The sequence below is a fragment of the Rhinolophus ferrumequinum genome, chromosome 17, assembly GCF_004115265.2.
Source record: "Rhinolophus ferrumequinum isolate MPI-CBG mRhiFer1 chromosome 17, mRhiFer1_v1.p, whole genome shotgun sequence".
Lineage (NCBI taxonomy): Eukaryota > Metazoa > Chordata > Mammalia > Chiroptera > Rhinolophidae > Rhinolophus > Rhinolophus ferrumequinum.
In genome coordinates, this window is record NC_046300.1 from 23219172 (window position 1) to 23345899 (window position 126728).

General features: G+C 37.4%; 3 protein-coding genes and 1 long non-coding RNA gene across 5 annotated transcripts; 2 read left to right on the forward strand and 2 right to left on the reverse strand.

Moving 5' to 3' along the window:
* Window positions 1-59898: 59898 nt before the first annotated feature.
* On the reverse strand, window positions 59899-70318 carry OXSM (3-oxoacyl-ACP synthase, mitochondrial). The gene is made up of 3 exons (XM_033132489.1): window positions 70199-70318; window positions 62032-64059; window positions 59899-60341 (listed from the first exon to the last, which is right to left on the reverse strand). Exons 2-3 carry the CDS (start codon window positions 63006-63008, stop codon window positions 59939-59941), a joined length of 1380 nt encoding a protein of 459 aa, XP_032988380.1. The 5' UTR covers window positions 63009-64059; window positions 70199-70318; the 3' UTR covers window positions 59899-59938.
* On the forward strand, window positions 63820-67425 carry LOC117036936 (uncharacterized). Its single transcript, XR_004425460.1, has 5 exons — window positions 63820-63925; window positions 64437-64680; window positions 64806-64843; window positions 65094-65140; window positions 67092-67425. It is a non-coding gene; the product is annotated as an uncharacterized LOC117036936 (long non-coding RNA).
* Window positions 70010-120836, forward strand: NGLY1 (N-glycanase 1). Of its 2 annotated transcripts, XM_033132487.1 has the most exons (12): window positions 70010-70219; window positions 77066-77180; window positions 82290-82535; window positions 91309-91474; window positions 98676-98898; window positions 102221-102342; window positions 104376-104521; window positions 106648-106758; window positions 108054-108218; window positions 112526-112711; window positions 119583-119760; window positions 120141-120836. In XM_033132487.1, the coding sequence occupies exons 1-12, from the start codon at window positions 70089-70091 to the stop codon at window positions 120314-120316; spliced, it is 1965 nt and encodes a 654-aa protein (XP_032988378.1). In that variant the 5' UTR covers window positions 70010-70088; the 3' UTR covers window positions 120317-120836. The 2 variants fall into 2 exon arrangements, with proteins under 2 accessions (XP_032988378.1, XP_032988379.1); XM_033132488.1 differs by lacking the exon at window positions 119583-119760 and having other exon boundaries at window positions 120141-120527.
* Window positions 103374-104197, reverse strand: LOC117037068 (GTPase ERas-like). Its single transcript, XM_033132786.1, is given in 3 exon segments — window positions 103374-103597; window positions 103600-104133; window positions 104194-104197. Coding segments are annotated over 3 exon segments (762 nt in total).
* Window positions 120837-126728: the final 5892 nt, after the last annotated feature.

Sequence of the window (126728 nt, forward strand, 5' to 3'; positions counted from 1 at the left end):
GGGCTAATATCCAAAATATACAAGGAACTCATGCAACTCAACAACGAAAAAACAACAACCGAATTGAAAAATGGGCAGAGGACCTGAAGAGACATTTCTCCAAAGAGGACATACAAATGGCAAATAGACATATGAAAAAATGCTCAACATCACTAATCATCAGAGAAATGAATATAAAAACCACAGTGAGTTATCACCTCACCCCAGTCAGAATGGCTATCATCAACAAGACAAATAGTAACAAGTGTTGGAGAGGCTGTGGAGAAAAAGCAAACTTTATACACTGTTGGTGGGAATGCAGACTGGTACAGCCGCTATGGAAGGCAGTGTGGAGGGTCCTCAAAAATTACGAATAGAATTACTGTATGACCCAGCAATCCCTCTCCTGGGTATCTACCAAAAAAATCTGAAAACATTTACACATAAAGACACGTGTGCTCCAATGTTCACTGCAGCTTTATTTACCGTGGCCAAAACATGGAAACAACCAAAATGTCCTTGGTTGTTAGATGAATGGATAAAGAAGTTGTGGTATATATACACAATGGAATATTATTTGGCGGTAAGAAAAGATGAAATAGGACCATTTGTGACAACATGGATGGATCTTGAGATTATAACGCTAAGAGAAATAAGTCAGACAGAAAAAGCAGAGAACCACATGATTTCACTGATATGTGGTATATGAACCAAAAACAACAGAAGAACAAGACAAACAAATGAGAAACAAAAACTCATAGACATAAACAATAGTTTAGTGGTTACCAGAAGGTAAGGGGGGAGGGCGGTGGGAGATGAGGGTAAGGGGGATCAAATATATGGTGATGGAAGGAGAACTAACTCTGGGTGGTGAACACACAATGGGATTTATAGACGATATAATACAGAATTGTACACCTGAAATCTATGTAACTTTACTAACAATTGTCACCCTAATAAACTTTAATTTAAAAAAAGTAAATAAATAAGAAGGGCCTGTGGTTCTCTGCATACATAAGTAGGCAGAAGATTCTGGGACTTCAGTTCCTGTTGGGGAACAGGTTGGCCTTGGATCCCTATACTCTGTCAAGGAGGGAAAATAGATGCCAACCCTTGTCTATGGCTATTACGTATATGAGCCTCATGACTAAACAGGAAGATGAACACACACATACTGCAAAGCAACAAGACGCTGAGCCAAGCCACTCCCTGACTTGAAGACTGATTCTGCAATAGCCTCAGTACCACTGAGGGACAACAGCTGGGAACCACCAACGTGAGACATGGTTTTGGATCAGAGGTCTGGGGGTAGTCAGGTGGGCAGCAGATGGATGCAACCTCAAACCTGCTAACCAGGGTGAAATAAGTAGAGAAAGAGATAACCTTCAATGCATGATGACCCTGCAAACTCTTAAGACCAAAATACATAAATAAAACTAGCTAAGAAAGACAATCCATAAATCAGAATATGATTTATGCTAAATTGTCTGGGATACTCCGAGAGAATAATGTTCACAAAAATAAGCAGGAACTCCTAAATCCAAAGCAGTTAGTAATAAGAACAGATGATGGGAAATAAAAATTTGTAACATTAAACTTATAAGCACTGAAATTGAAACATAAGTATACAAGATAAAGCTCTAGTTGGACCCAAAGAGGAATTAATAAATTGGAGAGCTGTCTAAAGAACTCACTCAGACTGCAGCACAGAAAGACAAAGATATTTTAAAGATATCTATACCTATCTATATGGATACAGAAAGAGAAAAAGAGAGAGCATAACAGAGAGACTCAAACAAATACCTAACAGTAGCGCCATACAAATAGAATAAAGGATACGGTGGAAAGTAATATTCTCAAAGATAACTGCACAGATCTTTCAGAATTGATAAGAATATAAACAAGACTATGCCAATAAATTTTAAAAGTTAGATAAAATAATTTATTTTCCAGAACAGCGTACAAATATCAAAATTGGCTCAAAAAAAAGGAATTCCTGAATAAACAACCATTGAAGAAATTGAAATAATATTTAAAAGTCTTCATCAATAGAGAATCCTAATCCTCCAAAATTTTACGGGCACATTTACCCCATCATCAGGGAACAAATAACTCCTTATATAAAATGATAAGTTAATATAAAGACATTATTATGCTTTAGTAATTTAAATGCTGTGGGACTCATGCAGGAATATCAAACAGTACCAGTGAAATAGAAAAGAAAGCTCAGAAACAGATACATCTGCATACTGAAACAGGTTTTATGACAGAGATGTCCCAAGAAATCAGTAGATATATGGTGATGAAAAGAGAACTGACTCTGGGTGGTGAGCCCACAATGTGATATATAGATGATGTATTATAGAATTGTACACTTGAAACCCATGTAATTTTACTAACCATTGTCACCCTAATAAATTTAATTTAAAAATTAAATTAAAATAAGTAAATCAGTAGAAAAAGGGTGGGCTACTTAATAAATATTCTGGGATAATAATCATCGAAACAACTCGTCACCAACACGGGGAAAAAAATGCCCTACCCCATGTCGTATACAAAACTACATCCTAGGTACTCAAACATCAAAATGGAAAAATAATTTTAAATTTAAAACTTTCAAAAGTTAATACAGGAGAACATTTTTATGATGCGGAGTAGAATACAAATTAGGGTTAAAAGTGATTTAAAAACCCACCAAATTAAAACTTGAAATGTCCGTGTCTCAAACAACATCATTTATAAAAAGTAACACAGACATGTTTGTGAGAGGTCAGTAAATAAAATATTATGACTATAAAAAAATTAAAACACAAGCCATAGACTGGAAGAAGATAACATATAACCAATAAATGAGCAACAGGTAGAATACCAAAGGAAGTCCTCTAATCAATAAGAAAGAGAGAAACCATCCAACAGCAAAGAATATGGACAATGTGTAGAGAACCACATATTTGAAAGGACACTCAGGCTCACTAATAATGAAGTCAATACAAATCAAAACATCAACAATGGACCATGTCACATGCATCCAACCAGCAGAAAGTAACAAGTCTGAAAATATCAGATGTTGGAGAGCAAGAGGAAATACAGGACTTCTCATACACACTGCTGATAGAAGGGAAAATAACGCAGTGACTTGAAAAAAAATTTGGCAATATCTAGTAATACTGAAGATATCATTACCCTTATGAATCATCTATAGATATATGCATTGAAATTCTTGTACATATTGAGAAGACAAAGTTACATGTGTAGGTGTGCATGCACACACATGTGTACATGCATTGTTCAACCCATTTCACATTTGGTCCTTGAAGTTCAGCTGTTCAGGTCTGACAATTAAGTTCATGAACTTGTTGCAACAATGTTGCTAACTTTTTGATATCAGAGGGATTATTCATTATGACTTTGTACCAACTGGACAAACGGTTAACCACGGTTACTATTTGGAAGTGCTGAAAAGGCAGCATGAAAAAATTAGACAACATGATCTTTTCACAACAATGCACGAGCTCACACGGCACTGTCTGTGAGGGACTTTTTAGCCAGTAAACCAGTAACTGTATTGGAACATCCTCCCTACTCACCTGATCTGGCCCCTAATGATTTTTTTCTTTACCTGAAGATAAAGGAAATATTGAAAGGAAGACATTTTGATGACATTCAGGACATTAAGGGTAATATGATGACAGCTCTGATGGCCATTCCAGAAAAAGAGTTCCAAAATTTCTTTGAAGGGCGCTAAAATCAGTGCATAGCTTCCCAAGGGGAGTACTTTGAAGGTGACTGTAGTGATATTCAGCAATGAGGTAGGTTGCACCTTTTTCCAGGATGAGTTCATGATCTTAATTGTCAGACCTCATACACACACACAGATGTTCAGTGCAATATGCCTTATAATAGCAAAAAAATTTGAAGACAGAAACTATTTAAATACAGACATTGGAAAATGGACAAATAAGTCATTGCTCAGTAACAATATGGAGCACTAGAGAGCAGTTTAAATTAATGAACAAGAATTAAGAGTATTGTGATAAATTGTGATGTATAAATCTACAAAAAAGGTAAGAGAAATGTAGCTCAGAATTATACATATAGTTTTATTTCATACGCATAAAAGCAGACAAAACGGTAGTATTTTACATGGATACATGTATTTGTAATGAAAGTTGCACCAAAGCTGATGATCATCTTAATCAGAGAGTATATCTCTGGGGATCAGAGAGAGACTAATGGGCTTAAGGAGGCCACGACACTTATTTCTTATAAGAAAAGAACTAGAGGAAATGTGGAAGCTATTTTATTAGAAGTAAGTTGTTGATACAGCCTCTTATGTACTTGTAAAGGTACCTCAATATTTTCTAATAAAAAAATTAATATTTTTTTAATCAGAAAACTTCAAAAGAAAACTAATTGACTAGGTCAGTTGACTAAAAGGGGAGAGAACTCTTAGATTCACCAATAGTCACAATAAAAATGGTTAGAACATTCTGAGCAAGTGTCCTTTTTGAAATAAAAATGAATAACATTTTATAATAAATTAATGGAGTCTGTGTTCAGTGAAGAATGTCTATGGATGACTGAGCATCACCTAGAAAATGCTGCAGTGAGGCACAAAATGAGATACTATTTTCTTCGAAACATAATTAAATCTGTTCAGCCAGCTATAAAAACTGACGTGTCACATAATTTCAAGGTTTTATTTTACACTCCTTCAATAAAGATCATTCTTTGTCCCTTAAAATGTGTTCCAACCTCTGTGGAGCCCCAGAAGGAACACCTACTGGCCATCGCAAAACCTGAGCCCTGGGTCTGCAAGTGCCAGTCCTTGCCTCACCGGGTCCTATCCAGGTACAGGAGCTCTTCAAGCCCTGGCCAGCCCTGTATCAGTTCTAACCAAGGTTTCCCGCGTATGAGTAGGCTACGAAACCATCCTCCAGTGAGCTCTAGGTTTCATCTCACTGCCCTGAACAATCTGGCTGCCCAGTCCACTCTATACTTGGTCCCTGAGGTTCAGCTGCTCCATGTACACGTTGCAGCCCCACCCGCCCCGCAAGTCACTGCTGGCACCATTGGCTAGTTTTCCAGCCCTACTCTCCTAACCACAAAGGCTCCCGGCCTTCTTATTCCAATGGTGCTATTTCTGATTCTTTACCCCAACCTTGAGTAAATTACATGGAGGCTCCTCTGGGACTTGACACTCTTCCTTGAATTCCAGTCCTTACTTTCTGGCCTTAGCAAAAGTACCTGTTTCAGGTACTTCCATTGTCTTAAGAAAACTTCCCTCTCTTCTTGTCTCATACCCTTTGGACACCCTACTCCAGTCCTTCCCATGCTGTAACCCCCCCAGCAAGTACCCCAAGCTGTGAGCACAGTTGATAAGGTGCCTGCGCAGAGGGGAGCACTGAGGACCTCCCTTTCTACCAAAAATTAGGCCCATCGCCACAGCCTCCAATTGTGAGTAAGCTACCATTCTAGTTCCCCAATTTGCTCTCCAATTTCCCTTTCTGGTATAAAAAGCCCTGCTTTTCAAAATTAATAATCATAACAATAGCTACTTATTTCTGTCATGGTTGAGTCAGGAAATCAGAAACTACTCTGTGTATTCCAGGTAGAAGTATTTTCATTCGGGGATTTAGAGGCTTACATACCTGTTGGAAGAGCCAAGGGAAAGAAGGTTGGAAGAGCCATCACGGGCCATCTTGGCCTGAAGCACTGACATGGTTGATTCTTTAGGGCTCAATAGGAAGCTATGGCAATCTCTCTGTCCATGTTATCAGTTGCAACTGCCTCCAAAAACAGGGCCTTCTTCTTTTAGCTTCTGAATCTCACCCAAGTAGTTTCTCTTCAAAACACCCTAATCCAGACAGAGAAGGTGGGTCTGGAAAGTGCAGTCGTCAGTTTCTCCTCTGGCATGCAGAGAACTTACAAGCGGTAGTATAAACGCAGATCTGACAGCAGACAAGACAGCACACGGACTATTTACTGAATGCTTGTAATGTACCAGGCACTGTGCTAAATTGTAGCATCCAATCCTCACAATAAATCCTGACATGGGTACTTATTCCATTGAAGGAGAAACAAAACTCCAAAAGGTGAAGGAGTATGCCCAAAGTTACACAGCTAAAGAATTGTCCAATTAGGATTGGAACCTGAGTCACCTGACTACAAAATCCAATCACTGACCCACCAGGCTGTATGTCCCTGAACCCTATCCTTTTGGTTAGAACCCTTCAAATAATCCTTGCTAGAATCTTCCACCCCTAGCTGGAGACTGATCTGCTGCTATCTTCACCCTCTGGTTGGGGTACTATTTCAAACTGGATAAACCGTCTAAAGACAAGGTAGTACCTTCACGAAACAAAGTGGTGCCTCCCAACTGACCTGGTTTTCCTGCTGCCTGAAGTTTTCTAGAACTATGGCTTTCTAAGACCATGACATACAAACCAAGACATGCATTGTCCATCTCTTTTGGCCACTGAGATTCAGACTGTGGGCTCCTTCTCTTGAGACCAACTCTATTTCCACACTAATTCGCCTAGACCTAGGCTTTCTCCTTTGCCTACTTTCCACCCTTTCCTACTAGCCCAAACTCCCAGCATCCTTCAAGGCCAAACCACACATGTTATAAAACTGCAAGATTCCAGCCCGCCAGTGCTGCCCTAATTCTTTCTCTCTAACTGGAATTCCTGAAGCTCCCTATCACTGGTGTACTGTGACTTCATTAGACAGTTGGCCCAAAATGGCACAAAAAGTTTCAGGAGCCATTACAGCCTACAGAATAATATCAACACTCTTAATGCAGGCATTCAAAGCCTTTACCAAATGGCTCAAAGCTACCTCTCTGGTTTTACAGACCATTATTTTCCTAAATATAACTTATCCTGTCAAAATTCATCTAGTCACCATTTCTCTAAAAGAACGTGCATGGACCTGCCTTTATACCTTTTTTCAAACTGTTCTTTCTACATAGAATGCCCTTGTTATTTCCCATTTACCAGGGGCAAATTCAAGCCCATTTCTCAAGACATATATCAAATGGCACCTCACAAAAATTATACTTCTCAATAACAAATGCCACACAGTGCATTTATCCTGGCTGTTTGGGTGACCATGTTATCTCTTCTGTCAAACTGAAAAGCATTGAGGACAAACATTATTTCTCTTAATGATGTCCCTCACCCACATATTCACAGATAATTACAGTGGCCTAAGACATGCTAGAACATCAATAAAAAATGTTCAAGTTTAGTTTAGGAGTCTAAAGATCAAAAGAATGGTTACCTAATAAATTAGAACGTTTCCAGTTTTCCCAAACTGGAGAAGACATATGCTATATAATACATTCTACATTGGATACAATAATTTCTGGCTATAGAATATAGAGACTTTAGATGATATAAGTATAAGGAAAATTAATAAGAAAGCACCAAAGAGAAAATTCATCGGGGGGAAATATCTAGTCCGCTATTACCAATGGATTTTAACTATCATCCCATCTCAACAGTGGAGACCCATGAGTCAGTGCAGGTTACAGATACTGACCACTTATCCAATTATGTTCCATTTGCAGGAGTTATTTTCAATCCATTAAAACAGTTATTCAAACCCTTGGGGTTTCCCGTGCCTCCCTTTCTAAAAGCATTTTCTTTACTATGTTACGCATAAAGGAGTAACAGAAGCTTTTGCCGAATCCTTGCTGGAAAACAGTCAATAACTAAGACTAGAGCAAATATATCTCCTGGGTCATTCAGGAGATGTTTGGTATTCCTACCAACATCTAGGGGGAATAATAGCCTAATAACATAGGAGTTCTTGAAGACTAAAGATGTTGGGAAGTCTTCAGGCACTGATACTTACAGATTGTACGGTAAAGGATCTTTTTCACCGAAGGGAAAAATTCAGATTGTAGGTATAAAGGTACCTGCATCCTGGTGGAGGTAGAAACCAATGGGACCAGGTTAGTAAAGTTAAAACTTGAAGAGGACTGGGTAGGAGTGGGACTAAGATAGGAAAGCCGAATATTAAGGTTTCCACCACATCAGACGCAACTGTCTGTAAGCCCAGAGGTAAAGGCAGACGCTACAGAACCTAAACTAGCAGTTGTCAGAGAAAATCCAAAGGTCTGGAAGCCAAACTTTCAAGACACCTGATAAGAGTCTCGGGTATTAGGAACCAGGGACAAATCAAGCATTTGACACACAAAAATGTCAAACAAAGGTCAGAAGGACAACAGGATTTCAATGGCCAATGCAGATACAAATACAGAATTCTGAATGCCATATTGATCAAGACACTGGCAGCAAGAATAAGAATGCAAGAGTCTGATTTGTGAAATAAACATGATTTGTATCTGAAACTGATACTCGCTGACTTCCTCCAATGCATTTTATTAATTGTGAATTGTTCTGCGTTCACAGGTAAATAAATAAAGTAATTAAACTAGCCGGAGTCCAACACCATTACAGATACAGGTGAGTTCTGTCGGCAGCTGAAACAGGAGTAGATGAACTGGGTTTGGCAGATTGTATTTTCCAAATACATCCCATTGAATGTGCTGTTCTGCACCGTGACCTTGCCATTTCCCGATCAAGAAGTGAAGTCTCATTATCCTACCTGGGCTTGATCAGAGTGGTTTGCTTGACCTACAGAATGTGGCAGAAGTGACACTCTGGGACTTCTGAGACAGGATCATAAGAGGCCGTGCAGCTTCCACCTGGACCTCTTGGGCTGCTCCCTCTGGGAAGTACTACTATGCTGTGAGAGTTGTAAGCCACATGGAAAGGCCATGGGTAGGTGCTCTGGGGGGCAGCCCCAGCTGACCTCTCAGCAGCCAGCATCAACTGCCAGCCATGTGACATTACAATTCAATGGAACTTTCAGATAAATAGCCTCAGCCTCTATTTGACTTCAACTGCATGAGAGACCTCAAGCTAACACCAGTCAACCCACAAAACTGTGCGGGATGATAAATTGTTTTAAGCCATATGTTTTGAAGTAGCGTGTTATGTAGTAACACATAATCAGTACCTGGAGTTATACGGATGATTTTAAAAATGACTTCTATCTATAGCTGGTAATACTGGGGCCAAGTCATTTACAACCATCACCTCTAGCAGAGCCACTAATTCACTTGGTCCCCCCGACCCCACCTCTTTTGATGTTCGAATGAAAAGTTTGGTAGATCAAGAATTTGAAAGTTAAAATGAGATTTAGGATGACCTAGGGAATTTGATTTGCAGTGTCTCCATAATGCCTATTGCTGCATGTAACTGAGATGTGCCCAGAATCTGGAAAACTGAAAATGTGAGACAGTCTATCCTAAAAGCGAGGATGGAGAGCAAGCACTGGAGATAATTGAGTGATTACTAAGCACTTTAGAGAATCTACACTCTGGTGATAATTGGCATTTGCAGGGGGAAATTTTCCAGAGAGATAAATCAGACCTTTCTCAAACAATTAACGCCAGCGACTGTGCTGCTTGTTATGCTGCTGCATTTCCTCCCGAAATATTACAGGTGCCAAGCTATTTCACTTACCTCCAATCCTTCAATTGTTCAGTCTGTGTTAATGCAGGGACATAGTACAGAAAATAAAGTGACTCTCAGTTTACAGTCAATTCTCAATTATCCAAGGCTTAAGGAACTACAGTTCAATCCCACAGAGCTCTGCTTCCATATTGGCTTCACTGACATTTGGGCACATCTGGAAATTCAATCTGTTTAATTATAATTTTGCTAACATCATAACTAAGATCTTTGAAATCTAAATAATGAATCACCTGCCATGAAGGTTTGTGCTAGATGGAGCAAGGAAAAAGGAAACATTTATAGATCGTCATCTGTGTATACACTGCTTTACATACATTATCGAATTTAATCCCTGCAGATACTCTATGATATATTATCTTTATTTCATAGAAAAATAAATTGAGGCTCAGAGGTCAACGTAAGTTTGCTCCTTTCCCTATTTTGCCGTTGAACATTAGAATTAGATATATAAATTCTAGAATCGAACAGGTTGGAATTAATGCTCTGTTTTCCATTAGATATATTTCCATTAGAATTTGTTTTCTAATGTAGAGTTCATCTCTGTTTTCTTAGAGCACTGTCTCTATGACGTAGCTTTCAGAAAAGTTACATTTTTCCTAAATGACCTCACTTCTACTTTCTTTCAGTCACAACTTCACCCATCTGCTAAACACCTAGCCTTAGAGGTTAAACAGGCAACCACTTAAGTCAAATACCGTGTTTCCCCGAAAATAGGACGTAACCAAAAAGTAAGCCCCAGCATGATTTTTCAGGATGACATATGCTGAAAATAAGCCCTAATGCGTCTTTTGGAGCAAAAATTAATGTAAGACCGGGTCTTATTTTCGGGGAAACATGGCAGTAGCAGCATCATGCACTGAAACAGAATGAGGAGTGGAAAGAACACACAAGTCATTTCAAAAGGTACAGTGAACCACATGACCCGGAATTTTTTGACAACGCTTTTCTCTTGTTCTCAAAATTACAGTTCTACCAGTCAGAACATCGTGAGTTTTATTTGGAAAACATGGTCACCCTCTGTATAAAGGGGTAAACTAGTCATAGAATAACAGCACTGACTATTTGGGACCATTTGGTGGCATTGATTAAAGCATGCATGCCATCAGTATAGTCTTTTGCAAAAAATGGGCCTTTAATATAGATACACAGATCCCTGCCAATTTTGCTTTATATTTTACATACAATACAGGATGGAAATATAAATTGTCTGCAATGCAACATGTAATTTCTACCTATTAAAAAAAGTTGTAGTGATGAGTTATCCATTGATTTAGGGGCCTTAACTCCAGGCAGATGATTCTAATTCTCTTTCAGTAGTGTGTGGTTCGCCTGGTTGCTGACTGGCATCTGGAATTAAATAAAGAATTGAGTTTCATTCTACGGTATGACAATCTTATGGGAACACTAAGACGTAAATAAAAAATTTGTCTACAGTCTCTCATATAATGAAGTCATAAAAGCATTTGCAGGCATCACATAAGATGCAGCAATAGAAGGCAGTGTTGTAAATCAGGGAGCTCACAGACGACACTGAAGATTAAGTAATGACAATGCACGAATTAACTTTAGCAGTCATCCTTGAGGAATATATCTTACTGGGGGAATAACAACCGCAGCATAGGCAGGCAGGAGGGAAAGAAACAAGTGAAAACAAAGATCAAAAGAGAATCTGTAGCAAAGATATATCATTTCTAAGATGTAAGATAATGTAAAAGAATAGAATATTAGACCTAATCTTTTGTAGTCTATATGAAAGTGTGAAGATATTAAAATTATCTTTCACTGACAACTAACCACCTGAACTGCATGTCAACCCATAGAGACAAATAAAAAAACCATGTGAAGACACAGATTATCTGATAGTGACAATCAAATAAATACGGAAGAAAAATTCAGGTGTTTGGAAAAATTGGGGAAAACCATTAAAAATAATATCCATTGAAGAAAATTATGAAGAACATGTCTAGATAGATACATGGTAGATTGAGCTGATATGGACCACCTTCCCATTATAAACTGTAAACTTTCCAGACGTGAGAGAAAATAGTTAGCTCTACCTGACACTTCAGCATCCCAGCGTGGTAACTGAGCCAAATATATGCTATAGGGGGTGACTGTCCTGAATGGGGCTCAGGATGGGGAAAGTGATGCTAGAACTAGGACACCTGCAGAGAACCAGAAACTAGTCCCAAGCAACTAACTAGTCTGTGAAATAAAAACTAGAAAGACTCTCCCTGTGTAAGGTTAGGTATCAAGGAAACTTATCTTCTGGGTGGGAAATAAAGAAAGTCTCCTGAAAGAAATTTAAAAACCCACGCTTGGCCTACATGCAAGGGTAGAGTTAAGAGATATCAACATGTAAGACCCAATAATAAATTGTTGTTTTAAGCCATATGTGTTGCTGTATCTTGTTAGGCAGCAATAGATATCCAGTACCAGGAATGACTTTACACTTCCTTCATGGGGCAGGAATTTCAAGCAAAGAAATTAGCATAAGAAAACTGGTCTGGGATTGAAGAAACATCTGAAGCACTGACAGAAGCAAACAAAATCACTTTGAAGGGATGCTTGCAACATACTGCAACTCAGATACTGGCAACACAATAGAAACAAGAGTTAAAGATAAGCGTACAATAAAAAGTTGTACATCACATTAAAAACATGAACAAACAAGAGGCAGAGAAAGCAAATGAAAAAATGGAAACCTTTACAACCTAAAGATACGAGTTTATAAACTGTATTTAATTACTAAGGAAATTAAAAACAGAAACAGTAATGAATATTTCAGCTATTTCTTGATTTCCGAACTATGTCTTCAGACATTGCTTTGGTAATGTTGGTAGTAAACTCTGCTTTTGTTTAATCTGCAAATGGGAGTAGGAAGAGAATATTGACTATAAAGGACATTGGGAACTTTTGGAAGTAATGTAAATATTCTATAACTTGATTGTTGTGTAGTTATAAAATTATGTTTTGTCAAAACTGGTCAACTGTACCTAAAAGGGTGAATTTTATTTACTGTATGCAAAATACACCAGGTGCTGGACATTAAAAAACAAATTTAATCTCCTCTCTTTCGGAGTATCCACAGATAGAAAACAGAACAAAATAGACATTTTCAGTCAGAGAAAAGGATTTTTTACAAAGATTCACCAAGAAATATTCTCACCTAAACAACCAATGTCATGGAAAAGAAGTGCATTGAAATCCTATTAAGTATTAATTTATTTAAGTCAGTTAAGACTTATCGGAACACCAGGCCCCGAAAGCACACATGAGTGAGGCAGCATCTCAAGAGAAGAAGCTTCAGTGTCAATTCACAGCCACATCCACGTTTGAAAAATTTATAACAGAAACATTCACATTCATTTATAGCACTGGAAAAAAATAACTGCATCTTTAGGTTTATCACTGAAAAGTGGGAATAAATTTGTTGAACAGAAAATAGGAAATCATTCAAATTCAGACTTTGCTAGTAATAAATAATCTGATCTTAAGCCAGACATCTCACTTCTCTGCTCCTCAGATACCTAGTCTGTGAGGGTAAAAGGAAAGAATCAGATGATCCCTCCGGTCCATTCCTGTATTCACACTCTCAGAATTTGGACTTAGACAAAGAGCCACTCAAATTTCAATGTCAAGACCCAAAATCTATGGGACACAGTGAAAGCAGTCCTAAGAGGGAAATTTATAGCAATGCAGGCCTACCTCAGGAAACAAGAAAAATCTCAAATAAACAATCTAACTTTACACCTAATGGAACTAGAAAAAGAACAGCAACCAAAGACCAAAGTGAGTAAAAGGAAGGAAATAATAAAAATCAGAGTGGAAATAAATGAAATAGAGGCTAAAAAACAATACAAAAGAGTGATGGAACCAAGAGCTGGTTCTTTGGAAAGATAAACAAAATTGATAAACCAGCCTCATCAAGAAAATAAGAGAGAGGACCCAAATACATAAAATCAGAAATGAAAGAGGAGAAATGACAACTGACACAAAAATACAAAAATTTTAAGAAAATACTATAAGCAATTAAATGCCAACAAGTTGAACAATCTGGAAGAAATGGATAAATTCCTAGAAGCATACAATCTTCCAAGGCTGAATCAAGAAGAAACAGAAAATCTGAACCAATAGATTATACTAATGAAATCAAATCAGTAATCAACCTCCCAAGAAACAAAAGTCCTGGACCAGATGGCTTCACAGGTGAATTTTACCAAACATTCAAAGAAAAATTAACACCTATTCTTCTCAAACTATTCCAAAAAATTCAAGAAAAGGGGAGGCTCCTAAGCTCATCCTACAAGGCCACTATTACCCTACTTCCAAAACCAGACAAAGACATTCAAAAAAAAAATTATAGGCTGATATCCTGATAAACATAGATGTAAAGACCTTCAACAAAATATTAGCAAACTGAATTCAGCAATACAGTAAAAAAATCATACATCACGATCAAGTAGGATTTATAACTGGTAGGCAAGTTTGGTTCAATATCTCAAATCAGTCAATGTGATACACTGCATAAAATGAAAAATAAAAATCATATGATCATATCAATTGATGCAGAAAAAGGATCCATTTATGACAAAAACTCTCACTCAGCAAAGGGGGAATAGAGAGAACATATCTCAACATAATAAAGGCTATATATGACAAACGCACAGCTAACATCATACTCAACAGGGAAAAGCTAAAAGCATTCCCCTTAAAATCAAGAACAAGGCAAACAAAAGGAAAAAAATAAACAAATGAGACTAAATCAAACTGAAAAGTTTTTGCACAGCAATGGAAACCATCAACAAAACAGAAAGACATCCTACTGAATGGGAGAAGATATTCACCAATGATATATCTGATAAGGGGTTAATATCCAAATTTATAAAAAACTCATACAGCTCAACACCAAAAGAACCCCAAACAATCCAATTAAAAAATGAGCAGAACCTGAATAGTCATTGCTCCAGAAGACATACAGATGGCCAATAGTCGTATGAAAAAATGTTCAACATCACTCATCATCAGAGAAATGCAAATTATAAGTAAAACCACAAAGAGATATCACCTCACACCTGTCAAACATGGCCATCATCAATAAATCAACAAATGACAAGTGTTGGCGAGGATGTGGAGAAAAGGGAACCCTCCTGCACTGTTGATGAGATTGCAAATTGGTACAGCCACGAAGAAAAACAGCATGGAGTTTCCTTAAAAAAAATTAAAAATAGAGCTATCTTATGACCCAGCAATTTCAGTCATGGGTATTTATCAAAAAAATATCTCGAACACTAATTCAAAAAGGTATATGGACCCCTATGTTCACTGCAGCACTCTTTACCATAGCCAAGATATGGAAATAATTGAAATGCCCATTAATACACGATTGGATAAAGAAATTGTCATACATATGTACAATACTAGTACAATATTAGTCTGCCATAAAAAATGAAGTATTACGTTTTTTGACAACATGGATGGACCTAGAGGGTATTATTCTTAGCGAAATAAGTTCGACTGAGAAAGACAAATACAAATGATCTTACTTATGTGTGGAATCTAAAGAACAGAACAGACGAACAAACAAAACAGAGGCAGACCCATAGATACAGAGAACAAACCGATGGTTAATAGATGGGAGAGGAGCTACTAGCTGGGTGAGAAAGGTGAAGGGATTGAGAAGTACAAATTGGTAGTTAAGGAGAGTCACGGGGATATAAAGTATAGTATGGGGAATATAGTCAATAGTATAGTAAAAACTATGTATAGTGTCAGATCGGTAGACTTATTGGAGGGATCAGTTCCTATTATATAAATGTCAACTACTACACTGTATACCTAAAACTAATATAAAACAATATTGAATGTCAACTACAATTTTTAAAAAAAGAGTCACAGGGATGTGTAGTGCAGCATGGGAAATGTAGCGAACAATGTTCTATTAACTATGTACCAGCGTCCAGTGGGTAGTAGACTTGTTAGGTTGTCACTTTGTGAATTATGTAAATGTCTGATCACTATGTTGTTCTGTACACCTGAAAGTAATAATTAAAAAAAAAAAAAAAGAACTTCAAAGTCAAAATACTAAATAGGAAAAAATTAGAGGCCTCCAAAATCTAACTGCCATGGTAGATTGAAGTTGTGCGATTTCAGAGAATAGTAAAATGATGCTTTCCACAAAATCTCCACTTGTGGAGTTTTGTTGTAGGAACCTATTTCTCACAGATGAAAACAAAAGGAAAATTAGCAAATTACAATATTTATATGAAGTTTAAGAAGTATTAAGCACATAACAGCTTCTGACATCACACCCTATTCCTTCAAAGTTCTGTTAACTTTGTAAGAGATTATTGCCACAGTAGCCTGAGCCAACCACCTCAAGCAAAACGTGGAATCTATTAGCAAAATGCCAGCAGATCCCATGAAACCCACGGGCAGGATGTACAGCCAAGCCTCAGAAGGTGCTGGAACTGGAACATCAGAACTTGACGTTACCCTTCTTGAAGCTCTGGGGCTGTAGTAGAGCTTATTCTGGCACCAACTGGTATGCCGCAATTTAATTCTGGCACTAACTATCTGCAATTAGCACAGACCCCACCAGTTAAGGGCTCAGGCCTTAACAAGAGGACCCTGACTTCCACGCCATTCAGACATCAGGCAGGGGTCCCCAGGCCACCTGCACTTCTGACTGGCAGGCTATTAATTCAGGGTTTCCCACACACCCCTAAGAATTGATAATTTATTGGACTGACTCACAGAACTCAGGAACGTGCTCTACTTATGATTACAATCTTATAAAGGACACAAATCAGGACTAGTCAAATGAAGAGACACAAAGGCCAAGGTCTGGGAGGGTCCTGAACACAGAGCTTCCATGCCTTCTTCCCATGAAATCAGGTCACGTCATCCTCCTGGCACGTCAATGTAATCACCTATCAGGATGCTCCACTGAGTTCTGGAGCCCCAAGTGTGTACTGGTGGTTCATTATGTAGGCACAATTGAGTAAATCATTGGTCATGGGATTTAACTCAGTCTCCAGTCTTTCCTTCTTCCTAGAGATCAGACTGGCTTATAGTCCTGTGGTTGGTCTTTCTGGTGGCCAGCCCCCAGAAAGCTATTTAGAGGCAGCCCTTGATTTATCTCCGTAGCATAAATTCAGGTGTGATCCACGGGGCTCATGAATAACAAAGACATTTCTAACACCTGGGAAATTACAAGAGTTTTTAAAGCTCTGTGCCAGGAACCTAGAATAAACACCAAACAAACTCTTTATTACACAACATAGCTCATCTCAGCTTCTCTCTGTGCAGTCTTTTTAAATATTCTCTCTCTACACGCAGGAATTCCTGGCTTCAAGATGCTAGTAGATCACAGCTGTCCCAGCTGCAGAGCTCTGTTTCATATGACCATTCAACTTAAACACCCAACTCCAATTATTAACTAATCTCCCTGGGTTACCATTTCAAATCTCTGGGAAAGAAAATCCAAATGCACCAGCTTGAGCGAGAGTCCATTGCTCTAAAAAGCTATGATAAGAGAAGAAACTCATAGGATTCATCAAGATGGGTCTGATGATTCTCAGAGATTGGACTTGGCAGGCATCAGACAATGTATCTAAAGACAAGTTCAATGATTATTAAAAGCACAAGTGTGCAAAACAAGGGACTAGGAAACATGAACAAGGACCTGCGCAGAGAGAAACAAATATAATCAAGCTCCAAGATTGTTGCCTTCCTTCCTACATCTCTGTAAAATAACTATAGAAATAGTTCAGTTCAACATTATACAAGTAGGGGGTCATTAAAATTAACATTCATGGGAGGCAAGCCCAAGGTGAACATGTTTTTTTCTTATGTACAAAGGTTTGGTTTTAGAGAATCATTCTTAAATCGAGAGAGCAGTTTGTAGGGAATTGGGAGAAAGAGAAATTCCATTTGGGAGTAGTTTCTGGAATCAAAATGGAAAGCTAATAGAAGACTTAGATAAAAGCTAAGCAAATAGAACATATCTGAGCTTAAAAAAGAAAAAGATAAAGGTCGCTTTAGCAGCATGTGAAGGAAGCTAATTAAAGCTAGATTAAGACAAATGAGAAAGTGTCATAATGATGAAGGGATAACTCACGCATTCTAAGTGCAGAATTCCAATCTGGCCTCCAGAAGGGACTGTGTCCAAAGCCTCAAAGGCCCTCACAGCTTCTCGTTGTTGCCTCCTCTCTCTCTCTCTCTCTCTCTCTCTCTCTCTCTCTCTCTCTCTCTCTCTCTCTCTCTCGCTGTCTCTCTCTCCCTCTCTCTCTCTCGCTTCCATTCCCCATTCCCTATTTCCATTTTGCTGTTTCTTAGGCCACATAGTTGTACATGGCTACTTCATAACCCTGAGTTTGCTTTCTTTCCCTCTGAAAGGCCAGATTAGAGAAAGCTAAAGGTGTTTACTTGCAGCTCTTTAGCTCCAGGAGACCACCTGATTGACCCACTCTGGTGCAACTGGCAATGGCCCCGAAGTCAGGAACCATACAGCACAAACAGGGTGCTGGGCCCATCTTTGTGATTCCAGGAGGCAGTTAAGGAGCCATTTGTGAGTTGAGAAGATGCCCCAGAAAGTTGCTCTGATACCATCCCACTTATTTATGTACAGAAAAACAATAGTAGCCCTGGATAAAAGACAATGTCTATGCAGCATCTGTCCAGACCACATAATGGTTTCTATATTTAATATTTTTATAAATCATGGGAAGAGTAAATGCTCAAAGATTTTTGGAGTATAAAAAAGTCGAGGTGATAGGGATAAAAGGCCAAAAAATGGACTTCAGTGAGTGCAAGGGAATGGTAATAAATTCAGAGCAAAGTGCATCCAAATTATCTAAATCCATTCGGTCTAGGAAATTGAATGAGCATAAGCTTGGATGCACTGAGGAAAATTTCCAATAGGTAAATTGTCCCATGACCTAAAAGATCAATGGGAACTTTTACTTATTGAATAACTTCGAAGTCTCAGATATTATTCACTCATTTACTAATGCAACAGAAATATAGAGAGAAAGGAGGAGAGGCAAGGGAGGGAGAGAAGAGACGGAAAGAGGAAAAAGAACAAAGGAAGAGAGAAAGAAAAAAATACAACCTAATATGTCATGAGTACTTCATGAGGCAAGTATTATCAATCTCGTGGTTTTTTTTTCTTTCAGATACAGAAACTGTGACTGAAGGTTATGTAAATTACCCAAGATCACTAATTAGTAAGTACAAAAATTAGGATTCCAGTTCAGGTGTGTCTATCTGTACCCAAAGTATATGCTCTCTCCCTAAATTTTTGAGATTTCACAATGAAATCCTTAGAAAAGATATTAAAGAGCATTAAAATAGCTTATTGAAAACTCAAGGAGTACTGAATTTTTTTAAATACTATATGAAAGTCTAAAGATGAAACAATAACCTATGTGGAGCCTGAGGACGACACTAAAAAAAAAGGTCAACATAAGTTTCTCTGCCCACTTACATTTGTACCCCCAAAATGCTGCCCATTTACTGCCTGGGGTTCAAAATTTCCAATAGGAAAACTTTGGACTCCAGTAAAATGAAAAAAAAAAATCAAACCTAAATACAAAGAAGAAATAATTAAGAATGATACATCACACTACAGAAAAATTAAAAGCAACTTAAGGACAAATTAAGTGAAATTACAAATCATATGTGTAATATATATGACAGTTACTATTCTGAATAGCTATAGAACTCCTACAGTAAGAAAAGATTAAATGCCTGACTGGAAAAAAGGGCAAAGGACAAGATAGGTACATTTGGCAAATAAACTTATGAAAAAATGTCCATCCTTATTAACCTTACTATTTGTTTATCCAGCTACAAGTTTCTCTCTCTTCTGTTTTTAATGACTATATCCGGGTTTGGGAAAGATATTGTGAAATTTGCTTTCTTAAATATTGTGAGTGTATAGAATGTTACACATTTTCTGTAACATAATTAGTCAGTAGTATCAAAAAATTCTAACATCTATCTACCCTTTGATCCAACACTTGCACTTCTAGGAATGTATTTTAAGACAAAAATTAGACCTCAAAGACTATAAACAATAATGTGTTTATTAAAAAAAAAAGTATCAATAAAAACTGAAAACCTAATGTCCAAAAATAGCAATTGTTGAAAAAAAGTTGATCCATCCACACGTTAAAATTGTTTGCTACAACTAGAAAGTGTGCTATAACAGAATAGTAATGTTCTGAATAATTTAGTGAAAAGGGAGAACTGTAAGTTTCTATACTTATCTATACTATTTTACATACACAAACATATATTATATAATATATACTATGTAATACATTATTGTCTATAAGTTATAAATATACATAATTTATAAAATACTCATCAGATACACACCAAAATATTCACAGTGACTTTTCCTGGGTAGTAGGGTTATAAGAGATTTTTACTTTATATATGTATGTTCTCTATTTTTCACCATTCCCAGAATAAATTAAGTTGCATTATTTTATAATGAGAAAAAAATTACTTACATTAAAATTAAAATGCAAATTCTTCAAAGAGGAAGACATTATTTTTGTCCATCTTGCCTGTGTGAGGATGGAGTCAAACAGGTTTTAATCCTGTCCGAGGAGGTCACACAGGTGGTAGCACACCTTAGGTGGCTGGAAGTAAACTGTGCTCTTACCAAATTTGCAAAGCCTTTTAAAATATGCCTTCCCAAAGCAAAACACAACAGCACATTTCTAATAAGAGCAATTGTCTTTTGATGATGAGTTTCTACCAAAGTGTGACATTATTCAGAATCTCCAAAAGCAAAAATACAAACAATAAGCATAACACATACAATAAAAAGGGTAAAATACAAAATTAAAAAAAGGTCATCTCATTAAATAGAAGGGATTACAGTTGAAAATGTCTAGGCTCTCATTAAAGGCATTTATTTTCCTTAATAACAGCTTAGATTTGGGAATGTCAATACCAAAACGACTTTATTTTCCTCTCTTAATAGCACTTCCATGATCACGTTTGCATAGCTCGGAAAGAGCTCCCACAGTTGTCTGCTTAGAGTGTGATGGGTGAGAGAGAAAATGCATTATTTACAATAATCAAAAGAAACAAAGCAAACTATGTGCATATAATTAATAAAATTGTGTTTTGTTTTGTTTTCATTTCCTTCAGCCATGGTGTGAGTTAGGTTTAAGCAAGTTTGGCCCTCTCTTCCTGCTCTTCTCTCCTTCCCCAAGATTTCTCCCACTGCCTATCAAAGTGGCCAAAATACACTACTACCCAGTCGTTCCTTGGGGTCCTGAAGGCATTCATCTTATCAAGAGACTTTCGTTATTTAAAAGCAAACACTCCCCGAGCTAAATTCCACTCAGTCTTTGATTAGTTGCCGTTATCTGAGAAAGTGACCAGAAAAAACTATGCCAGATGAGGGGACTGGGAGCCAAGGACATATGGGAAGGCATATGGGAAGCAAAAGGAGAAATGAAAGGATTAAGAAGCAAGAACTGTTAGGTATCCGTATACAGATGATGGCTATAATCATCAAATTCCAAGAGGGGAAAAAATGATGCACGCGTACTTTAAAACCAAGGAAGCATCCACTGCATCCCATCCTGTTAAGGAATCGGAAGCAAACCACACACTCCCTGAGTGCTTCCTCTTCTAACCACAAGGTGGGGCTCTCTTTAGGATCGCCAAGGGGAGATGAGGTGAAACAGCGGGGAGCCTGCATTAGAAATTCTCTTTATAAACCATGCTCCCCTAGCCAATTCAGTTTTAAGTAGAATTCGCTGGTATGAGTCACTCTACCCAAGTATAGACTTCTGTCCAAGGAGAACCCTTCATTGCTGATGTGGCTTCCATATGAGCAAAGTCCCTAGTTGGCCACTTCTTGGCTCAAATCTGCTCACCTATTCCTCCTTTTTCATTTCAAAAGCATGTTCACTTTATTCCTTTTATGGGATTACCACATGAAATGAACAACAACAAAAGTATTTCTCCAGTAAGATCATTTTGGTACTTTTTTCTTCTATATTTAATATCCAAAGGAGAGAAAAATTTGACACATGGACTGAGAAGCTGTATCAGTATATAGCATAGTATTTAAATGCTTCGGTTTCAGAAGAGCTGAGAGATAAATGGCACGTCTGTAATTATCCCTCCACCATCAATAAGCTTCATTACTATCTGCTCTCAAAATCTTAGTATTTTTTAAAAGTATTTAAAGTATTTTTAATACGTTAAAGTATTTTAAAGTGAGAAAATTTGAAAGCATTTTTTATTAAATTTCAAAAGTTGCATATTCAGTAATTGGCTATATCATGAAGTCCTAGACACAGAAGGTGTCTTGAGATTCTATTTATATGAAGGGAAGTTCATCTATTTGATTGGGATATAAGAAGACCACCAAGAAAATACTGACCAGAAGCAAATCGAGGCTCTTTGAGGTTCACAAAAACTTTCCACCAAAATTACAAACTACCAGTATTATGATCTTTGATTCAGCTTATCTTCCTATCAATTTTCTTTTTTTCAATATTTCCTATGAATTCACTGATTTATATGTCTATTCATCAGACATTCGTTAAATAGAATTATGTGCAAGCACAGTGCCAGGCACTAGAAGGAAATAGACATGGTCCTGGATCTCAAAAAAAGAATTCACAGACAGATAGATATAGGCACATAATAAAGCATGTCAATAAAATATCATGTGTCTAATAGAGGTGAACATGGGCTACTTGGGGAATCACAGAAGAGGGGAAACCCCCTTAGCATGGAAGAAGAGATCAAGAAATATTTCTCAGAGAAAACAGTTTCCGAGTCAACTTAAAAAATGAACAGAAGTTACCTCAACTCACTGTAAATACATCAAATTCAATTGTTCTCAGCAAATCTACCTCTACCAGCTCCATCATCCATCTACCTGGATATCGGCAACAGCCTCCTCACAGGTCTCCCTGCTAAAAACGCTTGCCCCTACAGCAGCCAGAGTGACTCTCTTAAAAAGTAAATCACCCCGCCGGTGGCTTTCCTGCATTTCTAAAATAAAAGCCTTCACCATGTCTGTGATTTGGTATCTGGCTACCTACTGGATCTCATATCTTCTTAGTCTTCCCCTGCCTGACTGCTCTCCATCTACACTTGCACCCTTCACATTCCTCAAACACCAAGAAATCTACCTCAGGGCCTTTGTACTTGCTGTTCTCTCTGCTAAGAAATATTCTAATGACTTACTCACTTGATTTGGGTCTCTGCTCAAATGTCACCTCCTTGGAGAGGAGGCCCTCCATGATCATGACCATACCATCAAAAATAATACTCTCTATTCCCTTACTTGGTTTCATTTTTCTCCCTAGCACTTGTCACTATCTAACATCATATACATTTATTCATTGTGTATCTTCCCCTCTAGAATACAAGTCCTAGGAGAGCAAGATTTTATTTAGTTCACTGCTGTATCCCCAGGACCTGCAGCAATTCTTGCACATATAGGCACTCAAGAGACATTTGTTGAATAAATAAATCCATCCTATGTCCCCACAACTCAGAAAAAAAAGTAATAAAAGGACAGTGTGTTCAGAAGTTGTTTACATGGCAGGCCCAGGCTCTTCTCTCCCATTCTAACTGAGCTAAATTGTTTGTTCCAGCTAACAACATGAAACCAAAGAAAAGACCAGCTTCAAAGTGAGTACAAAGACGGGAAGAAGGTGTTACTATTTGGAAAAGCTTTGGAAAAAGAATTCTCAAGAATTGAACCCACAATACTAAAAACCTTTTTAAATCCTACAAGTTCTAAGCGATTGGAAGGTCCAAGTCCATTTGGAGACCCATGTTCAGCCACCTTAGAAAGGTGTCACACTCTTAGGTTTTTCTGATAGATAAGTCTTCCTGGAGAAACTTGGTCGTTCATCTTCAGTGGGAAGCTATGTGAGAATTTCCTACACACAGAGTCAAGAGTTCTTAAAATGGCAACCGAGAGCCCACTGTGTGTCCAGAGATTGAGGGGTAGGGGAGATATATACCACATTTTTAAATTTTTTAACTGGTTACCTGCATTCAAACATTAGATTTCATATCAAAAGCCATATTTTCTATTATCTCTTAAAAATATGAACGATCTGGTGACACATAATAAATAGTCAGCTGGAGCCTAGTTACAGCTTCTCCCTTCAGATGAAGCAAGCACTCTGCTGCTTGCCACCGTGTTGAACATGACCTTTTTATTACCTCGGGTGGGTTCTCTCATTTAGTTGCCCTTTCTGAGCCATGTGGGCATTTAAGTTTTGATTCCTGGCCTTAAACTTGATTGGTTACTTGTCCCAGAGTCAGGAAGATCATAAAAGAAGCAGAAATGCTTGTAATGGCCATGAAGAACCACCAACTATTAAAATGGCACCTCAGTGTAGAAAGAGAGAGCTGGAAGGGGCCTCAGAAATCATTTAGCCAGCTTCATTATTACAGATGAGGGAATGGAGGCCCAGGTGAGTCAAACTTTGAAAAGATCACAGAGTGGATCTCCTGATGCCCCATACGGGTCTTAAAACTCCCACTGAGTGGCTACCAGGACATGTATTTGCAGGCTGGTCATTGTCATGGCACCTCATTCTTAATGTTTTGAAAACATTTTTTAAAAACTAAATATTAAGAAAAGGTAGCATTTCTAACTATTTAAAGGCAATTAAGAAAAATCTATGTAATACAATTCTCATGAGTCCAGGACAGGATCTGGAGAACTGAAGTTGGCCTAGATTAAGGATGAGAAAATTATTTTGGTAAAAGGCCAGGTAGTAAATATTTTAAGTTTTGTGGGCCATATGGTCTCTATGGCAACAACTCAACTCTGCTGTTGTAGGAGGAAAGCAGCCCTAGACAACATATAAATAAGTATGTGTCACTGTGTTCTAATAAAACTTTATTTATGGACACTGACAGTTGAATTTCATATAATTTTAATGTGTCATGAAATAATATTGTCTTTGAATTTTTTTGAATTTTTTTTTTTTGAACCACTTAAAAATGTGAAAAGCATTCTTAGTTCACTGGCCGTAGAAAAGCAGGCAGGCAAAACAGGATTTGGCCCACGAGCCATAATGTGCCTAATTCTGGCCTAGATCATGAGGATGGATAACAAGAGAAGCCAAACCTGCTTCTCTCCGTGTCCCAGGGTTTCATTCAGTTTGAATACAAGAGCTCTTCTTCTAGCCGGACCCGCCTGACTTCTCTAAAGTATTTGAATTTTCTGAAAGTTTGTCAAGTTTCTGCAATTTACCCATATTCTCTTGTTTTACCTTCACAATGATCCTATGAGGTATTTTTTTAAAAATCTATACAAGAAAATGAACCAATTTGAAATGTAATATACATACTTTGTACAGATTATAATGACATAACAGAAAAAAAATTCACCCAAAGTATCTACCTCAGGAAAAAATATTTGACATTTGCTTTATATTCTACTGTTTTTTCATATGTGCATAAAATTTTACTGAATTGGTACATAATGTGGATAAAATGGTATACTAGTTTTTCTAAATAATGGATCTCTGCATTACACTATATTATAAATAGGCCTCATGGTTAATATTTAAGGTTCTGTGTAATGTATCAATATTTACTTAATTTTTGCTCACTTGTTAGACATTTAGGAAGTTTCCGATCTTTTACCATGATAAATAATTCTGCAATGAATAAATACTCTTCACTTTACTTTTATAGGAGTATTTCTTTGTGATGTTCCCAGAAGTGAGAGTACCCCTAATAATAATAATAATAATAATAATAATAATACCACTCTTTGATTATTAATTGTCGCCACGCAGCAGCCTAACGGTTTGTCTCCTTGTATCTGCCCCCAAAGAAAGGAGAGTCTGTGAGACGGATCCTTTCAGGGAATTTGCTTCACCTTTGTATTTGCACCTTATGTCTCCCTGTTTGGTCCCAGAAAGATGGCTGGTCAGCCAATGACGGGTACGACTTTCCATGTGGAAAGCAACCTAAGACAGGCAGAGCCAAGTGATTAATATGCTTTGGGAATTTCCTTCAAAAAAGTTACATCAAAGCCAACATGGATATACCAAAGCCGAGTTTTCATTAACACAGGTTTGAAAGACCTGGGCTGCCCTGGAGCAGCCCAGCTCTGCCATTGACTCCTGTGTGAACTTGGGGAAGTCACTTGTACTTTAAGTTTCAATTTCCCTATCTATCAAAAAAGGAAAATAATCTATGCTTTCTCTAAAAATTAAAAGAGATAACCTATGTAAAGGTGAACCGTAATAAGCAATTTCCAAATACTCGTGAAGATGTCATGATAACAATGATGATGATGGTGATGGTGATGATGAAGGTGATGACTTGATGATGAGCTCCAGTTTATTTACAGAGGTGCAGATGTAAGTGTTTTGCCCAGTGCCACACAACTGGGGAATAGAGCTCGACATGCTAATTCGTGCTTTTGGCTGTTTCTCTTTGATGGCACCCAAGCATCTCCTAAGGCTTTGAATACATTAGTAGTTTTGATTTCTTGCTCACTGTCAGGGGCATTTCATTTGAAGTCTGACTTCTAAGTCCCAGATATCAGCCAGTCTGTTCCTCCTAGATCTGAGGATCGTATAAGTTCATCTCCAACCTGCTACACAAATCCAGAGGTCACATTTCTCTTTCCTTTTTATCTTTTAAATTAAACAGTAACCAATGAAGATTATACGACATAATATTTGTGCCTTCAAGCCCTCGCATCAGCCTAGTCACCAAACTCGCCACAACAGTCCTGTCCCTTCTGACAGTATTTAGATTGCTATTTAAAGTAGATGTCAACAAGCTCTAACTCTGAGTTCATTTATATTCATAATCTTTTATCCACACTCTGATATTTCAAGGTTAATGAAATCAGTATTCCTGAAACTGAGAATTAATATCTGAGAAGAATTCACATATAAAAAAATTTATTACTTCCTCCTCTTTATTTCTTCTTTTACAAAATCAATATCCCTAAGAAAGGTCAAAATTAGAGTCAATAACAATCATGAGAATTTTGAGGCAACTTATCATCTTTGTCTTCTATAATCTTACTCTGAATGAAATGCAAAAATAGAGTCTACACACTATCTTGGCAGCTTTTGCCAGTGCTTAATTACTCTTCCCAAGATGTTTTTTTTTCTATATGTTTACTCATTGCCACAGTTGTGCTTCTTGTAGGTGTTGGTTGCACTTGTAGCAGCTATGATTTACAGTATTTGAGGCAAATCTGGTTCTACGAATTAATGACACTTGTGGTTATAGATAGACTGGGAGCATTTGTGCATCTAGAGCAGGTGTCAGCAAACTTTTTTCTTAAACACTCAGTAAAGATTTTAGGCTTTGCAGGCAAAAGGTCTCTGTTGAAACTACTCTACTCTACCATTGTAGCCCCAAAGCAGCCATAGATAATGTGTAAATGAATAGGCATAGTTATATTCCAATGAAACTTCATTTCCCAAAGCAAATGGTAGATCAACAGACCATAATTTGCTGATGTCTGGTCTAGAAGCTGACAGAACTCACACTTCTAGATGTCAGTGACACTAGTAGTATCTTGACACTTGGTTAACACGTTAATGGCATATGATTCTAGGTTTTAGTGTTTTCTGGCACTCTGTGGAACCAGCACATGGTGAAGGCTTCTCAGGAGTGACTTCTCAGGCACTTATGATTCTAAGACCTTGACAGTACTTTACGCTCGGTGATCCTTATGGCTGTGAATGCTGGTGGCATTTACTTTCTAGAAGGTTGCCGTTTAATGGCATTAAGTGTCGTTTGCTAATCCTAAAATTACAGCCCCATGCCCATAGTAAATACTCAGAAAACATTTGTTGAATAAATAAATGACCTCTTCTTGGGTCTCCAAGGTGTGCTAAAAACTGTATCTCTCATATTTACAAATTTCTACACTCCATGCTTTGTATTCAACAAAAACTGGTTACTTGATTTGGAAAAAGTGACAGACTTGGGCCAACAGATCATTTGGATTTTCGTTAATTCATATTTGCAGTCACCATGTCAGCAAATATTAATTAAGAATCTACTATGTATAGGGCACAGGACTTCTTCTAACTAATCATTTCAAATATTGTATCGAGGTATCCAGGTTCACCAGCTTTATAAATACATCTTACTGAAGACTCGTATATCTTTCAAGTACTATAGAGAAATGTCTGCATTCCCAAAGAAATGGGAATGCTGGTATATAAAGATCCTACTAATCTCATTCTTAAATAAATAAATATAGGGTTGTATCTCTCTTCTGCACCACTCTAAGAATGTTCTACACTAGGTTTAGAAAACTCCAATTTTACAAGAATAAAGTAATGAGAACTAAGTGAGGTCTACCTGTTGACTTAAGAATATGATTAGAAATAAAACATTACTATGAAAATAAAAAATAATTCATTTATGTTCAATGAATTTATTTTTTAAAATAAAATACGCCAAGGTGGTAACATTCTGTAGAAGAAGGAATTTGCAAGCTGGTCTGAAAAGCCATATTAACTACCAAGGTTTTGGCACCATCATGTGGCCATTTAGATGTATCCAGAAAAACTAAAGTAAGTTCTTGCTTACCCAATGTATTCCCCCAACTCCACATAAATAATAACCAATATCTGGAAATAAAGGGGAAAATCTTCAAAATAGTGTTTTAATCAAACCTGTTCTCTGTCTGATAGGGGACAAAAAATTTATTATAATCAAATTATTATCTGACGTATAAAGTTAGCCTGCTCATTTGAAGCCAACTATTACCAAGCCCTGTGGAATTTTCTGGTTAACTGTTTCCTGAACTTTCTCTCTTTCCCCACTGCCCTGACACTAGTCCAGGCACTTATGTCTGATTCTCAGCTGATCTATATCATGACCTCCTAAACCAATTTCCCTGCATACACTCTTAATCCACCCCCCATTCGTTCTCCACTCTGCTGCCACAGTAATTTGTGTTAATACAAAACTGATCGTGTCACTCCTAAACCCTACCTAACACGCTTCAGTAACATCCCACTTCCAAAAAAAAAAAGGTCCCAATCCTAAGAAGCCACATAGCACTTTCCAGAATAGTAGCCTCTAGTCACATGATTATTGAGGACCTGAATGTGGCCTGCGCAAATTAAATGTGCTGTTAGTGTAAAACACACCTCAGACTTTGAAAACTTAAAACATTATAGAGAAAATAAATTATTAATAATTTTTGTAGTCATTACATATTGAAATGATAATACTTTGGACATAATGGGTTAAACACAGTATATTATGAAAATTATTTTCACCTGTTTTTTTTTTCTTTTATAACATAAACCTAAGACTTGGGGATATAGTGAAGCAAACAGAAAAAAGTTCCTTTCTCTAGGAAGCGTACAATCTCATGGGGAAAATGGGAAATAACAGGCATCAAAACGATAGTGACACATTCTAAGGAGAAGGGGGATATGACATACCAAGACAGGGTGATTGGATATTAGGAGAGCGATTTGGGGCAAGGCATCACTGAGGAGGTGATTTCTGAGTCCCAGAAAAAGTAAGGGAAGATACCCGGAGGAAAATCATTACAGGCGGAGGAAGCAGCAAGGGTAAAGGCTGAGAGACAGGAGCAGCCCTTGTTTATTTAAGAAATAGCAGACAGGTCAGTGTGGCTGAGGCTCAGTGAAAACAGTCAGAAGGGGAGGTCAGGAAAATAACAAGAGCTAGATCACTCTTACAGCATACAGTAAGAAGGAGACAGGAAAATACCACGTGGATGCTGATGCAGAAATTTTTACCTCCAGCCCCAACGCTTTGCCTGACCCAAAACTGTACATGCAACCATTCATTCTTCCCTTGGTTGTCTAAAAGGTCTTTCAGATATTACATATCCAAAATGGATTCCTGATATGACACACCCAAAATGTGCCCCTTACCCAGGATTCCTTGTCTTACTAAATTACATCTGCATAACCCTATTAAGCACTTCAATAAGACTAATTTACAGAAAAAGGCTTCCGGCTTCAGCTCCAATATGGAAAAGGATTGGAAGTGTCACTCCCATCTAATAATGAGAAAAACCTGAAAAAAATTAAAAACCAGTGACTTTTCTTGGACCTAGCAGAGAACTGAGGTAGCAGGGCAAACAGCACCCTGAAATCTGGAGAGGCAGACATCTGCAGAGTCAGAGCCAAGATCTGACTACCTGGAACAGAAGCACCTGGAGTCATACACTAGTAGCCACAAGTTCCACATGGTTGATACACTTAGATTGAGAATTTGAGTCCTAAGCACCCGGCAGGTATCAAAGGCTTTTCCAAGTACGAAATGAAACCCGGAAGTAAAACCTTCACACAAGCCATAAAACCTAAAAGACAGCGTTGACTACATATAAATGAAGAACTTCTGTACAACAAAAGGGAAAAAAAGTTACAAGATAACTAGGAAATTGGAGGGAATTATTTGCAGCATAGGCTAACAAAAGGTCAATGTCCGTAATACTACATAAACAGCACCTACAAATCATTTTTTTAAGACATCCCAATGTATTGAAGTGTAAGCAGGCATTTTGGAAAAATAAAATATATATATATATATATATATATATATAGAGAGAGAGAGAGAGAGAGAGAGAGAGAGAGAGAAAACTCTTTAAGAGACAGATAACATTCAGTGTGAATAGGGATGTGGAGAAAGAGGCTCTATAAAACAGCATTGGTGGGAGTGTATATTGGTAAACCTTTCCTGGAGGCCAATTTGACAGTAGTTGCCAAAATTTTAAATATGTAGTCTTCTAAGCCAGGAATTCTACTTTTAGAAATGTATGAAGTGGATATATAGAGCAAGTTCTTGTAGCATCATTTCCAATACAGAAAAATTGGAAACAATATTCACCATTAAGAACTGATTTGGGTAATGTATGCATTCAGTAAGGTTCCACCCAACTGATGGAAGAACTGTTGTAACTCAACTAGTGTCTTAGAAGAACTTCCATGATTTGTATTTAAATGACAAAAACATGATAAATATTGAGAGTCTTATCTCAAAACAGATTATTTATTTATTCAACATTTCATTTATGGCTCCACAAAGGAGTTTTATAGTTTTCTTCTAAAGGTCCTTTACCTTTTTTGTTACGTTTACTTCTGGATATTTTATGGGTTTTGATGCAAATATGAACAGAATATACTCTTTTCTATATAAATTTCTAATAGCTTATACAAAATTTAATGTTTTTATGTAAGAAATGCTGATTATTGTTTATTGATTTATAATTATAGTTTTTAGTAGCTTGATAACTGTATCTACCTATCTATTTCTTATGTTTCCTTCTCTACAGCCCATGAGAGCTGTTAAATACGATTGCAGAGAATTTTACTGCTAAATGCCTGGGAAAAGAATAGGGAACATAAATTAAACATATTTGGAAATAAAACAATTTTACAAAATCAGGTAAGTAACGATGTTGTCCTTGAAGTAAGGTTCCTAAAGTCTTTCTTGGGCAAGGAAGTGGTGTCCGCATATTTTTTTAGGTCAGTAGCTCTTTTTCCAAATGCAACCTTGGGCAGGAGCACAATATCTAAACCTGAGGTTGACTGATGCCGCATGGCAGTTGCTGGGGATAGGGGTGCTGCAGCATCCTGGGTATAAGAGAATACTCCCTGGGAACCCTTGAGAGACTTTCCCAGAATGCACTGCGCACAGTCTGAAATCACTTACAGCTCCCTGCTCTCTCTCCCCTTTCATTCCTGAGGATTGCACTCAAAATTATTTTCTTCCTTAGTCCCCTACCATTCTCTAGAATGTCTTTTCTACCATAAAAAAATCATATTTTTCAATGCATAAGGTCCCCAAGATAACTTTTGGATACAAATTTAGGGCATTTGCTCACAGTCCAGTAAAATGTTCCATGATCATCTTTTTCTGGAATTGGATTTGGCTTCAAGGAACCAAAAAACAAAACAAAAATTTTGTGCATGGTGGTTCTTTGCTTTAGAAGTTATTTAACCAATTCTTGAGAATTCTTACCTTTCAAATACACCACAGTAGTAAACACTCCATTGTTTCTGTTGATTTCATGTGACTTATGAAGGTTATCAATTTAACAAAGGTCTTACTCTTGCCCACAAGAGTCTATGCCCACAGTTGCTTGAGGAGAGAAAGCTTCTCCACAAGTCAGAAAAATCAAATCAAATCAAAACTGGAAAGGAAGCAAAGAACGTTTAGAACAGTCTAGACCCAGGACAGGGCCTTGCAACAGCAGGACTTTCACCAGGAACTGTGCCTGCTACAAGTTAGTCTTCATGCTTGATTTACATAATTGGCTAAACTGAGAGGTCCAGTGTCTGGCAAACACTCCCTTATAAACTTGGTTCCTCCATTCCTATGTTAGGCAGAGCTGGCAGCTGGGCTTGGAAACTTCCCTTACTATCTTAGCACACTTCTATGTGTACTTGCATAAAACTCCATCTGTTGCTTATGGGGTGATTTTCATTGCAAGACTGCATGTGGCGAGTAGATGAGATAATGCATCAGAAGTTTTCCACATGATAAAATTGCATCTCCTAGCATTATACTCTGATTAACTTACTAGGCTAAACTCCTTTGTTTCTGAGCAAAACCTTATCTATTGAAATCATGTCTCACAGCAGAAGGAGCTGTCATGCTCTGAGCGATCACACTGACCAGAAGGCTTTCTTTAAAATAAACCCTGTCAGGTAGGTACTAGATTTATTGAGGGGGTCACTACATAAATTATATACATGTTTAACCACTATGCTGTACACTTGAAACTGTAAATGAAATAAATAAATAAGTTTTAAAAGGCTCATCCAATTAATTAATTAATTAAACTAAACCCTGTCAGCTGCTAGAGGCTCTACAGAAAGTACAGTATGGCGTGGCTTAAATGAGTCTCTTTGAAAACTGCTCTGCCACAATTGGTATAAAGAGAACAAATACACAGTTGAGGAAAATTATAACTACCCAGATTTATATTACTTAATTTGCTTAGCCAAGACTGAATGCACTTAATCATTTCCCCCTTGACATGCTCTACTTTCACTTCTCTTTCTTACAAGTTAATTGTACTCCCATACCCAGGCTTAAGCTGACTATAGTTTTCTGTTTAGGTCTAGATTTACAAGCTGCAGGATGCAATACCTCTTTTCACAGCACGTCTTCTGGTGCATATAAAAGTTCTATCAGTGTCCATTTCTTTCTGTCCACAGAACTGTCCTATTGATACTAAATATACTGTGCATTTCTTGTATGGATCAAGTATTGCTGATGAAAAATCTGATATTATTCTGATTTTCTTTCCTTTGTAGGTAATTTGGGTTTTTTTTGGTTGTTGTTGGGTGTTTTCTGTTTGTTTGTTTTTCTGTTTTTGTTTTGTTTTTTATCACTGGTAGCCTTTTGGATTTACTTTTTATCCCTACTGTTTTCGGGCTTCACTACAATGGGTAAGGTCTGTGTCTAGGTTCATTTTTTTTTGCACAGGCACTTCCGATTGTTCCAGCACCATCTGTTGAAAAGATTATCCCTTATTGAATTGCCTTTGCTCCACCATCAAAGCTCTGTGAGGGTCCACTGCTGAGTTCCCTGTTCTGTTACCTTAATCCATATCAATCTATGTGTCTATTCTCTCACCAATACCATGCTTATCAGTTTGCCCTGCAAGAAAATTTTACCAGTATATATTCTCACCAATACTGTTCTACATTGACCTTTCCTCTACCTCCTCATTAACACTGAATGTTACGTCTTTTAAAAAATTTTTTCAATCTACTAGTCTCTCCTCCAAAAATACCTTTCTTTTTATGAAATGCCTCTTACCCTTTAATATATTGGGCTGTATTTTTTAATCATTTGTCAGTGCTGTTTACATATTCAAGACATTGACCTTTCGTGACTCAGGTTGCCAATAACTCTTTGCAGTTTCCTAGTTATATTTAACTCTTGTTGTACAGAAGTTCTTCATTTTTGTGTAGTCAAATTTATCTTTAGTTTCATGGCTTGTGTGAGTGTTTTACTTTCGGGTTTCATTTCTAACTTAGCAAAGCCTTTGACACCTGCCAGGTGCCTAGGAGTCAAATTCTCAATTTAATTGTAGTAACCACGTGAAACTGTGGTGCACATATTTTCATTTGAAATTTTTGTGTTTTCATCTCAACATTCGAAGTTTCTTAATGTTATCTAATATCCAAGTTAGCTAACATATTTAGTGCCACCTCAATAAACCTTTGTCTTACAGGAAATATACTCCCAGAATGAAGTGGGTAAAAATGAATGTACATTCCACTCTTAAGTATATACCCAAAAGCCTGGAGACCAGGTGTTCAAACAAAAACTCATATACAAATGTTCACAGCAGCTCTAGTCACCAGAACCAAAACAACCCAAATGTCCAGCAAATGATGAATGGATAAACATGGTATATCATACACTGGAATAGTAGTCAGTTATTACTAGGAATGAAATACTACAACCTAATGAACCTTGAAAACATTATGTTAAATAAAAGAAGCCAGACACAAAAGTTCACATATTTTATGACACTATTTATATGAAATATCAAGAAAAAGTAAACCCATTGAGACAGAAAACAGACTAGTAACTGCAGTGACCGTGGTCAGATAGTAACGGAGATTGACCATGTAATGACTCTGGGGTTTCCGTATGGGATGATCCAAAATGTTTGGAACTAGATAGAGCCCATGATTGCACAACATTGGTAATTATACTATAAAGGCCAGTGAATTGTAACTGGCATAAACTTAAATGGTTAAGTTTATATTATGTAATTTTTACCTGTTTTTTTTTAAAAAAAAACTCTGTATCAATGAACATTTCTTTCTAAGGTAGGGATCTTAAGCTCTATCTACTGCCAATGAGTGTTACAATGCTTACATGATAAACACAAAGGCACAGCATCATATAAACACATCATGATCAAATATCATAATCATGATTCTTTTCCTTTCTGGGACAGATTTGCCTTCCTTTCAAAGCCTCTCAGCTGTGGTTCGTCATTTATAAATCTGTTAGGGCAACAAATTGCTTGGTTTTCACTACTGCTCTGCTTGAATTTCAATACAAGGAAGGTCATGGTTAAAATTCTAGCCCATCTCTCTCCCGGCTCCAATTAGAACCAGGCAGCTGGTGTTCCTACTGACTGGATTACAAATTCTGTGGGCCCCAAAAAGCACCAAAGGGAGTAACTGGGAGTCCCTTCCCTAAAGGCAGAGTTCACATCAGTGTTCTCACTCGAGAGTGTTGCTGTTTCAGTTTAAAAAAAAAAAATTAAACATCTTTTGAACACCAACTATATGCCAGTCACTACTTCAGGTACTTGGGATACGCTCACCAATGAATCAGTCAAAGATGCCATGCCAGCCCTCATGGAGCTTACCTTTTGTAGAGGGACAGAGAAAGCAGCATACCTCTTGCTTCCTGCCCAGGGATTCCTTTGAGGCTAAGCTATCTGACAGGTCACTTGGAATTCATGCATTCTTACTCTGAGATGTACAGGGGAGTCAGAATCAGTGAGACCACCCTTGACCACAGAAGTCAATGAGGAAACGCTCCCTCCTTGCATCCCCCACAATAAAACAGTTCTTAAATTCATTTCGTCAGGTTCCCAGCAAAGTTTCACTGGATCCAACATGAGATACCCGTAGCGCTCGGACAACACAATAATGCACCCTTGTATTGGCTTTCCCTCCTTTCCTGTTTCATTCTTCCATCTTGCACCGCTGCACCCTGGGTTATTTCCAAATAAACTGACTTCACATAAACTTCTATCTCAAGCTCTGCTTTAGAGGAAAGACATACATTCAAACTGTGTCCTTATTCCTGCAGAGCAGAACCCCCCAGAACATGGTGCCTGCCTGGAATCTCACAAATTGTCCCACTCACCTGGCCTTGATGGACAGCCAGTTGTACCCTGCCTGTCCCTTCAGCTCCGATGAGTCCCCAGTTTGGTTTCCTTCCACTCCCTCCTGACCTCCTGTGTTTCCCCACAGCTAGAGGAAGAAAATAAACCTGGAAAACAGGTGCCAAACAGATTGTGAAAAGCCTTGGATGCCATGGCCAGAATTTATAGGCAGAAGAGACTCATCGGATGTTTTGATCAGGGGAGAAACGTGATCATACCTTGGAATCATAACCAGGGGCCATGTAGAGGGTAGACCGAAGGAAGAACGTTTGAAGCCATGAAGATTAGGAACAAAAGAAGTTGAGGAATATCCACTCACATGATAGTCATTTTCTCTTTAACACTGGTCATCTGCCCAAAATGCTGGGCATGGGACTGGAGCCAGGGCCCAGGGAACATGGTATATGTGGCCCTCAATGAGGCCCTCCTGTGGAGGTTTGGGTTGCCCTGGCTTGACAGTAGCATGTTAGGTATAGTGAAGGGATAAACAGATGAGAAAACTTGGTGATGTGAGGAGTGTGGCTGAAGAGATGGATCATGGGACTCAGACAGGACAGGGAAGGCAAAGAAGCCAGGAGGCAGAACTGATGCTCTGAAAGAATCAAGACCATCAAAAGGTGATGGGCTTGGGAGGGGACAAGGAGGTAAAACTTTAAAATGTCCATCTTACTCCGTTATTACTATTCTGAGTGGAAGGCGTGGTGTATATAATACACGAACACTAATCACGCAAATGAGGTCTGAGGATTATCTGTAGGTTTCAAGGATAATTGGACGGAATATGCAATGAAATTCAATCCTGCTTAACTTATGGGAACTAATTATCTTATTTCAAAGTCTATAATGAGAACAGACAAAACTTCTATTAGTTCAGTGTAAATATTAATATGAGCCCATCAGTGCAGGGCTAGAAAAATGAAGCCAGAGTCATATGGCCCTAAATATATTTAGAACAATGCTCACTGTGGTCAGAAACTAAATCACACAACATTTTAAGCGTTGATAAGACTGATACAAATAGAAGAAAATCAACAATCTTTTAAGCCAACTTTAAAAATAAATTTTATCATTTTGGTCATTTTTCCTTGTTCTTAGCAATTTAACTTTCCATTTTCTTTCTATAATTGAACAATTTCTCATCTTCCTTTGACCACTGCAAAGATTTTCATATATATGAAAAGTAAATAACCAACATAAACACAAAGGTCTTGCAAGATAGGAATGAGGTCTAGAAACTACCAAGGTGAGTTCTGCTTATTTGTTTTGTTCTTTTTACTTATATCTAATTAAAATGGATATATATCACTTCAACTAAACCACATTATCTTGAAAAAATCCAGAAAAAATATATCAAGGCTTAAAAAACTACAAATCAATATATGTACTAATAAAAATTAAATAAATAGCTAAACCCTATGGCATCCGTTTTCTGTTGCTACATTAAGACTGTGTAGCAAACAACTATTAGGTTGGTGCAAAAGTAGTTCTGGTTTTTGCAATTATTTTAATCTTTTAAACCGCAGTTACTTTTGCACTAACTTAATACAAATCTTCATTGGCATACAAAAACAAGCATTTAGTGTTCACAGATCCAAGAGTTGGCTGTGGGGTTCTGCTGATCTTGCTAGGCTCACTCAAGTGTCTATGGTTTGGATGGGTGGCTCTGATTTCTCAGAGACTTACTGAATCTGCTTAACTGGGATAGTGCTGCTTTCGCTGTCCTTCTGGAACTAGCAGGTTAGCTAGGAATGTCCTTCTCCTGGCAATGGAAGAAGTTCAGTAGCAAAAACACTTTTCAAGACTCTGCCTGCGTCAGTCACATTCCTAACATCCCATTGGCCAAAGCAAGTCATCTGAGCCTAGGGGTGGAACATTACATCCTGTTCACAGTGGGAGAGTGCTGAAAAGCTACACGGCAAAGGCAGATACAACGAGGAGGGGTAAGGCCATTGGTGCAGTCCACCATACCCACTTCTAAGAACTTACCCAAGGAAATATTTTAACAAAATAAAAAGAAGACTAAGCATAAGAATGGTCATCAACATACTGATTACAATATGGAAAAATTAGAAACCAAAATATCCATGAATAAGGGTCTTTTAAAGCACATATAAGAAAATGAAAATGTATGCAGCTATTAGAACGGATGTAGATGCTTTTCTTCTTTGAATGAAAAGATGTCCATTACATTTGTAGACTGCGGGTGGGCAACTCACAGAATAGAATGAGTGCTATGAACCCATTCATGTAAAATGCATACATATTTCCACATGATGTATGCATAATATCTGAAACAATAGCATCTGTAGTTTTCTATAAATTGTAGAGTTTCAGGTGCTTGTTTCTTGAATTTTTATAATATGGAAATATTACTTTTACAGAAGCAATAGAGTGCTTCAAAATATAATAAGTAAAAAACTCATCTTAAAGATTAACTATAAGTGAAAATGAGCCTTTCCTCTTAATTCCTGATTCCTTGTCAAGATATAGGCTGGAAGTCCTAGTTTTTATCACAGAAAAGACATTAAATAACCATTTAAAAGCAAATGTTATTTTTTTTTATTAAACTGAATGGGAAATACAAAGGTGTTTGCTATTTTATACTTCATACTTTTTTGTATATCTTAATTATTTCGTAATAAATATTTTTGAATTTTTTAAACAAAGCTTGTTTTACTATACAACGTATTTATATTACAAAGCATTTTTATAAGTTTTTATTAGTTCTGAGTCTCTTAGTGTAGAATGAGGAAGACGTCCGAATTTGAGACTATTTTTAATAATATGCTGGAAGCCTCTAAAAAATAATCACTCATTTTTTGAAAAATTGGGTTTACTATGTAAATGTTTTAAAAAGTCCATCTCCAATAAGAGAGAATGAGCTCAGCACATACAAAGAATTAGTTTCATTTTTTGAGTCAGGCTTTTCGCTTCTGCATAACTGGCAGGTTGCCAATCCAAATGGCTTCTGGCTAATATTCACTGGTTAATCCAAGGAGGTGATTCAATTGTGCCTCCAAACAGTAGTAAAAAGTAAAAAGTGAGAGGTAAAGTCACCTGATACCTGAATTCAGGTAGAGTTCAGCAAAGACTTGGATTATTTATACCATTGGAACCTGATTAACATAACAAGCAGCAATAGAGAGTAACTGAGAGTGAAGATTAATTGATCCAAAGAAGAGAAGAATCTAGAGCACCACTATCCAGAAGAAATATCATGTGAGCCACATATGTAATTTTAATTCTCTAGTAGCTACATTTCAGAAAGTAAAATAAAAGGTGAAAATAATTTTAGCAATATATTTTATTTAACCTAATATAGCCAAAATCTTATGATTTCAATAGGTAATCAATAATTTTAAATTATCAGTGAGATTTTTCAATTTTATTTTTTAGTAGTAAGTCTTGAAATCCATGTGTATTTTATACTTGCAGGTCATCTCAATTCAAACTAGCCATATTTCAAGTGCTCAATAGCCACATGTGGTGAGTGGCTACCATATTGGGTAGCGAAGGTCTAGAGAATAAAATTTCCCGGTTTTTAATTTTTGCTGGCAGCCCCCTAATGTCTCTTTGACCTAGGAATCAGAGTAATTCCCCTAAATCCAAAGCCTCATTTACTATTACAAAAATAAAAATTCCATCCTGGGTATTTTAAACGGCCAATTCCAAGATTACATGTGGGTGTGCCAAGAATCTGAAAGACTACCTGTGGACCATCACACCTCCCCAGTAAAAACACAACCATGAATCATCTATTCTGCCCTTACACCCAGGTTGTTGAAGTCTCTCAGAGAAAAATCACATAACTCTGAACATTGGTACCATTACAAATTCAAGACTTCACACCTCCACTGGAAACTCATACTACCCAAAAATCCTGATTAATTCTCTTTGCCATTGTCCTCAACAGCTATTTCACATTTTCACCATTTTCCTTTTAAGTCTGTTACATGTGTAGTCCACCTTCTTCTGTCATGTTTTCATGGACAACTCTAATCTTTCTTCATAGAGAAATAGAAATCTCACTTAAGAACCCCATTTCCCTAAACCTGTTTCCTCCTTCAGACTTCAACCTTTATCCATCCTTTTTTGCCTCTTTTCTAAGTCTAGTTCCAGTTCTCTCTCTTCTTTTTCAGGATTTGCTCCATCAATTACACTACACCTGGCATATTCAACCTTTCTTCTCTGCTTCCTGTTTCTCTTCAGCATATAAACATATTCAAATTTCTATTGTATTGAAAGTCACATACATCCAAACTATTGCTACTGCTTGCTTTCTCTGTATCCTTTTTAAGTAACCTACCCTCCTTACACTATTAAAACTGCCCTAAGATCCTCAGGCACCTCCTCCTGGAAAATACAACTGAGCCCGTTCTATCGTTATATTGTTTCTCAGCAACACTTAAGAGTTGAAAATGCCATCTGTCTTGAAAATTTTTCAACAGTTCACTCCATGACTCCAATAACTCTGATTTCTTCCATTTCTGGCTACTTTTAACAATCTCTTTGGAGCTCTTTTTTTTTTCCCTTTGCCTATTATTTAAACGCTGTTCCTTAAGTTTCAATCATCTACCTCCTTGTTTTTCCAGGTGTGGTGCATGGACCAGTAGCATCTGGGAGCTAGAGGGATATTTATAATCTTGAGCCTCACCCCAAAACTTCTAAATCAGAATCTGAATTTTAACAAGATTCCCCAATGATTGATGTGCACATTCAAGTTTGAGAAGTACAGCGTTTCCTTGCCTCTTCTCATTCTACACATTTTCACTGAGCGATCTCAACCACTAATGGCTTTCATTATTACCCATATATCAATGACTCTCAAATGTGCACTTCTGGCCCAGTTCTCTCTCCTGAGCTCCATTCACATATATAAAATTGCCCACTAGACATCTCCACTTGTTTGCAGAACAGGAATATCAAATTTAGTATGAACCCAAAAGCATTATCTGACCCCACTTGTTCAGATGAGGATGGGGAATTGTGAGAAAAGAATAATCATAAAAAAACTCATGTTGGAGTTAGGAGCTGGGGTTGAACTTGACCTGAGCTTACAAAGATGGGGACCAGGATTCAGATAAATGGTAAGTAAAGGGAGGCATAAAGCACATTTATCTTCATAATTGATACAGGATCTTTTCTCCAAGGCAGTATTCTCCGGCCAGAAAAATCTACGGAAGTGGTGACTGTTTCTTCACTGGTGTGCGAATTCACCTAGATCTCTTGGTCTCTATCCTCTTCAAATTTCTTTTCTTTCCTTCTATGTGTCAGGTATTGTTTTAGATACTGCAGATAGAGCAATGAACAAAACACAAAAAATTGCTGCACTCACATTCTTAATATAAATATTTATTTTCTCCCCTTAATGAATCATTTAAAAAGAGATTGCTGAGCAAGTCAAGTCCTTTTGTGATCAACTCCCTGTCAAGCTCTGAGGCTCAGGAAGAATTACAAAAAATCACGTGAAATGTTTTAAGGCAAAGGCAAAACTCACAAGCAAGGATCAATAGGCTAAGATAGCCGAGATCATTCCCATTCCCATTCCCCCTACAATGAGACTTGCTGAAAGTTGACCCCTGGTAACCCCAAAATGACTGATGCGTTTACTGCATCAGTGCTTGTATATGCTAGACCCTGATAGCACAAAGAAGAAGAACATCTCTGCCTTCCATCAGGGACATGAGGTGAAGTGTGAATGGAACCGTGTAAATCCACCACCATGTCTAAGAAACTTTTTCCAGATTAATAGGTTTATCAGTACATATAAAACCAGTATGAAACATTCTGTTATAGCTCTTATTTTATACAGATTTCACTTGGGATAAATTTCCCACTGCTTTGATAGACTAATTAAAACCAACACCAGAGTTCAACTACAATAGTAGACCATAAAAAATAAACCAGTGACACATGCCCACAAATGTGAAAGTCTATTAGAATTCAGTTATGAGCAGAAAAATATTGACAGCAAAACACTAAACCACAGAAAACTTAAAGCAGAATTATAGATTAACTGCAAAACTGGAGCATTCCCCTAACACTTTCATAAAGTGCTATTTTCCTCATACTCCAAACATGGCCTTAAATATGTTTGATAATAGTAAAGATTTGAACTATAAGTCACCACACTTATCTCTGTACATTTCTCTTTTTATATTACATTTTAGTGCGAATAAAACAAAATAGAGGAGAAAAAAGTAGAGCTTTGATATCAGGTCTCTTACCTTTTTATTTGATTTGAATCCCATTATCACAGAAATATACAATAGTGCTTAATAGCTTTCTCTATCTTAGGTTGGTTTTCCTGTATATTAGCTGTCATTGCAAAATTATTGTGCCTCCTACATGGAGACTAAAATTCCAGACAATGGTTACTGACAAATTTCTCTATACTTCACTGATTCCTCAAAGAAAATGGATTTTCTACCCAGATAAAATTAATTACTATTGTTACAGAAATTGGAACGCATCTGACAGCTTGAACAGAAAACACTGTGCGCTTGTGTGCCTTTTTATCGTCTCAGTAATCACATTCTCCAAAATCAAATTGTGCCCTATAATCTCCCTAAAGAAATAGCTACCCACTATAAATGCTCACTGTGGAAATGTCATGGGGATTGCGTATTTCTCAGTCACAAAAATCTCATGAACTGTGGGGATGCAGGTTTGGGGAATAAGCGAAGGCATCGGGATAGTTTACCACCTCTAGCCTGCGCCAAGAGTATGTAGGATCTGGGAAAGTGATTCTACGGTAGAAGGCAGTCAAGATGGGAAGTTCCAGGGTGTTTCAGTGAGTACGTCTGCCTAACAAGCCACCCAAAACTTAACGGCTCAAAACAGCAGCCATGTATTATTTCTCATTCACCTATGAGTCCACCAGGCAGGTTGTTGACCAGAGCCCTCTTCTGTGTCTTCAGTCAGCTGGCAGGTTGGTTGTGCGCTGGCTAATCACCAGTGGATTCAGCAGGGACAACTTGCAGGTCTCAGCTCTCCTCTAAATGGTCTTCTCACCTTTCAGCAAGCTACCCTGGGCTTATTCGCATGGCAGTAGCAAGGAGAGAAAGCCCCTTGATGACTAGGTTTGGAATTAGCATCCATGAGGTCCACTGCATGCTATTAGCCATGCAAGTCACAAGTCAGCCCAGATTCAAGGAGCAGGGAAATGGATTACTCTTGATGAGAAGATCTTCAGAGTCACAAGGCAAAGGGCTTAAATACAAGAGTAGAATATTACTAAAGTATAATATTTTAGCCATAAATATAAGATCCATTGGAAGTTCCTGGATAGCCTCCATGGGTGTTACATGTCTACCTTGCACATCGTTGGGGTTCAGGTTCTTATTAAGACTATATCTTACTGTGGCCCTACCTTGCAGATTATGTTACACTATAAAGGGCAAGTCAGAGAAGAGGTGGGGCAAGAAGAAAGAAGGAAGATTCTGCCTGTGTCTGCAACACTTCATTGTCTCTCAACTCCCACCAATAACACATCCTAAACCCTTGCTATGGCCTCTTCGTGGGAGGAGTAATCTTCCTTACTCCTCGACTTTGAGAAGGCCATAATGCCTTGTTTTGGCCCATGAGACATGCCACCAGCAAAGATTTAAAATGTGCTCATACACTGAACTTATGCCGTTGCACTGAGATCTTTGCCACAAGAAAAACACCCCCTGGGTAGACACTGCATCCTCAGCATGGAGCAAACCAGCCCAGAAAACCCACAGGTGCATGCGCCAAAAACAAATGCTTATGGTTGTATGCAACTGAAGTTGTGTGGTTGTTACAAAGCAAACATTGACTAAATGGTTGATAAGCTGAATTAAAAGAGTAGAAGAAGAAGGCAAGGAGGAGAATGGGAATTCTGAAGGCAGGAAACCAGCAAAGAGGTGATGGAACCTCCATCTTTAATCTACGTCTATTCAAGACGTGAATTTTCTAGAGAGAACTCACGCAGAGAGTCTGTTTCTTCAATGAGCATTACAAGCACTGACTCAAGAGGATCTTGTCTACCGTGTGTGTGGCTGTGTGTGTGTGTGTGTGTGTGTGTGTGTATACATTTATCTAACAGTAGGTGCCAGTTGTGGCCAATTATTAGGAGAGAACTTTGCATTGTTTTTGTAAATATAACTAACAGGTTACATCAGTGTTTGCTTAAGAATTGTCCCATAGTCCCCAGCTGTGAAATGGGGGATGCCTCAAAGGGTTTTGTTTTCTGTTTGTTTGTTTTTAAAGAATATTGGGAGGAAAAATCATTGAAGACATTTAAGAAATACAAAGTAATGTAAACACTAAATAATAATTACTTGTGAGAATTGACATAAGAATTGCTTTGACAAGAATCTGGAGTTAAATTATAGCCCCATCATTTGCGAGGAACAGTTAATGAGAATCTTCATTAAAATTTCTAATTTTCTACTGACTGGCTCTTTACCAGATCAAAATTATTAGCAAACCTATATCAACCACTGTGAAACAGAATGATATTCAGGGCAACCAGCTTAAGTCCTCCTGGGACACAGTTAACCAGGCTTGTCAGACGTCACATACCTAGCTGTTGCAGAAAAACATGGTACTTCTGTTTAGAGAAAAAAACAATCTTTGTCCCTGGCAGATAAAGCTTCACAAAGACACTAGGCTGGGCCTCTAGTTAGTTAGTAGGAAGGCTAATTGATATATTTGTACTACTACCATTCCAAAAGACTTATTGCTTATTCACACTAGTAATTATAATAACAATAATAATAAGTACAACTTGTTGAATAACTACTATGCACTAGGATATACATATGGAGAGAGGGAAAGAGAGAGAGAGAGAGAGAGAGAGAGAGAGAGAATGTCTACACATTGTAAGAAAGGGAAAAAGTATTAAAGTTGTAATACTCAATATATACCGATAAAAAATGAATACAAGTCATATTTGACTTCTACAATTACAAGAGGTGCTCAAAGTGGTTACCATCAGTGTAATTTTAATACAGTTTTTCTTTTCTTAAAACGTGTATACATTTTTTTGGCACCGTGTGTGCGTGTGTCTGTGTGTGTGTGTGTGTGTGTGTGTAACTTTTTTTTCGTATTTCCAATACCTATTAGGTACAGTTCTTTATACATAACAGATGCCAATAAATGCATAATGAATGAATGAATACTTACAAGGTAAGTATTGTTAACTCCTTCTTACAGATAAGAAAAATGGGACTCAGAACTTAAATAACTTGAGTAGTAAATAAGAAAGCCTAATTTAAAGAAACATTTTCTGAATCCAAAGCCTACTCTGTCATTTTTGTACATTTTATTCCCTCTCCAGTGTAGATACAAAGGACAGAAAGTAAATTAACGGAATCCTTGCTCTTTAGACATATCTAGCCTAAAACAGGGTAATGAAGTTACCTGCTGCAACCTGAGTTCAGCTGGGTCCAGCCATCCTATGCAAGCTAATGTGGTGAACTGTGGACCAGATACGCCCCTCTCTAATTCCTCTGAGGCTATGCCCTCTGGAAATCAGTTTGAAATAAAGTATCTTGGTGCTTCCACGTGGCGTCCACCTCGTAGGGCTCCCAGTCTCACACTTTCCAATTTCTTCTAATCAGTATATGTCCTGCAAAAGAACTGACCTGCCCTTGTTCCTCCTATTCTACCAAGATTTCCCTGTTCCCCAGCTCCAGGAAAACACATGGGTAAATCAGGGCTTCCAGGGTCCCTTATTTTCCTGTGCAAGTTCCCCCTTGTCTGCCTGGCTGCCCTGAACATTCCCCCATCTCCTTAGCTCACCATGCTCCTCTCTAGTGTTTGCTGTAGTACAATGGGCTGAAAATTGAAAGCCAGAAATGCAAGTGTTGCCATTTCCTAACTGACTTTGAGAATGTATCAAAATCATCGTAAGCCTTGGTTTCCTCATCTATGCATAAAGTGAGGATGAATTAAAACAGAAAACATATTGCACTTTATATTAATGCAGGCCTTTGAAATCTCACAGAAGGTATTACTAATCCAGGTACTTCAGATAAAATGCCATGACAAGTTGGGGTAAAGGAGAGTGTTTTTGTATGAGGGGAGCTTTCCCTATGACCCTAAGATCATACATCCTGGGAGACTGCCTGATCCCCCTTCTACATTAGTCCTGAATCATAGCCCTTAAAAGAGCCAGAAGTAACGAAATCTTAGTGAAAGCAAGGATTTTTATTTGGTTCATTGATATATCCTAAGGACCTGGCATACTCAGTGTTCAATAAATATTTATTGAATGAACGAATAAAGAAATTGCCATAAATGACCAAACTTAGAGCAATTCAACCCATTGGGAAAATAATCGACCTAGTGGTTTAAGGCAGTGATTTAGGGGTCCATGGATTTGAGTTCCAGTCCTGGCTCTGCATCTAACTATGTGAGCTTGGGCAAAAATAATAATAGCACCTATATTCCTAAGGTTGTTTGAAGGATTAAATGAGATAATACATGGAAGACACTTAATATAGTACCTGGCACAAAGATTGATTGCCTAGGAGGTAGAAAGGCAAAAAGGATGGGGAAGACGTGGTCGATGAGTCAGAGGCCTTTTGGGTTTTGGAATGCATTTGTGTTCTCTTTCTAGGTGTATGTGACAGCAATTCAGTCATTCATTCAATTAAGTATGGTTTAGGCACCTCCTATGTGCCAGACATTGATACGATACACGGAACGGGTGCTTCAAAGAACAAAACAAAGCACCCTACCTTCAGGAAACTTACCTTCTGCCAGGAACAAATAGAAAATAAGGAAGACACATAATAAATAAGTAAATTATAAAGCATGTTAGAAGATGACTAAAGCTTGGAAAATCAAAAAGTAGAGCAGGGTGAGAGTGATGCGTAGTGTGGAGGTGAGGGGCAGAGTGCAGTCTTCAAAGAGAATAATCAGGCTAGAGATTCTTTTGAAAGAGACATGGGAGCAAAAGTTGAAGGAGGTGAGGGAACTGGTCATACAGAAAACTGGGGGAAGAGCTCTGAAGGCAAAGGGAACAACCAGAGCCGAGGCCCTCTGAAGGGATGTGACAGGTGTATTGAAGGGTCTGCAAGGTGACCAGGGTCGGGGTAAAGTGAGTGTGGACTACTCAGAGCCCTGTGAGCCATTGTAAGAACTTCAACACTTATTCTGAATAGTACACAGACAATAGGAAGGTTTTGCACAGAGGAGTCATGTGACACGGCTTGGGTTTTAAAAGGGTTATTCTGGTTACTGGGTGAAGAACAGGTCGTATGGAAGCAAGTGCTGAAGCAGAGAGAGACCTGTGAGAGGCTACGGCAGTGATATAGACGGGAGATGGCAGTGGCATGGACCAAGGTAGCAGGAGCCTGGGAGAAGGTAAGTGGACAGATCCCAGATATATGCTCGAGTTTTAAGGTGATTAAAATGGGGAGAAGTCCAAAGTTTGCCCCCAGTAGACAGTCTGCTAACCTCTACCTATTTACAGTTGCCATAATGCCCAATCAAAAATGAGAAATTTGAATAATCCCACAATCTTGTACTGAGTAGACCTCTTCCCTGTTCAAAGAGGTATTGCCCCTACTGCTGATTTTTATTCAGAATTAGACATTTGTAAAACTCAGCCTATCTGCTAACATCATAGAAGGATCGCTGTTATGTGCTTCCTCAGGAAGGTACTTACTACCCCTAACCAGTGTGTGTTCTCGTGAACTTGAATCAAGTCAAGTCTCCAGTTTTAACCACCCATTTCTAGGCAACATAAAAGATAGAGGAACATGTTAAATGATACCATAGATTTGCAGCCAGAAAAATACAGATGTGGGAAATTCTATAGGATAAATGACCTGTTTCTTTACCAGGTAAATTGCAAAGGGAAAAGTGAGAAAAGAGGACTGACTCATTTAAATTAAAAATGACTTTAAAGCTACATCTTCTAAATGTATTGACATCATTTGGATCCTCTTTTTAAATAAATATATATATTTTTAATTTATGAGACATTTGATAAAATGTGAACACCAATTAGATATTTAATGACACTAACACATTACTGCTCATGATGTCACATGTGAAAATGGATTATGGTTATGTTTTTAAATGAGAAAGAGATTTGTTTTATGGAGCAGGAGTTGGCAAACATTTTTTATAAAGGGTCAGACAGTAAATATTTTAAGCTTGTGAACCATACAGTCTGTGATAACTACTCAACTCTACCACTGTAGTGTAAAAGCAGCCACACATAATAAGTAAATGAATGGGCACAGCTGTTGTTGAGGAAGAAAAACTTTTCCTCTACCCTGTTATATTCAGGTATTGGGGGCCTGTGAATTAAACTGATTTAAAAAAAATTAGGAAGAGAAAATGTCGAGTTTTATTCTTGTACATACATGAAAGTTCACAGAAAAACATGACTCAAGGAGATGTTTAGAGTTTGGGACTTACACACCATCTTAAAAGGGGGAGAGCAGAGGAAGAAGGGATATTAATGGGAAGACAAATGACTTTTAGGAAAGATAAATGGGCCCGTAGGAGAATAGATGGGTTAGGGTTAGGGTTAGGGTTAGGGTTAGGGTTAGGGTAAGGGTTATGATACTTTTGCGACAATGTCTGCTTAGATGTGGTGCCAACTTCTCATCTGCAATGAGTCAATCTTCCCTGGTTGTGAAATTCCTGGGGAGGAACCCTATGACAATTGAGTACTTTGGGGAGGCTCTGCTCTTGGGCAGATAACGGAGTTCAGAAAAAAAGCCTATTTGCAAATGCCTTCAACTCAAAATAATTTTTTATGCCACAGTGGACCATTTCACCTTGTTCCAATAAAATTTTATTTGTAAGATAGACATTGGGCCATAACTTGATACCTCTATTTTAGAGATATATGCTGGACTATTTTAAATAATACATGTTTCAAAATAATCAAGTAGGAGTAGAGGAGATGAGGACAGTTAGGTAACACAAGATTGTCCATGAATGGGTAACTGCTGATGAGCACATGTGGGTTTATTATACTTCTCTCTCTAATTGTGAATCTGTTTGTAATTTTCCATCATAAAAAGCAAAGAAACAAAAATAAAAAGTAAACAAAAATAAAACACAATAATACATAAGATTTTGAATAAATCCCTATTATTGAACGCATTATATCACAGGCACTATGCTAACCACTTTGCGGGTATTAACTCATTTACTCTTCACAGCAACCCTAAGAAGTAGGTACTATTATTATCCCCATTTTACAGATGAGGAACATGAGGTACGAAGACGTTAAATAAATTGCCAAGATCACAGAGCTCATAGGTGGTCAGAACCAGTATCTGAACCCAGGCAGGTGGGCTCCAGAGCCTATTCTCCTAAAATACTATACAACTTACTTATTAGATAAAAGATGCTTATGGATTTGGAGAACTCTCCATCTGTTCTCTGCTAACAATGACTCTTTTCTAGTTAATATGCTGCTCCAGTAATGTCTTGTCTGGGGAATTACCTCCTGGATCTTTGCATTCTACATTATTACTCATTCATCTTTATGAACTGCAGTATGATAACTAATCTTAGTTATTAAAATAATCTAAATCCTTCTGTATTTGAATGCATTTTTTATCAACCTTCTTCCTCTTGCTTTAGTCCAAAATACAATTAAAACAAACAAACAAAATAAAAATACTCTTGAGAAAAAAAGACCCAATGTCTTGTATAAAACATGAGCATTTGAGTCCTGTTAATCTCAAGTATACAATTTTAACCAGGCTGGCATAGATTCAGGTCAGGAGCCAGTATTTTCAACCATTACTGTGTACAACGGATTTCACATCAACAGTATTAACATAATCTTTAAATAGACATCAAAAAACGAAACCACAGGCTACAAGGAACCTTGCTTGAGAGGTCATCTAATCCTCCCCACCCCCCGCTGCTAGGAAGCCTTGGACAGGAGCCAGCCAAGAGCGGCAGCTTTCTAACTTTCATCTCTTCAGAAGGAATTTCATAAGCGTCTTTGTTAATGTTTCTATGCTTCGCACCATTTATTTTAGGGTAAATTCCTAAAGTCTGGTTATGATGCTTTTCTGTCAGGGTATGATGCTTTCGTTACCCTGACAAAGCTTTTCTCCATTTAATAATAGGTTACATGGATGACACAAGAATTATCATCATCTATATAGAGATATCAAAAAAAATAATAAAATCCTAAGCCAATCAAGTTCTTTGGATTTAGCAATCAAGTTCCTGGAGAAGTCATTAATATGAAAAAGATAGCCACTCTGTACAGAAGATTACACTTAGTGCACTGGTCAACCTTATTTGAGGCTCAAAACCATTGTTGCACAGTGTTACTGACTCCATTTACAGATGAGAAAACTAATGCCAGTGACAGTGACTTAAATCTAGGTCTGTTGAGTCCACATCTCCCACTCACCCTACCATATGACTCTAGAAAGCAAGATCTCCAGGAGGGTTATTCACCACAAGTCTATCTTTAATAGAGCTTGGTTAGGGTACAATTAAGCAGTGAAAGGATAAAGGAAATTCTCATGTGCTATTTACTAAAGTTAGGCCAGACAAAAGTGGCAACACACACGTCAGTTACTTTGAGATTATAAAATGTTATTAGCCAGTAGTGAAGGGTGTGGAGAAGAAGCTGACTTATATTCTTCTGCACTGCTTTAATTGTTTAAAAAGAGCATGTATCATATACCGTCTGACGGTATATGAAAAATACACCATCAGTGTTTGTACCTATAAATAGGCCCTTTCTTTAAAATACTATGATGAATTGTTTAAATTATACATTAAAATGTACATACAGTAAACCTGGAAAGAGTAGGATACTTAGAGAAAGATCATTTTGATTTTCAAGCTGATGGTTGGTTATCAGACTTTATACATCCTAATATAATGTGTTAGTACCTGCATAAGCAAAACAAGTCACACCTTTGTTCTTTTTCAAACAAAAGGAGATGTTCAATAAACTTTGCCTCACTCCTTCTCGCAACTCAGAAAAGATTTAGCGCAACTCAGATTTAGCCACTCAGAAAAGATCCTCCCTATAGGATTTCCCATGGCAGGAAGCCTCAATCCTTGTTCTTTTGGCAGGTGGTATATTCATGAGATTAAGAGTCAGGAGACACTGTTCAGCTCCCAGTTCTGTTACTGTTTGTGTACCTTTGGACAGCTTTTTAACTTCACTAAACTTCAAATTCCTTATCCATAAAATGAGACAGTAGTATTACTTAAATTATAGTTGTTGAGAGGACTGAATGAAAAGAAATTAAGAAAGGTACTGGAAACAATGCCTGGCATATAAGTACTATATAAACATTAACCATTGTTATTATGATTATTGTTATTATTCTAGTACTAAATTCAGTTTTTCCAATCTTATACTGCAAAATTTCTGCATATTCCACTGACACAGAAAATTAGCCGGGTAAATATTTCAGAGCATGTGCTTCCTTGAAGAGTTAGAGCAGTTGCCAAACTGCAGCCCATTGGCCAGATCTGCCCCGCCCTTCCTGTGGCCAAATCCTGCCACAACCATTGGCCTACATACCGCCTATGGCTGCCTTTCCACTACAAGGGCAGAGTTTAAAAGTTTCAGCTGAGACCTTATGGCCCACAATGCCAAAAATATTTACTATTCAGCCCTTATGAATTAAGTAAAAAAATTGGCTGAATCCTGAGTCAAAAGTATTATTGTTCAAGACAACATATTTTTTCTCTTTTAATTCAAGACAGATTATTTGCAAGCAATTCTAAAGAAACTACCAAGATAATCATGACTTTTTGTACTTAGTCCCAAAGATCAAAGCTGAGTCTAAGTAACTAGACAGAGAAAAAACATTACAGCCCCCACTAATTATGCTATGAGTTCCAGCCCCTGTACTTACTCTTGATGGTAGTAACAACTTTCGTAGTTTTCTAGGACCACGGATGGACTGCTCTCCCTTTCCATCTTCCGGAAAGAGAGATACTTTCAGCCACTGTTGGGACTAAAATTTTTCAGTTTTCGTTTGATGTATGTGTTTGTGTGTGTATACACCTGTGTGTGTCACACACTTTGCTGGGTTCTCAAAGTACAATTTTTGTTCTCAAGAATAGTAAGATTTCTCTTCCCATGACTTATATTCTAACACAGAGATAAAGCAAAAAGAAAGCCCAGGAAAAAATATTTTTAAAAGGAGATAATGTCTGGTAGTGATACAAGATATGAAGAAGCAAAACAGCGCTCTGTGCTGGAGAGAGATTAGGAGGAAGAGAGGGGGCTACTTTAGATTGAGTGGCTAGGAAAGGCCTCTCCCAAGGGGGATGCGTTTGTGCTGAAACCTGAATAATAAGAGGAAGCCAATTGACACATACATGAAAAAAATAGGACAAGACAAGAGCAAAGATGAGCTTGGCAGATGGCAGAAATGAGCTTGGTGTATATAAGGAAGAGAAAGAACCCTAGTGTGGCTTAAATGCCTGCAGTCTCAGGTGAGATTGGAGAGGGGTGTCAAGGTCAGATCACACAGGGACTCACGGGCCTTGATAAGGAATTTGAATTTCATACTATGTCAAATGAAAAGCCATTGGAGGCTTTTCAGCAGTGAAATGACATGATCTGATTTGTATCATAAAAAGATCAGTTTGGCAGCTAGGACAAGAATGAACAGTGTCTGGGAAATATTGGAGACTGGAAGCAGGAAGACAAAAAGTTAGCTCTTGTGGTAGTTCAGGGGAGAGATGACAATAGCAGTGGAGGTGAAAATCAGCAAGCATTCAGGGTATATTCTGGAGCTATAATCAGCTGGAATTGCTAAAGGATTGGGTGTGGGAAAGAGAAAAGGGGAGAAATTAAGGACGACTCTCACTTGTCCTGTGGTCCAAGAGACCAGTTAGTCGGTGGAACAACTTTCTGAGAGTCACCCATTTGTTCATTCAACAATGTTTACTGAGGGCCTACTTTTTGTCAGGTACTGTTTGAGGCACAAGGTACTATCGCAATGAAATAAGCAGCAAAAATCCCTACGCTTGTGGAATTTATATTCTAGGAGGGGACAGAGAATATACAAGATTAAGGGAGAAGAAAGAATCTGGGGAGAAAGATGGAGGCGATCATTGACCAGACCCTGCTGATTCTGTCTCCTACGTGTTGCTTGCAATAGTTCAAGTTGAGATAAATGGCAGATGCAATAGCCACATTCAGGGTGTTAAATTAATTCAACAAGGAGGCCGTTAGACTGAGGTGCCGCTAATGCCATGTAAGCAAGGCAAAGCCTGTAAATGCTTCAAGATTAAATCGAAACCTAATTACAACCAGTCACAAACAGCCAAGTAGGCTTCACGCTATAGCCAATCAATCATTTTCTTGCTTTGCTTCCATCTTTTCTCTATAAAAGTCTTTCCCCAAGCTCCTGTCCATGGGGAGCTCCTAACCACTTCTGGCTTGGGGCTGGCTGATTCAAAACAACAAATGTTCAAATAAACTCTTAAAACTCTTAGTATGCCTCAACTTACCTTTTACAAGGAGTAGACTTCAAAGACATTGGGGAGGGAAAATCTTTCCAATGGGCAGAGCTACAAACAATATACCTGGTCATCCACTTTGTACCGAAGAGGTAGCCCAAGAAGTGAGACTATATAGATTCCTGACAGTGGTCAAAGGGCTGGCCTTCAGCCAGGGGTCTGAAAAGAAAGACTGGAAGATCAGAGATGAGCATATCTGGAGTAAAGGCATACAGATGGACATATAGACACTGCATGAAGGGTAAAGACTTTCATGTCAAACACTTATACCTACCAAAAAACCTCCACCACTGTAGAGGGACGGAACCACAAGTAGACAAATGAGTCTGCCAACTGATATCAGCCAGTCTTTGTCATTGGCCAGCCCAGATCTTGCATGAAAGGCACACAATGGCAGAAATGGAAGCTGCCTATGGGCCCAACAACATGACTCCCACTTACCAAGATGGATCTAACGACTGCTGCCTCCCATCTAGTTATTGCTGTCTCTGAATATCCACTTAGCTCAAAAAGTACCTGTGGTACATCATCATAGGCATACATACCTATGTCAGGTGGGAGTTTGCCTTTCCTGCCCACAGAGCCTCAGCCAGCTCCACTCTCTGCAGGCTTATGGAATAGCTGATCTACAGGCACAGAATCCCTTAAAACACCGCATCTTGGTGTTGGCTCACAAACTCAGGAACCTCCTGGGAGAAATATGAACCTGGCCCCCATACACGGAGGGCAAGGAGAGATCCAAGAAAGAGGCAGACCACTCCAGATTGGTAGGTAGCAGGTTTAACAGGTAAAGGAACTTACTTGGGAGGCTTGTCTCCAACGGCTGCTGGAAGAGTAGATCTCTGCACTGCCCGCCAGAATCTTAGAAGCTTATATAGAAGCCTTCACAGGGTTCAGTACCATATACTGTCCAGATGGTTCAGTACCATATACTGTCCAGATGGTCGCCACTGCACCTCACTCTCTCAAGGCTGCATCCTTGAAGAAAGGCTCCCACTGTGGGAACAGTGGGCGGAGTGTACATTCCAAGGACAGGGGAAGGGGTGAGGAGGCTCCCATTGCCTGGATGGAGCTCTGGGGTCAATTGGTGGACACATTCTCTAGATAACACCCTCCAACACTCCATCCCTCCTGTTGGGCCCTTTGCAGTGTGCTGAGCAACCAGCGAGGGGTTTCATTAACATGAATGTGGCTCGTTTGGCAGCTATCTGGGTGCACTCGAGGCAGATACCACAGCAATAATACAGGCACTTGCAAGCACAGATTAAGAAAACGATTCCCAAAACAAGTAACAATATTTTCCACCAAGAACCCCATGATCCAAATCACTGATTTATTAAGTCCCCTGGGTTGTGAGTCAGATCACTTAGGGCATTCGTGTCCTCAGGTGATTTAATAAAGATGACACATTATCAGACTCATCGGGTATGAACATGCATTGTTTGGATAATGCACAGGTGCCTCCTTGCAAGACACTAAGAATGTCCAAGGCCATTTTGGAGGACAACTTTTCCCATTAGACACATTTCAATGTTCAGTAATGACAGGCTTTGTTGGCTATTCTTTAAAGGCTACTGGGTGAATATAGTAAGGGCTTCTATGGATGCTATGTCCTCCAGACCAACAGAGGGAAGAAAGACAGTGGCCAAATGATTGTACCAATAGAAAACAGCATGTGGCCATCTGGCCTTGAGGACGGGAAGGTTGGCAGCTGTAGGAACTTGACCTGGTTGTACATACCATACATGTTGGCATGAGCACCGTGAGGAGCTGGACTGGACACAGGATATGTCAGACCAGGACCCCCACCTTCTCCCCTCTTTCAGTGGCACATGTTCCATTCCAGGTAAAGTACATTTCAACAGGTCCAGCTTGCAGCAGGACAATGGATCCCAGCGGAGACTGAGTAGTTTCCCCTCACCCAGAGGTACAAAGTTACTCACCCATCCTGGTAGGACATCCCATTGCAAATTCCAACACAGCCTTTCCCAGGCATGATGGAGCTTGTTCTCAGTAGCATAGCACATTGATCCATGCTAAGATTTGGGGCAATGGCTGTCTCCTGTGACTTTCATATTTTTACGGTGTTAGGTCTAGTCTGGCATATGGGGCAACAGGCCTTACTGGTTGACCAAATGTATTAAAACTCGGAATAGTATTTAAGTCCACCCAGCCACGGTGGTTTTATCTGTTAGTACTTTAATTTGCTGCTTGTGAGTTATAGAGATGAAACCTCCATTCAATGTCATGTTCTTTTGTTCAGTCTTGCACATTACAACTTTTAAAATGTGACCCCCAATCACTGTCTATTTGATGAGAGTGTCCCCTAATAGTGGCAGCCTGGTTGAGTTAGGACAGATGCAGCATCCACACAAAGTCATACTTAGAACCCTCAGACGGAGAGGGCCAATATAATCAGTTTACCAATTACGCACGAGTTGGGAACTCCGGGGGATGGCCACAGACTCCACCGGCAGTTGCCTTGGATGTTGTCTATACCACACAGACATGCTGTTACTGCATTAACCATAAGTCACTATATTTCAAGGGCAATCTGCCATCCTTGGCAATACCCATCCCACCTAGGCACTACGATAGTTCCCCTTCCTATGCATCCAACCACCTGTATCTATTGCAGTTCAGTTGCTAGGGGTCGTACTGAGCTGCGCATCAGCGTCCTGATTACCAGGGGGTGTCAGCCTTTGAGTCTGAACGTGGCGTACAGTGAGGACTGCCTGGAGCTCTTGCAGATGGACTCAAATGTCTTTCCATAAATCCTGACCCCACAAAGGCTTACTCATGATCATCTACCCCTCGGCTTCCCATTGTCCAAGCCATAGGGTTAATCCCTTAAGAACAGCCCAACTGTCAATGCAAAGGGTTAATGGCCAGGGCTCACGAGTGATCACCAGCCAAATCGTTCTGAGTTCAGCCCACTGGCTGCAGTTCATTCCTGTTACAAGAACAGATTCTTATTGAACTTATGCAAATAACGATACCACCATGAAAATAAAAATACTAAGAGTTTCTGAATTCTGGAGAGATCAGATAGGGAGAAAAAGATAAGTGTTTCCGCTTTGTTCACAAAGGTATATATTAGCAAATTGTTGATAGTTTAAGAGAAAAGACAAAAAGGTTTTCTTAAATCCAGCATTCCTTTGCTTCCTGATTCCAGTGCTCTATGACACAGCAGCAAGCTGTTGTCTGAAAAGGGCATGGTATGGTTGCCTAGGGCTGACTCTCAGAAATGACAGTTTAGTCACATCACCAGGAAGCCACCAAAGCCTGCCAAGATAATAGCTGAGGGTGAGGAGAATTCAGAATGAAAAGTGGGAGAGGAAGAGTATCAACCAGTACGAACCTGAAACCAACTGCAGCATCGGGCGCTACTGTTTGTCTAACTGTCCTCATGTAAGTTTTCCCTCAGAGAGGCCTACAGGAGCCATGGAGGAGCTGTCCCTGAACTTGCTTGTTGAAACAGATCTCTGTGGTGCAAGGGATGGACTATAGTGACCGTGAAAAGTGCACAACTCAGATCCCCTGCTGTGCGCAGGCAGCTCCCAGCCAATGACCAACCACAGTCCAGGCACTAATGCAGGCCCATTCCTGAGAATTGCGGATCTCCTTGAATGAGAGATTTCAGATCAAGAACTCATCAATGCTTGGACAACTTTCTTAGGATGGCACTTCAGTCTCAGACCCTTCTATCCAATCCTGTTTCATTTCTGTTCCCTCTCCTTACAGGTGTCAGATGTTTTATCAACAGTCTGAAGGCACTGCCTTCTCCCACTCCTTCTTCCATTATCCTTCACAGGCCTTTCACCCAATACAGTTCTTGAACAGAAAATGCTGTCTTGCTGTCTGCAGAGGACCTGAATTAACATAAAAGCTGTTGTTACTTTTATTATCTAATGTTCTCTACTTTTTTTCGTTAAATGTGAATCCCCCCAGGGGATAATTGGGTCCAAAAATAGTCACATACTCTTGGTACTAGGAAATAATTTTCCTCTTTCTAGCAGTTTTTTTAGTATTCTCAATAACGTGTGTGTGTATATATATATATATATATCATATTGATTAAATAATTTTTTTAAGTCACCTTAAGAGGTATGAATTACTGACATACTCAATGATATGGATAAACTCAAAAACATTGAGTGAAAGAAGCAAGACACCAAAGAGTATATTCTGTATGAATCCATTTATATAAAATTTTAGAAAAGGCAAATCTTATCTGTAGTGACAGAAAGCTCTTCAATGATTGCCTGGAGCTGGGGAGACTGACTGCAAAGGGGCCCAAGGTACACTTTTATCAAAACTCATTTAACTGTATATTTAAAAATGGGTGTATTTTACTGTATATAAATTATGCCGTGGTAAAGTTGATTTAAAACAAAAAACAAAAAAAACCCATGATTTTCAACTTTGGAAGAACCTTGGGTCAAAATATCCTGCATTATCCAGGCCTCCATCTTTTCTTACCTGGATTTTTGCAATACCCTTCTGACTGGATTCCCTTATAGGAATCAAGCTTCTCTCCAACCTGTTCTTCAGTCTGCAGCCAGAGTAATGTTTCTAAAAGAAAATGTGATTATGTTACTCCCAAGAACTCCTATTCCTCTTCACATGTTATCAGTCAGGGTTCAATTAGAGAAACAGAACCATGTAGATAGGTATAGATTTAAATATATATATATATACAGATATATAATTACTATAGGGATGTGACCTTACACAATCACAAGAACTGATTACATGGTCCCTGTAAAGCTATTATATCAACCTATTATCTTCTGATGGAGTTTGAAGTCCTCAAGGCAGGTAGTTGGGAAGATGGCTATAAAGTTCCACTAACAAACTGGAACACACAATCACATATATAAACTGAAATCTGTCAATTTTTGCTGCCTCTGATCTTAGAGGTATGGGGCGCAGAAGCTGCGGCCATTTATTATTATGGAGCTCAACACATACCTGGCCCAGCAGTCAGGGAAGCTGAGGGAAGATCAGGGGAAGATGAAACAGTTGCAAGCTCAACCACCACCTCACTTCAAGGTGACCCAGTGAAGCCACATGTATGAGCTACAAAATGGCTGCTGCTTCACTTCCACCTTCCAAATCTCCTACAAGAATCTCTAATGGCCAACCCTAACCAAAATATACAGAAAAGGTAATTCTGGGAAATGCAGTTCAGCCTCGCCAAGTTGACCCATTACAAAACCATCATAAACATCCCTAACCTTAAATGACTTCCCATTAATTACTCATAGGGCCTTAACAAAACTTCTCTAAGATTCTTTGTGACCCGACTTCCACCAGATTTTCTGATTTTATCTCCTACTTCCCCAATCTCAGGCTATTTGTCTCTCTGTTTAGTATAAATGTTCTAACTTCTCTAACCTTTCCACACTGCATTCCTCCTGGCTGGAATACTCTTCCTTCCTTCCCTTTCTTCCCCCTCAACCTGGCTGAGACCTATTCACCATTATGGCCTCAGCTTCTTTTAGAAAACCTCCCTGACACATCACTTTATCGTTGGTGGCCAGTACAAAACCAGGTCCAGGGTTAGCATCCAACCAATTTCAGTTGAACAAATCAATGTGTGCCAATGAGAATTAAAACTGACAAATGAACATGGCTGGCGTCTTAGGTATATAAGGGATAAAGGTCAGTGGGTAGGCAATGTATTCAGCCTATTAAAATGCGGGGAACTTTGCAGATATACACACATCCCACTTTAACCACTTATTCACTCTATCGCTTTGATATATAACCCCCCACTGCAACATAAAATTCCTTAGTTTGAGTCCCCCAGAAATCAAACCTTAAGACAGGGTGATTTTTTTGGAGCTCATTCCTGGAAGCAGGATTAAAATCAGGGCAGGGGGACGGGGAAGGAAATAAAGCAAGTAACGTGGGTATTATTGAGCTGGTTAACGCTGTGAGCACTGAAGTTTTATCTGACTGGAAGCAGGGCCTCTAAGAACTGCACAGAACTTTGGATGTCCCTCAGAAAGGAGACTGAGGCACTTATCTACTAATCCCCATCCCTCAGAGGTTGAGTGTTGCCTCTGGGGAGCTTATCCTACTCCCACTCCCAACACTTCCAGCCAATGGAGATGAATGAGATCTCATTGGCTTTAGAGACACCACCAGCACTAGTGGTAGAATGTTGGAAGCAAACACAAAAACTACCTACTATAGCAACAATACAGTTACAGGTGGGCTGAGATGATGTGGCTTGAATCACCAAGTTCTCTTCCACTTCCCAAGGACCCTCACCACCATTAATCACTAGGTACGGCCATTAATACAAGAATAAGAAATGCGAAACCTATTGCACTTCCTTCTTTCAGATAACTGATGGCTTGGGAGTTTATTTTACTGAATCTCAATACAGGTAATATGAATAGAAGAGCTAGATGCATAGGGATAAATAGATTATTGTTGGCTGATTGCTTTACTCAAAGAACGTTGATCTATGATGCAAACTTCCAGTTATGTTTGTATTCTTTCCCTACATAATGTATGGGAATGGTGTGCCTGGAGTTGTACAGTACAGCAACCCTACCTAGCCGAGCAGCTACTCACTAAATGTTTGTGTGAGAGACGAGACCAGGTGAAATGTCATAAAGAGTTGTTTGAGATAGAGTATTAGAAAAACATAGATCAGTGATTCTCCCATGGGGGCTACTTTGCCCCCCAGGAAACATTTGGCAGTGTCTAGGAATAATTTTGTTTGTTACAGCTGAGGAGGGGGTGCTACTGGAATCTAGTGGGTAGCGAGGAAGATGCTGTGAAGCACCCTACAATGTAAAGGACAGCTCCCCTTGCCCCAACAAATACTTATCCTGCCCAAAATATTAGTAGTGCCAAGGTTGAGAAACCCTGACATAGATAAAGGATAGTTAGGTATTGACATATAAATATATGCATTTATAGAAACATAGGCTTTCTTCACTTAACGTAGTTTTTTAATAACATTAAAAAATCAATGTTTAATTACAAATTATTTGTCCTACATGCCAGCAATACAAAGTGTTGCATTAGTACCACCAAAACCAAAGGAATTGGTGAGTCCAATACATCTTTTCTCAGTTTTCCATTCCTGTGCCTTTAGTGGAACATAATTGAGATCAAACTCTGGTTCTGTACAATCCAGGTTTAAAGTAGGTGGTAGTTTTCGATCATAACAAGCCAGAGCAGTAAACGCTGCTTCAACTGCCCCAGCAGCTCCCAGCAGATGTCCCGTGGCTCCCTTAGTTGAGGAAATGGCAAGGGCACGTGCGTGGTCTTTGAAAAGGTATTTGATGGCTTTGTTTTCAGCAGCATCTCCCAACGGTGTGGAAGTAGCATGTGCATTGACATAGGATATCTCTTCGGGCTGTACATTTGCATCCTTTACAGCAGCAGCCATAGATCTAATGAAATAACAAAAGAAATGTATCACAACTAAGTTTAATTTTAACATAAGATTCATTACCTGTATGGCTCGGGTGAAAGAAATATCCAAGCACACTGGATGAAAAGAATCCTTTGCTCTAGTAACAGAACCCCATTTTGGATTACTATGTGAGTTAGAATGCCATCTACATGAAAATAATGTCACCCCCAGCACCTTGGACTGATTCATCACCAACAGATAAACATACAAGCCTATGGATTTTAGAATTTCTAACAAAATATATTTCTATTTATCTGAAATGACTTTTTCCCTTGGGGGGAAAAATACACTGATTCAAGCCTAAAATGATTTTTCTTCTAGGAATTTACCTGTGTGCATGTGCATGTGCATGTGTAGATTTAAAATGTGGAGAAAAATTTTATAACCATGTTTTAATTTTTTCTCTCATTTAAATGTAAAACTTGGCATATTTCCCAATAATCTAAAAATGTCTACATCATTACTTTGATACTTCAAATAACCTTTTAAAATCCTCTTTATTTGTAAGAATTCTAAATAAACAAAATACAAAGCCAGCTAAGAAACAAACAAATCCAAAAATAAAACATTTTTCCAGAACAACTTTGGAAAATCTCATGGATGTCAACACCTTTTTTAGTTCCTGATCTTTGAGCTATGTATATTTCCTTAAGAGGCAGCTCAGAATATAATTTGCAATGTGCTGAAAGGTTTCATCTAAACATAACTAGTTCTTCATCTAGCTGGCCACTTTACATTTCTAGCACTACTAGAAATCTCTGCTTACTAAAACTCAAGAGTATAATTCAGGGGTTGGTAAACTATGGCCCTGGTCAGATGCATATTTTTGTAAATAGTTTCACTGAAACATGCCCATTCATTTATGTATTGTCTATGGCTGCTTTTGCAAGGCAGAGTTGAGTAGTTGTGGCAGAGACCCTATGGCCCACAAAGCCAAAAATATTTACTATTTGCCCCTGTACAGAAAGAGTTTGCCAACCCCTGACTAATTTAACTGGTTACAACATAATATGATCTAAGCAGGCTAACCTATTAGTTCACAGATTGACAGGGAATTTTTGTGTTGTTTTTTTTTTTTTTTTAACTTAACTATCTCTTCTACAATAGCAACTTGCTTTTCAAAGTGTGGTTCTCAGACCGGCAGCATTAGTATCACTTGGGAGTTTGTCAGAAATGCATAATCTCAAGAACTACCCTAGACCTAGAGTCAGACTTTGCATTTTAGTAAGTTCTCTGGATGATCATAGGTTGGGAAGTACTGATTTAGTAATAGAACCCTGTTGAAATCAAGCAGAGACCAGACACATCTAGAAGAAAGGATTGACTTTACTTTCCAAGGGAGCTGAAGGGCAAAGAGGAGGATGGTGGGAGAGAGCACTCTGACAGTTGTTAAGCACAATTGCAGGTATGAAAGGTTGGCAAAGAAACATGTGGCCTTCTTCACAACTTCCTTGGCCTTAACTAAAATTCAATCTTTGTAAGGATGTTCAAATGCTTCCAGATATTTCAAACACGTTAAAGCAAAGAATTCAAAAATACTGTTTAGTCTAAAGTAGAAAAACAATAGATACCATACACCACGGCCAGATACTACAATCTCCCCTAATTTGAAATTCCAATAAAATCTCTTATTTGAAGAAATATGTTGAACGAAACACAATTTTTACCTTAAGGCACCTTCTCCTTCAGGATCAGGGGCAGTTATATGGCCAGCATCACCTGAGAGTCCATAGCCCAAAACTTCTGCATAGATCCGGGCCCCTCTTTGAACAGCATGATCGTGTTCTTCCAGCACCAGCACAGCTGCACCTTCTCCCATTACAAAACCATCTCTTTTTGGATGAAATGGTCGACATGCCAACTTAGGATCAGAGTTTGTGCTCAGAGCACGGGCTCTGGAAAATCCAGCAAGAGATAAAGGGCTAATACAAGAATCTGTACCTCCAGCCACCATTACATCAGCATCACCATGGGCTATAAATCTAAATGAGTCTCCCACAGCATGCGCTCCTGTGGTACAAGCTGTAGATACGGCATGATTGGGGCCTCGGAGTTTATAGCGAATGCTGACCTGGCCTGCTGCCATATTGATCAGAATCTTAGGGACAAAGAAAGGGCTGACTTTATTGTAACCTTTTGTCTGAAACATCAGAGCAGTTTCAGAAACAATTTCCAGAGGAGTCATTCCCATGCCAATTGCAACACCAGTAGCCTCTTGATCAGCTTTTGACTGAGGATACCAGCCAGAATCTTTCATGGCTAACTCTGCAGCCCCAATAGCCATAATGGTAGGAGAAGACATGGACTTGAGATCTGATTTGGACACAAAGTTTAGTTCATTGAACTGACCTTCTTCACAGCCTCTTGGCACATAAGCAGCAACACTGCAAGGGATACTCTTATACTCGTCACCAACCACTGAAACAATCCCACTCTCTCCTCGGATCAGACGATCCCATACCAGTTGTGTTCCAACACCAAGAGGAGTCACTAAGCCAATGCCTGTGATGACAACCCGCCTATGCCACCTGGATGTTGATGACACAGTTCCAAAAAGTCTTTTACTTATTAATTGCTGGCATAATCTTGAATATAGATGAGGGCTCGTCATTTTTAGGATATTTTGCAAGCAGTTTGAAAACATGGTTGAGATTCTGATGATCAGAAACACACTCCTGTAACGGACCACAACAGGCCCTGGAGGTACTCACTGTTGTCACAGCTTAAAGGCCTAAGAAACAATATCCCGAGATGTTCTTTCAAGTGCTTGGTGTAAGCTGGTAATGAGCACAGGGAAAATAATGTTACATCATTTTAAGTTATACTTATCAGACCACCTGTTTGGACTTAACTCCCTTTTGTACGTACCCTCGGACATTCCAAGACAAAGAGGTGAAATGATGATTCAATTCAATTCACCAGAACACAATACAACGAAGAAAATAAAGGCACTCTGAGCCTTATATGGGCTGCAGGAAGCATCCTTTTTCAGAATTACCAAGGCTTTACTCTAAATGGTATTTCTGGTGGCCATGGCACAAAATACATTTCCGGGCCCATTCTTTGAAGGACGAAAAACTGGACTTTATTGATACTCAAAACCTGGAGATAATCGGGGTTTCAGGGATCGCGAAGGCCAGGGGCGGGGAGTAAGGGGTGTGGCCAATCCCCGCCCCGCCGCTCAATCACCACCACACACACAGGAAGACAGTATGGCGAGAGGAAAAGAAACCAGGCCCTGGTCATCGGACTTCCCTCTCCCTGGCTAATCCCGACCCGAATTGGCGGTGGAGGGTTGGAGGAACACGAGCAGCTAGCAGCCGATACCTTCAGCAGACCTCTGGCCGGCCACTCACACAGCAGCGGTCGTCCTCAGCGACGACGCTAGCTTGCGCACGCGCACGCGAGCACGCACGTCCGTACACGCGCACGCAGATACACGCATTACGTCGGAGCCGGCTTCAACCGGTTGTCTTTCTTTCGCGTCACCTTGGCGGAGGTCAGACAGTGGGAGGCGGCCGGGATCCGGGGTGTGCTTCCAGAATGTCTCTCGTAACCTCAGTGAGTCTCAGATAATCAGGAATAAAGAACGCGATGAGATAGCAATCCAAATGGGAATTGATTTGTATGATGATAACGCTCACATATATACCTCTGCTGTGGAGGAAGGAATACCATCATATTCTGCTGGAATCCTTGAAAAGAATGAATGCAATTATTGTAGCCTCTGAGTTACTACTGTACCTCCGAAAGTTATTTGTAATATTTAAATGGAACTCAGCAAAATGCCCAACACCAAGAAATTGGTTGTGTATTTTGTGGGTATTTGTAAATGTGCATCCATTTAAAATAATTTTATAAATGAATATTTATTAATGTGGGAAGATGTTGAAACTATTATTTGGAGACACAGGATACAAAAAAAACTATGTCCATTTTTTTACTTTTTTTTTTAAGGTCTGCAAGACCTTAATTGTGATGTTATTACCTCCCTTATATTTGCTTAGCCTTATTGACTATTTTCTACAATAAATAATGTTTTTGTAATAATACAGTTATTTTTACTTTTTAGAAACTGTTGCTAGATCTGGAGCAGTGCTCAAGATATAACACCCAATGTCTGACAAGAAAGGAGACTACAGAAAAAGATGTAGACATTTATTTCTAAGTGAAAAACTCAGTAATTTTATTTGCTCAGAGGTGGCTGTGAATCTATGAAGGGAAAATACAGCATGAAAAATTTTTTTTTTAAAAAATCAAGAAGTCAGCAAGGTGGTGTTTAGATGACCATCTATGTGGCGCACATGCCATCCCAGGTGTGAGCTTTGTATCCTTTTTTCTTCTTCAGATTCTTAATATATAATCTGCATCTGAACCTCTTAGCTATTTTCTTTCTGGGCAGTGATTGTTTCTGAATAGAGTGCTCTGTGTTCTTTTCCAGCTCGAGAGAAGAATCTGGGCCAAGCTTAGCTTTTCCTGGTTAGTACTAGATTTAAATGAGTTTGTAAATATACTTTGTTTAAAATAGTTCAGTGAAGGCCAGTATGACCTTGAATCATCCTTGATTCAAGGCCTATTCAGTCACTTCTTAGTGTGACCTACATTTAATGACTGGAGTTACTTTAAGAGGAATTAAACACATGTGGTTATAAAATAAATAAAACTAGATGATGAGAAGTAACCCAAACTTGCTCTCTTTTCATTGTTAAATAATATTTTTAAATCATAGGTGGAAAGACCTACAGTATTTTCTTTGAAGCCAAATTCATATGAAATGTAAGTTCTAATGTACTGTTTTATTTTTCTTTTGTAACATCACAAAATTATCTTGGATAAGAAGTGACAAATCAATTAAAATCTTGTCAAAAAGTAATATCACAAAAAGTCATTTTATTTTTATTTCTACCTCTGATCTCCTTTCGTTTGATAAGGGGTGGTAAATTTTATGATGTTTCAATAGCTTTATATGATTTAATACCATATTCCTCACTACAACACCATGGTATTTTCTTCAATCAAAATCTTCAAAAGCAGTCCACTTATCATAGCTTTCTATTCAGATTTTGGAGGTTTTTAAATTTTTTGTATTCTGATTACAAATCATCTTTCCAGATAGAGCTCCCTTTCTTTATTAAATAGATTTTCACCCAGCAAAATTGATCTGCTCACTATCCCTAGTTTGACTTTAGCTTTTCTGTTTTCATCTCTGTATCTTTTGCTTGTGCTTTATTTTCTTCGACATTCATTTTCCTCCTATTTTGTGCTAAAAGCTGGCATACAAAAATGTATAGGACATGGTTCTTGCTTTCAAGAAGTTCATAGTCTAGTAGAGAGACACAGCCATGGAACCGTGCAAATACTCACAGGAACAGGTGGTATCAGAGAAGAATATAATTATTATCATACAAAGGAAACAAGTAGGTCATCGCTACCTTCCAAAGTCAGGAAAGTCTTCAAAAAAGTGATCCTTGAGCTGCATCTTGAAAATAAGTAAATGTTTATCTAGTAAATTGAGTGGGAGGGCATCCTGACAGGTGGAGTAGAACAAAGGCCTGGAGACATGGTATCTTCCACAAACTGCTAGTAGTTCAGTATGGCCAGTGTTAGATTTGAGGTGTGGTATGAAGCATGAGAGTAAACGGACCAATCCCAAAAAGTCTTAGGTGTCATGCCAAAGATTTTCGATTGGGTACTGCAGATCAGAGATGATAGCCTGGCAGTCCTGGTCTAATTTGGATGGCAACATTCTTATATTGAATTTAAATTCCTCTGGGAAAGATATGGTAAACTCATTCCCTTCACCAGAGTCTCTGCTATTCCTTTGGCAAGAAGAAAGCCACTTTATACATTGAAGTTACTTGCTTGGTTCCTGACACCATTTGACTTTCGAATGTGGGCGAGAGGTAGCCATAGGAAGCCGTATTCTTTTTTAACCAGAAGGATAACATGACCAGATGTGTGCTTTAAAAGGATCACTGTTACAGTAGTGTGCAAGGTGAATTCGAGGGATATGGAAATGGATATGGGAAGAGAGTTAAGGCTGAAGAAAAGATGATGAGGCCTCCAACTAAGGTAATGGCAAGGAAGAGAGAGCGATGTTGAGGCAACATTGCTAGGATGTTGTCCCTATTAAATGGGGGGAGGGGTTTCTCACTCTAGGAAGTCCTCACTTCCTTAATCTCCAAATGTAAGGGCTCTATTCAAATTCTTCCTCTTACACGAAATGGAAGCTCACAGTGAAATTTTCCTTCCTCTACACCAGTTCTGAAGCTTTACTGTGCATCAGAATTACCTGAAAGACTTGCTGCTACATAGATTACTGGGCCTCACCTTTAGCTGGGGCTTGAGAAGCTGTCTTCCTGACAAGTTCCCTGGTGGTGCTGCTGCTGCTGCTGCGGGTCTAAACACTGTGTAAACTCATGACTTCCATGAAGCAGGGCCTGTGCTCCACTCCTTCACTGCTTCGTAGTGTCTACCACAGTGCTTGGTATTTAGTAGTCACTTCATAAATACTGGTGAATGAATGAATGACGAAATGAATGAATAAATACATACCCTCACATTGGCTCCTAGACATGCATCACTTTGTGCACTTCTTACTAGGTAATTTTTACTTTTTTGTTTCATTAACTAAATAGCTCTCTGTATGTAAGATATTATCATTAGTTGTAGCTTTCCTACTAAATTAAAAGTCTCATGTCAATTATCTCTGTTTTGCACACATCAGGTGCTCAATAGTTGTCATTTGATTATGTAAGGCAATCACGGTATAACGAATCACTACACCGATCACTGAAAGGCTTCAACGTATCTGCTTGCTGATGGTCTTTATTGAGGTCAGCATTTTCTTTTTTGACAAAACATCCTGGGGAAATTGTAATGGTTTAATTCTTTTTTTCTGCTCTATTTAAGAATAGTGCCATCATGTGTCAATTCTAAAGATGACGTGATTAATAAAGCTTGAATCCTGGAAAAGAAAATCATTTTGGAGCAAAAAAATCAAGTAAAAGAATGGAAGTGCAAAGCTGATTTAATACGAGAACATTCTTTAGTTTAAAGCAATGGTGGGATAAAGAGATTAAGGGTAGCTTAATATTTTTAATTTTAGTTGTAAAGGAAACTGAAACATCAATATTTTCAACTTGACTTAAATGGAAGAAGCAGACGGGGAAAAGAGTAAGTCAAAGTCCCTTATTATAGTAATAAGTTCCCTTGCTAGCTTTACAAATGGTGGTATCCAAGAGAGATTGTTAAGTTACTCAAGAACTTTAATGGAAGTATTGGTAAACAGTAATTTGCAAGGATTTAAATTCCAGGTAATTTAAAATAACATACTGAATTACCCTTGAACTAATCATATCTATGATTTTATGGACTGCACATTATTATCACAGTATTAACTCTGGCATTGGTTTTCATACTGTTAACATGTTCACCACAAAGATACTGGAAGGCCATTATCTCTGTCAAGTGGAAGTCTCAGCTAAAGCATTCTGTTCCTCCTACACACACACACACACACACACACACACAGTCAACCTACTTCACTTCTAGAGCACCACCACTTCGGCGTTTTGCATATACTGGGTTTCCTCCTAAGATTTTATTTGCAAAAAAAAGTGTTCTGTTGCTTTTAAAAAGAAGTCATAAATACTATATAGTATATAACTTTATACAGTTATTATAAGGATAAATAAATGTGCTAATGGAAAAAAGAAACTCAAGGGGAATATAATTTGTGATAGAAACGGCTAGTTATAACCCCAGTCCTCCCACCTTCCATCATTTATAGAGGGTTGGGTGGTGCCTGTCCAGCCAGGGACTGACTACATTTCCCAGCCTCCCCTCCTTTTATCTAGATAGGGCTTCCTTTTTGCCAATGACATGGTAGAGAAAATGCTGTATGTCATTTCTGGGCCCATGCGGTTATGATGCAGGTATGCCTTTTTCCCAACCATTAACTAAATTCAGAAGTCTCTGAAGCTCAATTGCAGAAGTTAGGAAACTACAGGCCAAATCCAGCAGGCTACCTGTTGTTGTAAATAAAGTTTCATTGGAATATGGCCAAGCCCATTTTAAAATAGTGTCTATGGAACTATATAACTGCAGAAGCAGAATTATTAATAAATAGTTGAAACAGAGACCTTATGGCTTCAAAACCTTAAACATTTACTACCTGGTCCTTTAAAGAAAATGTTTGTTGACCTCTATTCTATAGGATGGAAAGTGCCTCGGTCCCTGGATCATTACATGGAGGAAAGCGTCCCAATGACTAATGACACCTACATTATTAAACTATTAAGTGAGCAAGAAAGACATTTCTCTTGTGTTAAGTCACTGAAAATTTTAGTTACAGCAGTTAACAGCATACTATGGGTTAAACACACTATTCTTGGAAGCTGTTCTAAAAACCTACATATTTATTAAAAACTTCCCAAATATCTGGCAGATGAATGGTAATTGAAGTAGATGGCATAGCTCTGGGTCTTGTTCATAGATACTGGAAGAAAATTGCAAATTTTAAAAGCAAACAAGATAAAGCATCAAGAACAGTTTAAAAAGTTAGGCAAATATCTTTTAAAGGTCAAGAAAAATATTTGTTGAGGTTTGGAAAGCAATTTCTGCAAAGAAGGAAGCTACTGGTACATTTTCAAGGGCATGGTAAGGACAGGATGGATTATAGAGGTTAGGATTCATCTTCTAAAAAGAATAAAGGTCACTGATTACATGATCTACCAGAAAAACAAAAAAATAATACTTATCCTTACTACTATATGGAATATTTTTATTGCCTTTCCTTCTCCCCACTCCCTATTCTATTCTGTCTACTGGGTATGTGTTTTATGCTGGTCACAAGGTAAACTGAGTCCATAAAACACTACATTGTAACCTGCGATTGAAAAACACTTCTTTACAGGGGCGTTATACTATTTAAGCTGGAACTTATGCAAGAGATTTTAAGGTGAAAGACATGATCTGAAGAGAAACCAGAGCATAAGAGATGTTAAATCATTCATCTAATTCTAAAAAGAATCCATATACCAGAAACCCAGCAGAGTTTACAGCCACGCGGTTTTTGCTTTTTTTGTTGTTTTTTAAACGTTTGTTGCTCCTTCCTTCTGGGGTCTCATCACATCTATGCAGGAAGGCCTGACAATCTTCGAGAAGGAAGCTCAAAGATTGTTTTATTTGGAGGAAAGCGTGTTTGAAGGTATAGGGGTTTTCCCCACCTCAGTGGCTGGATCAATCGGAGTAGGGAGGAACCAGGTTTCTGCGACCCACCGGCCCGCACAGGACCGCACCCGCTAGCCCCGCCCCTCCTAGACGAAGCCCCCCGCCCCTCTCGGCCAGCCCTCCCACCTACTGCCACGAACGCCCCACCCCAGCCCTGACTACGAGGTACCCCGCCAGACCTCCAAGGCTTCCCAGCCCTGATGAGCAAGCACCCCGCCCCTTATGGTGGAAGCCCGCGGGGCCCTGACAACCTGGTTCCTGTCGCACCCAGTCAAAACCCCTGAGCCTCCGAACAGCCCCCAACCGGCCCAGCCAAGGCCCCTGCATTCCCATCGCCCTCCCGACCAAGATCCGCACCCCCAGCCGTGCCCCAGGCCCCGCCGAGCCGCGGGCCCCTGCGGACCCGCTGCCGTGGCCGCCGCGCGCTGAGGCGCCTGCTCAGTGCGGGACGCGGCGCGCGAGGGGCGGCGACGGGCGCGGGCGCTCAAGCATGGCGGCAGCGGCGCTGGGCGGCTCTGCGGACTCCACGTCCCCTGCTGTGGCCGAGCTCTGCCAGAACACCCTAGAGACCTTTCTGGAAGCCTCCAAGCTGTTGCTCACCTACGCGGACAACATCCTCAGGTGCGGGGCTGCGCAGTCGGTGGGGGGACGGGCAGGGCGCGGCGCCTGTTCGGCCGGGTTTGGGGGTGCCCGGTAGGGCACCGGAGGGTGGCGAGGTCAAGAGGTCTAGGGGCCTGGGCCTGGCTCTCGCTCTCTGTCGGGGCCCAACGGCCGAGGCCCTCGAGACCCAGTCAGGCCCCACCCTCGCCCGAGAAGAGGAAGTTTGTACTTGTGACTTGGCACCTGAAATCGGGGAGCTCCGGGATGAAGCGGAGGTCCCGGGGATAGGGTAAGGCGAGGCAGGTAGGAAGGCGTGTCCCCAAACACTTGCCGCTGATCTGGTTAACTGTCTTACATGACAGGACATAAACTGTAACTACCTTTCGTTATCACTGCGTGGATTTTACGAAACAGGGTGCCTTAAGTTTCCATATGCTTATCAGGAGTGAGTCACTGACAAAATTCCCAACATTTTGTGAATATCCTAATACCTACTGAAGTGGTGGGCTTTTTACCTTTTTTTATGGTCTTTTTCTTCCCATTTTGTTGATTGAAACATTATCAACTATTACTTTAAAAGTTAAAATGTTCAGATTAATATCTGGATTCTACTTTCAAAATGATCATATAAGTAGGAATCAGTGATGATAATTACCTTGGCTAAGAGGAATTTATTCATTTCTTTCCAGCATAAGCACATTTCTAAATCTCTGAGGGACCTTGCAGATTTGGGGAATTGGGAGTCAAGTGTGATTATTCCTTTTGAATCATTACCACTTCAATTCTTAGATGGGAACGATGTGGCGGGGAGAGAAACGGAACTGAGGTTAAAGGAGCTGCAGGTGCCAGGTGCTTTAGTGTGTTTCTTAATTTATCAACTTGCCAGGATTGTCTAGGTTCTCTGTGCCCCCTCAGGCCCTGGCATTTGCTCTTCTAAGTGGTGAGTATACGTATGAAGTCTAAAAGGAAATTTCTCTCACTTTCAGGTTATAGATTTCATATGACCCTGTTTTCAAGACATTAGTTACAAGTGCAGTGTTTTAACTCATGGCAGTTATAATAGTATTCAGATAGATAACATTAGTGATTTAAAAGTAAATTGAAGGAAAAGCATAGTGAGCCCTTATTATGTCCCAGATGTTACAAGAGATGCAGCATGTGCACTGTACACAGCTACACAATTGTGACTTATGTGGGGACTGCCTTCCTCCTCTGTGACACCTTCTCTGCTTCACCCTAATCGGTCTCACAGCTCTTCAGAGCCCAAGGATACCAGTGGACTCTGCATGAATAAATTCATAGGCTGAGTGCTCAAGAGCCCATCGGCTGGGACCTTTCACCTGGAAAGCCACCAAACTATTGAAACCCCACTATTCAAAAAGGGAGGTGGCTTTGTAATAAGTATTCACTTCTACTTTCAATCCAATGAAACCAAAAATGCTACTAAGATAAAGGTGCTTTGAGGAAGGAAATCCTTTGCATGCAAATAATGGCTTGACATCATAATCATTATGAATGTTTACCACACTCATAGAAGAAACTTGTCATGCTGTCAGTTCATGTTAGTCTTTACCATGGCTTGTGTTTCAGACCTTTAAAAAGTGTTTATCTATGAGGGTATTTAGGAGTTTGGAACTCATATAATTGGAGATGGTATGAAAAACTACGCTTTTTAGTCTATCTTAAATAATAGTAGTAGTCCATGCCCTCATGTTGTTAGAATTTAAACACCTTCAGGAGTCGAGGGAGAGGTGGGGGGTGGTACCACCTCTCCATCCCCTTCTAAATCCAGACTTGCTAACCTCTTAACAGAAAAGCTCCATATCTCTGTATTTCTAGCCACACTGCATTACAGATCTGCTAATCTAACTTATTTGAGAGTAGTGAACACCGAGGTTTTCTATTCCTTTTGCTGTTTTGGGAAATCTACTAGCATTAGAGATAGGGACTGTGTAAGGGATGTCTTGATATCCCTTGCTCCTACCTCAGGGTCTGATACAGTATTTTATAGAATGAGAGCTAAAATGAGAATTTCATTAGCAGTTTTTAAAAGATTTTTATTAAAATATAGCTAACATACACTATTAAAGTCATTTCAGGTGTATACCATAGTTATTCAACATTTATATACCTAAAGAAGTGATCGCCATGATAAGTCCCGCAACCACTGACACTCTATCACAATATTGTTGACTCTACAGAGAACATTTTGATCATTCCCAGATTGGAGGGGGGTTGGGGAAGGATGGATGAAAACAGGAAAGGGATTAAGAAGTTCAAATTGGTTGTTCCAAAGTAGTCTTAGGGATGTAGGGCATAGCATAAGGAATATAGTCAATAATATTGTAATAACTATGTGTGGTGTTAGATGTGTACTAGATTTATTGGGGTGATAAATGGGAGGGGGTTGGGGTACAGGGTGAAAAAGGTGAAAGGATTAATTAAGAAGTACAAATTGCTTTGTTTGTGTTTAGCAGTGATACTTGTCACTCACTACACACAAAGGAAAATAATACTTTTGGTTTTGTTTTAAATTTCTGCTTTGGATGATGTTTATCCTATTCCCCAACTAAGAGTTATAAAGCTAACAAAATTACAGAATAAAATATATGCTAATTTGCATGTATAATATGCCATGGTGTTGAACCTTTTAACTTTTTTCAGTTCACGGACTTCTAGATAAAGATGAACTGTCTTCAGTAATATCTACTTTCTCAAAAATCTGTAATAGTTTCACTGGCATTCTACGTGGGTTCCTTTAATAATTTGTTCTACTCATTCTTTCTTTAAAAAATTGATTTTCTACTAACATGCTTTGCAAACTGTGTACAGTTATTGGTTACAAATGGCACTGGATATGATTGGGAAGGGCCAAGAATGAAAGTGGTTTTTGAGTTCAAAGAAAATAAATACGCTTGGGAGAAAGACACAAATATGGAAAACAGCCACAGTATAAAATCTCTGTAGAACAATTCCAAGACAATGTTTAATCACTTGCAAGTTTATGTGAGATAGCAGGGGGACCTAATGTGGAACAGTTTTGAGAGTAGAGGTTTGATAAGATAGGTCTGGTTGATGGAGTAGCAGAGAACTTATATTTGACTTTGTAGGCAAGAGAAAGTGATTTTAGTTTCTAGACTGAAAAAGAGGCATATGAAAGAGCTTCATGTAGAATAATGACGTAAGAAGACTCCAGGCATGGGTTTCATTTGTGAAGCTCTTCAGGTAATCATAAGCATAAATGCGGAGAGAATGGAGAGAGAGAAGTATTACAGGCAGGGATTGGACTAGTAATGGAAAGAGACAACCGAAATAACTTCAGATATTTAATGTAGGTTACTATTGATACTTAGAGAAATTGAGCGAGGGTAGTTAACTGAGGATCAGTGAGTTTATTGCCATCTTGTATGGTGGAGAGTATGTAAGCTTTGAAATCAGATCACTGGGTTTAAATCCCTGTCAACTATTTCCTAAAAGTGTGATTATAGGCAATTCATGTAAACTCTCTGGGCTTCAGTTTCCTTATTTTTAAAAGGAAAGAAAAATACCTACTTTATAGGATTAGTGCAAAAGATAGGAATAAATAAAGGACCTGGCACATATGTTGCCTATTGTTATTATTCAGTTTTTCATGTTTAAACAAGCTAGATTATGTGTACGTTTCCCTTGTTGTCACCTACAGATAATGTTAGAGTTAGATTAGAGCCACAGATGGTTCCCAGATGGTTGTAAAGGCAGAAAGATGTTTTTTAAAAAATTTACATGTATGTCAGAATAACAGATTTTCAGAGGGACTAGAAATAATTTTTTAAATGACCTACAAAGCAACTTTTGTGATTAATAATAAAAATATAAGATTATAGGACGTGCTCATGTGCTAAGTTTTCATATGTGTGAACCCTTTCTGGGATTATGCATTCTAAAGAGGAAGAGGACTAGTAAACGATCAGATATCTTTAATGCTCAGTGTTTCTGAAATTCTGAAATAGAAATATTTACAGTTTTTCCTGAGATGCTATGACCTTGGGAGACGTATTGTTAACATGTCTTAAAATCTTAGACATGAAATATAATTAGATTATGACTTTAAAAGTGAAAGGTGTGACTTTCTTCTACCATTCAATTGTAAACACTAATTTTTCATAGGTTAAACACTTTGGTAGATAACTGAGGTTAGGACAACTCGGAAGACACCAAAATATGTTCAAAGTGCTGGTTGAGTGAGGAACAGGAAATTTTACTGCCCTTTGGACCTCATCCGTTCAACATCATCATCCAACAAACAAAAATCTCACGTGAAGGTGCAAAATAATTGCTAACAAGCAAGATAAAGTTGCAGAAATTGTTAATGGTCAACAGAGATAGAAAAAACAAACAAACAAACAAAAAAACAACTCAAAGAGTTTTACCAAAATATATCAGAGAAGAGTCTACAGAGAAATTTAAGTTAATGGAAGAAGATCAAGTAAAAATAAAGGTGATTCTTAGGGATACTATAGTCACTGCAGGATACGGAGAGTAATAATGAGCCAGGGTATAGTGGATACCCTGGGGTGACACGGGAAAGCTAGAGATTCAGAAAGTGTTTACATGACTCTTTTCCAAGGGAGGAAATGGGGATCTGATGGATTTGAGGTCTGTCTGGTGGCCCTGTAGCCAAGTTCTCCCTAAGTCTTTGAAGGCCTCAGAGGTGAACTTTTGACATCTGTCTATGCTCAAAACCATGACTGTTCTACTCAAAGTATTTAAAAAGAGGAAGATAGGATTTGGGTAACTGGGCATTATTATAATTTTTGTTTGTTTGCAGTATGCTTTTAGTGAGGAAAAACATGAACGATATGTGAGGTCTGTTGATGTAAAACGATAGAAAATTGCTCACTAGAAACTAAAGAGGAAAATCTAAACTACACAAAGCCTATAGCAGAGAAGCTTTATATCAACAGGAACTTTGAAGTATGTATCAATATAATAAGCTACATCAGAACAGTGATGAAAGAGGGAAGAAAAATTAGAAAATTAAGCCCAGTGAAAACCTTTGATCATAGAAATCTGGAAGCTGTTGGGAAAAAACAGATTAAACTAGCTCAAGCAGTTTTTCACCAGTAGATATATCATCCTAGTGGTACTGATGTGTTTATTACCGTGTAGAATGTGTTGGATCTCATGAAAAGATGCCTCATTTATCTGGAGCAAGCTTTGATAAATGTAGGATTATTTTATAATGTTTAAGTGGTAAGACAGGGAGGCACACTTATGATACAGTGTGGCATACTAGAAGCAGGGATGCTGAACCTTTTGCTATGCCCGAGGCAGCCCCCCTACCCCGCCACAACACAGGCCCAAATGTCAGTAACGCCAAAGTTGAGAAATCCTGCTCTAATACACAGAGTAAAAGAGAGAGTATATCTTTTTGTGTTTCTCAACTATGTGTCATTCTCAAATGACCGATGGTGAATAACTGTGTTTTTGTTTTTAATTTCCAATCCTTGTAGACCTATAACTTTCGTAAAATACAATGAAAATTTCATGGCAATATCAAATTCTTATAAAAATTACTCAATACTCTCAATTTCTTTACTTCTCATGAATGGATAGCCAAGAGTTTGTAGATTTGTACCAATCTGTGGACATTTTGAGTATTTCTGAGTTTTTGTCTCTGAATATTCTGTAATAAACTTGTTATAATTTTTGAAATTAAGGAAAAGTCTTAAAAAGATAAATAATTTTTTTTTGACAATTTTGCAAGAGAGAATTGCTTGATGGAAAAGAAATGTGAAATTTGTTGAAACTTCCACAATTAAAAATCTTGGGGGGAGGGTTGTTTTTATATCATATTATCTAGAGAGCATGTATAGTGAGGGCAAAGATGGTTAATCAGTTGCTAGCATTCCACCCCCACAGTTCCATATTCCAGGCAGCTGGCCTCAGCTCTCCTTCCTGTGGACATCTGACACAGCCTCAGAATCCTTCTTACTATAGTACTGATGGAAGCCACCACCATGTTAAGGAAGTTGGTATCAGATATGAAACCTACTTAGATTACGTATCTTTTAAGTATAACACTGTGATTATCTTGACCTTGTATTTTCTGTTGTTTTTCTTTTTTTTTTAACACAGCCTTTCTGATTTATCAGGGTTATTAAAGATCTTAAAGGTTTTCATGTGCTGGTCTCATCCCATGTATACTATTTGAAATCTTAATCATCGTAAAAGAAATTCATATCTTAATTTTATTACCTAATGTTTGTTGTGATAATAATATATCTCGAGCTGAAGCAGAAGTTACAGTAAATACAATCATTGGTCTAGGGAAGAAAAACTCGAGTAACTATAAAGGTATACCTAGATCATGTTTGTCAGAAGTAAAGTCTTTGAGGAGGAACTGTGATCCATTTTTATTATATGTAGTTTTGTAGTTTCTTTTATTCATTCATTTCACAGATATTTATTAGCCACCATCTGTGCATCAGGCAACACTCTTGATCATCGAGATCCATCAGAACAAACAGGCAAAACTTTTTGCCCCCCCATCTAGAGCTGACGTGAATTTTTTTCTAAGCAACCAAAAAACTCATAAAGCTTCTAGCTTTAACAGCACAGAATTAAAAGTCATATGGATTTCCTTATGGCAGCATTAATATTTTCAGCTGTGAAATTAAACAGTGAGGTTATAGTAAACACATAGTAGGAAAGAATCACAAAATCAGGCTGTGATTCACTTTTCCAGACTGTGCTTCCTCTTTTTTTTTAAAGTTGGGATCTAACCTACCTTGTAGGACTATAGCCAGTATAACATGTGAAAAGGAATGCAAAACCGTTGTGAAAAATATAAATTGTTATATATAATCCAGCTTTTTTTTTAATCAGAAACCCAAATGATGAAAAATATAGATCTATCCGGATTGGAAACACGGCTTTTTCTACTAGACTCTTGCCTGTCAGAGGAGCTGTTGAATGTTTATTTGAAATGGGCTTTGAAGAGGTAAGTCTGTTTCAGTGTTTCTTCTCAATTCATGTACAAAGCATTCGTTATTGTCTTAATGGATAATTACCTAAAAAGATAATATTTTTTTATCAACTGATCATTTTGGAAATCTATGTAACTAGTTATTTCTTCACCTATTAGATATTTAAGTTGCAATAAATATACTTTAAAATCACAGTAAAACATAACTCTCCACAGGGAAAGGTCTTACAAGTCTCAGTTTTTCAGAATTGGGAGGTCAGACATGCAACCCAAGGACCAAAGTACAGCTCACTTTAGACTTTTAGCAAAAGAATGATTTGTGCTCCTAATTTGTAAGCACACATGAATACTGCTAGGGTGCAATCATCTGTTTCCACTACGAAATGAAAAGAGTGAACACAGAAGCTGAGTTTAGTTGCCACACATAAGGCTTTTCTTCTGTGACAGGAGAGAAGAATCTCAGTGTGGCTTTTTTTGTTGTTGTTTTTAGGTCAAAAGAAAAGATCCATCTTCTGGAATCTTGTGGCATAGTTTAATTTTATGACACAATGAAAGTAGTTATCAAGATTGTGAATTTTCCTCATGTGTATAGCTTAACTATTTCTAGTTTATGAAATATTGAAAGAAGTTGAACGAAGTTATAAAGACTCAGTAGTCAGTAGCAATCAGAATTGTTAAAGAGACATGCTGAGTTGCTATAGGATACACTTTCCGTCCTGCTCTCTGCTTCCGTCCCCAGGTCCTGTTTCAGGATATTGTGGTGAACTAGGTAGATACAGATCTTATCTCACATGGAACTTGCATCCTAGTAGGTTAGACAATAGACATGATAAGGAAGATGAGTGCAGAGAAGAAAATAAGACATGGTGACACAGTAAAAAGCAACTGCAGTGGCGGCAGCTACTAGGATGAGTGGTCAGGGAAGGCCTCCAAGGAGACAGCATTTGAGCTGAGACCTGAGTGACAAAAAGTAGTTCAGGTGCCTGAAGCTCTCTGGTAAGAGTATTTCAGGCAGAGGGATTCACATGTGCAGAGGGCTTCTAGCAGGAGTAGCTTTGGCACAGAAAGTAGCTATACAGAGGCAGGCAGAGGCCAGGTCATGGGGTGTGAGGATTGTGACAGAAAGTTGAACTTTATTCTAAGTGAGATCGGAAGCCATTGGAAGGTTTTAAACAGAGAAAAATGTTTTTAAAGATTACTCTAGCTGTTGCAGAAAGAATACTCTGGATGTTCTGGGATGGAGGCAAGGAATAAAGCAGGGAGACAAATTAGTAAGCTTATTCTCTTAGTTTAAGTGAGGAATGGTAGTGGTTTGTGTAAGTTCCGTGAGGGCAGTCTTCTCCCTGTTTTGTTTCCTGTGTTGCTAGCTCCAGGAATAGTGCTGGTGCATTTAGGCACTCAGTAAACACTTGTTGAATGAAAGCCTGGTAGTAGTGGAGGTGGGGGAGAAGTGGAGGGGTCCAGGATTTCTTTTTGAAGTAGAATCTACAGGACTTGTTGATGAATTGGATGTGGGGTATGAGGGCAAAGAAGGAATCAGGATGACTTCTAGGTTTTGGTTTGAGCAACTAAGTGGATAGAAGTACCAGTAATTGAGCATGAGAGATCTTAGAGAGTAACAGATGTCAGGGGGTAAAGCACCACCTATCTTTTGGATAATTAATAACTAAAATACTGTTAAATATTCAAGTAGAGTTGTCAAGTAGGCAATTGGATATATGAGTCTATAACTGAAAAGGAGAGGTCAGGCTGAAGGTATGAATTACGGTGTCATCTGCTTATAGTTACAGACATCTGAACGTAGAGGATATAAAACCATAGAGAGAGAAAATTGAGAACATTGCTGATTTTGTTCAAGGAAATGTGGATTTTAGAGTCAAATGACAGGAGAATTGAGTAAATGACAACTGGAGTGTCACAGGTTCAGTGAAATCAGATTTGCCTTTCATTCAGCAAATATTTGAGTGCCAGGTGGAGTGACCAACCGTCCCAGTTTGCCTGGAACTGTCCTGGTTTTAGCACTGTAAGTCCCACATCCCAGAAAACCCCTCAGTCTCAGGCAAATGGGAAGGTTGGTCACGCCAGTGCCAGGTAACAAGCCAGATTGAAACTTGCAGTAGTATTTGACCCAAATGGAGTCACTATTTCAGAAAAGATGAACATGTGTAGACTAACATATACTTAAAGTTTCTCTCTGGCTTTGGACTTAACACCTCAGAACGTGTCTGAAGTAAATGTTTTATCGTGTGGCTAAATTGCAGGAGGAACCAGTGGAGCTGAAATTGAACTCTATCACCTAAAAAAAAACTTGGTGGGCTTTGAGTTGAAGTAGGAATCTAAGACCTATCCCAAAATTTTCAGCTGTATATTAAAATCTTGGGCATTTTGGGGTCCACTCATCTCTGAGGTTGCATTCTTTTTTATGAAAATTCTATGAAGAAAGGAGATTGAGAAAGACTGGGATACAAATGGATATGTGACCCATCAGGTTAGCTTTGTGGAGTGATTCTCACCAGGCGTTTTACCCACCCTCCATCAATGCCACCATCCAGGGCATTGGAGGAGGGCAGTTTTTGGTTGTCTTAGTGACTGGAATATATTAATTACCAGCATTTAGTGGTCAGGGGCTAGGTTTGCTTAACATCCGACAGTGAGAATTGTTTCAGCAAAAATGTGTGGAGAAATATAGATTTGTTAAATACTAGAATTCTCATTGATTTCTTAAAATGTTATTGGATCTAGTTCATTAAGCCTGTAATTTTGTCCTTTTATGAAAATGTAGTGCTGTTGATTAAATATTTTTGGTACAGACATATTGGCCATAATCATATGTTCTTTTAGGACTGGTCCTGAAAAATGGAAGGAAAGAGAGCCAAGGCATGAGCAGCATCTGCGTCTTGTCAGGGACCTCTTTGAGGTGTGGCCTAGTCCCAGATACTTGTTATGCTATTTTTCCATCACTGTCCATGGTGTCATGTACCTTTTTCCGTGCTCCTTCACTAATGGTATAAGATAAGAACCCTCCATATTTGGCTTAAAACCAGATACGTGGTTTCTCTTCCCAGACCTCATCCTAGATGTGTGGTGGTTTCTCCTAATGTTGGAAAAATCATTGTGTTCCAATTTGTGCCGGTCATCATGTATGTAGTAATTATGACAACTGTGGAAATACTCTCTCTGCTTAACCCTTCCAACCGTTTGTACAAGCTTGTGGTTTTTGGTCTCTGTTCAGTCTAAGATGGAGACAATTATAGCCTAACAATTAAGATCTTGCAGTTTGAATCCTTGCTCTGACAATTCTGTAGGAGTATCAGACAGGTTAAATTCTCTGAGCCTTGTATTTTCATATAAAAAGTGGGGATAAATCTAATGCCTAATTTTCAGGGTGGTTGTGAGAATTACTTGAGATAGTTATGTAAATACTTAGCACAGTACCTGGAACACATAAACACAATACATGGTAGTAGTCTTTTTTTTTGGGGGGGGGGGAACAGGACTTTATTGGGGAACAGTGTGTACTTCCAGGACTTTTTTCCAGTCAAGTTGTTGTCCTTTCAATCTTAGTTGTGGAGGGTGCCGTTCAGCTTCAAGTTGTTGTCCTTTCAGTCTTAGTTGTGGAGGGTGCAGCTCAGCTCCAGGTCCAGATGCTGTTGTTAGTTGCAGGGGGCGCAGCCCACCATCCCTTGTGGGAGTCGAACTGGCAACCTTGTGGTTGAGAGGACGCACTCCAACCAACTGAGCCATCCGGGAGCTCAGTGGCAGCTCAGCTCAAGGTGCCATATTCAATCTTAGTTGCAGGGGGCAGAACCCAACATCCCTTGCAGGAGTTGAGGAGTTGAACCGGCAACCTTGTGGTTGAGAGCCCACCTGGGCCATGTGAGAATCGAACCGGCAGCCTTCGGAGTTAGGAGCATGGAGCTCCAACCGCCTGAACCTCTGGACCGGCCCCGGTAGTAGTCTTTTTTACAGCTATTATGGGTAATGTGTGGAGCTTGCTGGCGTCTTACAGCTTTTCAAAAAGGATTCATGTGTAATTGATGTTTATGTCATTGTTGAGTAATGTCTTACTCAGTTAATTACAGTAGGTCTGCCATCACCAGAAAAATAGGGTCATTCTCAATTGTGGGATTTAATTTAAATGCTTGCAACCTACAAATCTGTCTACTGCATTTTGTAACAACTGTTTTATCTCATTTGCAGTTGTTGGAATTACTGTTGTAACACTGTTGCTCCTCAGCACCTTGAAATTTGAATATATTTTCATGTCACCTTTTTTTTGTTTTATAATTTGCTAACTATTTTAAATTGTGAGCTTTGTTTTAATGTTTATTGTATCTCAAAGCACTGTGATTATGTTATGGATATACATTAAATGAATCCTTGAATGAAGAATTAGGTTTCTTATTGTTTGATGTTTTGTTTGGACCAAAAACATATGCTTTTAGTACGCTAGTATATATCAACTCTTATTTCTCTGGTTCTTGGGACAAAGTATTACTATTGACAATCCATAGTTTTGAATTGACCATCAGGTTGTACTTTTTGTTATCTCATGGAATTAGTGAAGCTTATATACAGACTTTTAATCATGTAACTATTCTATAAAGACAGGTTTAGAAGATTGAAAGGTTGTTATATAACTTCTTGTTGGTTTTATGTGACCATTTTTCATTTTGCATGTCTGTATCTCTAGCATCATTATTATTTTACAGAGTGTTTCATAGAGAATTATTATTTTATAGAGTGTTTCATAGAGAATAGTAGTATCATATATTACTGTAGAGAAGATAGAAGTATGCATATTTGGAACTCTTATGAGGTTTTCTGACTTACTATTCCTAAAAGATAAAATATTTTTCTGAAGGTTCTGTCCACTAATAAAATAGGCTTATTTAGCATTGTATGCTAACAAGAAGACAAATTTTCTTAATTTTCTGGTTTATGTTAGGCATTAGCTTTCACTGTGTATATATATAAAAAAGTGTCATATGGTTAAAAAAAAACAATGATTGTTAAAATATGATATAGTCTACAGTATTGGCTTCGTGGGTGTGTGTGTATGTATAAGAATCACTGTCAGTGTAAAGCAAAGGTTAAAATTTTTCCCAATTTTATAAATTCCAGGGGGAAACACATCTTATCTTTCCTAAAAAAGCTTCAGTGGAGCAGCTGCAAAAAATTCGTGACCTCATCGCCATAGAAAGAAGTAGCAGATTGGATGGATCAAATAAGAGCTACAAAGAAGAATTATCTCAGCAATCTGCAACTAGTACCCAGCTTCCTACAACCCAGTCTTCAAATCCTAATGGGTTAACCCAGCATGCAAGGAACAGTCAAGGGCAGCCATCAAATCCATCATCTGCTCCAATGGTAATGTTAGAATTAAACCTTCCTTAACTGTTCCTTTCAAAGTGTTGAAATAACAAAAGCTTTGAAATATGTTATGATTTATTTCTTAATTTATGCCTGTTATTCTTGGTTCTTCTAATACTTCCAAATTTCCTCAACTCTTTAAAAAATTGTCAACTTTGTAACAAAAGTGGAGGAAATGGTTCTTTGATTTATACTTTTCAATCTTAACGTGTAGTTTATTGCTTTTGAGGCTGCCTAAGTTTTATTATTTATAAATGTACCTTAGTTATACAAATTAAGTGTTGCCTTAGTTACACAAATTAAATCAATTACAGAAATTAATATATGTCTATAACCTAAAACAAAGAAATGGACTTGCTGGATAGTCGTGTGGCTGTCAAATAAGATTTCCTCTACTGAGTTGATTTAAATTTTACCTGTTGCCATTCACCACGGGGATTATTAACTCCAGCAACCTAACCATTATCATTGCCTCAGTTCAGTAAAAAAAATCAGCTTCTTTAGGTTTAAGGTAAATAATGAGTTAATTTACTGATTGTGGTGCTAGCAAATTAGTGAAGTTCAGTTATTAGCACATACATACACATACATCTGAAGAACTGAGATCAAACTACTACAGGCATTCTTGGTACACCTAAATGATCTCATTTAATAGGAAATTATGGAGTTTACAAAAATCCCTTTTGATAAAGGTCCTTAAGTATTCCTCTCGTAAATTTTAACTGTCAGAAAAATTTTCATGATTTTTCATGGAACCACTGGGTTGCGTTGTGATTTTATCAGTAGTCAGCTTAAACTTATATTTTCTTATTTTATTTTGGTAAAACACCTTGTCACTGTCCTCCATGTACAGAACTTGATATAGAACCAGTTATTAAACCTCCTCTAATTTTCTCCTGCTGAATAACTCCAGAGCCTTTAATTTAGGCAAATGATTAGCTGTCATTCCCGTGTGTAGGCTGGGAAGGCCCTAAGTCTATCTTTAAAAAATAAAGAGTAGTAAAGGTGGTAGAGACTGGTAGGGGAAGAGACAGAGAGCTGTTGTTCTTTTCTGTAATTCTTGTTGAGTGGCGTCGAAACTTCCATGGAGGATTAGCTCTTGCAAGACATATTCCTTTGTGCCTAAATTGACTTTAAGTCTTTAAAATATTTTCTCCTCTCATTAGGTTCACAGCTAATGTTTATTTATGATGATAAATGCAACTAGTGTTTATGAATGCTTCTGAGAAACTGTTACCGGATACTATTGGATCAACTAGTAATGATGCTAAGTGGCTGTGGACATCAGATAAGATATAATAGCACATGTGAAAAATAGCTTTGTAAACTGTAAAGGACTTCAAAGGTTTGCCCTTGGTAATACTATTTCTTTCTATAAAGTGTCTGAGCTACTTCATTCACTACAAAGGTATCACAGAGTAAAAACAAAAAAAGTGGGACTACTGAACTCTAATAAGAAAGAATAGTAACGCTTGTCAGTCCATTCCTTAAAACAGCGGTTTCCACAAAAGATTATACATATTTTGATTATACATCTAATAATAAAATGTTGCGTTCGTAACCCCATAAATTTCTATTTACTTATAAATTGTATACTTCTATACTAATATATTGTGTACCTTATACAACAATCATGTAAAAAATTAAAGGGTGAAATAAAAAGTAAATTTACAGTGCACCCCAGTGGATTCATTTGTGCCCCTCTCCTGAGCATGTCTCTTCCACCTTGGAACACTGGAGATCTTCATCAGTTGTATAGTTAAGGTTGATATTGACACAGAAGCATATTTAACCTCTTTCTTGATTTTTAGCACCTTTTTTTTTTTTAGCACCTTTTCTTACGTATTTTCTAATTAAAGTGTTAGTATATTCTATCTTTTAAGATTCTCTATCTTTTATTGAATCTCAGTATTACAGTTTAAAATGCACAGTACTAATCAGTCTTACAGAAAAGCATATAATGCATGAAAATAGTTTATTTTACTAAGTAGCTCTTTGTTGAAATACCATGTTTCCCCGAAAATAAGACCTAGCCGGACAATCAGCTCTAATGCATCTTTTGGAGCAAAAATTAATATAAAACCAAGTACTATGTCATATTATATTATATTATATTATATTATATATTATGTTATACTACACCACACTACATTACATAGACCCAGTCTTATATTATAGTCAAATAAGACCTGGTCTTATATTAATTTTTGCTCCAAAAGATGCATGAGAGCTGATTGTCTGGCTAGGTCTTATTTTGGTGAAACACGGTAAATAGTATTTTGTTAAGTGTTCTGGTTTAGGAAGTCCATTCACGTTTTCTGAATCTTCTTTAACCTCTTTGCTTTTTTTCGTTTCTAACCTGGCAATTCAGATAATAGTTTGAGATCTTTAAAACTCGGTTAATCACCAGAAAGCCTCTAGATGGTATAATAAAAACAAAATGGAATTCTATTGCTAAAACAGATACAGAGTTTAGAAGAAAACAAGCTGTCTTTCTCGGAGACATAGGTTCTTAGTAGGTTAGTGTAGATCAACTCTTATTTCTCTAGTCCTTGGGGCGAAACATTTTTTCTGTGTTCCTAAAGGGAGTTGGGAGGAATTAGAATAACTCTTATTTTCTATAGCCAACTCTTGGTTATCCATGAATTACTGGAATACACATTTTTAAAAAGTATTTAAGCTTTTATCACCACTATTTGCTATAGTACATTATTTGACAATTATGTTCTCCTGTTTTGCCCATTTTGAATGTGGATACTAATTGAGAATTAAAATGGATCAAAGTTAACCAGCAGGAGAGAGATTTAAAAACATTTAACCTGCATATTAACTAGACAGATCTTGAGCACTAATGAACTTTATAACTATTACAATATTTCTTTGGTTGAAACTGTATCAAGTAAAATTTTGAAATACAGAACAAGGTGCTCATCACTGGTGTTGAAGTTTGCTAATACATTTTTTGCTTTAAGATATAAAGTACTAGAATTATTGGTACTCAGTAAATAGTGGTGATTGTTAGAAACTTATTTTGCTGCCTTTTCTGGATATTTTATACAAATAGAATTATGTAATATGTAGCCTTTTTGCTTTTTACTTTGTATGTTTTTGAAGTTTATCGATATTGTAGGATGTATCAGTATTTTGTTCCTTTTTATTACTGAATAGTATTCCATGATAGACATTTGGGTTGTTTGCCTATTATTGATAATTCTGCTACAAACATTTACATATAAGGCTCTTTGTGGACATATGTTTTCATTTCTCTTGGGTAGATTCCTAGGAGTGGAACTACTGAGTTGTATGGTAAGTTTATGTTTAATGTTTTAAGAAATTGCCAAGCTGTTTTCCAAAGTTGCCTCACTGTTTTATATTCTCACCAGCAGTGTGTGAAGGTTCCAATTTTTTGATATTTTCACCCACACTTGTTGTCTTTTTTATTACAGCCATTTTAGTGGATGTTAAGTAGTATCTCATTGTGTATTTAATTTGCATTTTCCTAGTAACCCAACTGATTTTTAAACCTGCTGGTTATACATGCTGAGTGTTCCTATAGAAATAACTTCCTATTAATCCTTTCTATATTTTTATACTCTTGACATTCCAAAAGCAGAATCCAAACAGCAAGGACAGTTTTTCAAAATCATAGGACTTCAGAATGTTAGAAGCATTATGTTTCCAATCTTACAACTTTATCTAGGTTGAAAACATGTGATTCTGAAGTATGATTTGCTTAAAATAAGCATTCACCAGTTTTTACACAGCTATGCTAAATGTATGCTTTTATGTAATACGTGAGTATTTTGAGGATGTGTATGAAATTGTTAAGGACTGTTCATCAATACTTTTATCACTGTAGAAATTATTGCCCATTGTGTACGGGACCATGTATTTATTTAAAATAATTATCATTTGAGATTATTTCATTGCAATTACAAAAATAATATAATTGTATTAGATCATGATAAAAAAATGAGTTATTTTTTAAACTAAACTTAGAAGACATCCTGTTAGTCTGGTCTATATGTAATCTTTATAAGAGAAGAAATCTGTTTGTACAGAAGATTTAAATGTCCAATTTCTTGCTTATGAACCTACTATTTTCTGAGAATTCTGAAGTTAAACCATACGTCGTGTATATGTGTATAATATTTCAATATTTCTTATAAACATGCACATGTTCATTTAATAAAGGTCTAGAAAGCCGTACACAGACATCTTAGTCATAATGTACTATAAGTGGTGAAATTATAGGTGATTTCATGTTTTTTATAGAGTTCAGTATTTCCCAAAGAACTTTTTTTTTTAATTTTATTGGGGAATATTGGGGAACAGTGTGTTTCTCCAGGGCCCATCAGCTCCAAGTCGTCGTCCTTCAATCTAGTTGTGGAGGGCGCAGCCTACTGGCCTATGTGAGAATCGAAACGGCAACCCTGTTTTTCAGAGCTAACCAACTGACCCATCCAACCTACCCTCCTGAAATATTTTTTGCAACATTTACTACTTTTATAAATAGAAAAAAGGGGTTTCTTTGTAAGATACAAGTTTAATGAAGTCACAAGTTGATTAAAACTATCATTAAAAATTTATTAAACAGAACTTTTGTGTTTAAAAACAGGTTCCAAATTTAAAAGCCACAAAGTAAAGGGTTCATTAAGGTAGAGGGAAGACTAGTGGACTTGGCAAGCATTGGTCCTTTACTAAAGGAGTGATTGCTAATCCACCTTCCATTGATTGTATCACATGATTTGACAAAATATTCACCTTGTACTTTTTTTCTTATAAAGTTTTAAATATATCTCACATTAGAAACCAAAATAGTTAGAATTCAAGTATGATTAGTGAAGGAAAAACTCTTTTTTTATCTGAAACATACAGATTTCACATTTTAAACTTCCATTTGTACTCCAAATAACTTTAGCTCTCAAGCAATTAACTACTGCCTTGTTTATGTACATGGTTACTCAGCTGCTATAATCGCCATGCAATCAGCAAACTTCTATTTTTATGACTTAGTTTTCTTGGAGTTGTGCCAATGAATATGTAAAGAAATAGGCAAGAACATAAACTTTATTGTTCAAGGTCATTTGAGTGCCATTAAAGCCACAATGCATGAGGTAATTTCCAGATTGAAAAGTATTAAATTGAAAATCAAAATTCTCTGGATGAGGTCATACCCTCTCAGTAAATGAAAATAATGCATTTAAGAAAAAAGATTGCACTGTAAATGCCTCATTTTTATAATAATTCTTTCAAATAAAAACGGAGACTTTTTTTTATGTTTCTATATCAATTCTGGTGAAGGAGCCTATTCCTCCCTGTTGTGAATACCTGGGTTTCTTATCACCAAATCTTCATCGGGTTTCTTTAGTCATCTGTGGCACTCATCCCTTCTATTCCTGGAGAAAACGTGTCTGCTCTTAATAAAGGCCAGTCCCTCTTCTCTGCCTGTGTCTCCTTTCCTCTATTCACCAGGGATCTCACATGGACTGTGCCCAGTCTTGAACCTCCTCGTTTCTTGGGAATTCTCATTGGCATTTAAAACTTGCTTTAAGCCCAGTTTTCAGAAGGTTGGACCATTGGCATCAGAATAATTTGGACGTGCAGATTCCAGGACATACCCTAGGCCAACTGAACCAGAAAGGAAGAGGGGGAACTTGGGAATCTGTTTTTCACAAGCAGATTAATGTTTAAGAACTTTTTCTGTAAGCTCTCTTGTCTTATAAACAAGTGAGCACACAAATATCCCTGAATCCTGTATGTCCTGTATCTCTCACTTCCTCTTTATAGCAAGTTTTAAGGAGTCCCCAGTACTCATTACTGCATCTTCTCATTTACTTGTCTAGTGGATCCCCATACTTTAATTATATGCCCTATGAGTAAAATGTTTTTGAGCATATCCTCTCAATCTATTTTTGTTTATAAATTATATACATGTACTATTATGGCAATATACTGTGTACATGGAAAAACAATGTAAAGAGCTAAAAGTGAATATTTTTCATTTAAAAAATGTGTTAACAATGTATCATTTAATGACTGTGGATATGAATCTATATTCTAAATAGTCTTGATAATGTTGAATTTAGGGGACTAACTTTGTCAGATCTCAGTAGATTGTGATTTTTTTTTCCTACATTAAAATCTAGCTGCTCAAGGGCTCATACTAAAACAGTGAAAGATGTGTTAGCCCTGCTGTTTTCTTGTTTACACGTGTTTGCATTGTTAGTATTAGCCTCTGTGCCTAGAGGTCTTTGTAATCTTTTTAAGACCAGGTGGGAGAGTTAATTTAGTTAAAACTTCATAACATCATCTGTAAATCCACCTAACCAGGCACATTTAAACTGTAAAACTTTGTAACATTATGAGAGTAAAGTAGGAGTGAGCATGTCAGATTTAACCCCTCTACTTTGCCGTACATGTCAGATTTAACCCCTCTACTTTGCCGTACATGTCAGATTTAACCCCTCTACTTTGCCGTACTTTCTTCCCTCAGGAAAGCTTCTGTAACCTGAGAGGAAGTCCCTGTTAATCCGAATATTAAATGTTATTGTAACTTAGTTGTTTTTCTTTTTGGACAAAAATAATATTTTCTGTCCACATGCCAGTGGACCGTTTTGAACAGCTCCTTTGGTGCCTTTAGCCCACTTTGGGGCACCATCTTCACATCTAAGTCTTTTACTACCAGTTTTCCTTATTAACACTGTTACGAAATTTCTATTGAGATCATCAACAATGCTGCTGAATTTCATGGGCTTTTTTTCAGTTCATTGTTATTTGACCACACATAGCTTTTAGATCAGTTGATCATTTTCTGGTTTTTCTCCTACTGTAAGTGATTTGACCCAGTTGCTCATATCAAAAAATCTGTGGATCATTCCTGTGAGTTTTTTAACTTTTCTAACTGCCCCCTAATCCTACAGTTCAGTCACCAAGACTTGTTGACGCTACTTCCTAAATTCTTTTTATATCCATTCACTTTTCTACCACAATATAACCACCATAGTTCAAGCCACCAGTTCTCTCAGAGTTCTGCAGCTATCCTCATTTGGTCTTCTCATTCCTGCTTTCTTCACACAACTAGACTGATATTCTGAAAACACAAGTCTGATCGGTTTACTCTCTTCCTTAAATCTCTTTAGCAGCTTCCCACTACAGTGGAAGGAGATAAGAAAGATCTAGTTGCTTACCAACCCAACTTCATTCTCAGCCTTTTCCTCCCCGTTTTTCCCCTTAATTCTCTATGCTCTAGACAACCAGATCTTCTCTCTGCACCTTCACAGTATTAATGTCCTAAGCATATCTCCTATGTACGCGTACACATTCCCCAGCTACCTACATGCGGTTCCTGCTAACAGGAATGGCCTTTCCTTCCTTTTCTACTAGCTGCCTCTCATCGTTCATATTTTAACACAAATATCATTTATTCAGGGAATTCTAGGTTCAGAACCCTGTTATACAATCTCACTATCCTCTGTATTTGCTTTATAACTCTTATCATTCCTATGAATAAATTGTCTAACTTACCATTTTGTCCCCAGTATCTAGCAAATAATAAAGGCTCATTAAATATTTGAGTAAATGACCACTGTTGTATCACTATTTGTTTCTGTATCCATAGATAACTTACTCTGTGAGGATAATGTCATTGTCTCTTTTGGTACCCACTATTTTTCCAGTGTGTAACACATACACACACATTTAGACACAGTCAAGTATTAGACTTAAATGGTGGTTCTGTCATTCTTTTCTTAATGCCTTTTCCCTCCCAGACAATAAAGTGATCATATCTGTCTTGTGCACCCATCCCCAGTGCTTAACATAGTGTCTGACATTAAAGTAACTATTGGGTCATGGTTTTTATCTTTTTTAATTAATCTGTACCCTTTAATACACACATTTAACCCATTCATATTTATTGAATTGCTAACATGTTTGAACTTATTTCTGACATTTTATTTTATATTGTCTATGTCCTTGCTTTCTTGTTTCTTTTTGTTTTTCTATTTTTGTTTTGTTTGGGTGGACCTTTGCTAGAAGCAACTATTCTGAGCTTGAAAATTCGTCTTTCTTTTTAGGAGTCTAAGCATCATCCCTCACTGTTCAGAGGCACATTCTTTGTTCACAAGGAGTTGATGGGATGGAGGGTTGGGGGCAGAATGTCTAGCTGTTTCTTCTGCACGGCCCATCTAGTCTCCCTAATGCTTGGCTTGTTCCAAGGCCTCTTTCTGCTCTGTGGACCCTGTGGCTCCTCTGCCTTTGGAATTATTTTGAGACTTTTTATTTAGTTTTTATAACCACTCTGGAGGGCACATTGCTGTGGTTTCTTCCTTTTGTATCTGCCTTTCCTCTTTAAGAGTACTTCTCCTTTGCTAATGCTATTTGGAGGGTTTTTTTAATTTTTTTAAATTATGTTATTTACTGAGATTGGAAGTGGAAAGGACTGTCAGATGCATTGATCAGAGCACGGTCTTGATCCACACTTGTGGTCAAGAATTCAGCAAATCGCTGTTTAAATATACGAGTATTCTCAGTTATGTAGTAATATAGTCAGAGGAAAAAAAATAGATATATCTTAGACTGTGACACAGGTATGGCTATCTCCTAGTACTAATTTTGTAAAGGTTTTGAGCATAATTCTTTTAGTAAATTCATATATTCCTCTTTATGAAATCACAAAACCAGTGTTTTTTTAATTTTTTTTTTATTATATGTTATTTTTGTAGTATATGTATGGAGAAAAACTAATTTTAATATTTTTTTCTATTAGGCTATTGCTGATTCAGTCATTTTCCAAGTTCTTCGGTCCAACATGCAGCATGTGCTGGTCTATGAGAACCTTGCACTCCAGGAGAAAGCATTGGCTTGTATCCCAGTTCAAGAGCTAAAAAGGAGATCACAAGAAAAGTTATCTAGAGCTAGAAAATTGGATAAAGGTAGTGGCTTTATATAACCATTCATTGCTAAATATGCATCATTACTAAATGAACAGACACAGTAAATGGTGCCTTTTGCTGTATGTGTTATAAATATTTATCATATTTCCATTTGGATTTTCAAGGAGTACAATAATTTTATTGTATATACCTAAATGGATATATCTGTTAATTTTTTTATTAAACTTTTTTTATTCAAGTATGTATTTGCAGTTTAATCATAATTATTGGTATGTGATGGTTTTTAGGAGTAGTAGAACTTGAGTCCATGAAATATATTATGGCATTATTGTTGAATTTTAATGTGCATCTGATAGAAGCCATGTTCAAAATTAATTTATACGATTGGACCATTGACTCACTTTGGTTAATAGAGAGACCGTATTTCCTTATTAAGTATGTCAGTTTTGAAGCCAACTGCTTGGGTATAAATTGAGCTCTGCTACTTATTGTGCATCACTGAGCAAGTAATTTAATCTCTATGCCTCAGTTTCTTCATTTGAAAATAGTAATGATAATTTTAAGAAAGAAAGGCAATGGTACATATAAATGGCCCAGAACAGTGCCATGTTCACCTACTAATAATTATATGTTGTTGTCACTAATGGTCTTAGGATTTCAGTTGTCAAATTTTTCCAGATTTAGCATTTTTACGTAATTGTTTTTCATCTGTTAAGTCATTTCTTTCTTTTTTAAAAAAACATTTATTTATTTTTAAGTGTGTTTTTCCAGGACCCATCAGCTCCAAGTCAAGTAGTTGTTTCAATCTAGTTGTAGAGGGTGCAGCTCACAGCGGCCCATGCGAGTATCAAACTAGCAACCTCGTGCTATGAGCACCGTGCTCTAACCAACTGAGCTAACAAGCTGTCCCAAGTCATTTCTTAATATTGTATTTTCTATGGGATTCTTTCATTTCTTTTCAATTTTTTTTTTTTTTGGTGGTTGCCCTAGTTTGCAACAAACCCTTTTAACTAATCTAAGTCCAGCTTCAAAAACACTATACTGCTAGATACCATCTCACCCCTGTCATAATGGCAATCGTCAACAAATCAACCAACAAGTATTGGCGAGGATATGGAGAAAAGGGAACCCTCGTGCACTGTTGGTGGGATTGCAAATTGGTGCAACCACTGTGGAAAGCAGTATGGAGGTTCCTCAGAAAAATTAGAAATAGAACTACCTTAAGAGCCAGGAATTCCACTCCTGGTTATTTATCCAAAGAAATCCAAAACACTATTTCGAGAAAGTATATGCAGCCCTATGTTTATTGCAGCATTATTTACAATAGCCAAGATATGGAAACAACTGAAATGCCCATCAGTAGACGATTGGATAAAGAAGTTGTGGTCCATATATATTATACAATGAATGAAAAAGAATGAAATCTTACCATTTGAAACAATATGGATAGATTTAGAGGATGTTCTGCTAAGTGAAATAAGTCAGACTGAGAAAGACAGATACCATATAATCTCACTTATATGTGGAATCTAAAGAACAGAATAAAGGAGCAAACGAAACAGAGACAGACTCATAGGTACAGAGAGCAATCTGATAATTGCTACTATGTTTCCTCGAAAACAAGACCTACCCCAAAAGTAAGCCCCAGTCAAGATCGTCAGCCGGACGGACACATTTAGTACGTTATGACGATGTTCTAGAAGAAGGTGACATGACTGTATTTGAATAAATGGAGATTGATGTACATGAAAAAATAAGACATCCCCTGAAAATACGCCCTAATGCGTCTTTTGGAGCAAAAATTAATATGAGATCCGGTCTTATTTTCGGGGAAATACGGTAGATGGGAGGAGGGTTGGGGGATGGGTGAGAAAAAGGTAAAAGGATTAGGAAGTACAACTTGGTAGTTACAACATAGTCAAAGGGATGTGAAATACAGTGTGGGAAATATAGTGGATAATGTTGTAAAGACTATATAGGGTGTCAGATGGTAACTGGACTTTTGGGGGAAATCATTTCATAGATTGTATAAATGCCTAACCACTATGCTATATACCTGAAACTAATATAATATTGAATGTCAGTGATGTGTGTGTGTGTGTGTGTGTGTGTGTGTGTTTGTGTGTCACAGGATGTGAAATACAGCATAGGGAATACAGTCAATGGTATTATAATAGCTATATATAATGTCAGAAGGCTGGTAGACTTGTTGGGGTTATCACTTTGTAAGGCATCTGAATGTCTAATCATTATGTTGTTTTGTACACTTGAAACAAATAAGTAAAATCTTCCTAGCCTAAAAAAAAAAACAACTATACTGCTTCATGTATAGTGCAGATGTCTTTTAATAGAATTGTCCCAATTCTTCTTTCTCATCCCTTATAACATTGCTGTCATTTATTTCACTTATCCATATGCTATAATCACCCAATATAAATGGTCCCCAACTTAACAATGGTTTGACTTACAAGTTTTTTACTTTATGATGGTGCGGAAGCAATACACAATTCAGTAGAAACCTTACTTAAAATTTTGGATTTTGATCTTTTTCCAGTCTAGTGAAATGTAGTATGACACTCTCGTGATGCTGGATAGCAGCAGTGAGATAGCTTTGCCTCTCATTAGCCTGAGATAGGCGAATGTAAGTGTCTGAGCATGTTTAAAGTAGGCTAGGCTAAGCTATGGTGTTCAGTAGGTTAAGTATATTAAATGCATTTTCAACTTAGCATGTTTTCAGCTTATAATGCGTTTTTTCAGAATGTAACCGTGTCGTTAGTCAAGGAGCATCTGTATATTGCTATTGTTATTAAACAGTTAACTTTTTACATCAAATAAGAATAAGAAAACTAAAAGATTTTATTTACTTCCACTTTCTCCTCCTACAACACTCTTCCTTTATGTAGATTCGAGTTTCTGACCTATGTAATTTCTTTCTTCCTGAAGAACTTTTAAAATTTATTTTCAGGGTAGGTCTGGTAGAGTTGAATTCCCTTGGTTTTTCTTTGCCTGAGAAAGTGTTTGTTTTTCTTTCACATTTGAAGGATAACAGAGGTGGAATATAGAATTCTAGGTTGGTGGGGTTTTTTCTTTCAAAGACAGTTTAACTGTTTTACTCCACTCTCTTGCCTGCACAGTCTATGACCACAAGTCTAATGTAATTCCTGTCCTTATTTCTCTATATGTGAGGTTTCCCCCACACTCATGCCCCATCTCCAGCTTCATTCAAGATTTTCTCTTTGTATTTGGTTCTTTGCACTTTGAATGTAATATGCCTAGGTGTGGCTTTTTGGTATTTTTCTTGGTGTTTTCTGAGCTTCCTGAATCTGTGGTTTGGTGTCTTACTAATTTTGGAAAATTCTTGGCCATTATTACATCAACTATTTCTTCTGCCCCCTTTTTCTCTTTTCCTTCTGGTATTCCAAAGTGAAAGTATTCCATTTTACTTTCATTTATCTCTGTGACTCAGTTTCCCACAGGTGTTAGTTATTCTGGATGTTCTGTTCTTTTTCCCCTCATTCTTTTTTTTTTCCTCTTTGATTTTCAGTTTGGGAAGTTTCTATTGTTCTAATCTTCAAGCTCATTGATTCTTTCCTTGGCTGTATCCAGTCTACTGATGAGCCCATGAACAGCATTCTTCATTTCTGTTATAGTGTTTTTGATTTCTAGCATTTCCTTTAGATATTTTTTAGTTTCCATCCCTCTGCTTACATTATCCATCTGTTCTTGTATGTTGTCTTTTTTCATTACAGCCCCTACCATATTAATCATAGTTATTTAAAATTTCCTGTTAATTCCAAAATCTGTGCCGTATCTTAATGGTTCTGATGCTTGCTGTATCTCTTCAGACTATTTTTTCTTGCTTTTCAGCACACCTTGTAATTTTTTGCTAAAAGGTAGACATGATGTAATGCATAACAGGAACTGGTAAACAGGCCTGGTAAACAGGCCTTCTGTATAAGATTTATGTTGTCTTTGGGCTTCCCTAAAAACTTCCCTTTAAAGTCTGCATCCTGCAGATCTTTTAGGTGTAATCCACTGTTTTTATACTGGAGGCCTGTTGGTGTGGTGGTAAGGAAAGGGGAAGAGAAGTATTCTGTAATCTTCTGATTACATCTCAGTGTTTAGCGGGCCTGTGAACTTCACAAGTCTTAACTTTTTTCCCCCATATGTGAAATAGGAAGGCTAGAGGGGGGTGAAGTCAGGGAAGTGTCCTTTCCCCACTTCAGATAAGGCTCTGGTAAAATCTCTTTCCCTGGAGAGTAGATCTTAATCGTGGATGCTCTGGCTGTTCTTTTCAACTCACTCTTCCCCTCTCCTTACCACATCCATAAGGGGGTGTTTTTTTTGGTTCTTCACCATGAGAACCTGGTGGATTCTTGGAAAAATCCACAAAAGAGTTAGGGATCCCCTCCCAAAGCTGCATTTCTTACTCGCAAGCTAGTCCATACTCAGTCTAGAGCAGTTGGTCAAGGTGTCAGCAGGGCCGCACTCCCTCCGGAGGCTCTGGGGGAGAATCTTTTCCTTGCCGCTTTCAGCTTTTGGTGGCTGCCTGCAATCTTTCGCTGATGACTGCATCACTTCAGTCTTATAGACTAGCATCTTCAGATCTCTTTCTACTCTGCCTTCATATCGCCTTCTCCTCCATGTGTGTAAAATTTCACTCTGCTTCCCTCTTATAAGGAGACGTGGTTTGATTGCATTTAGGGCTCACCCAGATAATTCAGGAGAATCTGCACATCTCAAAATCCATAACTTCAAAATATCTGCAAAGACCTTTTTTTTTTTTTTGCCATCTATGGTAACATTCACAATCTCTAGGAGTTAGCATGTAGGTATCTTTTGGGGGGGGCTATTCTTCCCCCAAAGTGGACCACAGTGGGCCAGCTGAAAGAACAACAGTAGAGACTTTGAATTGTACTCTGAATGAGATGGAAACCCATTGCAGGGTTTGAATGACATAATCTACCATTTTTACAAAGATCACTGGCTGCTGTAGGGACTCCTAAAGAGAAAGAGGATAGCAGTGCTGTATTTCTAAAAGTTCGTTTTTAATCTAACATTCATGAATATCTTCTTATTGGAAAACTTTCACATTATACAGGAAAAGCTAAACTCTCCCTGCCAATCATTCCTAGTCCTCTTTCATAGGTAGCAGCTGTTATCATGTGATGTGTTCCTTTTCATCTCTTTTTCTGTGTACACTCATTTACAGTTATCTGTATTAAAAAAAAAAAGTTTAAGTTGTGTGGGTTTACAGAAAATTTATCCCATGTATCTTTAGCTTCTTGGTGTTTTTTCATTTACTAGTATGTCTTATATATCTTCTTAACTCTCCATAGTGTTCTATAGTATGCATTTGCTATTATTTGTACAGTTCCCTATTGAACGGCATTGAATTGTTGGTTTTTTGTTGGTTTTTTTGTTTGTTTGTTGTTGTACCATTTTTCTCTATTCTGAATGCTGCTGCAGTGAAGATTCTTGTAAAGCATGCTTCCTGGTGTCCATGCACAAATGTTTCTCTAACATAGATATAAAAGTGCCATGGATATGTGATACTGTTATACTGTAATCGATCCTGCCAAACAAATTGCCTTCCACTTTATACCAGAAGTGTCTGAGAGTATTGGTTTCCAATTAATAAAATTACTGAATTTCTTTCATGGACTTTTTTAATTTTTCCAGTGGGTTTGTTAATATTCTTACTGATTTGTGGAAGTTCTTTATATATTCTGGATACTTCTCTTTTCTTTGTTAGACATGTTATGTTTTGTTCTCCCAGTGTTCTTTGTTTTATTTCACTTAGTGTATATTTTGAAATGCAAAGTTATAAATTTTAATATAAGAAAATTTAATTTTTTCTTTATTTTACGGTTTCTGTCTCACTTAAAGCCTTCTCTACTCCAAAGTCAGAAACATATTCTTTTGTAACTTTTATTACTTTTATTGTATTTCCTCTATATTTATGTTTATGTATGTAAGGATGAATGAAGTACAGTAGGAATCTGATATTTTGATAGCTACTTGTCCCAATATCATTCATTGAACAGTCCATTCTTTTATAACTACTTTGAAAGGCTAATTTTATTAAATACTGTGTGTCACTTAGAAATCTGTCTTTCAGGACTTTCTTTTGTTTCATTGATCTGTCTACACCAATATCACGGTATTCTAATTATTAGAATTTTGTTATGTGTTTTGATATGTAGTAGACAAATTTATCTCATGATTCTTATTCAGAGTTGTGTTGACTATTTTGTGCATTTTTTTCTTTCACAGGAATTTTGCAGTTAGCATGTAAAATTTTATGAAAAGTTATTTTATAATTTTAATTAAGATTGCATTAAATTACAGATTAATGTGGAGAATTAACAGCTTTGGAATTTTGAGTTTTCTCATCCAGGAAAATAATATATATTTGGTCTTTTTATAGTCTCTGTAGTTTTTTCCTATAGTTTTTATTTTGAAATATATCAAACGACAATAGTATAATATATCAAACACCTATGATCATCAAATTTTATTAGATCTTAACATTATGCCATATATTTCCTTCATATATCATTTTTAAATAATAAAACATTAAATGTGGAGATGAGAGCCCCTGTCTAGGTCTCCTAGATATCCCGCCCCTTCCTTCTTTCCAAAGATACCACACTCTTGAATATGTTCAAGAAAAATCTTTATTGATAAAGTGGATATAATATTATATGTCATGCTTACTTGCTAGGGTTGTTATATACAGTGTAGACATGGCCGTGTTTTTATGTGTATCCATGGGTGGATTATGTATAGTTTAAGCGCTAATAGGATAATTTTTTTAAGTGTCTGGAATTTTGTGATTATCTCATATTTACTTGCACATCAACCTGATAACAGATTTAATATAGTCATTTGAAAGTGTTCTCAAAATTAGACTTTTTTTCTCACCGCCCATGTGTTTTCTGGATCAATTCCAAACTGACCATAGTTTTCTGAGAGATGCTGTGTTCAGCTTACATGTTAATGTGTAATGTCAGTTAGAGGGTACAGAGTGGTCAACATCCTGTTGTTCTAAATGTGCAGTGTATTATGTTACTGTGTTTCCGCCTGGGTCACAACATACTGACAGTTCTTGCATCAATATTTGTGCAAACTTTCCTGTATTTTCATGCAGTTCTATTAATATTTGAGAATAAAATATGTGGATTTTTTTAGTTTTTGTCATCTTTAGCTCTTACTTGGTTCTGTTTTAACTTCTCAGGTACTAATATAAGTGATGAGGATTTTCTTTTGCTGGAGCTTTTACACTGGTTTAAGGAAGAATTTTTTCAATGGGTGAATGACATTTTGTGCAGCAAATGTGGTGGTCATACTAAGTCTAGAGGTGAAGCATTGTTTCCCAATGATGATGAGCTGAAGTGGGGTGCAAACAGAGTAGAAGATCATTATTGTGATGCATGCCAGTTCAGCAATCGATTCCCGAGGTGGGTACCCACTGGACAATACAGTCAAAGTAATCTCTTAATAAAATGGTTAGAAGAGAATTTTTATTAAATGAACTTTTTGTCTTCATTTTGATTATTAAGAATATATTCCTCTAGGACAGGGGTCGGCAAGCTGTGGCTGGCAGGCTAAATCCAGCCCACATCCTATTTTTGTAAATAAAGTTTTATTGTGATACACCCATGCTGATTCATTTATGAATAGTCTATTAGTGTTTCTACATTACAGTGGCAGAGTTGAGTACTGGCAGCAGAGATCATATTACCTGCAAAGTCTAAAATATTTACTGTCTGTCTTTTCATAGGAAAAGTTTGTTGACTCCTGCTCTCGAATATAAATTGAGTGTAGTCCTAGCACATTTAGTGCTGTAAATCTTGTATTGTTCTTGTTTTAATATATAAAATTTAACTTTCTGATAACTTTAATAATAACACTTGAGAGTACATAAAAATAATACTAACAACATTAATAATAATGATAATTATGATAGTAAAGATAATGACACACTTAAAGTAATCAGATGGTAATATGGAAGGTAAAAGTCTAGTATCATCATATATACATATATATTTTTAAATTTCAGAATTTTGTTTTAATTAGATGCCTCCCCTGCCCAACTTTACCTACCATATCTCTAAGTTTTAAACTAAGCAAATTTGAATTTTTCAATTAATTGTTTCCATGCTTTAATATATAAGCCTCTTCCGATTTACTTAAATGGCAATATTTGTAAAGTTTAGTTGTAACATCAGGCAAAACAAGATACCAAGTTTTTGAAATACCTGATTTGGAGGGCTTAGGAACTCAGTCCTGACTAAGAACCATCCCTATGATATACAGAATATAGGATAAACAGAATCCAATATCCAGTAATTATCTAAAATTTGTACAAGTTATTTTTTCTTTCAGCATACGTTTGCACAGGCAAAGATTTGAAGATAAAAGGTGTACATGATTAAATCCCACTCATAAATTCTTTCTAGGCAGTTAAATATAAACTGATAATGCAGTGTGGAAGGACGCAGGCTAACAAAGATATTTATACAAAGTGTTACTCTTTTCCCTTCTAAACATTTGCTTCTTTTACTCTTCGTTATTCTCTGTATAGGGTTGGGATGATGAACACTGTTAATTAGAGGAGACACTGGTCATTCAACTTGGCACACGTAGTATACAGAAGAGGAAGGCATAGAATGCTCTAATTCTGTTCTACTTCTTAATGTAAATTTATAACTTTTTTCCATTAATTACCTAAATTATAAATTCATTTAACTTAACTTCATAAATTATATAAATGTCTAACAACTATGCTGTACACCTGAAACTAATATAAAATTATATTGAATGTTAACTGTAATTGAAAAATAAAAATTTTAGAAAAACAAAATGCAATAACCCATTATTTGCAAAATTTAAATAATTTAAAGACTTCATAAAGGGTGTAGGAAAAATGCACAATCTAGAAGATATTTCAATACATATAACTGACATAAGGTTTATATCTAAAATATATAAAGAATTGTTATAAATCAATAAGATGATAAGGAAACGTAGAAAATTCGGAAAGGACATTAAGAGATTTATGACAGAATTGTGTCACAATGTGTATTATATCTAGAACATATAAAGAATTGCTGAAAATCTGGAAGAAAATAACAAACAACTACATAGAAAAATGCACAAAAGAACAGACATTTGACAGAATTGCATCACAATTTTTAAAAAACATGAAAATATATTCAACCTTACTGGCAATCATATTAAGACAACAGTAAGATACTTTATATTTCTCATTTGGCCAAAAAGTTTTGTATCTGATGATATGAGGTATGTATGTGGATATGAGAGAGAGAGAGAGAGAACAAGAGAATTCTTCTGCCCTGCTGGTAGACTATAAATTGGCAAAGCCATTTTGGAAAACAATTTGACATTTTCTTTTAATATTGAAGAAACTTATAATTAAAGACACAGAAATTCTGCTCCTATGCCTGTCCTTACCAGGAGATATATAAAAGAATGTTTGTAGAACATTATTTGCAATATGGCATAATGATAAAATTTAATACGCTGCAGCAGAGTAATTAAAATTGATTAACTTCAGCTTCATGTACCAACGTGGATGAATTTCACAAACGTTGTGAAACATAATCTCAAAATGCATTCTATATGATTTCTTTGCCAAGTTAAAAAACATTTTAAAAACTTGGAAAAGTGGACTCCATACAAATCCAGTAAACTAATAAAGCCTTGATAAATCCCAAATTCAAGGTAATGGTTATGCAGGTTTGAGGTGTGGAGTGGAGAGGGTACTGAAATTGGGATACTCTCAGGTCTCGAGGTATTTCTAAAGTGCCATTTTTTTAACTTGAAGTGTTATACCTCTCTCTCTCTTTCTTTCTCTCTCATATATGTATGTATACATAGTTTGAATGTAGTATATGTTTCATTCAAAGGAAAAGAAAACTAACGGAAAGAATAAATGGAAAAAAGGAAGAAAGAGCATCTACTTGAGGCAAACTTATTGCAAAGCTAGTTCATACACTGTTTCCTTCCCTCCCAGGCTCATGACTGATATCTCTGTTCAGCTGGGGCACTTTTCCTGTTCAGCTTTATCTGCTCAAAGTCTTTCTCAACACAATATGCAAAATGTGGTTTCTCTAGTTTTGTGATAATCTCATCACTGGAGACATTGCAAACATCTTTTAAAAAACAACTTCAAAATTAGCAAGCACCTTTAAGTAGTTCAGAAGAATAAAATTTCAGTCGAAATGATCATTAGAGAAAAAGATAGTATCTTCAGTAAAACTGAGTCCTGCTAAGCTTTAAGAGCTTTATTGAGTGGTCTGGTAGAGTTGTTTACCTTTTAAATACAATGAGCTAATTATACCACTTGTTAGAGTAATACTAATGCTCCAAGCAGATTTCCTGGAGAATGTCTGCCTGTGCAAATCCTGTCTGTCCTTCAAGGCCCACTTCAAATACAAGCTCTCCTCCCCAGTCATTCTCCCCTAACTGAATCTGACCTATTTTATGGTTGGTATCACATTCTGTCATGTATTAAAGTTACCTGTGCAAATCCCTTCTCTCTGTGTAAATTCCTTGAAGGCTATACCACTATAATCATTTTTTTTTTTACCAAAGATTTTAGCACAATACCTCATATATTCTAGACTCTTTAATCATTAAGAATATGAAATTAAGAAATATTACTATATAGCACAAAAGTAATATAAATTCTTTAAAATGCCTTTTTTTTTCCTCTGATAATGAATCAAAGCTTTTGCTGTTGTTGTTTTAAACCAGGTATAATAACCCTGAGAAGCTGTTGGAAACGAGACGCGGACGGTGTGGCGAGTGGGCCAACTGTTTCACCCTGTGCTGCCGAGCCCTTGGGTTTGAGGCTCGCTATGTTTGGGATTACACAGGTACAATGTGGTAGGAGCAGAGTCGTGGGGCTTTGCAGATGTAAGGCTTTGGGTTTAGTCTGGGCTCGTCGTTTTCTGTGACTTTCTGGCCTAGTTAGACAGAGCTTGCATTGGCCTTCTGTGAAATAACCATAACACCAACTTCACAGGTTTTTTTTGTGGAAACCACAAGATTTTTGTAGTACACCTAGCATTTTACCTAGTACTTTATACTGTAAACATTCTTTTATTAATTTACCATGACAAGTTTTTTAGTAATGCTGTTTCTGTATGGATAAAACATGTGTAATAATGTGCCATAGAAATCTTGATTTTTGTAGGGATTAGCATGACAGATTTAGTAATCTTAATACACAAAAAAGGTAATACAAGCCATGTGAAATTTATATTGTCCTTATTTAGGAATGATTCATGTGTTATCAACATGTTCAAAAGTTGTTTTCCTTGCTCTTAGAGTGTTACCTGTGTTTCTGTTGTTTTTTCATAAAACAGTGAAACCTCCATTCATGGTTATCGCTCTCTTGCAATCGAATATAGAACATCAGTAACCAAACATCCTCTGTTAGACCCCCTGCCGGTTGTGAGTTTTAAAGGTCAAGAGAGACTGTATTTTCAAGTGGCATTAACTTCTTCACATTGGCACACTGATCCCTGTGTTTTTGATGTTATTGTTCAGTGTGTTCACCTTTTTACAAGTTACAGCTCACATTATTTTCAATTAAGCCTAAAACTAACTGTATTAAAGGAGATAGTCCAAAAACATTTTGAAGGATTTCTTTTTCTTTTTTTTTTGAAATCTGAGAACACCATTTATTCAATTTTGCACAGAATCTGTCAACTTCACAGAATATAACCAACAGTAGTATGCCCCACATTATCAAAAACTCCATCACCAAACAAAAACCCCCAGAAGAGGGGCCCATCTACCTCTAGTACACCCCGTGCCCCACGGAGCTAGTTGCTCAGGGGTCTCATTTCAAGGAACCACCACCCAGTCCTGAGGGAGGGTCCTCTTTTCTTGACAAAGACTTTCAGGCCACGGCACAGCCACCATGACACGTGGTCTTATGGTGCCAGTCCTTATGCCCACTTGATTTTGCCTCGGCCTCCTTTGCCATGGCCTCCCAGGTCCTTTGGATTTCATGGATGAGCAGGGTAAAGGCCTCTTCTACCCCTTGCTGTGTCTTCGCTGAGGTCTCCACGAAGGGGGCCCCCCAGCTCTTCGCGAGGTCTATTGCAGCAGCGTGAATATCTCAGACCCGGCCACAAGGTCGCACTTGTTGCCCACAAGGACGAGGGGCCAGGTGTAGTGAGGACCCCAGGTAGCCCGCATTTGCTGCAGCTGGGTCAGAGAGGAGGGGTCGTCAAGGGCGAAGGCACACAGCACACCATCCCCAATAGCCAAGCACTGGTCACACAGGGCCTTAGGAGCGGCCTGCCCTGCCGTGTCCAGCACGTTCAGAACACAGACCCCCTCGCCTAGGGTCACCTCCTTCCAGTAGGAATCCTGGATCGTGGGGTCATGGTCTCCCACGAAGCACTCGTGGTTCAGCTGGATGGTCAGCGCACTCTTGCCCACACCACTTGTGTCCACCACCACTGCCTTGTACTCTGGCAGCTGCTTGCCAACACCCTTAGAGGGTGCCTGAGCCCTATGGCTCTCCTCTTGGGTGCTAGGGCTCCACCTACCCAGGCCCAGATCAAGCGTGTTAGGCTTTGTGGTGGCTCCAAGCCCAGGGAAAAGATGTGGACAGCAGGCCTTGCAACTCAGTCCTGGGAGAGGAGGTTGCGCTGGGACCCGAACCCACCACAGCTCTGACAGGCTTGAAGGATTTCAAAGAGACAGAAAACACATGTTCTAGAGTCTTGTGTGCCACAAAATGCTCAGTCTTATGAACTAAAATTTATAATATTGCAGATAACTTTATTATGTCATTTTTATCTTAGGAGTTTGTATTTAGTTATTGGAAGCCATTCTAGTTTTATAAACTTTTTTCTCCCTCTTTTCCTTTTGCTTTCTCTCACTTGCGTAGACCATGTCTGGACGGAAGTCTATTCTCCTTCTCAGCAGCGGTGGCTGCACTGTGATGCATGTGAAGATGTCTGTGACAAACCGCTCCTCTATGAAATAGGGTGGGGCAAGAAGCTTTGCTATGTCATAGCGTTTTCTAAAGATGAGGTAGGGCATAAGAGAAAAGATTTTTTCTAAGAATAAAATACAGTTTTTTGACAGCTTTTGAAGGTGTAATTGACATATAGAAATGGCATATATTAAAAGTGTACAATTTAATAAATTTTGTCATTTATATACAGCCATGAAATAACCTTTACAAAAATCAAGGTAGTGAACATATCCACTATTCCTGGAAATTTTCTTACGTCTCCTTGTTACCCCTGCTTCTTGCTTCTGTCCAGGTAACCATGGATCTGCTTTCTGTCATGACAGATTAATCTGCATTTCTAGACTTGTATATAAATGGAATCACATAATATACAGATGGTCCCACTTATAACTGTTAACTAAATGATGGTTCAACTTAACGATTTTTCAACTTCACAGTGGTACAAAAGCAGTACACATTCAGTGGACACTGTACTTTGAATTTTGGATTTTGATCTTTTCCTAGGCTAGTGATATGCAATACTGTACTCTCTCATGATCCTGGACAGTGGCAACGAGCTTCAGCTCCCAATAAACCATTCGATCACAAGGATAAGTAACCAGTACTCTATAGTGTACTAGTATTAAGTGCATTTTCAACTTACAATATTTTCAACTTGATAGATTTATTGGGATGTAACCCCATCACATGTTAAGGAGCATCTATATTCTCTTTTAGGTGGGGAGAGGGAGGGGCGGTTCTGGTTTCTTTTATTCAGTATAATTATTTTGAGTTTCATCCATGTATTTTCATGTATCAACAGTTTGTTCTTTTTGATTGCTGAGTAGTATTCCATTGTATGGATGTACCATAGTTTGTTTATCCATTCACCTGTTAATGGACATTTGGGTATTTCCCTTTTTTAAAATTATTTCAAATAAAGCTGTTAGAAACATTCAGGCAACAACTCTTTATATGGGCACATGCTTTCTTTTTCCTTTGCTAAATTCCTAGAAGTAGAATGGCTGGATCACATGGTAGGTGTGTGTGTAACTTTTTAAGATACTGCTGAACTGTTCTCCAAAGTGATTGTGCCATTTTACATTCTCACCAGCAGTATGTGAGAGTTCCCAGTTTCTCCATGTCCTTGCTAACACTTAGTATAGTCTCACTTTTTAGTTTTAGCCCTTTTAGTAGATGTGTAGTTGTATGTCACGGTGGTTTTAATTTGCATTTCTCTAATGAAAAATAATAGTGAGAATCTTTTTATGTGCTTATTTACCGTCCACATGTCCTCTTTGCCCTATTTTTTTTTTTTTAATTGAGTTTTTTTGTTGTTGTTGAGTTTTGAGAGTTTCTTTATACTGGGTGTGCCAAAAAGATGTATATGCATGACTTGCATTCATCTTTTGTTATTGGTATATATTGAGTATTGCCATTTTAATACAGTTTTTTTCCTTAAAATGTGCATACGTGTTTTGGCACCCTCTGTATATTCTGAATGCAAGTCCTTTATTAGATGTATGCTTTGCAAAAATTTTCTCCTGGTCTATAGCTTATGTTTTCATTCTCTCAATGACTTTTGAAGAAAAGAAATCTACTTTACAGTTTGTTCTTTTATGCATCATGCTCTTTGATGTTGTGGCTAAGAAATTTGTGCCTAGCCCAAGCCACAATGATTTTCTCCTTTGTTTTCTTTTAGAAGTTTTATACTTTTAGTTTTACACTTGGGTCTGTGCTCCATTATGAGTTAATTTTGTATATACTTCAAAGTGTAAATTGAAATTCATTATTTTCATATGGATAACAAATTGTTCTAGCACAGTTTGTTAAAAAGATTATCTTTTCTCCATTGAAGTGTTTTTTGCACTTTTGTCAAAAATCAGTTGTGTGATATAAATTTTATACAATAAAATTGGAAACAGTTTTGTTGAATTTTATGAAATGAGCTTTGTAAATAAACTTATAAAAGCCTAAATGTTCTAAAAATTTCACCTTATCACAGTCTTTCTTGGAATTGTACCCATTAGAAAATGAATTTAAAAAACATATCTTCTTTGATTTTTTTCTACAGGTTTTTAAACTTTAAGCAAAGAATAGCATTTTAAAAAGTATGTTTGAGAATTGAATTAGATTCTAGGTATTTAGCAAATTAATGTTGATGGTTATAATCTTATTAAATATTTGTATTCTGTAATTTGAGGTGGTTGATGTCACTTGGCGATATTCTTGTAAACATGAAGAGGTAATCTCCAGGAGAACTGAGATTAAAGAAGAAGTACTTCGAGAAACTATTAATGGACTTAATAAGCAGGTATCTGATGGGCATTTGTCATTTATGAGAGGACATTTGAAATTTTTCATAAAATCAAGAGCCAATTTTTAACCCTTAAATTTTTAAAATAGATTATTTTGCAAGCAAAAATATTTTAATATGTTAAATCTTTCTGTTCATTGAAAATTTTGATGACTCATTTTAAATATTGTGCTTTTTTACATTAAATTATCATGTCTCTTAAAGTTCAGTGAAACAATTTCAATATCTGTATTATTTGACATAAAAAATATGTTGTCTTATTTATCAAAGTAATTGTGTCTTGAATATAACACACACACACACACACACACACACAGTTATGAGTGTGGAAATTTCTGAAACAAGGCACAGGAAATTGTTAACAATCACTACTTCCGAGAAGAAGACATGGGGGTCCAAGAGAGAAGATTCAGGTTTTATTTTATACCCCTTTGGCAGTATTGAAATTTTTTACTCTATATTTGTTTGGATTTTTTTCATAATTTAAAAAAATAATAATTTTGCTTCTGGGAGGCAGTTAGAATAGGAACAGATGGATCCCTTAATCCAGTCAGTGATTGACATTCAAGGTGAGGTTTCAGTCTATTTGGAATTTCACCTTCCTTCTCATGTGTAGGCCTTCAGAGATCCTAATCTGAAACAACTGTAGTAGTTACTAGAGCCCCCTCACCTCGGAAGACTCTGAACTCCAGTTTATGTACTTGCCAGCATTGTGTTTCTGCTAAAAATTCTGCTTTGTGTTTCAGCACTTGAGCCTCCATTTTGTGGTTGGCTTCTCAGCTTTTCCTCCTCGTGTCAGTTAATAATTGGCAAATGCCTGGAAGGGAAAAGGGGTGCAGTATGTTTGCTTCTCCTCAATTTCTTTCTTCCTTTGGGATCTTAGCTTCTTCAGTTCCTGCTATGCTGGTAGCTTTCTGTTGCAGTCAAACAGGTGTTTGTATGTGTGTGGTTACGTGTGTGTTTTCCCCGGCTCTTCTAGCTTTTCTCAGCAGGAAAGTTGGTCTGAAACAAGCTAGTTTATCATGGCCTAAAACAAAAGTTGCTACCTTCATTTAAAATCTAGAACAGTAAAGTTCATGGAGAGTTTGATTTATTGACACAAATTTTGTAAAATTATTTTGAATTTTCCACTGTCCTTTTTATTTTCCAAGTAATTACATGTATGAAAGTAAACTTGGTTACTTCTTTCAAGATTCCCGTAAAATACAAATGTTTTAAGTATATTCTTTCTTAGAGAGGGACCGCTACATTCCCATAATCTTCATGACTTTTTTAAAAAATGTGAATTGCAGAGGCAAAAATCTGTGTCAGAAAACAGAAGAAAAGAACTTCTTCAGAGGATAATCGTGGAGCTTGTTGAATTTATATCTCCTAAAACCCCTAAACCTGGAGAACTTGGTGGAAGAATATCTGGGTCAGTGGCTTGGAGAGTAGCCCGAGGTGAAATGGGTCTAGAGGTACTTAATTCGTTATAGCATGATAATCTTCTCACTTTCCTGCTTTCTGTACTGTGCTCTTTATTTATTGAAAAATGCATTGGCCATGACCTTTCAGTTAACTTTTCAGGGCAATCACTATAAGACGTAAACATTTGAAGAGAACCAATAATTGATTGACATAGTCTAATCACAGTCAAGAATTTACAAAACATTTTAAAATAGGATTTTTCTATTTACCTTAGGTAAATTTTTATACAGTATAAGTTTTATTGAAGTACACACAGAAAAATACACAGATTATGTGATAAGTGTACAGCTTAACAGATTTTCACAATTTGAGCGCCCATGTAACCACCAACCAAAATAAGAAATAGACGGTCAGAACCTCAGAAACAACCAAGTTCCCTTTTAGTTACTGCCTTCTACCCCAAGAGTAACCATTTGGAATTTCAACATCAGGTTTTTGATTAGTTTTGCCTGTTATTGTGCTTTATATAAATGAAATAGTATTTATATACCTTTTGTGAATGATTTCTTGCTCTCAGCATTAGTGAGATTCATACTTGTTGCTGCATGTTTATGGTATGTTTATTCTTACTGCTGTACATTCCATTGTATGAATATATATAACTTATCCATGCCACTATTGATGGGTATGTGGGTTGTTTTTAGGTTTGGGCTATTAAAAATTGTGCTGCTGTGAACATTCGTGTACATGTTTTCAGTGAATATAATTACACATTTCAGTTGGATGTATACCTAGGAGTGGAATTGCTAGGTAATAGAGTGTGAGTATGTTCAGCTTTAGTAGATACTGGCAAACAGTTTTCCAAAGTGGTTGTGCCAGTTTACACACTCACCAGCAGTGTATGAAATTTTTCCACATCTTTACATAATAGTTGATATTGTCTGTCTTTTTTATTTTATCAGTTCTGATGGTTTATAGTATCAATATGTTGTGATTTTAATTTGCATTTTGGTAAAGGCTAATGAAATTGAATGCCTGTTCTTTAAATTTGGGGATATCCTCCTCAGAAGTGCTTGTTGAGGTCTTTCAGAATAAGATTTTAATGCATTTAAAAGAGCCCTGTTTTACCTTATTTTTCCATACGAAACATTTTTAAAGATCAGTGGGAAAATAATAGAATCTGGATAATGCAGTTATTCAAAGTGTTTATTCTATCTGGGTAGAAATTATTGCTGCTGGTGTGATTACTATTGTCAAACTTATTTTAAAGTATCTCTTGATTAACCTCTCCAAATTAAATAATGAACAATGGAAATATAATGTCTATAATTAGAGGCTAGGTGAATAGCTCTGTAATAGACAGTAAGAAAGTACAATAGACTGTCCTTTGCCCTTAGAGAATTTAAAGTTCACTCACTAGAAAGTATTTTATATAAAGGTCTATGATGATGTGTAATGAAAAATGCTTGAAAGGAAAATAACCCATCACAGTATTAATATCAACAGTTCCAAACAAATTAAAGTTTTATATCTACTTTTTCTAAATTTGCCATTGTTGCAACTCACTCCTCCAGTAAAGGAATATGCGTATGTCCAAATGGGGTGAATTATCCCCAGTAAACTTTGCTTTTTAATTTATCCTAGCATCCTTAGCAGGCGTTGGAAGTGTTGGTTCAGCCATAGAATTACAAGATCTAAATTCAACAAATAATGCAAATCACTGCTGATGCAGTACAAGTTACGAGTATAAATCTAAATGAAGCCAATTTAAAAGAGCTAATTTAATTCACAGCTGTGTTCAATTTAAAACATTGATATTATTTAGGTCTTTATTTCTTTTTCTTTTTATGGATGGGTGTGCTTCCTCTTGTATGGCATGTAAGTTGATTAAACTTTAAAAATATGAATTGGGTCATATGCCCAGATTGTTTTCCTTTTGAAATTTTTTTTTAATATCTCAATTACCAAAGACCATATTAAGGCTGTGGATTTAAAAAGTCATTTTCCTTTTTAGAAATAGATGTTTATTTTTAAAGTAAATTGAAAAATGTCAGTCCTAAAAAATTATGGAACTATACCTTGAAATGAGTTGGGAAAGGAAGAAAACATTGGCGATATCATTTCCAGAAAGAATAGTTTCAATCTTAGATTTAATAGATTTTATGAAATATTAACGTTATTCTTACTGCAGATTTTTTGTTCAGTCGCATGCATGATATACTTTTCTATTTTGTAATTAGTTGTCCTTTGTAAAATAATGCTACTTGTAAATTTTATTTCCATTTGGTTTATGTCCAGGCTCTGAAATATCTTTGTTGTTACATTCTTGCTATGAAGTAGAGTATACTAACTTATAATTATAATACCAATTTCTAAAAATAATAATCTGCTTTTTATTTTACCTTTATGGCAATAATAGAGGTTCTACTAGGAAATATCTTCTTGTTCATATATTTAATGTTAACTATTTTGTAATTCTGAGCATGATATATGTGTATGCACACACACATATATAAATATTTTTCTGTCTCTAAGATATTTTATATTCTTAATTGATTCTTGTATATTTGTTTTATATTGTTTAATACCTAGTATCTAATGTTTAACAACAACAACAAAGAAACATTGCCTGCCATCCTGATTGATTAGTAAATACTGTAGCAAGATGTTAGCACAGACTAGAGCCTTGGTTCTTTAAAGGTGCATGATTTTGCCTTCCAAGGAACATTGTCTGGAGATATTTTGCTTGTTGCAACTAGAAGGGATGCCACTGGCATCAAGTGGGCAGAGGCCTGGGATGCTGCTAACCAACCTGTAGTGCACAGGAAGCCCCCACAACAAAGAATCATCTGACCTAAAATGCTACTACCATGTTTCCCCAAAAATAAGACCTAGCCGGACAAGCAGCTCTAATGCGTCTTTTGGAGCACATATTAACATAAGATTTGGTCTTATTTTACTATAATATAAGACCGGGTGTAATATAATATAATATAATATAATATAATATAATATAATATAATATAATATAATATAATACATAACAATATAATATAATGTAATACTGGGTCTTATATTAATTTTTGCTCCAAAAGACGCATTAGAGCTGATTGTCTGGCTAGTTCTTATTTTCGGGGAAACACGGTATGTTCATGTCCACACCGTGTCTAAGGGAGAGGGACTATTGTGTCAGTGGCACATAAAGATACAGGATAAATATATCATCTCTCTCAAACTTTAGGTTCACTCAATGATTTTAGGATTTCTGAGAGCTATTTTACATTAAAACAGATTTATTTGGGGCTAGAATACAAAATTTATCTGGGATTTTAAGGTAAAACATGAACCTTTATAGTCATTACACAAGATCCCAGGCACTGTCCTAGTTTAGGGTATCAGGAAAGAACACTGATGAAATGACTTTAGGTTGAGGCCTGAAGGATAAGAAAGATTCAAATATATGGAAAGTAGAAAGAACAGAATAGGCAGCGGGAATAACCTGTGTCAAGACCCTGAGGCAGAAATGAGCTAGGCTTTTCTGAGGAAGTAAAGGAAAGGTAACATGGTTCCCACAGAGACAAAGGGAAGAGTAACATGAGACCTGGTTGGAGAAGTAGGCAGGAGACAGATCATATAGGGCCCTGTTAGCCTTGGTAAAGGTTTAGAGTTAAAGTACAGTGGGAAGTCAGTGGAGTGAATTAAGAAAGAAAATGACATATCCCAATTCACATTTTTAAATAACCATTTTCATTACTATATGGAGTGTGGATAGGAGAGGTAAACTTTGAAAACTGGGAGTCAATTTTAGATGATGAACTGTAGTAGTCCAATAATTAGGAGATGATGGTGATGGGAGAAATGAAAAATGAATGAATTCAAGTAGAACACAAAATCACAAAACTCTAAGAGCTATATTTTGTACTTGTTTTCTCTCTAGTAGTGGTTGATGCTATATCAACAGTATACTGATAATATTTAACTTATAAAATATTTTCTGAATCTCTCTCTCTCTCTCTCTCTCTCTCTCTCTCTCTCTTCCTTTCCCTCTTCCTCCCTTCCCATATATATGTATGTACAGAGGGTGCCAAAAAATGTATGTACATTTTAAAAAAAGGAAAACTATATTAAAATTGTAATACTCAATATATATCAATAACAAAAGATGAATATAAGTCACGTTTGACTTCTGCAATTACAAGAGGTGCTCAAAGTGGTTACTATCAGCGTACAGACTCTTCTGATTACGACGAACTACTGCTTGAGCAACATCGACCAAAGTGTCCACCTGTGTATGTTTTTTTGGCACCCCCAGCATATATCTTCCATCATGTTGAAAAACTAATTCTTTCTTTTTAAGAGAAAAGAAACCATGTTCATCCCCTCTGAAAATGAGAAGATTTCTAAACAGCTTCACCTTTGTTATAATATTGTGAAAGATCGTTATGTTCGAGTTTCAAATAATAATCAAACCATTTCTGGATGGGAAAATGGTGTGTGGAAAATGGAGTCTATGTTCAGAAAAGTTGAAACAGACTGGAACATGGTAAGTTAATGCATGAAACTGTTTAAAACCTTTGTCATTGTTTAAACAGATAAAGATTGGCTTCATTTTTCAACTGTGCATAATGAGAAAACTGATATATCAGAATTACTTTTAGTGCTCCTTAAACCTATAAAAGAAAGTTTTGTTCCCAACATTTAATCAAGAGACCATAAGAAATCTGTGCATTTATATCAAGGCAGTATCCATTATCATCAAAGAGGCTGAATTTAATGCTTTTGTGGGAAAAACTAATCAAGTGACCAATTCATGTGACTGATTTTTGCATGAATATATAAAGTATATTGTTATTTAATTCCATCACAGATATGTATTGATTGCCTACTAAATGCAGGCTGTAAGGAAGTATAACATTTAGTTCTAAGTCCCAAGAGCTAACCATTTAACACACTTTCATTTCATAAGAATGTGCGTGATTGAGCAGCGATATTGATTATTTCTACTCTGTGTCATAAGAGTAAAGAAATGGATGCTAGGACTATAGTAGTTCCCCTATTCCAATTTGCACATTGTTGTCACGTTTTACCTGTAACAAATAAGAGGCTTTGCTTTTAATCTGCCCTACCCCTTAGACACACACCGAAAATAAACTCAGAGCTACTTAAATAACCTCAATAGATCTAACCATATCATTGATAGATTTTCATAGAGTTAATGAACTTATAGGGAGCTTTTAATGTTAACTGCCAAGATGTTTGGGTGGGAAGGGAGTTGTTCACTTGTAAGACATATTGGATAGATTAAAGAGTGAGTTACAGATAACAGCTGCTCATGTTTATGAGCATGTACTGTATTCTCGTCACTAGACTAGGCCTTAGAGGACAGAAGACACATAGAGACGAGGTCCCTGCTTTGTTCTTTTCCAGTCATAAGTTTTTGTTCTAAAGTTTATCTTGGTGATCTTTTTGTATTAAACCAAGAATAACTTACAGCATTATTAAAATTGTAGATTTAGGAATTTTCTTCTTTAGTCAAACAAGGGCATAAAAAAAATAAAACTATAAAATTTCAAGGTTTGAATCTGTATTTGTACCTGTATCTGTAATTGATTACGTAGTTGATGAGAGACGCTGAACTTCTGGAAGACTATCCTTAGCCTAAAAATTCCTCTGAACAGAAAGCAGGACAGGATAGATATGTTATTTATCCAAGGACGAGTCTATTCTTGCTGACCTGAAGAAAAAGCATGCCTTTCTTCCTAGCCAGCAGTGTTGGTGGAGAAAGTAATGATGGAGAAAATAATGCTATCTTGCAGATGTGATGTGCTGCGAAACGGGTCTGTTGTATGGCATATTTCTTCTTTGTGTTACTCACCCGTTGCTTTATCAGCAAACATTTACTGAGTGCCTGTTGTGCTAGGCATTGTTCTCAGCTCCGTGGCTAAAAAAATGAAGGTACAATTTTTGCTCTCACAATCTAACAAGGGAAACCAAAGCATAAACAGCCATCTTACCCATGATGAAGAGTGCTATAAGGATATCAACACATTGCTATGGAAATACCAAGGAAGGAGTAATTAGCTCTGGCTGTGGGAGTTGGGCAAAGTTCCGCAGAGCAGGCGACATTTGAGCTTGGACACTGAAGGATGAGTAGGTGTTCATAAGTCAAGGGAACAGCAGGGGAAAAGCATGGAATACATGGAGTGTTTTGAGACCGCTAAATAGAGCATCGTGGCCAGAGAGGGTGTACTGTATGAGGAAGATTTAAATAATGTAAATGAGATGCAAAGGCCATTCAAGTCAGGCCCCTACTCTAGTAAAAGTTTGTGCCTTAATATGTTTATACAAGGAGTGTTGTTTTCAGAAATTGAGTGAATCAGTTTTCAGTTTATTCAGTGCCAGATGAAGAAAAATACTAGAATCTTAATTACACTTCTAGAGACTAGTAACTCAGAAGTCATATATTGCCATTAAAACTTGAATTTTCCACCTCCATCAGTATTTTTAGTTCTGTACTAGCATGTCTCCAATCAGGGATTCTCTAGCTCCACTAAATAGAAGAAGCCTATTTCTCCCCACACCTTTATTCAGGAATCTCCAGCCAGGACTCCTGATAGATCACATACATCCTCCTCCCAGGTAACTAGAACACATTCTTACTCTCTCAAAGAGGTAACCTGCCAGGACACAGGGACTTACTAAATTTTACTACTTAGCAAATCCGTTGTTCGGTGATGTGTGGATTTGAAGGGAACATAAAAAGCTAAATCAAAAAGACAGGTATACTTTTTAGGAGGCAGTTGATAACACCTTGATAAAAGTGATGTTAACAGCTTCCTAACTTGTCTCCCTGCACCTGCTCTGGTCCTTTCAAAGACGTTCTCCATGCTGTAACCAGAAAAACGTTTTCAAAACCCAGTTGTTACTGGATGTTCTCAGAGCAAGGCGTAGCTCAAGCTTCTTCCACGTCTGTCCCTTGCGTCGCCTCTGGCCTCGCCTTGCCCCGTGCTGCATCCCCTCCTGCCCTCTGCACGGAACTTCCTTTGCTTTCCTTTTTGTCAGATTAACTTATCCTTATCCTTAGAGTTTGGTTGAAACCTACTCCCTCTGGTCCCAGCTAGCTGAATCCATTCCCCCTTCACTGATTCACTGCACTGTGTCCCTCTCCTTCATGACATTTAGTCAGCAGATATGTGTGAGAAGAGATTATTTTTGCTCTCGCCTGCTTGATTATAAACATTCCCTGGGCAGAGACCTTGTCTTTTTCTACTCATTTTGTAGTCTTAGTATTTATGTATCTGTTACAGTGTCTGATATATATAATAAATATTTAGCAAAGTTTGGCAAATGTAAGAAAGAATGATTCAGTGTATTTGTCATAAATTCTGCATCACCCTAGGGCTATGTAAAGCAGCATAGGAAACCCTGTCTTCAGACTGTGTCCTTTGGATGTTCTTAGATACTTTGCATTTTTTAGCAGTTTTAGCATTCTCTTTGTCACTAGAGTCATTTTAGTGCTTTTTGGTGCAAGGCATCATGTCAGGAATTGATTCATTTCATCATTCAGCAAACATGCGCATTGTCAAACATTGTGCATGGCACTTAGGATGTAATATTGAATTAAGAGGCAAGCCTCAGGTGAGCATAGGCTAGTGTAGGAGAAAGACACGTGGACCAACTATTTAGATGAGTAAGGTAAGTACTAGAAGAAGCGACATGGGTCCATACATGATACTAAGGGAGAGAAAACAGAAGGAAGAGCTACTGTCCCATGAGAGAAGTCCTTGCAGAAGAAGTAATTCCTGAGTGGGCTTCTGGAGGAGGAGGCAGAGGGAGAGTCTCAGTGTGGAGACAGGACGTGGAAATCTTAAGTCCTAAAGCTGATGCCTTTGGGACTGAAAATCTTAAGACCTGGAACGTGAGAAATAGTGTGTGCAAAAGCACTGAGGTGAGAAACAGCTGGTATAGCCAGGGAAGAATGAGTAGTAGAGAACATGAAGGAGAATAGTGGGAAACGAGTCTGGAGAGGTCAAGAGTTGTCAGGTCCCAGGGACTTGGAATACCTTACAATTATTTGACAGGAAACCATGAAAGAGTTCAAGCAAGGGAAGGACATGACCACATAGCATTCCAGAGGTAATTCCAGAGACTGCAAATGGAAAATATCAGAAACATAGCATAGAAAGATTACAGTGGGTAGTGACAGTGGCTCGTATTTAATTTCAGTGATAAAATGGAATAACCAAAATAGCATTCATGAGCAATACAGGTTTACCAGCATTAAATAAAAATCTCTTGAAATATAACTGCTCTGCTATAGGAATAACTGACCATGGTGTGTGCTGTACGGTTATCTTAAGTAGAGTTAATCCTAGCAGTCTAAGCAGAAGAATAATTTTAAGAGCATACTAAATAACAACTTCAAATAGTGTAGTACAAACTGAACCTCCAGGAAACCATAGAGCAGACAAACCTATCTGGCATGTAGTCGTCAGAAAATCTCCAAGTGAAGCTCTTCTATAGAATGTGAAATACATAAAAAAGCTGACATGCAGATTGTTCTCGGTCTTGAAAATAGTGGTTACAGCCACAACCCAAATGACAAATGACAAGTTTCAATGACATGGTGAGTGTTATAACTTAGACCTCAAGCCGGAGACACGCCAGTCGTGTTCCCATCCACAGCTTGTGATATCCCTGTATGTCCTTAGAGATGCCAACGAGGGTAAGTGTGAGTCACTGGGGGATGTTCTATACAGCTTTTAACCTGTAGCAGAAAATCTCCATGACTTCTGATTTCACATCACTGCTGCTAATGTAGGGGTAGCAACACTCACCTCTTAGTAGTCCCATAAATTGCAAAAAACGAGCATGTAAAACTGGACACAATAATGACACCTAGGAATTTAAAAAGCCAACAGGCAAAACGTCGTCTAACGTAACTTCAGGAAGTTAGGGACACCCAACAGTTATAAAAATGCTCTTTTTTTACCCTTCTCAACCAAACAATTAATTTTCGAGAGTATATAGTGTGTTTTCCTCCTGAATAAAGTATAATCCCTGGTTCTGTTGGTATTACACATAAACAAGACCACATTTGGAGTTTACATAAATCCAGTTGTTTTGGTGCATTTCAAATTACCAAACAGTATGCATATTCTTGGTAACTTCCAACCACCTCTAAAAATGCTGAGTAAAAATAAGTTAGCTAAAATGCTCCAGACAGAGTATTTCATGTGAAAAAGATGTGAATTTTCAATATAAATAGAGTCTGTTTCATCTACATATACCATTTCTTTAAGCCTGAGACCTTTTATTTGTTCACAATATGTTTGAATGTTTGTTAAACCATTTAAAAATTCATCCCTTTTATCTTTAAACTATTTAGAATCTTAAAAGTTGATGCCTTTAGGACTGAAAATCTTAAGTCCTAGAACAAGCAATTCTCTCAGACATACTCAACAGCAGTTATAACCCTTCTTTGACATGCAGCCCAGAGCCACATGGTATAAGGAAAGCAAATCTCAGAGGAAGCTAGAAATTTGAAATTAACCTGTTGTCAGCTTATCATATGTTATGCTCACAATTTTGGGGGACACATTTGAAACTATTGAGCTCTGAAAAATCCATAAGTCTTAGGAATATATACTGAGATATGAATTTGAATGTATTTATTTCTGTCTTAAGATTACTTTCCCCAGTCTTTTAGTTCTTTCAAACCCACTTTCTTTCTGTACCCCTCTGTGTGGCTCATCTTTTCCAGATAATCGCCTTTATTAGCCACTTCTTTGAAGGAGTAATTCATCTGTGGATACTCAGTAGTTTAGGATAGGTGAGACTAACGACTCCCAGAGAGCACTGGTGTAACCCTGAGCCCCCGGTTCTCCTAACAGCTGTAAGAAGCACGCAGTAAGAACACGTGAGCATCAGAGGATGTTATAGTGAGGGTGCCCTGAACTGGAGTAGAGGAGATGACAGTTCCATACAGCTGGGTTTATCATCCAAAACAATAGTTGATTATACATAGCTAGTCTCAGGAGTTCAAATCATTTTCCTTGGAGAGTGATTGTTTAGTAGGTTTATAATCTCTAGCTCAGTGATTTTTAAAACTTGCAAATTAACTGATATATTTAACCTGGAAATAAAATATCAATAGAATACTAGCAGTGATTGATTTTTTGATGACTAAAGACATGGAGCGGGACATTTTCATGCAGATGTGTTTTATATGGTACTTCTAACTATTTGACCTTGAGAAGTAGATTGGTTGTTTCTAAAAGAATATGTGTGTATACAAGCTTTTTAATACTTAAATACTATTTATTAAATCCTATGAATCCAGAACCTGTAGCTCCAGAGAGTTTATAATTTGGTTAAGTTAGATCGTGCAAGTACACCTGAAATAAAATAGTTACATTCGAATAAGAGAATATTGTCAGTTCAAGGTAGGATGAAATTCTGGAGGACCATGAAAGCTAAGAGTTTGGATGTAATGCAAGAGCCAAGTGCTTTCTGTGCGTTCTAGACCAGGCAAATGATATGAAGGAGGTGAGGTTTTAAAAACATTAATTTGGTAGTTGCAGAAAGATGAGCATAAAGTCGTGACTGTAGTGTTAAGTGCAGTATAAATGAAGAAAGGGGTTTTTTTTCAAAACTTATTTCAAAGACATGCATAGATTATTGTGGGGAGTTTGGATATCAAGGAATTAATGATTAAGAGTCAGATCCGTAGGGGTTTGAGCCTGGGTTAATGGAGTTACCTGTGAAAAACCAAGGCTGTGGATGTCAGTTTTCATGTCATCGTCTTGAAGAGTATACATTATGCTAGAAACAGCCAGTAAACTTGGCTGCCTTTAGTAGTATACATTTAAAGTTGTAAGGGACATTGATGGTGAATGAATGGGGAGTGTACTATTTTGAGAGGCAAGTGTGGATATTACTTTTTAAACCACTCATGCCATAGCAGTGACTGGACTGTTTTTTGATTTAGAATATATGGCCCATCTCACTCTAGAAAGCGTATCTGAAAATCCAGACTTTGAAAAGATAAAATTACACTTGAAACAATTCTTCATTTTCAGCAGAATTTTCATAAAGTTCATTTTAAATAGCTGGACTTAATAATTTTAAAAAGAATATAATTTACCAAAATTTGGTCAGTATGCAGCCCTTTAGGCCTGTACTTATTGGGCTACCAATATTCAAATAATACCTTTCTTCCAGAGCAAAAGATGCTATAGGTAAAACTGCTAATGAAGTAAAAAAATGTTAGCAGTAAAAATGTTTTCAGTGGGGGAAAATTAGATTTTTAATAACCATTTGTGCATAGTACCCTGTGACAGTAAGACTGACTGTATGTATTTTATACACTATTTCATTATTTCTGACAATTCCTTTTTTCTCCTGCTTTGTAGGTGTATTTAGCCCGAAAGGAAGGATCATCTTATGCTTATATTTCCTGGAAGTTTGAATGTGGGTCAGTTGGCCTAAAAATAGACAGCATTTCCATTAGAACAAGTAGTCAAACCTTTCAGACTGGAACAATACAGTGGAAATTGCAATCTGATACAGCGCAAGTAGAACTGTCAGGCGGTAAGCATTTGACTGGAGAATTAATCATGAAGTGTGTATTTAACACTCTGAAAAGTAATTGTACTTATTGGAGATGTAGTTTTGCGTTTTTCATACCCAAGAGTTATTCATACTATTGCAGTAAAAAAAAAAAAAATCGTTTAATTAAAGTCTGTATAACCTCATTCTAATAGAAGAGCTTATGTTTTTTTATTGTGAAACACAAATGGAAGGAGAAAAATCATTTCTTTGTTTCAAAGGACAATAAGAAGTAATTTGTATTTATTGTTTAAGGGTTGGTTTTAGTCTATAAGTAGGGTATATAAAATGCATTCCAAAATTATCTCTTTATGTTCTTTAAGTTATCAAAAGCAGCGATATTTTTTTTTTTCCTCCAACAGATAAAACTCTTCGCTCCTATCATGATTTTTCTGGTGCCACTGAAGTTATTTTGGAAGCAGAATTAAGCAGAGGAGATGGCGTTGTTGCTTGGCAACATACCCAGCTGTTTAGACAAAGCTTAAATGACCATGAAGAAAATTGTTTGGAGATAATTATAAAATTCAGTGACCTTTGAGAACCTGAACATTATAGAAAAGCTGGCAATAATCAAGGACTTACCATGTTCTAAATTAATCTGTTGGTTCAGCGCATGCTTAGTTGGCAATTTACTACCCTTCTGCTAGCATGTTTCTTTTGCTGGCTATCCATCATGTAACCCTCGTGAAAATGTATCTTTATACTATGGACCATAATGAAACCTTGCATTAAAAGCTCCTTTCCATATGTGACTGTAATTTGGAATAAAGTCTTATTGCCCCAATATGAGATTTTAATCTAAAAAGTGTAAATGCAATTTTAAAAGTAAAATGAAGGTATTCCTGACGAAGGTGTTCATGATTATGATAAAATCTTAAGCTAATAATAGTAATTTAATATTTTCTGATCAGTCATTAATTTCTTCATAAGTAATTGAACTAGATTTCCTAAGATTTTTAATTTTTAATAAATGTGAAACTGTTGAATCTCATAATGCATGAAAAATTTTATTGTAAATATGTAGGCATTTAAGAAATAAAATGAGTTATTTTGCTTTATATCTTTTTAATGATTACTTTGCCTGAGTAAAACTCTTTAATAAGTATGCTAAACTTGAAAACTGCTTGAATAGACAAGTTATGAAAACACTTAACATTGTATAAATTCAAAGATACATTACAAATCCATAATATGTAGACACTTCAGAAAATGCTTTACTTTTGAGTTTACTTTTGAGTATTTTTATCTACCTCATTGAATAAAATATCTATCTTGACTCTGAAACCATGTAACTAAATTATACAATATTTATATGCTTTATTAAGTGTTTTTGTATGTGTTCCATATAACCTCTCCAATTAAATTTACTGAATATTTATTAAGTGTTTGTGTGCAAAAGCATGCTGATAGCACTGGTGAAGAAGCAGTGGTAAAGAAGATACGGCTGCTGTCCTCTAAATGCCTTTGTGATATTCTGCAAAGTGCATTCTGAACTCTTCGTACAAGAAAAGTACAATCTCAGAGATTCTCACTCTATGCAACTCAGTAAAACATTTATATGCATTATAAAATATGTACTAAGATCCTGAAACATAGGTTTTATATTTGCTTTTCGATTGTAGTCAAACTCAGTTAAGGATCATTTTCTTTCTACAAAGTTACCTGTCAAGAAAAGTAGTTTGTGCATCTAAAGTTCTAACATGTTTTAATACTAGAAAATTTCCTAGAATCCTCAGACTCTTCAGCTAGTCATAGCACCGGATAGTGGCCAAATATGTAAAAGTAGAGAAACTTGACTCTTGCCTGTCTTGAGGTGTCTGATATGGGCACATGAAGGTTTAGAATATTTGGATGATCAAGTTAACAAACTCTCTTAACCTTCATTAGAAAACCTGGAAGATCAACAAGCAATTTTACAAAGATGGTAATAAAAATGTGGGAACTCCACTGAATGTACTTTCTCTGTGAAAAGGATGCGTTCTAATTCTTACTGTGGCTTTAAGCAGAAAAATTATTAGAGTTCAGATGTCTTTGTTTTTAATAGCATTGAATTGTTGCAAAGAAAAAGTACTTGCACACGTTTGTAAATACATTCCATGAGACTTTCAATCCCAGTACATGTTAATAGATATTCTACTATACAGCAAAGTTTGGAAATAGCACAGAAGGTATGGGACAAAACAGTTCTCAGTAATGTTTTTAAAGCCAAGTGACAGTAAACTAGTAAGGCAAAAGTAATGCAGGAAAAAAGGGCTGTTCCTATCGACCTACTCAATAAACTGGTACTAATATCAGGGTCCACTTTTTATAGCAATCATTTAGGATCCTCATTTAAAAGCACACATAGTCTGTTGTGATTAAAGGGTGAATGTAAAGCACTGAAGAAAACTGCACCACGTTCTTGAAATATGGTGTGATTGATTAGCCTTCTACTGTCATTGCTCATTGTTTAACTAGACTTGATACCTTCATTTCAGATCCCATCATGATGAATTTTACAGACAATCTGTTTTTTGTTGCAGTGTTGTTGTTTTCTAAAGTAAGTCCTTTGCTGAAAATCACATTCTCAAGATGAACAAGAGACTACATCTGATGCTCTGATTGATTTACAAGGAAAAGAAGTGCCTTGGATTAGGGAGGGCTAGAGGACACTTTACCATGGACTTTTGGGATAGTTAGGGTTAGAGATAATTTAACCCAGTCTCTTCACTTTTCATGGAGGAGACTCAAACCCAGAGATGTTAAATGACCTGTCTCAACAGTTCAGTGGATTGGTGACACAGGCAAGATTCACTTACACATTTCAGTCCACTTCCACCACCTTGCTGGGTGGCTGGTTTAGTACATCTTTCATAAATACAGAAACTTTGATAGTAATGTTCTATTTGAGGAGGTATTAAATTTGATTTTAGAACCAATAATTTAACTATAGTTAAGCTTTTCTGGAGAATAAATATATTGTAATTTCATGATAGATTACTTTAGATATGGATGCGTTGGTATTTGTGTAATAATCTTTAAAGGTTTTTTTAATTCTACAACACAATAAATTGTTTTGATTTTTATAGTCAGAGCAAATACACTTTTTTTTTCTATTAAAACTTTCATTTATTTTAAGTGTGTTTTTCCAGGACCCATCAGCTCCAAGTCAAGCAGTCGTGTCAATCGAGTTGTGGCGGGCGCAGCTCACAGTGGCCCACCTGGGGATCGAACTGGCAACATTGTTGTTAAGAGCACTGCTCTAACCAACTGAACTAACCAGCTGCCCCGCAAATACACTCTTAAAAACTAATAGCTCTGATTCTGGTGGTATTCCTTCCTTAAATACTCTTGGAGGACGAATAAGAGTAAACCAACACAAGTCATGACTGGTTTTATTTCACGTAGCATGTATTCAGTCACATCTTTATATTGACCAAAACAGTGCTTTATTTCTGATAAGAGATTTAGAATGGACCGAAACTAATAATGGCCACCTTTTGAGTGTCTTAGTAAGTGCCAATGACTGCAGTATCTCGCTTGATCATAATGGCATTGTATAGTAGATAGTGTATCTGATCCCCATTTTCTAGGTGATGAAACAGAGGCTAAGTGAGAGTCAGTATTTTACTGCCTGTATGTTTAACAGCCATTCAAGTGAATTACACCATCACAAGTGAAAACAAATTCAGAAGTTGAGACCTTGCTGTCTTTTTTAATTTTCTAAAGACTTGCTCTGAGATCAGCAAAATTGTAGCAGCAACTGACAATCCCTAAGTAAGCAAGAAAGGGCCTCTGAAGAGCTACAACAAATATAAAGTCTAACCAGTCAAATCCATATTCTCTACTGTAAGAGGGTATTTGGGTTGTCACTCAGAGTCTGTTATTTACCAATTTTAAATGTTTAAATTATTAAAGCCATTTTTGTTAAAAATTCAAACGAAACATTATGAAGTAAAAGTATTGCCTCCACTCCACACACCCTACCATTTTCAGAAGTAACTGCCAAAATTTTTACGTGTTTTCCAGAGCCTTACTGTAGATTTTTTATATTCATGCATACATACTCCAAATCAGTTTTAATACATTTTTTCTTTTTATGTAAATAGAAGTGTATTTTCTTTCCTCTTATTTTCTTCAACAATGTGTCTTTCTTAGGCAACTTTCTATGGTCAGTCAGATCCACCACATTGTTTTTAACTGTTCCATAGTATTCCTTTATTAACCCATTCCTTTATTTACAGATGTTTAGGGTTTCCCCCTTTTTTTGTTAATGCAAACATTAGTGAACACCCTTATACATATTCATTTCACGAGGAATATATGCAAGATACGTGCATTTTAATTCTCACTACTCTCAAATCACCTGAGGTACACCAATTTACACACCAGCACTAGTGCATGAGGGCACTGATTTCCTCCCATTCTTGCCAAAACTAAATATTGCAGTTGTGGTAGCCGGCCTCCAATGATCCTCACCTCCTGGCTTTCATGTCTTTGTGTTGTTCCTTCTACACTAAATTGGAGCTGGCCTGTGTGTCCAACAGAATGTGGTGAAAGTGACCGTGTATTCCTGAGGCTTGGTCATAAAAAACCTTCCTTTCTTTGACTGCTTGCTCTGGGGGAAAGTGATTTTCCATGACATAAAGCCTCAAGCAGGTGTGTGGAGAATTGAGGGCTTCCTCCAACCTCCCCATTACCAACTTGCCAGCCATAGAAATGGATCCTACAGTCCCAGTCAAGCTCTGAATGACTGTAGCTTTGTGAGATGACAGTTGGAACTGCACAGCCAAACCACTGCTGAATTCCTAATGCACAGAAATCATGAGACATAACAATTGTTAAGACACTTTTGGAGTGATATTGTTTATGCAGCATTAGATTACTGTTGTGGGCAGGGTGTTTGCATCCCTCCAAACTTCATATATTAAAATACTACCCCCCAATGTGATGGTATTAGGAGGTGGGGCCTTTGGGAGATAATTGGGTCATGAACGTGGAGCCCTCATGAACGGAATTCTCATGCCCTTACAAGAGACACTACTAATTAGAACTTTTCCAGAAGTCTCTTTTGTTAAAGAATTATCTCTCTTCTGGATTATATCACATTGTTCATCTTGGTTTCCTTTTCATATTACTGGTTTCCCTTCAATGGCTGATCAGTTATACTTAGGGCTAAGCTGATGATAACAGATAGCTGGCCTGGGTTTTCTGACTCATTGTGTAGGGTATTTTTTCACCAGCTCCATCTCTTGGTTGGCAGGACTGACTGCAGAACAGTGTAAGTGGTGGGCATGGCAGGCCAGCAGTTCGCTTCTCTATAGGGTCCCTGGGCTTCAAGCAGGCATATGAGCTGGCAACTCTCACACCCCGTCCCTCCCTGTTCAGTATGGATTTAGATTCATTTGTCAGGGATTTTCTTTTTTTCTTTATGATCTAATTTTATTTTTTTCAGATAAAACATTTACAAAATTCCAAAGTCAAAACTGTATCATAAGGTGGAAACACTGAAGTCTTACTTCTAACTGTGTTCTCTGTTCCCTATTCTTTCACCTACCCGACCATCATGGGTAACCACATTTACTAGTTTAAAAAAAATTTTTTTTCAAAATATAAGCAAACTTTTCTCCCCGTTTCCATCATTATAGAAACTATACTATCCTACAGATGCTGTTTTTCACTTTGCTTTTTTTACTTAATATATCATGAAGCTAAGTCTTTATCAGTATTTTCAAAGGTTCCTTATCTTTTTTGCAGGTGCATAGTATTCCTTTGAGTGCATAATAGTTCACATTTTGGGCAGTAATACTTGCATTGCTGTTCTTCTTAGAGAAATACTCCTCTGTTCTCATGTCTACCAAGATTGTAAAATCAAAGATAGACTAAATGGGTGGTATGGTTGTATTTATTCATTTATTTTTACCTACAGTCACTGTACTCATAAAAGTTATCCTGCTGTACCTGTTGGAGTTTATGAAGGCCCTAAAGAAATGTACTATTTGTACATAGTTCAGTCAAGTTTAAAGTAATTGTTTTATATTACAAGTTGCTTAAAGCAAGATAATTTGACATGTTGAATAGCTTTGTGGGAGGAAGTTGTCTGAATTTTCAGGAACTTAGAATCCATCAGTAACTTAAGATTGTAGGAATGATTTTCATTATCAAATACAAAATGTAAGAGATTTAATTTTTAAATCTTTCGTTCTATAATTTGTATGTTTCCCCAACTTCTTTCAATTTTCTTTGAGGCAAATATACTCAATTCTTATAGTCATCTTTGCGTCCTTGTAATGAATGCTTTTCAGAATGCTTTGTAAACATCACCATTGCATTTTGTGACAGTAGCTCTTCTGTGGCTAGAGCGCTCTCACAATTTAAAAGGATTGTCACTATTATCTGTAGGTTTTTTCCAGATTTCCCCTATTGCTTATTAATACTTTACTTAAAAAATTAAAAATCAATACAAAGAATAGTATGGGAAGTACAAAGAATGATATGACAAAAGTCAGTATACTCTCCACTCAAAAGTGCAATATATATATTTATATACATTTATATACTAAATATATATAATAATATTGATTTGTATAGTTTTAAATATGCATAAATAGTACTATAAATAGTACATAATGTTCTACAATTAGGTTTTTCAGTCATTTTCTATATCCATGTTGATACAGATTTTAACTATCCTAACTGCTGCATAGATTGCATCATTTAACAGCAACCATAATTCTCCCTTACCAACCTGATGGATTTGTGCTGCTTCTCAGTGTTTGTTACAAGCAGGTAATTATTACTATCACAACCAATACTATCTGTATCTCCTGAGGATAAATGCAATTTCTCTAGGATATATTCCTAGAAATATGCTGACTTATGAACTGTGTATTTTTTCCAATGTGTTGCCCGTTGTTCACCAAGAAGTTTAGTGCCAACTTACAGCGTTATTTGACAGTTTATACAAATGC

Excerpts from the sequence above, each read along its gene's own strand:
- OXSM (XM_033132489.1), bottom strand. The coding sequence starts at position 63,008 with ATGTTTTCAAACTGCTTGCAAAATATCCTAAAAATGACGAGCCCTCAT. Across the intron at positions 60,342-62,031 it reads GAAGGAGAAGGTGCCTTAAG|ATCTATGGCTGCTGCTGTAA; the intron begins GTAAAAATTGTG and ends TTATTTCATTAG.
- NGLY1 (XM_033132487.1), top strand. The coding sequence starts at position 70,089 with ATGGCGGCAGCGGCGCTGGGCGGCTCTGCGGACTCCACGTCCCCTGCT. Across the intron at positions 98,899-102,220 it reads TTCAGCAATCGATTCCCGAG|GTATAATAACCCTGAGAAGC; the intron begins GTGGGTACCCAC and ends GTTTTAAACCAG. Across the intron at positions 104,522-106,647 it reads TAGCGTTTTCTAAAGATGAG|GTGGTTGATGTCACTTGGCG; the intron begins GTAGGGCATAAG and ends CTGTAATTTGAG.